General features: G+C 41.8%; 2 protein-coding genes across 3 annotated transcripts; both read left to right on the forward strand.

Annotated features, from left to right (window-relative positions):
• The first annotated feature begins 1,675 nt into the window (after positions 1 to 1,675).
• On the forward strand, positions 1,676 to 66,649 carry HCRTR2 (hypocretin receptor 2). Of its 2 annotated transcripts, XM_007055066.4 has the most exons (8): positions 1,676 to 2,204; positions 40,267 to 40,445; positions 42,168 to 42,411; positions 50,858 to 50,973; positions 56,733 to 56,953; positions 58,694 to 58,815; positions 62,883 to 63,083; positions 65,411 to 65,604. In XM_007055066.4, exons 1-8 carry the CDS (start codon positions 1,979 to 1,981, stop codon positions 65,602 to 65,604), a joined length of 1,503 nt encoding a protein of 500 aa, XP_007055128.1. In that variant the 5' UTR covers positions 1,676 to 1,978. The 2 variants fall into 2 exon arrangements, with proteins under 2 accessions (XP_007055128.1, XP_043398317.1); XM_043542382.1 differs by having other exon boundaries at positions 62,883 to 66,649.
• Positions 66,650 to 72,056: 5,407 nt separating this feature from the next.
• On the forward strand, positions 72,057 to 116,327 carry GFRAL (GDNF family receptor alpha like). Its single transcript, XM_027817414.3, has 10 exons — positions 72,057 to 72,165; positions 84,213 to 84,347; positions 87,537 to 87,689; positions 89,188 to 89,601; positions 91,077 to 91,133; positions 93,449 to 93,779; positions 96,687 to 96,937; positions 103,655 to 103,750; positions 113,826 to 113,907; positions 114,940 to 116,327. The coding sequence occupies exons 1-10, from the start codon at positions 72,057 to 72,059 to the stop codon at positions 115,010 to 115,012; spliced, it is 1,701 nt and encodes a 566-aa protein (XP_027673215.2). The 3' UTR covers positions 115,013 to 116,327.
• Positions 116,328 to 122,256: the final 5,929 nt, after the last annotated feature.

Consider the following 122,256-nt stretch of genomic DNA (forward strand, 5'->3'; position numbering starts at 1 on the left):
GTTGGTTTGATAGGATTTGTTCTTGACAAATCCATGCTGACTTTTACTTATCACTTTATTATCTTCTAGATGTTTGCAAATTGATTGCTTAATTGTTTGCTCCATTATCTTTCCAGGTACAGAAGTTCAGCTGACTGCTCTGTAATTCCCTGGATTGTCCTTATTTCCCTTTTTATAGATTGGCACTAGATTTTGCCCTTTTCTGGTCTTCTGGAATCTCTCCCAGTACCACAGCTACCAAAGAGTCTGGTGTTCTAGACCTTTTTGAAGTAAAATGTCAGCTCATATGGAAATAAACACTTGAAGCAGAAGAGGTCTTCATCATTGAGCCTCGTTTGGCAGAAACGAGGCTCTTAGAGAGCCTTACACGTTTTCCCGTACTAGAATCACTTGGAGCCTCGCTGTTACTCCCTTTTGGTACCTGATGTCTCCAGAACCTTCTTCACAGTCAGCAATCCAGACTTCTTGGAAGGAGATGGATCATGCCTGCTCCTTTTGTTGGTACCCATAGACTTAGAGTACTGGGCTTTTGGTACTTCCAGCATGGACATAGGTGCCACATCTCCCAATGCTTTTGTGACTGAGACCCAGAGGTGGATAGGGTACCAGTCTACGTATCCCTCAAAGGACTTGGTGAACAGGATCTGAAGGTAGACTGAGCACTATATGTGCTCAGATGCTGGTGGCTAGGGGAGTCCTTGGATCCTGGATCAGAAGCCAATCCTAGAGCTTGCTCCATCGTCAATGGTTTGACGTATTTCCCTGTTTATGAAATCTGCTGTTGAATGGGGAGCAGATCTTACACTTAACCGGTATGTGCGTGTCTCCTAAACACCAAAGGTGTCCAACGCTAGCTGGGATAGCCTCCTATCAGGAAAAACAGCGCTTTAAGCATGGGAATCCCAGGGTACCCCAGATAGTAAAAATGTCCAGAACAAACCCTCAAAAGGTAGAAACAACAAATCCCAACTAAACTAACTATGACTAGGCAAAAGGGAAGTAGGCATGATCAACATTCCATCTCAGGCTGAATGCAGTTGAGGGTGGTTCACTTGTGCAACCCTCTATATCCTTGGTATGAGGCATGAGGATATGTAGGATTGCATGCACAGGCTGAACGGGCACTGCTATCAAAGTCTCAGATCAAAGATGCAGGAGCACATGTGCCTCTGAAGTAGAGCACCCATTGGGACACTATGCAAAGAAGATTTCCACATCTACTTTAGCCGCTTACCCAGCAGGACTTGAAGGGCTTTCCGAGTCACCAGCCACTGATTTCAATAGCTCCCCCCCCTCCATCTCTCTGCTGCTGCTGCTCTTTTTTCTCCAAAATTGAAGTTTTAGTGATGTTTAAAGCTGGAACAGGACAGGGGAGACATGGTGGGGGTACAGAGAGCAGACTGCTAGGGAAACTTGGGAAGAAAGGGGCATGAGAGGAGGGACAGTAGCATAGGGAAAGGTCTGTGGAGCTAGGGAGGGCAGTTTTGGAGCATCAAGGACAGGTGTAAATGTATTTCTAAGGATTCCTAAATGTGAGAGACACATTGCATGAGCACACTTGTATATACGGGCAGTGAGGCAAGTGCACTCTTGCTTACAGGTTGGATCACATATACTCTCACATTTGGAAGCAAACTGCCCGCTTCTCCTTCTCCCCCCAAGGATCTACTGTGTATTGCAGATTCTGTGCCAGAATGATGCATTTGTAAGCATATGCTGTGCCGGCTCCTGTGTCACTGCAGCCTCTGATGCCAAGTCCTCATTCCCTCTCCCAGGGCTGCTGTATGTGCATCTTTGCTGGGAAGGGCTGCAAAGGTAGAAGGAGAAGTTGCAGAGTAAAAAGCTTGGTCATCATTGGCTCTAACTTTTTTCATTCTTTTTCTCCTTTTCATTACACATCACCAGTGTAAATGGATGGGCTTCACAGAAGCTTGAAGTACTGAGAGGTTTTGATCCAGACCCAAGCTACAACCCAGTGATGTCCGAGACCAAACTGGATGATCCCCCTTCTTGTAGGAACCGGTCTTCTGTTCCAGAACTGAATGATACTCAGGAGCCTTTTTCAATCCCCTCTGTTGACTATGATGATGAGGAATTTCTGCGATACCTTTGGAGGGAATATTTACATCCCAAAGAATATGAATGGGTCCTGATTGCAGGGTATATTGTTGTATTCATTGTGGCTCTCATTGGAAACATCCTGGGTGAGTATTGCTCTACATTCCTCCCCAGAAGAGTTGTAATATAACCTGTTTGGATTGTTTTTCAAACTGCTTAAACTCTGAATAATGAACAGCAGTGTAGTGGTGGCATTTGGGAACATTGTTTTTTGCATCTGAGAGTGAAAGTTAGATTTAGACAAACAGATGAGATGAATGTGTTTGTACCTGACAGTATCTTTTGAAATGAAAATTGCTAACTCTTCAGGCCATTTGTCACGATTGTGGTATTTAACAGGCTGGTAGCATCATGTGCTATAGTCTTTTGAGACTGCTAAAAGCAGCTTTTGAGTGTTTTAATTTAGAGAGCAACATTAAGACATCCAGTTTTTTTAGCTGTTTACTAACAATTAGTTGCAGTTGTAATTAGAATCCCTAAGTAAGGGGCTATCCAAGCTAGGAAGGTTGTGTCAATTAAATGTTAATTCTCTAATCTCTGTCCAGCTGTCAGAGGTGCTGAAATTCTCCAGCCCCATTCAAATCTTTACAGACGTTTTCCCTCATACAGTGCTGACAGCTGCTCATCGACAGCACTTCTCTGCCTGGTCGTCATGCTTTTTTCATTCAGATATTCTCAACCGAGTTGGCAGAGTTAACTTTCGCATTTAAATGCATAGGCAGTCATTACTCACCTGACAGGAGCTACTCTTGGCACTGATAAATGTGGAAAACAGATTGAGAACTTGGTCTCATATCTGCAGGTTGAATCGATTTCTATGCATAGAATGAATGCTAGGATCCAAGGGTGTAACTATGGAGAATAGGGCACTCCCAACTTTCAGTCCAGGAGGGAGAGGAGACAGAAATCTGTCTCTCCACACATCCCCACCCATATTTCATTCATCTGTGAAGGAGGAGGGAGGTAGCACAGCAGGAAGCAAAGAACAGTGGCTGCAGCTTCATGCAGAATTGCTGAGCAGACCCCTATCAGGGAAAAAGTGAAGGGGGTGCTGTTCAGGGGGGACTTGGAGGCAGGTACCATGGGTAATTTCTGGAAGGTGAACTGCGGGGCAGGGGAAGGCAGAGAAAGAGGGGGAAGATATAGGGATCTAGAGGAGTAGGAAGGTAAGGCAGAAAAAAGGGGGAGGTTGGAGGTACTATAGTAGACCAACTGAGGGAGAGAATGTCAGTGACTGGGGGAGGCAAGGAGGATGTGAAGCAGGGGATGGAGCAAAGCAACATCACAAATGAAAGTTTTAGTGAAACCTTAGGGCACAGAGTTATTGGGACCTTAAAAGAGTAAAGACGGGAATCTGGGGAGGGAGAAAAATGGTGAGGATTTGGGAGTGGAATAACTAGGGGAGAGAATGGCCTTTGGGAGGAGGTGACCAAAGGGATGTGGAAAGAGGGGGAGGTATGGGAATAAGAAGAGGTTTTGAGGTAGGGAGGGGAGAAGAGGGGTTTGAGGAGAGAAGTGGATATTTGAGAGAATGAGGATGAGTTTGGGAAAAGAGACTGGAAAAGTGAAGTGCGAAAAGAGGGGAAGGTTGACTGAAGGATATGGAGGTCGGGCAGAGTTTGAGAGGTTTGAGATAATATGGGGTTGGGAAAGAGGAGAGATTGGAGATTTGGAAGTAGAGGGAATATTCAGGGAGAGGGAGGGAGGTTTTGCAGAGCAATTGGGAGGAGGACAGTGTAAGGTGTTTGAGAGAGATGGGTATTGTGGAGCAGTGGGTAGGGTAGGAAGCTTTGTGGAAAGGTACTAAAGTGAGATTCAAAGACTTGGATGTGTCAAGAGGAGAGTAAAGAGCCTGGGAAATGAGGAGGTTGGGGGAAGAGGTAGCACAAGCTGAAAAATTTGAGGTGGAGGATGGTAGGAGAAGTGCAGAGCCATGGTGTGGAAGGAGCAGACAGTAAGGACAGGCAGGAGTCTGGAGGTAGAGAGAACAGCGAAAGTGGTTGGACAGTAAAGGCAGAGGAAACTTGGGGGGGATAGCAAGGATGGAGGAAGAGGAGCTTGTGCATAGGTAGCAGATTTGAAGATAGAGGAGAGAGAAGAATGATGGGGGAGAAAGAAGATGCCTTTAAAATAAGGAGAAGAAGCTGGGGAGCATGAGGAGGCTTAGGGGGAGCGGGTAGTGACTGAAGAGAGAGAATGTGAAGGGATTAATGAGGAGCCAACATCCTTGGAAACTAAAAGTACCAGCCAGGTACCAGGGTAGCTCTCAGGAGAAATAATTGAGTAATATCAAGGAAAAATATATATAACTCTTTAGAATCTAATGTAAGCATAGGTTTATAAAGAAATGTTCCGGCAGTTATGTCCAGGGCTTAAATGCTAGGACAAGTAAATCATGCCACACAATTGGAGGAGAATTAAGGATGCATTCAGGGACCGATTCTCCAAGTACTTGAAACCACAGGATACTGGACTCCTGGGGGGAATTAAAATACCCAGATGTCTGTTGGGTGTTGGTTACAACCAAACATACACCATCAGCAAGTATCCTGAGTTACACACAGGAAAGGGTTATAATCAATGAGCTAAAAAATGCAGCCGCAAGAGAAATCATCTTGGACTGACTTGCTACTGATCAGGAGGAACTGATTGAAAATGTGAGGCAAATAGAGGCACGATAAGGAGTGTTCACAAGCTACTTGAATTTAACAGAGTAACAAAGGGGTTAATAAAAGCTAGCACTACAAAGGGATTAGATTTCAAAAAAAGCACTTAAAATATCTATTGAACAGAATGAAATGGGAGGAATTATTCAAATCTTGACTGTGGAAGAAGGCAGAACACTCTAAACATACCACAATAAAGGCACCACTTCTCAGGTGGGGAGTGGGGGAAGAGAAGAAATGAGGACTGCCAGAAACAAGAAGTGGCTAGTGTAGTGAGACTGGAAAGGGGAGGAAGCCACCCAAACAAGACTGCATAATTAAGAGTTGTAGGAAAAAATGTATGGACGCAAAACATAGTGCTAGGCATAGGAATCCAGAATCTGAAAGGCTTTTGTATTGTTACAAATATATTAGAGGTAGTGTAACAAGGGAGAAAATTTCCATACTTAATCTTCTTTTAATTTCTCCTCATGGTTTCAAATTTTCTAGGTCCCTTTGTGTAATTTCTCACTGGTAATTCACATAACATGGTAAATTTTAAGTAACTTCCATTCTAATTATGGGAAATTCCATCATGGATAATTGACTTTTTTTTTCATTCTGTAGTCCACTTTATAAAATAAATCCTTTTATGGATCCAGTGCATTTCCCAATAGCTTCATCCCCTCACATGTGGTATCCACTAAAAAAGCCCACTAAGATGTTCCTGCATTAATCATTAAAATGATGTCCTATATCAGTAGTTCTCAAACTTTTTTACTGGTGACCCCTTTCACAAGCCTCAGAGTGCAACCCCTCTTATAAATTTAAAAACACCTTTTAATATATTTAATACCATTAGAAATGCTGGATGCAAAGCGGTGTTTGGGGTGGAGATGGACAGCTTGCGACCCCCTCCATGTAATAATCTCGCAACCCCCTGAGGGGTCCCAACCCCCAGTTTGAGAACCCCTGTTCTATATTCATCCTGTATTGTAGCTGCCAGTAGTAAGCAAACTTCTGCATAAGTAGCTTGGCCTTCTGGCATTTCAAATTGTTTTTCCTCATCTTAGCATTAGTGTCTCTTGGCCCATTGCATAAGGACATAAGATGTCGTCATTGACAGAAATGTTTTGTAGTGGGAATTGGAGAAATGCAGCAACAACTGAAGAGACACTGGATCTCTGGCAAGGGTGCTGGAAAGTTGTGTGAGACCCAGATTAATAACCAGGAAGTGTTAGAAAGTTTGAATAGTAATATACAGACTTAAGGGTGGCTGGATCTGAAGGCCTAAGAGTATCTGAATTAGGAATGCCCAGTGAAGCCTGAGATTTGGTGAATCTCCTAACTGAATTTTCCATCTTAGGTAAAGCTAATTTGCAAAGCTGTTTTCCTTGTAATTTAACACAATTATTTTAGTGCTTTAATTATATTACATTTGTCTCTCTAAAGAACTTGTTGTGTATTAGGGATTGTAGAGAAAAAAACGTATCCATGAAAGTTAGGCTGTCATATGTGACCTGCAGCTACATATATTTGGCCCAGTCCTTAGCTAGTGCATGTTGGCATAGTTCCCTTGTCTTCGATGGAGCTACCACCAAATTACACCATTTGAAGGTATGCTAATAATGCATTCATGTTCTTTTCTGTTTCTTTAACAATCCTCTTAACCTGAATAGAAACCCAATAAAATTTCAGTTGAACTTTTTGGTCATGGTGTTAGCCATGGAGATAGGAGTGGCAGAGAATGAGCAGCTTGGAAGACTCCTAAGATCTGATTCCCTTCTCACCTAAACTACTTTTACATTGATTTAACTCTTTGGGCTTCAGGGGAGTTACCTTGGTGCACGTGAGATCAAAATCTCGCCCATAAGCTTGGGATTTGATGTATTTAGCCATAGCTAGACCCGCAGTTTGAATTAAAGCTTTTGAGATGCAGTGCTGGCAAAGACTCCTGCGTATCTCCTGAATAGAAAAAAAGACAAGTACCTATGTTGGAAATATTGTTGGAGAGAAGCAGACCCTGTTGCTGGAAATCGGCAGACATAAACTTATGTACTTTGGCTATGCTAGGTGCAGAGATGGAAATGCCCTTGAGAAAATTACTATAGAAGAAATGATGGGGGGTCATCGTAGTAGGGGATGACCAGTGATGAAATGGGTGGATGGTGTACAGCAGATCACTGGATCAGCTGCTGAGTGCTCGAAGTTAGTGATGGATCGTGAAGGTTTTAGAATATTCTACTATCATGTCACTGATATTCAGACATGAATAAATGGATTTATTTACTAGAGCCAGAGTGGCAACATGAATACAAAGGGTATCCTACTATGAAGCACATTTCAGACAGCTCTAGCACTGTTGTTTATATTGCAGTTGTGCTCAGAGGACCCAACCAAGATCAGGGACCCACAGTGCTAGGTGCTGTACAAACACACATGAAAGTTCAGCCCTGGTCCTAAAAAGACAAGTAACATGAAAATGGAGGGGGAAGGGCAATACAATCAAACATATACAATTTGTTTATGCGTCTGCATTTTATTTTTATAATGAAGAATTAGTTGCAGATGTCCCCTTTTGCCCCTCAATCTAGCCATCATTAACTACCAGGTTTTTTTGTAGTGCTGCAGTGTGAAGTGGGTCTTGAGGGAAATTTGGAGGAGAAGGTAGTGGATTTATAATGCTATAGGACTGTTTTTAACTCCTACACCAAATTTCCATGGGTACTGATCACTGCTACAGCTAGACTGTTCCCTGCCATTGAGTTTAAAAAGTTCATCTTCTGTATGATACGTTTAAATTGAGCAGATCATCTGCGAAGGACATTCTGGTCATGCTGTGGTGTTTGTATTTCTGTAGCCCACCCCCCTCCCCCCAGTGTGGCATGAGTCTCCTCCCTGGTGCTTGCTATTTGGAGTTGCTTCTCCCTTCTCCTCCCATGGATGTGTCAGGAATCGGAGCCTGCAGCAGAGCCAGTCTCTGGGAAAACGGTCAAGTGCAGCTAGCCCGTAGTAGGCTGCCTAATTGGCTACACCACCGGATTGGCCAGAAGAGTCGGAAGACCAGCTCTGAAGCCAGCAGTAGTGGCAGTACAGCAGCTGCTCGAAGCAGTTTCCCACTTTGTTCCAGCCTTGGCCCCAGCCCTGCACCTGTCTTGCCTCACTCCCAGTGACCCAGTTCTTACTCTCAGCTCTGATTCCTGACTTCTGACTTTGGCTCTGACCTCTGACTCTGGCACTGATCCTAAACTCCACCTCCTGACTCCAGCTCTGCCCCGGGCTCCAATCTCCGGCTGCCTGATGCCTGCTTCAACCACTACACATCACCACCCACAACCCAGTCCCTGGCTCTTTTTTGTGACACTTGGTGGCTCCATGCAAGGTGACTCTTCGCTGTGCCCGTGACACAAGGGGTGCTACCCACTGGGGAAATGAATAATGCTACCATTGATGGCAAGGAATATTAAACCAGTACATATGAAACAATAAAAATACATTAACACAAATCCCATCAAAGAAATGACACACCCAAAACTAACAATATTACAAAGGGAGATTTTTATTGGGAGCAGGAAAATAGGATCCGAGGAAGGAAAGGGTTATGGTTAACTAAGTACTAAAACATCAACAAATTTCCCACCTCCCTTCAATCACAGCTCTTCCCCAGCTCCCTCCCTACCCCTTTGCCAGGCTGGAGATGAGTGCAGGAGCACTGCAAATGCTGGCTGGCTTAAACTAAACCTCTTACAGTGGGTTTCCTCTGGGTGGGGCAGGGTCCTCTCCTGGCTCCATGGTCTGGAGTCCTGTGCAAATTTCAGCTGGCTCTTCGTAGTCCTTGCCTGGTCAGTTCTCTGCCTCTCTGAACACTGGTCTCCTCAGGGCTGGAACTGCCTGATGCACCAGATCCCACCGCAGTTCAAAGACTCCCTTTGTGGGAAGGGGAGTTAATCAGAGGCTCCCTGAGATGTTCTGCTTCTCTCTCAGCTCTCAAATTCAAAACTTTAAAATGAGCCTCTTTCTCTTTCAGCCAGGCTGGCCCCTCCCCCTGGGGGTATGTCTGCACTGCATCTGGAAGTGAGCCTCCCAGCCTGGGCAGACAGAGTTGTGCTCAGAGGGCTCATGCTAGTGCACTGGAAATAACTGTGTAGACACAGGGGCTTTGGCTGGAACTCAGGCTCTCAAGCTTTCTGGAGCTGCAACAACAAAGCAACATCCACACTGCTATTTCTAGTGCACTAGCATGAGCCCTGCTAACACAAATCCATGGCCCCAGGCTGGGAGGCTCGCTCCCAGATGCACTGTAGACATACCCTGGGGGGCTGAAAAGCCCTGGTTCATCACTGGGCCAGTATACTGGTTGTCCATATCAACCCATGCAGTAGCCTCCCTATTGGCCTCAGCAGTAGTTTCTATTCCATTTTGTTGCCATCTGTTACACCAAGTGGGCTGGGAAATGTCAGAGGACTCTGGTAGCCATTATTATCATAATTCATAGGGTAGGGGCCCCTAGAGGCTCAGTCCAGAATTCCAGAAGCTGGCAAACTCCATGTGGGGTTACATTTGAAGGCCAACAAGTTTGTGATTCAAATAACTTAACTTTTCCCCATATTTTTCTTCTAAGGAGTAAGGCCTTGCATTCTTCGTTCATTGACTGATACTATGATTATTTCCTATCTTCTGCTACTGTAGTTCAGATCTGAGACATAATTAAATTCATGTTTCACCATCACTACCAATTTGATTATTTCTCAGGGATTGTAATAACTTATACATGCTCCCTAGGGCATCTGTGTCTTGATTAATTGTTCTTCAGTAGTTTACACTCCATTTTACTTTTACAGTTAGATCAACTGATAATTTATTAAGACTAATTTATTATATATTTCTAAATGAGCATAGAGGCAACATGAATGCCAGAGACCCAATTAGGCTCTGAGGATCAATTCACTTTGAGGCTTGTCTGTCTGGATTTTCATTTACTTGACAGAAGCAGTATTGGGGAGCAGTAGTTTATCTTTTTGACTCTTCTTACATTTTGCATGTGACTTCTTTTTTCAGGTCTGCTTTGCAGGGATTTGTATGTCACCATTGTTTAGTGTCATTGTGATATACCATCCTATGTAGATTTATCTAGCTTGGGTTGCATGGATAAATCCAAAGGCAGAATTTGGCTCTGAATTTTTTTTAGTTGACTGGTATGGCTGTTAATTGGTTTCTAATACCATATGTTTATCATGTGCTAATTATTGATGCTTCTGCAGTCATATTGATGTGAACAATGATTCTTTAGCCAAAAAGTTTGCATTAAACTTACTTAGCAGTATCTGAAGTCTGGTTTCCTCATCTGTTGCTCATTGTTAAGTTGGCAGATAGAGCAAAAATTATATATAACCCTTCTCAAAGACTAAGTATCATCTACCCTGATCCTGAGCAATAAGGGACTAGGAGTGTTGTGTGTGATACATGATTCTTCTGCACTTTCACATGCTTTCTAGAAAAGGTGTCCATAGCCTTCTGAAAGGGAGAGCTGATCATGGCCGAATCCTATGCATTGTATTGCAGGATGTTTTTCTCTGAAACCGGTGTCAAAAATAGCATTGCCCCTTTCTGCACATAAGAGTGCAGCTTATGTTGGTGCCAGTGTGGGGTTGTTGCTCCTTGCTATTTTACAGGGCATGCAAGGGATGCATGATGGGATTCCCACTGTCCAGCCATCTTCTACCCTTGTACCATGAGTGTCTGCTCCTGCTGATGTGGTTTGCTGCTTTATGCTTTCTCTGCGTTTAGCGTAACAGGAACCTCACACACCAGAACTGATTGCTGTTTACAGGCAATAAGCTCTTGGTTGGCTCTCCAGGTGGAGATGCTTTAACAGTAATTAGATAATCATTGCCTCAGCTTTATATGACACATCCATATACAAGATGCATCTTTACGAATTACAGACTTGCATGGTTTTTAAATTGATTTTACTGAAACCTCGAGATGGGCAGAAACACTCAATTCTAGGGGGAGCTCCAAAATCCCCCAGTGCTTTAGGGTGCCATCTTAAAGGAACCATCCATTAGGATGGTGTAGTGAGCCCCCTCTACCTGTGCCTAGCTGGTGTTGCTGGGCTAGCATGGAGGAGCAGGAAGATCAAAGCTTTGGTCCCACTTCCCTCCACCCATTCAGGCTTGTATGCATCCCCTAGGGTACCATGAGAGAGCTCTCCCTGCTATCCCCGGAGTTCAGGGAATCATAGAATCATAGAATATCAGGGTTGGAAGGGACCCCAGAAGGTCATCTAGTCCAACCCCCTGCTCGAAGCAGGACCAATTCCCAGTTAAATCATCCCAGCCAGGGCTTTGTCAAGCCTGACCTTAAAAACCTCTAAGGAAGGAGATTCTACCACCTCCCTAGGTAACGCATTCCAGTGTTTCACCACCCTCCTAGTGAAAAAGTTTTTCCTAATATCCAATCTAAACCTCCCCCATTGCAACTTGAGACCATTACTCCTCGTTCTGTCATCTGCTACCATTGAGAACAGTCTAGAGCCATCCTCTTTGGAACCCCCTTTCAGGTAGTTGAAAGCAGCTATCAAATCCCCCCTCATTCTTCTCTTCTGCAGACTAAACAATCCCAGCTCCCTCAGCCTCTCCTCATAAGTCATGTGCTCTAGACCCCTAATCATTTTTGTTGCCCTTCGCTGGACTCTCTCCAATTTATCCACATCCTTCTTGTAGTGTGGGGCCCAAAACTGGACACAGTACTCCAGATGAGGCCTCACCAGTGTCGAATAGAGGGGAACGATCACGTCCCTCGATCTGCTCGCTATGCCCCTACTTATACATCCCAAAATGCCATTGGCCTTCTTGGCAACAAGGGCACACTGCTGACTCATATCCAGCTTCTCGTCCACTGTCACCCCTAGGTCCTTTTCCGCAGAACTGCTGCCTAGCCATTCGGTCCCTAGTCTGTAGCGGTGCATTGGATTCTTCCATCCTAAGTGCAGGACCCTGCACTTATCCTTATTGAACCTCATCAGATTTCTTTTGGCCCAATCCTCCAATTTGTCTAGGTCCTTCTGTATCCTATCCCTCCCCTCCAGCGTATCTACCACTCCTCCCAGTTTAGTATCATCCGCAAATTTGCTGAGAGTGCAATCCACACCATCCTCCAGATCATTTATGAAAATATTGAACAAAACCGGCCCCAGGACCGACCCCTGGGGCACTCCACTTGACACCGGCTGCCAACTAGACATGGAGCCATTGATCACTACCCGTTGAGCCCGACAATCTAGCCAGCTTTCTACCCACCTTATAGTGCATTCATCCAGCCCATACTTCCTTAACTTGCTGACAAGAATACTGTGGGAGACCGTGTCAAAAGCTTTGCTAAAGTCAAGAAACAATACATCCACAGCTTTCCCTTCATCCACAGAACCAGTAATCTCATCATAAAAGGCGATTAGATTAGTCAGGCATGACCTTCCCTTGGTGAATCCATGCTGACTGTTCCTGATCACTTTCCTCTCCTCTAAGTGCTTCAGGATTGATTCTTTGAGGACCTGCTCCATGATTTTTCCAGGGACTGAGGTGAGGCTGACTGGCCTGTAGTTCCCAGGATCCTCCTTCTTCCCTTTTTTAAAGATTGGCACTACATTAGCCTTTTTCCAGTCATCCGGGACTTCCCCCGTTCGCCACGAGTTTTCAAAGATAATGGCCAAGGGCTCTGCAATCACAGCCGCCAATTCCTTCAGCACTCTCGGATGCAACTCGTCCGGCCCCATGGACTTGTGCACGTCCAGCTTTTCTAAATAGTCCCTAACCACCTCTATCTCCACAGAGGGCTGGCCATCTCTTCCCCATTTTGTGATGCCCAGCGCAGCAGTCTGGGAGCTGACCTTGTTAGTGAAAACAGAGGCAAAAAAAGCATTGAGTACATTAGCTTTTTCCACATCCTCTGTCACTAGGTTGCCTCCCTCATTCAGGAAGGGGCCCACACTTTCCTTGGCTTTCTTCTTGTTGCCAACATACCTGAAGAAACCCTTCTTGTTACTCTTGACATCTCTTGCTAGCTGCAGCTCCAGGTGTGATTTGGCCCTCCTGATATCTTTCCTACATGCCCGAGCAATATTTTTATACTCTTCCCTGGTCATATGTCCAACCTTCCACTTCTTGTAAGCTGCTTTTTTATGTTTAAGATCCGCTAGGATTTCACCATTAAGCCAAGCTGGTCGCCTGCCATATTTACTATTCTTTCGACTCATCGGGATGGTTTGTCCCTGTAACCTCAACAGGGATTCCTTGAAATACAGCCAGCTCTCCTGGACTCCCTTCCCCTTCATGTTAGTCCCCCAGGGGATCCTGGCCATCTGTTCCCTGAGGGAGTCGAAGTCTGATTAAAGTTCTCAAGAGTGCAAAGTGGTTCATTGTACCTACCTCAGCAACACTTGTACAAGTAGAAGGCACAATGTATCCCTCAGAGATTAGCACTAAAGTGGATTGAATAATCCTCATGGTTAGTTACCAATCAACTGTAGAGTCAGAGACTTGAACTGTGATTGACTTCTACTGGGTTCCTTGCTCACCTGTGCCACAGTTCTTGGACTTCTCCTCTTTAACATCAGAACAGGACATAGTCTGCGTTACCATTCATCGCTAATCCTAATAAGGAAGGATGATAAAGACGTTCCACAGTACTGAAAATACTAAATCATTCAAAACTGCCATCAAGTCATTATGTTGGAATGCAGATCTGGTTATGACATTTAAATGATTGAATCTACTAAAGCACAGAACTCCTAGAATGTGAAGCTAACATGTTGCGTATTAACTTCTTATTTTCACCTCCAGGCAGTTACTGTTTATCACCTGCTGCCTTTTAGAGGCAGGAGAACAATTTTAATACAATCCGTTAGGACCCCTGAATTCTATAAGTTGCCAAGGAAAGCATAACAGAACCAGTAGGGCAATTCTACCCTATCAAATGCCTATTCTGCATTGTACTAGGGAATGTAGGCTTATTTCTATGATGATTCAGTCTGGTGAGTTAGGTGGTTATCTGCAGGAGAATGAAACTTGGGTCTCCATTTAAAACATGATTTTCTAGTATTTGAGCTAAAGGAGCAGACTCATAAACCCTCAATATGTGGTGTAGGCATTACAAAGGGACACAAAGTCATACAGGGGTAGTATGGTCAGACAAGATTTCCAGTAGAGGAGAAGATTCAGGGCACTTTGTAATAATTGTTGCATCTTACAGTGGTGGAGAACAAAATTGGGTCAAGGTATTAAATGTTGACAATACTTGGGAATACTTTTAGCAGAAGTTGTCATTGTTGTTCACCACTGGCCCTGGCTGTTGGATGCAGAGAAGGGCTCAGTCTCCTGAACGGGAAGTCCCTATATTTATGCCCCCAGTCAACTTTCCCCCATGCCATTTCACCCTAAACCCTTCTTCCTGCAGCAAACGGATGAGTCTCATTAGGCTTACCAGGTTGTTAGTGATATTTGGGAAGGACACCAGGAGGAATGGTGTGTGTGTGAGAGACAGAGAGTGAGTGAGTTAGGACTTTCACTCAAAACCTCAATAGTGACTTCAGCAATGTCAAAGCTGAATCACTTTCCAAATGAATCCACTATGTTACATTAAGGTGTGTCAAAACTGTTGATGCAAAAGAATGTGATGTCACCATCAGGGTTTTGCATTTGGGATGAATTGCTTTTTGGTATGTGTGGGAGATGGAACTAAATGTTCTTTTATCAAATGGCAGATGCAGTATCCATCACACATCAAAAATCCAATTTGAAAAGTAAGGGCTATGTGACCAGGTGCTTGTAATGGACCACACTGAGAGAGCCACCTCAGGGCAGACAATCACCCCAAACAAGTGGTTTATTCTATAATTAGGGTCAGTAACAAGCCAGTAACAAAAGAGTTTCTATAGCAGCACACTAGTTAACAAGAAGCCAAACACAGCTCCATTTAGGCATTCCAGCCCTTGGTTCTCATCCAGACAAATTGATCTAATATAGTGAGAAGTTACTGAAAACCCAATTCATCATATGTGAGGTTCTAGTGATCCCAAAGGATTAGACACTTAACCCCCCGCCCCCCAGTCAATATGTACTTCAGATCTTACCCAAATATCATGCTGTCAGCCAATCCTGACAGTAAATTAACTAAAGATTTATTAAGAAAAGAAGAGCATTATTGAATGATTAAAATATTTTATATACATTGCAAATGCTTGCAAGGTGCTTATAGCAGATTTGTAGCAGTGATGAATGTGTCTGCTGGCTTACAAAAGTCTCTCTGGAATCATCCCAAAAGGTTAGAATTCAAATGCAGCTTAGATGTAGAGTCTGTTAGTCTTTCCTTGCATTTTCCAGGGTAACTACATGGAGACTCTAGTCCTACAGTTTGAATCTTTCCCTTTTTAGAGTTCAGCAGACTAGAGATGCAAGATCAGACCTTAGGTTTCACTTTTATAGCTGAAGCAGGTGGTCAGCTGTTTTGAGCATAGCATGTGAGTGAGGATTCTTCTACGTTGAGCACCCACTGACCCACCACTTTGAAGTTAACATTAAATTTCCTACGCATACACAAGTATCAGAGGGGTAGCTGTGTTTAGTCTATATCCACAAAAACAACGAGGAGTCTGGTGGCACCTTAAAGACTAACACGGGTTCTCAAACTGGGGGTTGGGACCCCTCAGGCGATCGCAAAGTTATTACGTGGGGGGTTGCAAGTTGTCAGCCTCCACCCTAAACTTGGCTTTGGCTCCAGCATTTATAATGGTGTTAAATATATTAAAAAGTGCTTTTAATTTATAAGTGGGGTCACACTCAGAGGCTTGCTATGTGAAAGGGGTCATCAGTACAAAAGTTTGAGAACCACTGGACTAACAGATTTATTTCAGCATAAGCTTTCGTGGGTAACCCCCCCCACACTTCTTCAGATGCATGTGTAATCCCTTGGGATTTAGAGAGCATGGTCCCTTTAAGTCTTTTTTCCTTGTGGGTTTGGGGAGCAGTGAGAGAAAGGAGGGAAACTTGGGGGTGTGGCTGGGGAGCCTGGGGAAAGAAGGGCTGCAGCCAGGAAGCCCTGGACAGAAAGTGAAGCAGAGAGAACCTGCCTGAAGCCTGGGAAGGACAGGGTAGCCAGTCAGGGACACTGCAGGACAGGAGCCAGGAGGAGTACTGTGCCAGGGAGGAATCACCCAAGAAGGACAGGCCGGAGCTGGACCCAGTATAACTGCCTCCCAGAGTTGCATGGGGCTGTGAGTACTGGGGCTTGTGACTCTTCACTGGGAATAGGGAGGGAGGCTCCTAATTAGTTAAGTGGGGAGGTTGTTGCTCTGTGTGGCTTTGCAGAGAGCAGCAGAAGAGGGCACTTTCAGACTGTGCTGCCACGGGGCCTTGGTTTGGATGCAACCTTGTTCTACTGTTCCCCCTATACTTCCCCTTGTTGTTTTTCTCCCCTCATCCCTCTGTAAATAAATATCTCCCTTTATTATATCCATTGTACTTTTCCTGTGGATGTGTGTGTTCACTCTGGGCGTTTGAAACAGGTGTCCCTGGGGTGGAGGGAATTTTTCCTGCTGCATTCCTGCGCGCGCTGTCTCTTGGCCAGACCTGCCTGCAGAGCAGACTCCATCTTGGCCATGAGGGCACTAAAGTTACACATGGAGTGAATATTACAGATACAGGCATAAATATACTGGCACATGAAGAGGAAGGGAGTTACCTTACAAGTGGAGAACCAGAGCTGACAAGGCCAATTCAGTCAGGGTGGATGGGTCCACTCCCAATAATTGAGGAGGAGCTGTCAATACCAAGAAAGGGAAAATTGCTTTTGTAGTGAGCCAGCCACTCCCAGTCCCTATTCAAGCCCAAATTAATGTTGTTAAGTTTGCAAATGCATTGTAGCTCTGCAGTTTGTCTTTGAAGAATGGCTACTTTTAAATCTGTTATTGAATGTCCAGGGAGATTGAAGTGTTCTCCTACTGGCTTTTGTATGTTACCATTCCTGATGTCTGATTTGTGTCAATTTATCCTTTTACATAGAGACTGCCCAGTTTGGCCAGTGTACATGGCAGAGGGGTGTTCAGAGTACATGCATTGTGCATTGCAGAAGGGTACATGGCAGAGGGGCATTGCCAGTATATTTACACCTGTATCTGTAATTTTCACTCCATGCATCTGAAGAAGTGGGGTTTTTTTTATGCCCAAATAAATCTGTTAGTCTTTAAGGTGCCACCGGACTCCTCATTGTTTTTATGCATACACAGGTAATCTAGTTCATACTCAGAAAGCAACAGCCAGTCATTAATGATAACAGGGAAAGATGAAACTGAAGACATAGATAATATTATTAGTTTCCTGCAGTATCTCACATCTTTGACCTTAAGGTTAACAGAACATAGTTGCATACCTAATGTAAGGCAATTAAGACCTGAAAAGGATTTAGCATCTAAAAGCTAATTTGGTTACACTGGTAAATTTCTAACAGGGTACAGATACAAACACATTTAGCATCTACCCTTGATTTCTATTACTAAAATGAATGGGTTAGTGATTGCTGGTCTAGTATATCTCTGATATTCACATACAAGTGAATTGTCCTGATGCAATTGTAATGCCTCTTGTTGTCATGGGTTATACACAGGTTAGCTGGTTTTCCAGTGTCACAAGCTGTACATTAGTTAACTTTTTGGTCCATTACTTCTGCAACAGATGTGTCCTATCTGAAAGTAGGGTGCAGGAAAACAGAATTGTAAACACACCTACTGTATTTTCATATGTTTACACCTGAAACCTATTAAGACATTTGTGAATTTCAGCACATTTTTCAGTGCTGCAGAAGGCATAATAGGTGAGATATAATCTGCCTGCTCGTGTACCTGGAAAATAAAATATTTGTGTATGGAAAATGCCAGTTCTTCCACAGCAATTATTCACTGCCTATAGCTGTATTTAGGACACTACTTTAAGCCGTGGTCCAGAAGGTAGGTTAATGTACAGTCCTGCCTTTTTATTGGGTGTTTGGTGTGAGATCATATCACAAAAATGTCAGTTTATGAAAATCACTGTAAATAAACATGTCACTTCCCACATTTGTAAATAACACCATTTGAAGATGGTATAGGTCCACCTGTCTACCCAAATAAGCAAGCGGATTTTGTGACTTTGACAGTGGTTGCTAGTGTTATTAAACTGAAAGTGAAATGTCAGAAGAGACAAGCATGTATTCAACTACTGCAGTGAACGGTTCTTGCAAAAGAAAATGACTATATCATAACAGGATTCCTTTTTATAGGAGTAGGATGGTAAACAATTTGGCTAGTCATCCTCTAATGTCATTCTGAAAGTCGTTAGTTCTGCTGGAAATATGGTCAGTGTCAAAAGAAGAAAATTGAATCCTGAACAAGTGGGAAAGATCACATTCCTAAAGATTACAAGTCTATGGGCTAAGATTACATTTTGACTCTTCTCATAGTTTGGGTTACATATATGTAACCCAATCTTTAGCAATGTGGGACTTCTCTGACAGACCCTCTTTGTCCTCCCCTTAACACTGCTGAAGATGAAATATTTCTTACTGACAAATAATGAGCACTTACTTGCTGGCTACCTATGCAGCAGTTCCTGTACAACATAGGTGTGTGTTTGGTGTTCAGCTGGAATTGAACTTCAAAAGGGATCTTACCGTGACAGGGGAAAATGCACTGCATGTGTCCTTAGCTTCATCTACTTTGATAGGTTACCCAGAAGGCAAATACCAAACTTTCAGCTAGATTTGTTTTTTGCTGCTCACATTTAATTAGTTATACTTCTGAAATTTAGGGGGGATTATGTAAACAGAACCTGTCCTTTCTGAATTAATTTAGTACTTGTGAAAAGTGTTGGAGTAACAATTCTAGTAATGAAATCCTCCATTTACCCCTTGAAGAGATACAGCATTGACACAGGCAGTGTAAGCTCCCCCATACCAGCTTTATGGTGTACCTGAACCTTGTACCTTGTTCTGGAGGAACCACTTCTGCTGGGAACAAGGTAGCTAATTCTCCATGTCTCTTCAGTCATTCGGCCCCTCTGCTGAGATTGCTGAAACAATTATTTGCTGGTGGCTTAGTGGTGTGGATCCTTGTTCAACAGGAACTGAACAGAAACTCCCCTCTCTATCCAGACTCATCAGCTTTTCAAAATATACCTTGGTTCTAGATCCTTGTACAGTTCTTACTGCCTATACCACTTTTTGAAATCAACTGAAACAAGACCTTTTCTGTTGGGTAGTAGTTAGCTGTTCGTTTACACCCCTTCATTTTCTATGCTTCTCAGATCTGGAATAGCCTTCTGGGTGCCGCTTCCCAAGGAGGGGCACGGTCAGGGTTTTCAATCTAATTCTGGGAGCGTGGTTTTGTTTAATCTTCATTATCAGAGCAGTAGTCATGATGTTGAACAGTGATGTGGTTTGTGATTCATAGCTTGAAATGCTTTATGCAAAGCTTTGTGCATGGATATATCTGCAGTAGCACTCAGCTTGTATGGAGAAGTGTACCTTCCTTTGTATGGTCCTTCTGTCTGCACTTAAATACACATTTGAGTATTGCCCTATTATCCGCCTCCTATGCCTCACATAGATGTGTATTGAAGGATACGGTTTCAAAGGTGCACAGCATTTCAGCCCCAGAATTCCCCTTGACTTTATTATGAGTTGTGCAGATAAAACCTCGCAGTGTTTTAAGCATGTAGGGCTTGAATGTGTGTGTTACACTGTGATGTGTACTGTGACGTTCTATTTAAAGATCCCTACAGGTCTAACATCAAATGTGCATCAGGATGCATTGGGCTCTTGCACCGGCATCTTTTTATTGTTTAAATCTAAATAAATACATTAAATGTAATGATATCTGTGTCCACGTGGTACTTGTCAGCTCTGCAGAGATGACCAATAATTGTCAGTTAGTACTGGTTGTAATTGTTTTTGTATGTGTGATGTGGAGATGAGAAACTGAACAACTGAGTTGTCCTCCATCATTCTTCCCAAGGCCTCAGGCGCAGAAGTCAAATGGTACCAATCATCCCTACCTTGGGCTCGGTTTTCCTGGTATTTTATATTGATATGAAATAACGCCACTACATTTATTATTATTTATTTATTTATTTATTATTATGCTATGGAGTGTGCCTCTAGGTCAGCCTCTCCATCACTGATTCCATCCCTGGAATCACCAAAGAAACCCTTGTTTAGGTAGCCTATTACTGGGTATTCTTAAAAGGTGTCCCAGATATGTCCATCTCTTCTTCCATACTACTTGTATTGTTGTAGGTAGTTGTGCCTTTTCTATGATTTCTTAATTACTTATTTTATCAGTCCATTTTACTTTGATTATTCTAGGCAGACACCTGCATTGAAAGCTATTCAGTTTGCATACCATAGACTTACTATATTCCTAGGACACCACTCTATATAGGAAGATACTGAGGACATTGCTTCCAAAGATCTTAAGTTTGGTGTTTTTGCTAATCACGTTGAATGTCCATAAGATATTTGAGTTTTTTCTTAAAATACAGCACTTACTTTTTCTATTCTGGACTTTACATCAAACATAATCATCAGTATCATGAATGACCTGAAATAAGTGAAATTAATAATCGTTTTCAAAGCTTTACCTTCCAAGTAGATACAATCAGCGGCAGGTAAATTAATTTTCATAACTTCCAGCTTTGATTTATTGATAAGACCAGTTTGCTTGTCAGAGTTTGCAAAAACATCTGTTTTTCTCCCTGTCTTCAACTGATTTATTTATACGACAGATATTGTCTGCAAATCAGTCTCCAAGCTCACCATCTATCTGTTCAATACCTGTTGCCATACTTATGGTCTGTCACATAACAAAATGGGGACAAGATACTAGCTTCCCTGACACAAGTGTAAACATTAAGCCAATTGATTAGCTCTTAGTTTATCTGAACTGCACATTGAGTGTTCTGATGCCATTTTTTTTATAATTTGAATGATTTTACTGGGGACTCCACAGACTTGTATTATCTGCCACAGTGATTCTCTAGCTGCATTACCAAACACCTTTTGGAAATTCACAAAATTCAGGACTACTGACGGTTACCATATGTTACTTTGCTTTACAATATTGCACAGGTTGAAGTTCTGGTTTACACAATATTGATTTGGGCAAAAACCATCTGGTTGTCCTCTGTCTGTTATCTATATGACCACTCTAATTCTATTTAGGTGGGTGATTACACACAAAGCTTTCCCTGGAATTGAAAGCAGCAAAATCCCATGCCACTTATTACAATCACTCTTATAGCTTCCTTTGCGGAGTTTGATTATAATCCCTCTCTTCATTCTTCTGGGGTGTGTTCCTTCTCCCCTGCCAAATTCGAAGAGGCATAGCAGGATTTTGATGTTGACTTCTCCACTTACATTAAGCAGTTCTTCTGTGATTTGATCTTCACATGGTTATGTATTGTTCTTTAATCTTACAATGGCTACTTTCAATTAATCCACTTTCATCTTCTCTCCCTTGTCAAAGTCAAATATTATTCCTGAAGGAGGGGGGATTCTGTTAAGGATACCATGGAAATGTTCTGTCCATCTTTTGCTCTGCTAAGTTAAGGGTTTTCCCTTTTTTATCTTTATTGGACTTTCCCCATTGCAGCTAAAATCTCCAAGTCATTTAGTAGTTTGATAAAGAGCTTACATCTCCTTATCATAGTTGCCATTTCTGCTTCCAATATCTGTCTATTGATATATGCTCTTTTTATCCTTTCTGGCTGATTGATTTTTTTTTAAACCATTTCCTCTTTATCCCTGTATTCCTCTTTTTGTTGTTAATCTTCTTCTGGACATAAGTAAGGCTGCGAGTCTGTCACGTAGGTTATGGAAGTCAGAGTCCATGACTTTCTGTGAACTCCATGACTTCTGCAGCAGCCAATGCTGGCTTAGGGGCTGCTGGAGCCAGGCAGCCCGTGGGCCAGCAGCAGCAGTTTGGGTGTGTGGGAGGGGGCTAGGAGCGGGGGGTTGAGCAGTGTATGGTGGGGGCCTCCCTTTACCTTGGGGTGGGGGCCTTGCCAGCTCCCACTGGCATGGCCCTGCAGCTCCTAGGCAGAGGGGCCAGGGGCTCTGCATGCTGCCTGCCCCCACAGCTCCCATTGGCTGCAGTTCCTGGCCAATGGAAGCTGAGCAGCTGGCATTTGTGGTGGGAGCAGCGCGCACAGCCCCCTGGCCCTTCCACCACCCAGGACCTTCAGGGACACACAGTCAAGTAGGGAGTCCTGTCAGCCCTGCCAAGCCTCACCCCGCAAGCACCAGCAAGGGCCCCGGGCCATGTGCTGCAGCCCCCCCCCACCCCAGTTTTAGTTAGGAATATGTAGTAAAAGTCATGGACAGGTCTTGGCCCGTGAATTTTTGTTTTCTGCCCATGTCCTGTCCGTGACATTTACTAAAAACACCCATGACTAAAATGTAGTCTTAGCCATAAGGAATTGAGTAGATTTAATTTAGCCAGTTTTCATTCTACAGCAGGTCTCACGTGCCATTACTAATCTGCCATTAACCTTCCTACCTTTGCTAAATCCAAGGATAATCGTTGTATTAGTACAAGATTGTTTCCATACTATTTCTTTATCTTAAAAGACTTCCTTCACCATATTTGAGAACTTGTTTGAAAGCTGAAATTCAACATCTGAGTGCACCAACTCATTTCATGGAAGTCTCTGAACAACAGTGAAATGGTAACAACTTTCAGTTCCTACAAACCTGACCATCCTATGAATCTTTGGCAGGCTCCATATTGCATAGCCAATCCCCTGATACATTCAGCCCCCCTAGCTTGCTCATGGCCAAAGATTATCCAGTTGACCAATTTAACAAACAAGTTTTATGCAGAAAGATCATTATCCCACTACTCTAATTTCTAATTAACAGAGGAGGACTTCCACCATGTAGAATTTGTTTTTTGTCTCTAAGCTCTCACGTACCGTGCTGCTGAGGCACTATATAAGAACCTAGATATGATGGATAAGAGAACATCAGAGCAGCTAGCAACATCTCAAATCATGGATTTCTTTAAAAGTTAGAGATTTATACACATTAGTTGATGGAAAACAGTGAAGTAGTTATCTTCCCCATGACTACCAATGCAGGATTGTTCCCGCATGTATATTTTTGAATGCAAGTGGGAATTCCAGTGTGTCACATCGGGGACTATTCCACACTAATAAATTTCAGTTAGCTTGGCAATCAAAAATGGATCCCTAAATTTTCCTTCATTCATTTTAATTCAGTCTTAGTTTCTTATAGGATTAATGAAATGGTATAAAGCACCAGAAGCAGGCAGTGGTTCCTTCAGATCTGGACTTGACTGAGAATTCGTTGGAATACCTATATTAAAATATGTTTTAATGTTCTGTATGGTGCAAAGGGAGCATAATCTAGCTACTTACTCCTTTTGTCACTCTTCTATGAATTTGTTCCAATTTGTTGACATTTTTCTAGTGTTGAAAACCCCAGAGCAGGATGTGCCCATATAAAAGAGTGATCACCTCCATGGTGGTTGATGTGATGCTTTTGTATATGTAGCCCAAAATTGCATCAACCTTTTTTGCCAGCATGTCATATTACAAGGTTATCATATCCTATCTATTGTGGATTTCAGCATTATTGTTTTTCAACTATCTTATTTCTTTTGCATCTCTGTTTTTATTACTTTTCTGAGTTGTATCTCATTTTATTTTGCTCTCCTATTTTTAGATAAGTTTAGTTTAAAAGTTGAGTGCTCATTACTCATAAAAGTTGCCAGATTGACAGCCCCAGAAGCTCATATCCTTTTTCTCCTTAGTAGAGGTCTCTTTGTGTTCTCTCTTTTGTCCCCAGTGCTGTTTGCAAAACCTCCCAATTTACTGTCCTCTGCCTATTTAATTAACATGCTCCTCCTCCTTTTTTTCATATCATTAGTAAAAATCACTGATGTCTTTCCTGAAATAAACATAGAGTAAAACTGCTCTTTACTGACCTTATCATGCTACTGATACTTCATAACCCATTTTCAACTTTTTATTCCATTATTTTAGGAAGGAAAATTGTTCACTGATACCATCAACAAAATGAGAGAAGTTGAAATGGGTTATGAAATACTAATAGCATTACAAGCTCAAGAAAGAGCAGACCCTGGTTTTGGTTTTTGGCCTTTTGTTGGATAAAAAAATCTTTAGATTCATAAAATGCTGGACCTCAATTACACCTACCCCTTTGTCGTCTTCCCTTGCCCCAAGTTCCCTCTTTCCTTCCTCTGCCTATTCATGTATTTCTTCTCCTTTTTTATTACTGTTACCCCCCCACTCTAATATGTTATCTCTATAAAGCATTGTCTGTTTTTGTAGTGTCTGGTTTTTCATCTTTGACAAGTTGTGAAATTGTGTAATTGCATAATTCTGTCAGAGCCTGTGAAATATGCAATATTTGGAGATATATACAGGCTGTAAGATATTTACCTTTTTTGTACTTTTCATTGTCTGTTTCTTTTTGAAAATCAATAAAAATGTACTGTGACATGTTCGGTCACAGAAACCCCCCTTGGGACTGTCAACTGAGGTACTGAAATTACCTCTGAGCCCATTTTCTCTGCCAGCTTGAGACTTTCAGAACCCTGTATTGTTGAGCCAGACACACTAGCCTGCTGCAACACAGACCCAGGGTCTGGTCCATGCCCCTAAAGCTGCAAACTAAACTGAAAACAGTTCAGCAGGTTACCTGTCTCCAGCACCCAGACAGTCAGTTCCCAATGGGATCCAAACCCCAAATAAATCTGTTTTACTCTGTATAAAGCTTATACAGGGTAAATTTGTAAATTGTCCACCCTCTGTAACACACAGAGAAAGAGAGAGATGCACAGCTGTTTGCTCCCCCAGATATGAATCACTTATTGTGGGTTTATTAATAAACAAAAGTGACTTTATTAAGTATAAAAAGTAGAATTTAAGTGGTTTCAAGTAATAACAGACAGAACAAAGTAAGTCACCAAAGTAAAATAAAGCAAAAATATGCAAGTCTAAGCCTAATACATTAAGAAAGTAATTACAGGTAATATCTCACCCTCAGAGATGTTCCAATAAGCTTCTTTCACAGACTGGACTCCTTCCTAGTCTGGGGCCAGTCCTGTCCCTGGTACAGTCCTTGTTAGCTCTCGCAGACATCTCAGGTGGTAAGCAAGGGTTTTTTCATGACTGGCAGCCCCTTTGTCCTGCTCCACCCCCTTTTTATAGCTTTTGCACAAGATGGGAGTCCTTTGTCTGTGCTTGGCACCCACCACTCCCTCTGAATGGAAAAGTACAAGGATGGATTCCAGTATCAGGTGACGTGGTCACATATCCTGTGAGACCCCAGCTTCAATTCATAGAATTAATCATAGAATATCAGGGTTGGATGGGACCTCATAAGGTCATCTAGTCCAACTCCCTGCTCAAAGCAGGACCAATCCCCAACTAAATCATCCCAGCCAGGGCTTTGTCAAGCCTGACCTTAAAAACCTCTAAGGAAGGAGATTCCACCACCTCCCTAGGTAACCCATTCCAGTGCTTCACCACCCTCCTAGTGTAAAAGTTTTTCTTAATATCCAACCTAAACCTCCCCCACTGCAACTTGAGACCATTACTCCTTGTTCTGTCATCTGCTACCACTGAGAACTGTCTAGATCAGGGGTCGGCAACGTATGGCATGCATGCCAATATTTAATGGCGTGCTGCTGTCTGCCGGACCCGGGCGGACAGCAGCGTGCACTAAAAATCCGGCCCGGCCCGGCCCGCTCTTTTCTGCCCACCGCGCTCTCCTTGAAGCGTAGACAAGCTCCCCGCTCTCCTTGAAGCGTAGACAAGCTCCCCCCTCCCCCCGCCTCTTCCCCGAGCGTGCTGGATTCCTGCCCCTCTTTCTCTCCCTCCCTGCGGCCGATCAGCTGACGGCTCTTGCTATGGAGGGGGAGAGGTAAAAGCGGAGTTGCAGCGTGCTCTTTACTTTGGGGACCTTGGGGAAGGGGGTGGAATCAGGATATATCCCCTCCAGATCCCTGCCGTGAGCCGCTCACACCCCCATACACCCCAGCCCTCTGCCCTGACCCCTGCACCCCCCTCACATACACCCAGCCTGCACCCCTGAACCCCCCACACACCCCAGCCCTGATTCTGACACTCCCCACACATACCCAGCCCCCTGCCCTGGCTCCTGTACCTTCCCCACACACCCCCAGCCCCTACACACCCTATATCCTGACTCTTGCACCCACCACATACCCACTCCCACCCTGAGCACCAAACAGGAGGTCTGGGACACACACACACTCCCCATTCCCACCTGCACCCCTCACACCAAATGGGAGCTGCCCAGGTAAGCGCTCCACACCCAAACCTCCTGCCCCAACTCTGAGCCCCCTCCCTCATTCTAGCTCCTGGCCAGACCCTGCACCCCAACCCCCAGCCTGCTCCTTCACCCCCAGCCCTGTTCTCAGCGCACTCCCACCCTCATCTCAGTACAGAGAGAGGAACAGAATAGCTAGAACCAGGGAGAAGGTAGGTACCTATTCTATGTGGACAGGGCCGGGACTCCAGACCGGCAGCGGGCTGAGCGGGCCCGGCAGCTGGGTCCCTGGCTGGCAGGAGCTGGCGGACAGCACCCCAGACCCACAGGGCTGAGCGGCAGCGGGCTGAGCCGCTCAGCCCACTTCCAGTCTGGAGTCCCAGCCGCAGGCCCCGCTCAGCCTGCTGCCGGCCTAGGTGAATGGAACCCTAGGCTGGCAGCGGGCTGAGTGGGCCGGAGGCGTAAGATCAGCATTTTAATTTAATTTTAAATGAAGCTTCTTAAACATGTATGTAAACAAGGTTTTCAAAGACAATAGTTTAGTTATATAATATATAGACTTATAGAGAGAGACCTTCTAAAAAACGTTAAAATGTATTACTGGCACGCGAAACCTTAAATTTAAGTGAATAAATGAAGACTCGGCACACCACTTCTAAAAGATTGCCGACCCCTGGTCTAGATCCATCCTCTTTGGAACCCCCTTTCAGGTGAAAGCAGCTATCAAATCCCCCCTCATTCTTCTCTTCCACAGACTAAATAATCCTAGTCCCCTCAGCCTATCCTCATAAGTCATGTGCTCCAGCCCCCTAATCATTTTTGTTGCCCTCCGCTGGACTCTCTCCAATTTTTCCACATCCTCCTTGTAGTGGGGGGACCCAAAACTGGACACAGTACTCCAGATGAGGCCTCACCAGTGTTGAATAGAGGAGAATGATCACATCGCTCGATCTGCTGGCAATGCCCCTACTTATACATCCCAAAATGCTGTTATCCTTCTTGGCAACAAGGGCACACTGTTGAGTCATATCCTGCTTCTAGTCCACTGTAACCCCTAGGTCCTTTTTCTGCATCTTCCTTCTTCCATTCTTCCTGGGCTGTAACCCACACACACAGGAAGATTTGCAAGTAAACAGAGCCATTTACAGGTCATTGATTCGGAAGCACCCTTAATGGCTTCCACTTAATATGTTTACATCAGTAATACTAGTTTATAGCTTATTCTTCTAACTCCAGACATAGAAATAATACATACAAACAGATAGGATGAACACACTCAGTAGATTATAAGCTTTGTAATGATACCTTACAAGAGACCTTTTGCATAAAGCATATTCCATTTACATCAAATTCACATTCATAAGCATATATTCATAAAGCATATGGAGTGCAACGTCACATGTACATCACAAAAAACCATCATGACGTATTTAGAAATGTATGTGGCCTCATCAAATGTAGAAACTCACTTGGTTATGAGATATATAGAAGATATCTAATTAACTTTTATAAGATATACAGAATGGAGCTATTAAGTTATCTGAATGTTTGGAATAATTAAGAAAGGGATAGATAATAAGACAGAAAATATCATGTTGCCTCTATATAAATCCATGGTACGCCCACATCTTGAATACTTTGTGCAGATCTCATCACCCCATCTCAAAAAAATATATATTGGAATTAGAAAAGGTACAAAAAAGGACAACAAAATTATTAGGGGTCTTGAACAGCTTCCATCTGAGGAGAGATTAATAAGACTGGGACTTTTCAGCTTAGAAAAGAGATGACTAAGGGGAAATAAGATAGAGGCCTATAAAATCATGACAGGTGTGGAGAAAGTAAATAAGGAAGTGTTATTGACTCCTTCTCATAACACAAGAACTAGGGGCCACAAATGAAATTAATAGACAGCAGGCTTAAAACAAAGAAAAGGAAGTATTTCTTCATACAACACACAGTCAACCTGTGGAACACTTTGCCAGAGGACGTTGTGAAAGCCAAGACTATAACAGTGTTCAAAAAAGAACTAGATAAATTCATGGAGGATCGGTCCATTAATGGCTATTAGCCAGGGTGGGCAGGGATAGTGTTCTTAGCCTGCTTTTGCCAGAAGCTGGGAACGGGCAACGGTTCTGTTCATTCCCTCTGAAGCACCTGGCATTGGCCACTGTCAGAAGACAGGGTACTGGGCTGGACGGACCATTGGTATGACCCAGTATGCCATTCTTATGTTCAAGTCCACCTCCTTGCTAATGCCCACTCAGATGACATGCAGCTTTGAAGCAAAATTTGTACGGTTCATTTCACAGTGTCTTTAAAGCTTTGTTAATAAACACTGATACGGTGTGCCCAAATAGAGAGAGGCTGGTTGAGACACTGGGACTGAGAAGATCTGAATCCAGGTGTTGGTTCTGTCACATACTTCCTGTGCAATCTTTTTAAGTGACTTAGTTTCTTTGTGATTCAGTTCCCTATATGTAAACTAGTTTAATAGTTTTGTGTTTCTCCCACCAGGCATCTGTCTTGTCTATTTAGATTGTAAGCTCATGAGTGTAGGATCTGGTTTTATACTCGATGTTTGGATAATATCTAGAACAATGGGGCCCCAATTATCACTGGGTCTTTTGTACATTGACCAAACTGGACAGTCTCTACGTAAAAGGGTAAATGGACCCAAATCAGACATCAGGAACAGTAACATACAAAAGCCAGTAGGAGCACACTCCCTGGACATTCAATAACAGATTTAAAAGTAGCTATTCTTCAACAAAAAAACTTCAAAAACAGACTTCAAAGAGAAACTGCAGAGCTACAATTCATTTTCAAACTTAACACCATCAATTTGGGCTTGAATAGGGACTGGGAGTAGCTAGCTTATTACAAAAGCAATTTTCCCTCTCTTGGAATTGACACCTCCTCATCAGTTATTGGGAGTGGACCACATCCACCCTGACTGAATTGGCCTTCAGCACTGGTTCTCCACTGGTAAGGTAACTCCCTTCTCTTCATGTGCCAATATATATTTATGCCCGTATCTGTAATTTTCACTCCATGCATCTGAAGTAGTGGGGGTTTTTTTACCCACGAAAGCTTATGCCCAAATAAATCAGTTAATCTTTAAGGTGCCACCGGACTCCAAAGAATGTAGGCCACACATACAGGTTGGGGGACTATACCTGGGAAGCAGCAACTCTGAAACAGGTTTAGGGGTTGTGGTGGATAATCAATTGAACATGAGCTCTCAGTGTGATGCTGCAGCCAAAAGAGCAAATGTGATCTTGGAATGCAAAAACAGGGGAATCTCAAGTAGGACTAGAGAGATCTATTTACCTCTGTATTTGGCACTGGTGTGATAGCTACTGGGATACTCTGTCCAGTTCTACTGTTCTACAGTTCAACACGGGTGTTGATAAATTGGAGATGGTTTAGAGAAGAGTCATGGGAATGATTAAAAGATTAAAAAACATGTTTTACTGTGATAGACTCCAGGAGCTCAATCTATTTTGCGTAACAAAGAGAAGATTAAGAAGTGACTTGATTAGTCTATAAGTACCTACAGAGGGAACAAATATTTAATAATGGGCTTGTCAGGTTGACAGAGAAAGGTATAACCTGATCCAATGACTGGAAGTAGAAGCTGCACAAATTCAGGCTGAACATAAGGCATACATTTTTAACAGAGAACGTAATTAACCATTGGAACAATTTACCATGGGTTGTGGTGGATTCTCCATCACTGACTGCTTTTAAATCAAGGTTGGATATTTTTGTAAAAGATCTGCTCTAGGAATTATTTTGGGGAAGTTCTCTGGTGTGTGTTATACAGCAGGTCATACTAGATGATTACAGTGGTACCTTCTGGCCTTGGAATCAGTGAATCTGCAAATGTCTGTGTGCCATTTGGCTGTGAGGATGCACTGTTTAATTAGCACACAGTATTTCTTTTTATATCGCTTTGGATGAGATGCTCAAATTTTGTAAAATGAGCTTTTGTAATATCTGACTCTGGCACCAGCTCCAGATATAACAATCTTGTTATTACTGCCCCCAAGGTATTTTGGGATACCTTTATTTAAACATGCCTTTATTTTTAATTATTTGTACTTCTTTGCTTACATAAATTGGACTACATGTTTCATCCCTTTTAAGTTCATGGATATGTCATGAAGTGGCGTGACTAGCCGTATGTCTACACAGCAATGTAAGCCTCAGGTTAGTGGGACTCGAGTCAGCTGTCCTGTGTCAGGGAACCCTGGGCTTGAGAATCTACATTGCATTTTAATACTAAATAAAGGATTTTCTGACCCGTGCTTGAACCTAGGGCTTTGGCGTCCACACTGCAGTGCACAGATCCAAGTCAAAGTAAACATATCCCAAAGTGCCTAGCGCCTCCCACCAATGTTTACACTCTAGCCCTAGGAACATGGTGCACTGTGGAAAAGCTCTGCTGTCCACCTGCTTCCTGAGTCAGTGCTATTGATGGGACTCATGTGTCCATAAGGAGCACATGAGAACATAAACTGCATAATTGGCTCCATTGATGGCAGTCTCAGAACGACTGTGGTTTGAGAAGGCTTTATACTGAACTACCATCTAATCCAGTGGTGGGCTACCTGTGACCCAGCACGTGGCCCGTCAGGGTAATCCACTGGTGGGCCGCGAGACAGTGTTTACATTGACCATCCGCAGGCACAGCCACCCGCAGCTCCCAGTGGCCACGGTTCGCCGTTCCCGGCCAATGGGAGCTGCGGGAAGTGGCACAGGCTGATCTAATCTGAGAATTGGGATCTCCACCTCTAGGATGAGTCACATTGGCAGGAAGATGCCCCTGTGCACCTGTTCTGAGGACAATCAGGACGTTAGTGTCCAGGGCTGTCAAACTATTAAAATGAACCTTTGCAATTCTTCATTTCTAAAATGGGACCTTCAGTGAAGGAGTTTTTATTTGGCTGCTTTTTTATTTGTTTTTGTCCGTCTGTTTTGAAGTGTGACATAAAATGTAGGTTTCAGAGGAAAAACACACACACTCCTCACCTTGGCTGTACTGGCTGCAGAGCGGTGAAGTGCACCCCCAGGGCTTAGGGTGCAGTGTACACCAGCCACCCACAAAGATCACTTATCTCTGCACTATAGCAACCCAGGAGGTTGTGGGGAAGTTTTGCCCATGCACCTCTGCACACGCAGTCGCGGCCAGCCTAGGAGCAAGGGACAGAGAATGGAGTGTGGAATCAAGTGACTGCCCAGCAGGAAGGGGAAGCAGCAGAGTTCCTGGCTCAGCATGGGTGGGGGAGGGATGATCACCAACATCCTTGCAGTAGGGAGCCACCTCCTGCCTGTCAGCTTTATTCCATGGTCTGGGCAAGCTCTGTATAGCAGTAAGGAGGAGCTGGAGCCACCAGCACAGGAGGCTGTGGGAAGGTTTTGGGGATGGTTCCTACTCCTTGCCCCAACATTGCACGCTACCCTGGAACCCCTGCATGTGTAGCCCAAGGGAAGTCGGGGGCCAGAAAGCAGAGTGGAGACCAAGTGGCTGCCTTGCAGAGAGGGGCAGCAGCTGGCATGCTGGGTGCCACCCTTGCTCAGCCATGCTAAGCCAGGAGCTCTGCTGCTCCCCCTCCTTGCAAGGCAGCTGCTTAGTTCTGGCTTTGCTCTCTGTCCCTTGCTCGTGCCCTGTCTGGGGCTGCATGTCCAGGGGCACCTGAGCCGCATGCACCAAAATCAGGCTGTTCTTTTGTGACCAGGAAGCAGCTCTCTTTGCAAAAAGTTTCTTCTGATCAGTCTCAGTTGAAAACCCTGCAGGCTCTCTGAGAGTGTGCTTACAGACCCGTGTTCAGCAGACAATGGGCTAACACTGATCTGAGCTGCTGCTGTTTGCAATTAGAGTGCAACAGTCTGCACCACAGATTGTTAGCATAGAGAGGACTAAGGAAGTTGCCCCAAGGAATTCTGGGATACAAGACTTCCAGGACTTGAGTCAAGCTGGGGTTGTGCACACACAGGAAAGCAATAGGGCTCAGACCTTAGGTCCCAGCTTAACATGGTCTTCGACTCTCCAGCCCTGCTGGTCCTGGGACCCTAGGTTCAAGCCTTAGGTTAACACAATTGGTATGGAGACTCAAGAGGGCTTAGGCTTGGGTCCAGGCTCAAGCCTACACTTATATTGCTGTGTAGCCATATCTTAGGTGGTATTTGTCTCAACTGGATTTCTTGGTTCCAGAGTGTAAGGCTCCTGCTGCAGTACATTCACTTGGCTAGTATGGTGAGTACTATATCAAACACTTGTGCACACTGTCTACTACTGCCCTTTGCGTATGCATGTGTGGGTGTAGGAGGAGCAAGGGAAATTGAGCAAAGCAGTGGCTGTTTATTTTCAGTGCAAAAGATTTGGTTCTATGGTGAAGCTATCTAGTACATTCTCACTCCACCCTCCCCTTCCTTGTGAGCAGTGGGTTGTCTTACAAGTGAAGCTGGGGTGCTGCCAAGGGGTCGACTACTTACTACTCCGTGGAGCCTCCTTGTGGCTCACCTGGGGAATTAGCTTGTCCCTCTTTGCACCCTGTCTGGCAGTCGTTCACCCTGTTGCCCCAGAAACTTGTTCTGCAGCTGCTCTCCCGCTCGTCCAGAGCTGCAGCACCTCTTCTTCATGGCTTAAACCTCCAAGCAAGTCACAGTCGTCTTCCCATTCTTGGGTCTCATCAGAGTCTCTTTCCACAAAGTTTCAGGCAGTCTCCATCTCCACAGTGCTGGCTGTGTCACTCCCACAGTAGCTGCTAGGGGAACCCGAGCCCACCCTCTACACTGGGTTCCAGTCCAAACCAGCAGTTCAGGTCTGTCCCTCTCAGACCTGACTGCTTCCTACCCTGCCTTTTTCAGGCGCCAACTCTCCCCCTTGTATCAGGGTGTGTGACTGCAGGCTCACTTCACTGCAGCCCCCTCTACTGCAAACCTTCACTCTTTATAAACCCCACCCAGCTCCTCTCCCAGCTGGATTTCATCAACAATTAGGCCTTAGCGCTCCCTGGCTTTCCTCTAAGTGCAAGGCTGGTGTAGGGTGGACACCCCATCACAAGTACCGAATACAACTCACTTCAACAGAATTTTCTAGTGTTAAGGACCAGAATTGGGCCAAATATCTTTAACCTGACCAAGAGCCCTCTGTATACTGTGATTCTGGGGGCACAAATGTTGCCGTATAGTCTGTCCCTTGCCATAGAATTGTCTAGTATCTAAACTTTCATTTTTTTAAAGTTTCTAGCCTTTAAAACATGAGCAAAATGTTACCACAGCAGTATTATCTCTGTGCAGACAGCCTCACAATGCACTGGGAAAGAAGGAACAGGTTAGAGTTGCATTGGCTCCCTGTGACTTGTGATCCTTTTACTTCCTTTCCTGACTTGCATGAAAGCATGCATCACAGGGAGTTTGGCCCTGACCACACCTCTCTTATTTCCAGCATCAAGTCTGCTTTTGTTGTGGTATGGTGCATATACAACTGCTTCTGCACGTCGTCACAGTCCACTGCAGCGTAATATCACACAATTTTTGTTGTACTTTATAACACTTTGCATCTTAAGACATAGAATCATAGGACTGGAAGGGACCTTTACACTTATGGCAGGACTAAATATTACCTAGACCATTCCTGATAGGTGTTTGTCTAACTTGCTCTTAAAAATCTCTAGTGATGGAGATTCCACAAGCTCCCTAGGCAATTTATTCCAGTGCTTAACCACCCTGACAATTAGGAAGTTTTTCCTAATGTCCAACCTAAACTGCCCTTGCTGTAATTAAAGCTCATTGCTTTTCTTGTCCTATCCTAAACCTCCCTTGCTGCAATTAAAGCTCATTGCTTTTCTTGTCCTATCCTCAGAAGTTGAGAAGAACAATTTTTCTCTCTCCTCCTGTAACTTTTGCTCCCTCCACATGTAACTTTTGATTCTTTTTTTCCTGTTGTGTCATTGTATGGGATGAAAAGGCCATAGAAATTATTTTTAGAAGAGAATATAAGCATTTTAAAGCTTGGTAATGTGTGGGTGTGTCTCATGTTCTCTCTCTCTCTGACTTCATACATTCTACTACAGGAACATGAATGTTCTTTACATTGTAGCACTTTCTGTATATCTGATGATTTCATTGGGGGAAAAATGACATTTTGTAAAGTTAACCTAAAGATGATGATGAGCATACCTTTGCTGGTAAAACTACCAAATCATTCACATGGAAATCTCATTGGAGAAGACTTTCTTGCAGTATTTTTAGTGCTGCTTGATTCAACTTGTTTTGATAAACTGTGAGAGTGACATTCTGCTATCATCCCAACCCACATCAGGAAATGCAAAAACGTAATTTTTACAGTTCACCAAATGTTTGTGAATAAACGTGGCTTTGGTCTGTTTTCAGCTATGGTTTTCAACTGAATGCTATTTTTTCCTTTATAATTTTGTATCAGAAAGAAGCATTTCATGGTCACTGAGTAAATGGTAAGGGTTCTTTCCTAAAAACAACCTACTAATTAACTGCCGTTTGAATACTCCTTTAGATAACAAGTGAAACTATGAAAGGGGCCTCAATCCAGAATCTCATTTTGTTTTTGTAATCAGTTTCAGAAACACTTAATATAATTTAGACAGCTAACTAACTTGTGCTGTCTAAAAACAATCATTTGCACCTGTAGTTATGCCCCCAGTGTATAATGGGCACAATATTATAGACTTTTTAAAAATGTATGCTGATTTATGCTGAGCTGTTTTATATAAATATGTGCACACAATTATATAGTGTTGTGTAAGAATCTGAAAAATCATACTACAGTTATCAAAAAAGGGGGTAAAATCATGTATGTATGAGATATATGCACTAAGAACACTTCAAATCATTTTAGGTAATGATACAATCTTTCAATATAATCTTTCCTAGGTAATATTACCTCAGTATTAGCAGTGTTCCCTATATCCTGCAAATACTGACATAGTGTTATTTAGTTACCACAGCAGATGACCGGTTAAGTGTGACCATTGTTAAAGCTTGTGGGTTGTTTTTTAATTAAGCATTGCCTAGACTGCAGCCATGCCACCTTCTGATGTGATTTGTTAGATCTCATAAGCAGAACAAGGTTGAGCTTACAAGGGGCCCCTAGGGTAGAGCACCAGGAAATGGTATGGTGGTAATGTATCAGTAAAGGCATTTTTCCTCTAACAGAATTCATTTATCTCATTGTTGCTGATTATCAAATTGTGCGTATGTAAAATTGAAGCTTTTCCTCTTTTCTTCCTGATACATTTGGAGATGCCACCAACCAGTGTTCGTAACATAAGAATCACTTCCATGGGAGTTTGTTTTAACATTTCAACCAGTGAATTGTGATGTCACTGAATAAATTGGAGAGGAGGAAGTAAAGGAAGCATGTGATAAAGAAAGAAGAAAATAATAATTCTTTGTATGTATCCAGATTTGTACATAGTATCTGTCAACAAAATAACTCAGCATTGCACCTTTCAAAATATATGCTATGGCAATTATGGTAAAAATATGCCAAAGAGTTATGGTTTTATTTGGGTTTAGAGGTCAAATTGGAAGGAAACACATTGAATGAGAGGTTAGTTGGACCCTTCTGAAGTGTTACTGAACAGGTTTAGGATTAGTGTCTAAGAGTATGTCTACATGTGTAGAGTTTTTGCACTGTAAATTTCACTGGTAATAGGGAACCGGTGAAAGTAAAGCACTGGTTTGTGTACTCACTTACTTCCTCAGGCATCAGAGTATTTACATGAGCAGCACACTGAGGGCCGCTATCCCACAGTGCAGCTCTCTCCAGTTTGACGATGGGTCTTGTGTGTGTGTGGAGGGGTGGGGGTGATCACGGGGCATCCTAGGTCCCTGCACAGCCTCCTCTTCCCAAACACTGATCAGCTCCAGTAGCTCAGCATTGCTCCAGGTAGGGGATGGTTGGCTCTGTGGAGCAGCCATTGTCACCTGGCCAGATGATAAGTGAGCACTTGCCAAGAAAACAGGAAGGGGAGTTTCAAAGTTCCCAGGGCTTTACAGGGGGAGAGGTGGATGTCTGTTTACCTGGCAACAGAGCAGCAGAGCTGCTGACCAGAGTGGTCACCCAGGCACTGTGGGATATCCTGCAGAGTCTAAAAGCTGTGTAAACAGGAAGAACGTGTCTTCAGTTGCACATCACCACAAAAGCATCACCAGTAAGAGCTGTACGCCTCTCGTTTTCTTTTTGTGGTGACGCTTCTGTGTTTCACCGCAAAAAGTCATTGGCAAGTGTAGATGCTCCCATGGATTTTGCTCAAAAAAGGTACTTTTTCTGCTTTAAATGGCAGGTGTCGACATGGCCTAGATCACAGATTAACAGCAGAAGCATAGTAGAAGTCAATGGAAGGACTATAGCACATAATCTGTGTACTGATAGCAGCCTAAATCTTGGAGGAGGTAGGCAGCTGCATTTTACATTAACCTGGAGTCTTCATGTTGTTTTCATATTCAACTTCATATACAATGTACTACAGTGATCAAATATGTAGCATTGCACAACTATAATTAAAATATCCCAGGACATTTAAAACCACTGGGAGCACGTCTCTTGTTGTAGAACACAGGATCTAAAAGCCCAACTATACTGTCACATCTGAGGTTTTGTAATAGAATGTAATGAGGTAGCTAAAGCCTTTTTTACTCACATAATATGGACTTCAGACTATCTTTCTTAAATTTAATCTTTGTTATGGATTTGTTGTGCCCTTGTAAATTCTAGTCAAATCCCTCATGAGATTTCCCTGTAAGCCATTTTCTCTGTACTCATAAATATTTTCTGGCACAAGTTGCATTCTTCCCCAGTAATCTATTTCCCTTCATTGTGCTCCCCTTGAAGAGAGTGAAGTTTTCTGCATTCTGTGTGACTAATGGCCAGAAACCACAATTGTATCTTCTCACCAAACTTCAAACTCAATGCAATCAACCCTCTGAGAAACAGTCTTACAGATGGATTCATTTGTTAGAGCTGCAACGCATCTTCTAAACAGGGCACAGCATGGTAACTCATTTTAGTTTCCAAGCTTTTACTGACACTATGTGGCAAAGATAAGAATAGCAGTCACTTTGAGGAAGGATTGAGTTCCTTTTTTATCTTGTTTCTTTTTGTAAAATCAAAACTAAAATGGGGGCGGAATTGCAGAGGAGATTCGAGTAGAGTATTATTGCAGTGAGATGTTTATAGATTGGATAGGATTGTGGTTTGAAAGGGAACTTCTCTTACTTACTTATTCCTTTCCCTACCTTTTTTCTCTCCTTTTTGAATCTCTTCTCCTCTCGTCTTTTTCCCCATCTTAAACTCTCTTCCCTCTCCACTTTCTCTGTCTCTCTCAACTCTTTCTTTTGCGCTACCATGTGTCTAGGGCTGTGTGAAAGGCTTGTATCAAACATTAAATCAGGGTTTGTTCAGGGATCCTTTTCTTGTTTCAGTCATCATCAGGGATCCTTGTTTTGCATGACAAAAAAAACCAAAATTCTCTGATTAAAAACCCCCATAAAAATCTGTGTTTTTTCTGTGATTAAAATGAAATGCTTAACTTTAGTTTCCCTAGACACAGTATATATAGGTATAAATTGAACACAATGTTTTATTGATAAACAGTAGAACCCCATTTAGCCGAGCCTCCATTATGCTGCTTTCAGTATTAACCAAACCACCTGCTGCCTGGGTACTCACAGTGGCTGGGGCTCTAGTAGTCAGCCCCAGGCTGCTGGGTCTGACTGCCTGAGCCCCCCTGCCCCGCAGTCTTAACATAAGGAATAAAAAGCTTTTTGCCAGTTCTCTGGATTATCCCAGTTTTTGACTGTCTGATCTGACCCTGGTCCCAATTCAACTGGATAGATGGGTCTCCACTGTAAATGTAAAGGACATTCAAAAACAACCTCAAGAGGAGGAGGTTACACGCATTGAATAAGTGTAAATTTCAGTAAAATTTAGTTAATAGTTAATAAATGTAAAAATGAAAGATTCTCTGTAAAAATGCAAATTCCACGTTTTTCAATGGCAAATGGATTTCTAGGATCCCTGATCATCATCAGCCAAAGTCCAAACAAGTTTGGTAGAGTTGGACAGATTCTTATTGCATAGCGGGTACCCCCGTCTCCCGAAACATGACCCTTCCAAATCTTCATTCATCTACAGGCCCCATATACTTTTCATCGTCATACTATTTAGCTTGGTGCTATGTGCCACTCCCTAGAGATTCCTTGTCCAGGATTTTCAGGGAGGCCAGATGGCCACTTTGCCTGTCTTGTACTTTGAGGTTGCTATAGAGTAAGATCCATTCTCTTTCAATGCCAGAATCCTTGGGGACAGAAGCCACTGCTTTCCCCACCCCACTCCCCAGTTGGGAGGGGTAACAAAGATATACTCTCTCAGCTGTACAGCTAGCTATACATTGCAGTAAGGACAGATAGCATTACCTAATTCATACCATTTTTGCTGGGTTACTTTTATTTTTGTTTAAGGGAAATAACAAAAGTAAAAATCATATAGCCTGGAGCAGGAGTTCACAACCTGTTTCTTTCTGGGGCCCCCGCAACATGCTATAAAAACTCCATGGCCCACCTATGCCACAACAACTGGTTTTCTGCCACAACAAAAGGCAGGGCCAGCATTAGCAGGTAGCAAGCAGAGCAATTGCCTGGGATCACATGCCATAGAGCCCCCTGTGAAGCTATGTTGCTCAGGCTTTGGCTTCAGCCCCCGGTGGCAGGGCTCAGGGCCTCAGGCTTCAGCCCCATGTGGTGGGACTTCAGCTTTTTGCCCTGGGCCGCAGCGAGTCTAATGCTGGCCACACTTGGAGGACCCTCTGAAATCTGCTTGCTGCCCCCCCCCCCCCCCCCGAGGTACCCCAGACCCTCGATTGAGAACCGCTGACCTAGAATACCTTGAGCTTCGGTGTTAACACCAGTTAATCTGAAGTGGTGTCAGCAACAATCTTATAAATTTGCATCATTTCTCTGTGTGAATAAGGCTCATGAGAGAGCATAGTGTGCATCTCCTCTGTAACCTGCTGAATCTCCTCTGCCATAATCTTCATGGTTACCAGCTACAGATCCCACAACTACATTGGTATTATGTATCAAGTAAAAATAGTAGGGTTAAAAACAGTTATTTTTGTAACTTAACTCACCGAAGTAAGAAATACTCTCACTCAAGACTGTGTTCTCCTTAAACCTGAGGTCTGAACGCTGTGTTTTAGTGAGCTCAGGACCAGAGCTGTCTCCAGACTAAAACTCTGAAACCCTGCTTTGATTATTAGGAGAGTTCAGATTCAGATCTGCACTTCTCATCTAGCTAATATATCTAAATTGGGCCAAACACCAAATCCCTGAAATTAAGGAAAGTTTGGATCCAGCCTGAGATTTGAAGACATGACCCATATCTGCTCAGGACAGAAGGACAGTCTGGGTACAAAGGATTAATAAATTTGCTGTTGCGGTAAAATTGTTGAGAGGGTGGATTGGGGCACTGTAGAAGTCAGTTTTAAAAGAGGGAATGGAAATCTTTCTAACACTTGAGAAGTCAAAATATTCAGAAACCTAGTCTCTTAAGGTTTTATGTCCTAGGTTATTACACAAAGCTGTTTTTTCTCAAGTTGGTTTCCACAACCTCAGTTTTTACTTTGCTAGCTTACTGACTTATTGGTTTACTGCGCTCAGATGTAGTCAGAGTGATTTGCCTGGTTTATAAAGCTTTACAGCTTGGATCAATAGGAAAAACAAACTAATTTATACGAGCCTTATACTGTATAAAATTTACTGCATGCTGTTGTACCTGTAATAAAATAAATAAAATAGACTGATCTACGTATCAAACCAACAATGCCTAAACTGTAGTCTGTGGAGAATTGATTAGTCACATGACTTTGGCTCCTCCTTGTTTCTAGCTGTTTCTCCATGCTTCTAGGATGTTCACTGTGGAAAAAAAAATTAACTGTCCCTACATATTTACATTATACTACATATTTAAAACCTTCTTCAGAAAATGTTTCTGCATCCTTCAATTACTAGTTGCTCCTATAAAGTGTTGTCCCATTGAAGTGTTCCTTCCACATGTTGTTTCAAATGTACTAACCCTTCTTTGTAAATTCAGTTTGTATTGCAGTGTGGAAGAACCATCACATGCGGACAGTTACCAACTACTTCATAGTAAACCTCTCCCTGGCTGATGTTCTTGTCACAATCACTTGTCTTCCAGCCACGTTAGTAGTGGATATCACAGAAACTTGGTTCTTTGGGCAGACCCTCTGCAAGGTGATCCCCTATTTACAGGTATTGTTCTCCATACCATTGCTGTTGTCAAAAAGGAACAGTACGGTAGAATCTGCTTAATTGGAACTTCCTAGTGGGAAGGATAGACATTGTGATTTAAGTGCTTCTCCACTTCCAAATGCCCAACTACATAACGTTAAGTAAAATTCTTTGCTGAATAAGTTTTATTCTCAGTATCTTCTCTCTCTTTTTTTTTTTAGGCAATAAACACACGGGACAGATTCTGTGATACTCTTCACCTTGTGTAGTCATTTACATCAATGGAAAGTGGACATAAAGCATTAAAATATCAGGACAGTGATATTTTGTGCCCACTTTGCTTGGACATAATGACTACCCAAGGTGCCGGGTGTCAGAGCATCAGGCCCTCTGTAGTTAGAAAGTGGAGTTCAGAATTCCATATGTCTTACTAAGTGCTATGTAGAAATAACCAAAGATCCCCACAAGCAGCAGAAATTGTTCATACTCTCCCAGTTAAGCATCAGTTATTGCCATTCATAATTATTAAGTTAAATTAGTTCTGAAGCCCTTTCCAGTGAAGTGATTAACAACTGTGCCTTCCTTTCCTTATCAGACTAGATGGGCCAGTGGGGCATTCCAGTATGGTAAATCTTTGGACCTTTTCACTGGTGTAAATCCAAAGTACCTCAATTGAAATCTGGGTTTACAGTGGTGTAACTGAGGTCAGAATCAAGCCCCCCAATGCACACAAATTTCAAAGGGAGCAGCATGGGCCATAGTATTGGTTGGGTATAATAATTCCATGAATTGATCCGTGGATATGTGTTGCCCTCTGCTCCAGTGCATTGAATCAGAATTGCCCAACTTATTTCAGAGCCACAACACTGCTACAGGAGATTGTTTTTGGTACGTTAACTGTTGGCCTGTACCTGGTTCGGAAGACCTCACTGAATGCAGAAAGGACGTGAAACTGTCACCCAGTGTATTGAATGGAAGAAAATGAGCAACTGTTTGTTGTTTGTAGCCAGTGGAAAAATCCAATGATCCTATTTTTATCAACTGCAAGCGGATTTTTTTTTTTAATGTGACTGTGATTTCCCCTTGCCTTTGTGAAAATTGGGAAGACACAGTGATGATATAGGTTCATAGCACATCAAACGAGATAATGTCTCCTACAAAGCAAGATGTAGTTAGTGTGTTTAAAGCTTTATTTTCATATTGTAAAAATATACACTTTTATAAATAATGCTTACAAAGTCTAAAATGGATGAGTTTATTCTTATGAGGCCTGATTCTGCCACACTTATTCAAACTGAGTGGTCTGTGAGTTGTCCTGTTGATTCAAGTGGGATTACGCATAGATTGGCTCGTTAGCATTGACCCCCCAGTTGGTAAGGCAACTCCCATCTTTTCATCTGATGTGTATTTATACCTCTCTACTGCATTTTCCATGCATCTGATGAAGTGGGTTTTAGCCCACGAAAGCTTATGCCCTAATAAATTTGTTAGTCTCTAAGGTGCCACAAGGAGTCCTCACTGCTTTTTTTTCTGAGAATGAGTTAGGCTAGCAGACTCAGGCCTATGTGAATTTTGTGACAAGTGTTATAAAAAGGGATTTGTTTTTCTTGGAAGAATCACTATTTAACAGCCCTTGATCATGGGATATCAACTCTAAATAGATTTCTGATCGTGTTGAAAATATAAATTGTATTCAAAGTTAAAAATCAGAAAAGTTTACACAATGTTTCCTTGTTTCCTTAGACTGTGTCAGTCTCTGTGTCTGTACTAACACTTAGCTGCATCGCTTTGGATCGCTGGTATGCAATTTGTCACCCTTTGATGTTTAAAAGCACAGCCAAGAGGGCAAGGAATAGCATTATCGTTATCTGGATTGTGTCCTGCGTTATGATGATTCCTCAGGCTGTTGTTATGGAATGCAGCAGTGTGTTCCCAGGATTAGCTAACAAAACAATCTTATTCACAGTTTGTGATGAACACTGGGGAGGTAAGTGTGTTATTGATCATAAGAATGGAACTTATACTGCCAGGATATAATGAAAATAGCTTGGCATGTTAATTATATGGTGGTTCTTGAAACTACTGGTTTTCAGAAACTGTTACATTCCATCTTCCTCTGCCTTGCTAATGTTCAAAGTCAATTGGAAGCCAAGTTCAGATGGATGTGCAGTAAGAGGCTCTTTGTGTCTTGGCCATCTTAATGTTCTCCATTGGAACAAATGTTCCCATCCTGTAATGCTTATGCTTATATAACACCTATTGATCAAAGGAAGGTAGAGGTGTACAAGGACTGCAGAAATCAGGCCTGTGGAATTTATCTCCAGAGAATAGACCATTGGTCCATTTTCCTGGGACCCTGACTTTGACAGTTGTCTGCATTATATAAATTCCTCAGAAATCTCCCAGAATTACAATTCAAATTGCATACAACTACAGAATTTATAAACCTGCCAGCAATATAGGAAGCAGTTCATTCCACAGATTGAAATTTGGCCTGGACAGCATTACTAACGTTATTTGGAAAACACGATCTATTACAAATGATTGCATCCAAAAAGTACAAATCAGTCCTTCCAGATTACTTCTGCACTGTGCAGTTTTGGAATTTGGGCTACTTTCATGTAGTCTGACTTCCTGTTGCAGTTAGTCCTGGCCACTTCCTTGAACTATTGGGGCTCAACTCTGGTGGGCCCTGGAATAATTCCAGCACTAATAGTGCATGTGAGTTGCGCACTGGGATTCTGACAATGTATACAATCAACACCTTAATAATGCTTAATAATATGTAATAATCATTCATACTCGGGAAAGTAATGCCAGGATTGGCAAGACATGTAGCTAAAAGGAACGTGGTTAACAGCTTCAAGTTAATAGACTAAAATACAATCAGATTCTTTCTCAAGGTTGTATTTTTTTTAAAAAGCAGTCCAATCGCTGTGATCAGTTTTGTTACATTGTAATCAGGTTGTGTTTTCATGTATTATTGTAATTGGTTACTTTACGCAACCTTGGGCATTAACTGATGAGGGCTCTCTGATGTGATGTTTTGAAGGTTCCATCTTGGTCCTGGTATAATACTTGAGCCTACAAATTTATCCTAATTGTAAACTCAGTTGTAAAAAGTATGTAACAATTCATAAGATATCACAGTAACGTATAACAATAAATAAAAGCTTATGCTCAAATAAATTGGTTAGTCTCTAAGGTGCCACAAGTACTCCTTTTCTTTTTGCGAATACAGACTAACACGGCTGTTACTCTGAAACCTATAACAATAAATGTTAATGGAAAATATGCAAAAGGATGTCTCAAAGACTGGATTAGTCTAGACCAGTGGCAGGTAACGAGCAGGCCGCATGCAGCCTATCAGGGTAAGCTGATTTTGGGCCGTGAGACATTTTGCTGACATTGACCGTCCGCAGGCACGGACCCTCACAGCTCCCGGTGGCCACAGTTTGCTGTTCCCGGCCAATGGGAGCTGTGGGAAGTGGTGGGCTGCAGGGATGTGCTTGTTGCCACATCCTACAGCTCCCATTGGCTGGGGACGGCGAGCCGTGGCCAAAGAGAAATACCCAGATGACATCACAACCTCCACCGGCTCCAGCTAAATCCCAACACCACCTGGGATGTGGGATTTTGTCATCCCTGTCCCTTGTGTGTCCATTTCCTTCCCCACCTTATTTCTTCTCTTTCTTTTCCCTCTCTGCCTTCTGGTTGGTAAGTGTGTAGCTTAGTTGGCCAAGACTGCACATTGTGCCACATTGCTGTAATCCTGTGACCAGAAAGATGCCTAGAAGCAATGCCCTAAATAGCCAAATGCTGCTACAAGTTGGCCAGATCTTGGAGTGCTGCTAAGACCACGTGCTGTGCCTGTGTTCCTCTAGCAATGAGGTTGCAAGTAAGTCAGTGCCAAAGACAGGAGCTGCACTTGTCCTCCTTTCTCTCCCCTTTTGTGTGCATCTGTCTTGTTTTGTCTTCAGAAAATCAGGATGGGACTTTAGCAACAACAGCAATGACTGCTCCAGCCCATCTCAACTAACTTCTTCCCTTTCCTCCACTAGGATAGTTATTACCGTCTTTAACACTGTCTGAAAGACTCTCAGACAGGGGTGGAGGTGTTTCATGTGCCTTATGAACATTCTCTACAGCTAAGGGAAGAGGGAACAAGGAGCACTGCTAAAATAAAAGCCTTATTCAACACTTCACATTTACAACTGTTTTTCTATCCCTTCTGGATCTTTAATTAAGGGCTTAAAGGTATTTAATGGCATGTTTGCCATGGTACTAAGCAGGGTGAGGTCTCTGTATACCAAACCCTGCACCTTGTTTGAAACCTTTTAATGCTGGACAGTGGCAGGGTCAAGTTAACACTTTTGACTCTTTGGGCCCATTCATTCCATCAAAATTAATACAATGGTCCCTGCTTCTTGTGTATGCAGGGCCATGGTGTTTTCAGTATGTTGATGATATGAACTCCAGTTCTCTATCTCCTCCAACCCAGCCACTCCTCTTTCACGCCTTATCCAGAGGGGCAGAGATGGGAGCTGGCTGGCTCAATCCAGATAAAACTGGAGTGAGTTTCATAGGAGGAGGGAGACGTCCTGCAGATGTGGCATGAATGATACCGGCACTTTTAACTGAGGGAGCAGGCCTATCATTTGTTACTAGCTTTCTCCATCTGAGGACATTGTTGGAAATATTCATCTCACCTGGAGATTCTAATTTCTGTTTATAATTGCAGACCTGACCATCATAATCATGAATTTCTCTCTTCAAGTTTAGATTTACATGTTAAATTGACCCAGAAATAGAAAATGATTATTGAGCTGCTGATCTTTTTTTTTAATTACATAGGGTATCTTGCCAGCAGCTCGCGATGCCAGTGTTCCAGGACCTGCGCTGGCAGCTTGTTGGTTTACAAGATAAATGTAAAGTGTTGATATTAATCTGTAGGGCCCTAAATGGCTCGGGAGCAGCCTATTCTAGAGACTGCTTCTCACCCCATGCCTGGCTGCTGCGCTGCAGATGTAATCCACAGAGGCTCAGGAGCTGGAGCCCCCTCGGTATAAACGATAGGGAGCTGCCTGGAGAGCATTCTCCAAAAAGGGCCCATAGTATGTAATGAACTCCCTCCTTTGGTCCAAGATAGCCAGAATCTGCTGACCTTCGTGGTATGTTACAAAGTCTGCCACATTTCAGAGGCTTCGTGGAAGGTAGGAAGGGACTTGACAAAGGCTGGTATTTGTGCATAGAACAAGGTTTGGTTTGTGTCTTAATAATTTCTGATAGTTGTTTTCAGGTTTGGGGTGAGGGGAAGCCGCTATCTTTATTTCTTATGTGATTGTACTGTTAATGACGTCAAAGGTGCCTCATCTCCAAGATAGATATTTTATTCTGGGTATAAAATATAAAACATGTCTAGAAGTTTTTTTTTGAAACCAGAAGCTTTTTTCACTCCACTTAAAGATCACACAATCTTAGTTTGTACTGCTGGCTTTTCCATTAAATTATGCATCTAACCATAGGACATTCACTTCCATCAAACAGAATTCATACACAATTGAAATTTGATGATGTCACCTCAGTGCTAATTAGTCTACTGGCAAATGGTAGATGCACCTAAAATAATAATCCTCTATTTCAAATTACTCTCTTTTGGTCAGCACCTTCCCACAATGGCTTGGACTCCTTCACAATGAACAAAGAGTGGCAACCTCTATTAACAGGTATCTGTGTGTGCCTATTGGAGTATTGCTAGTAACTGCAAGGGGTGCAGTTGCTCAGCCTCTGTCAACATCCAAGTTCTTTCTAATTGCTTCGGGGTTTCACTCCAGAACAGGAGGAACATTCATGGCCAATTCTAGGCTGAGGATTTTTCAGTCCTAGCCCAGACTAATAATAATAATTTATTTAGGAATGCAAAAGAGTCCCACCTAGGAACTGTGTGGAGTCACTTAAGGAACCTGTTTTTACCGTGGGTTTTATAATAGTCCATAGTTATCATATGATGAATGTGATGATAAAGACCCACAATTAAAGAAATGTAAATTAAAATGGCTGCATCATGTGTCCAAATCAGCTAACCACACTCTTTTGGTACTGTTGATTAAAAAGATTAGCAGCCAATGTATACTAACCAAACCCACTCCAAGCACTCAAGAGAATATGGAGAGAATCCTCACTTCCACTGCATGGGTGAAGGGAAGACTTTGTGTTCCTTTTCCTCCTAGGTTACTCACAGTAAAGGGCAGCATTCTGCCCTCCAAATCTGAACACTGTAACAAAATTGGAAGTCACTAGATGGCACCATTAAAGATAAGGTTATAAATTCTGCTTTAGCTGAATGTTTAGCAGTTAACACTTAAAATAAATGCTTACTGTCCGCTGTGGTGCAGGGTTTGGGGTTTTGTTTTTTGATTCTGAGAATTGTCCAGTAAAGCTTGTTCCCTGGCCAAGCCCTCTCATATTAACTTTCTCAGCAGCTGCCTACAGCACAAGCAAAACACTGCTTTACATGGGGTAGCATCAAGAAGTTTGCTAGAATTCTGATGTCCAAAGTGAAATTGGCAAAAATGAATCTGAGGAGTGGAAAAGTTCCAGCAACATTCACCGCTTGTTTTCAAGGAACCCTGAAATGCAAAAATGAGGAGGAACAATAATGTTACGTGTTGATATGGATTGAAGAGAGAGGTTTATATATGTATATGTATGTATAAGTGTGTGTCTATGTACACACACGCACATGCATGCACAGCCGGCTCTAGGTTTTTTGCTGCCCCAAGCTCCGAAAGCGCAACTGCCCAAGCAAAAAAAAAAAGGGGGGGGGGCGGGGGGGGCCGGAATGCCGCCCCTGGTATTGTGCTGCTCCAAGCACGTGCTTGCTTTGCTGGTGCCTAGAGCCAGTCCTGCATGTCAGCTGAGGGCACACCTCTGTCGCTGATCTGCTGCAATTATGAATACACAGCAAGGGCACATTACTTTAGGTTTGAATATGTCCCCTCTATATTTGCATGCTGTAAACTCTGCAGTGGAGTACAAGGTGCAAGTGAACCCCTAGAATTGTGTGTCAGAGTTAAAGTTGTTGGCTAAAGACTGTATGTTTAATAATTCCAGAAATGATAATGTGTGAGGCAAACTTACCAAAAGTCCATGAAAAGCTGATAAATTAGAGAGCTGAGCCGCATCCTCTGTCATATCACCCCTTGATCATCGCCATTTCTATGCCACTACTTTTGTTCTAACCTGTCCTTTCAGACCCTTCCTCCATTCCCATCCAACAGACTCTCCATCCCTCATTCCTCAAATCCAAACACCTTTTATTCCATTTCTCCCTCCCCCGCAGCACCAGTTGAGTGGTAGGTGGCGTGGGGTGAGACTCTGCATCTGTCATCAAGGATCTCAGGTGTGGGATAAGCACATTGGCAAGTACCATCTCCTCATTCTACCCCCATGAATCCTTTTGAGTTTTCTCCCCTCTTTTCAGCAAAGGGGATTAGACATGGAGATCTTCCCTTTCTTCTTGAAGCAGGGACCACCACACCTGTGTATCCCCCCTTCCTGTCTGAAAGCCCAGGTAGTGGTCCATCTAAGATAAGGACTTTTCTCTCCCCCTCGCCGTTCCCCACCCCTGGCTTGTGTGGGAAGGGCCGAAGGATTGGGGTTTTCAGTTAGGCAGCTGAAATGTCATCACTGATCTTTATGCAGAACACTGATGGATGTTCCCACTCAGCACCAGTCTGAGTATGGTGGCAGGGACGAAACCATCTGATAAATGACCAGCATCCCAGACCAGTCCCTCCTCCTGCCTGCTGCAGTAATTACTAAGCAGCTTGAAAGCTTTCTTTTAGCTTGAGAAGCTAAACAGATTCAAGCTTCTTAAGTAAAAGTTCTGCAAAGCTCATTGCCCTGGGTGGAGGAGGGACACAGGTTTCCTTTGATGTTCAGCTGCTAGCACTTTGCAGGTGGCTGAACTTCAAAGGAGAACGCTGGCTTCTTCCTCCAACCTGGCCCATCAGCACTTTGTACTTAGCTGGCCTACTTTAATGTTTCCATTTTACTCAGACTGCTAAATTGGAAGCCATAAACTCCTGATGATGCCTTGCTGCCTGCAGAGCTCTGCTGGGGCAGGTGACAATGCCTTGGGAGCAGGAAGAATCTGGTCTCAGCTTTCTCATTGGTCTCATTGGTTTCTCATTCTCCTCTGGTCTCAATAAATCACATAAACTTAATTTCGCCAGCTGTGAAAGGTGAATGACGGTATTTCCCTGTCTCACAGGAGTATTGTGAGGCTTAATTCATTTAAATTCATCGTGTGTGAAACATTTTTGAGATCATGGCAGCTAAACAAGTGCAACATCATTAACAATAAAATAAATGTTCCAACTACTAGAGAAAAGGTATTGATGGTTTAATTGATGTGAGCTCCACAAACCAAAACATGCAGGGTACACTTACGGGACTTGGCAGCTGGTAATAAAGGATACTCAAGAAGGGGTGTGCAGCATTAAAGTGGATAAATTAAGCACTCAAAGGTCAGGAAACTCCAGAAATTAAGATGACCACTCATCCTTAACTCTGCCTCATTCAGAGCAGTATCTTGAACCTGGGTCTTCCACCACCCAGATAAGTGTGCAATCACCAACTTATACAACCAATGTCACTCGTGTTCTCTCCCAGTAGTTCCAGCAGAGGGACGATTTCTCTTTCTTTATATAGTTATTCATGAAACAGTGCAACAGGTCTCATTTTCATTCCACGTTAGAATGAAAACAAATTTGGAAATCCCGAAATCTTTTGCAAAACAGAAGTCTTGTTTTCCCGCCCACCCTACAGTGTAACTTCCTTTACTAATATCTGAAAAGAGTACAGTATATCTATGTAAACATGCATTACTTGTCCCAAAAATACATTATAAAAGAAACACCATTTTTCATAGTTTTTCAACCACCAAAACTTCACCCTTTTCACACATTATAGACACTGATACTTTGTAAATAATATATTGTGGGGTTTTTTAAAAGTGCACTAGGTCCTCTTGTGGGGGGGGAAAACAACTACTCCTTTGTTTCTAAACCATTTGAAAGCTCTGGATAGAGATGAGACCTCTTGAACCCTACAACTGCTTGCCAAGCGTGCCCAATGTGGAGCACAAATGTATTTACTTCTCTGAAACCTTCTAATACTGTCTTATTCTTCCTCTGCCTAAACCTAAACTAACTTACTTATCAGCTGAGACACACAGTCAGTTGCATGGTAAAGTGGAAGGGCACATGGGCACAATTTCTGGAATAAATTCAATTTTGGTAGTATATTACATATTGAATAATCTGACAAGCAATATATAATCTAAAGAGGAAATATTGTAATGTATATACTAAGGGACAGAGTTAAGGTAAGAGGCCAAAATTACTTGGGGGAATTTCCTGACTTTTGAGCCTCAGATTTTGTTAATTCTAACTGAATTAAAGGAACAAAAACGATTCCAGCTTGTGTTTTATAGTGGCTCCATTATATACTTCACTCCTAACCGTCACCATTCAGAGTACATCTTATAAATTTGTCTCAGGAGCAGAAAGACATCTTTATCTGTCTGCCTTAGGTACTTATATGGCCCTCATTGCTATCTCAGTACCAGAACACCTTACAGTCTTGAATGTATTTATCCTCACAACATGCCTGTGTGGTAGGGAAATTCTGTTATCCCCATTTTCCAGTTGGAGAACTGTGACAGAGAGACTATGTGGTGTAGCATTGCACTCAAGGGGGTGCGATTTCTAAAGCATGCTAACATGTCAGTGCATTAAGTGGCCTGTGGAAACCCTGCTGATGCTGTTTGAAAAAATGCTATGTTAAAGAGCACAAGGGAGCCTTTGGTGTGTACCATCAGGAGCTACACAGACCAGTTAATACACAACGTGTTAGTGCATTTTAGAAACCACACGACCATAGGGTGTGTAGATAAGCCCTAAGTGACATGCCCATGGTCGCACATGATGTCTGTGGCAGCGCAGAGACTTGAGCATGGGTCTCCCATGGCCTAGGCTGGCACCCGAGTATTAGACCATGCTTCCTCTCAGTGATGTATTAAATTACAATATTCAGTGCAGACAGAGCGTTTGAATACCTGGATAACAGCTTTTAGATAATAGCATCGTGTACTGATTAAAAATTAACACACATGTAACAAAGGAGTGTGACATAGCACTTCACACACCAATGTAACATACTACTATGAAGCAAAAGCCTGTTTAAAATGTATGAACAGAATGAATCTAAAAGCAATGGACTAATTTCTGCCATCAGATGCATGTATATATCTCCCATTATAATCAATGAGCCCTGCACTTGAGTATCTGCAGGTATAATGTGACTTAAAGTAATTTTTAAACTATATTTGTATGTACATTCTTTTTCTATTTTGATTCTCTTTCCAGGTGAGGTCTACCCCAAAATGTACCACATGTGTTTTTTTCTGGTGACGTACATGGCACCATTGTGTCTTATGGTGTTGGCCTATTTACAAATATTTCGAAAACTATGGTGCCGCCAGGTAAGTCATTGATTTATATTGGCTTACTATGTTTTTCTATTTGAATGGACAACGTTCTTCTCCAGAAACTCCATAATGCCACGCAGGACCTGATCAATACAACCTTTTGTACCCAACAAACTTCAGTAGCAGTTTTGGGTGTGAAATTATAGTCTGCATCCTAGTCTCCTATTTCAGAAACGATGGCAGCCAAGCAGAATGAAAAACAATTTGTGCTCAAGTCTAGGGCAGCCATCTAGGAGATGGAGGATTTCAGGGACAGAGGAAGCAAAAAGATCAATTAAGGGAAGAAGATGGATCCCCAGTTGTCCTGATTGAAGGTTCCTATTGAGAGAGAATAACTGAGATCCGAGGTTGATTTTACACAGATATTTTATATCTCCGGAGCTGCAGAGGTGTATGAAAGTTGACTTTTTTTTTTCATTTTGTTACAAAAATTTCAGCTCAGTTTTGAGTTTGTAACAGCTCGTATGTTTGTTGCTGAAATATGTGCCACCATTTTCCAGCAATAATGGGCCCAGTCTGAGAAAAGGTTGCCTTACAAATCTAAAGTTCTGTTTGGAAATGTGGCCATTTTCTCAAATTTTGCACTGCAGTGATAGGAAAACAAAATAACAGCAACAAAATCACCTGAGATGTGTCATAGACTATCAGAGTTGGAAGGGACCTCAGGAGGTCATCTAGTCCAATCCCCCTGCTCAAAGCAGGACCAATCCCCAATATTTGTCCCAGATCCCTAAATCGCCCCCGCAAAGATTGAACTCACAACCCTGGGTTTAGCAGGCCAATGCTCAAACTACTGAGCTATCCCTCCCCACTAAAAATTTTTTGCCCCAGATCCCTAAATGTTTCTGAAAATGTTCACACCATTATTCAGTGCTGGGTCATCATCAGAGACTGCTGTAACATTAAGTATATGGCAGAATGTGGGTAAAACAGAGCTGGGGATATAGAATTCTCCCCCAGAGGAGTTCAGTCACAAATTTAATGAATGCAATGTAATGTAAATACCTTGCAATGCTGGTTACAAAAGTGCCATGCGAACACCTGTTCTCACTGTCAGGTGAAATTGTAAATAAGAAGTGGGCAGCAATATATCCTGTAAATGTAAACAAACTTGTTTGTCAGAGCAATTGGTTGTGTTGTAATTAAAATCAATATATTTGAAAATGTAGAAAAACATCCAAAAATATTTAATAAATTTCAATTGGTATTCTAAACAGTGCAATTAAAGCTGCAATTAATTACAATTAATTTTTTGAGTTAATCACATGAGTTAACTGCAATTAATCAACAGTCCTATTCTGAATCTTTGGTAATAACCCCAAGTAAGGAATCATGCTGTTTATCAGAATGCCATCTAAATATTCTGACTGCTGCAATGTACCAATGATCTTGCTAGACATATATGATGATGAAATCCAAAGTACTAACAGCCAAGGCATTCCCAGGTCTTGACAGAAAACTTCTTGAAGCAGTTTGGTTTAAAATGAGGGCTGTTTCTAAAATGAATCTTCAGGTGGTTAAAAGTTAGCCTCCATGACTCACTCACAAGACATCCCTATTGTGTTTTACTCTCTGTCTGCTCTCCAAAGTTATTGATCATGTCTTTGCTTTGCAAAGTCTTTGCAAACATGGTTTTATCATCTCAGAATTAGGAGCTTTATGGAAGACAAAGGGCAACAGCATCAGAGGCCTGGCTTTTAGAGTAACCTATGTTGTTTACTAATAGGCAGGGATCCCTCCTGTTCACAAGGATTTTGTTCCTTTGTGAATCATGGAGAAGAGATAAAGCAAGAGCTGAACAATCTCCTTAGGACTGAATGGCTTTTTGCTGGACATGCTGACACACATTCAGTAATTAAGAGAGTCACATACATGTGCTTAAATGTATTGGGCCCATTGTGGTTTTGTTTTCAAAATTTTTCCGAGTTTTAAAAGCAAGATTATGATGCTTGGCTTTCCACCTTGATACACGTGGGGGTGAAAACAGCAGTTTTACAACTTCTAGCGCCAGTTCTAACCATTCTAAACACTGATGTAAAGCATCTGAGGATTTTAGAGAGCTTATTTGTGTTCTACAAATCATCTCAGCTAAATGTGTCCGTATATTTCATTTGATAGTAATAATTGGTAAAAGTGTGTGTTATGCTGGTATGTATGTGATTAAAATATGCATCAGTAGTACATATGTAAGCCAAGCTTTATTCTCTTCAGGCCATAGTACTTTAGCAGCCTGACTGTGAGTATGTATTAAATTTTTTTTTTGCCTGCAACATCTTATGAATTATTTGCTTATTGGCTTAAGGAGGCAAATTCTTGCAATTCTTATAATGCCTCCAAAATGGAGATAGAACAGGAACAGGTTTCTTTAGATAAGTTCTCAGCAGTAACTCCTACAACACTGGGCAGCTTTATAGGATGTACAAGGAGATTGACATTGTACCACAATCTGTATCTATGATCCGCTCTTGCTATTAGAAGCATTTGAAAAGCAGATTGGTCATCTCTAACCACAGACTCATCAATCATGTCTCATGTTTCATTAGAAATAAGCCATACAAAGTCTTGAGGCAGGATTCCATTTCTTTGTACCCAAATTGGATGCAAATATCAATAAAGCTTGTCAGAAAAATTTTGTTGAAATGAAATTCTAACAAAATCAAGAGGAGAGGAAATTGCCAACATATTTGGGAGGGGGTTGTTTTCTGATCAGTTCTTGCTACTAATATGATAACTCAGAAAACAAGATAAGATCGAAATAGAAGGAAAAGCTTCAGTTTTGGAATTAGAAGAACAGAACATCAAAATACTTCCCAGAGCCCAAATTCAGGTTTTTGTGTAGCACCTCTCTGTGTAGTTTCTCAGCAGTGAGATGGAAAAGACCCAATACCATAAATCAGAGTCAGTTCTGCCATTAGAGTAGGATAAATCCCCGAGAATAGGACATACTGATTTCAGATACTAAATTGACAAGACTATGGATCTTGGCCAAAAGGCTGTGAATCCTCAGTGGTGTGATGTCAGAGTTCAGATTTTATTTCTTGTGTTTATAAAAACACCTGCAATATACTAAATGTTATCCTGTGTTCCGCAGTTCCCAGAATCCAACTTCACTCATTTCCTGTTTGTCATTATGGATCTTCACTGGAAGGTTACAGCGAACTTAAATCAAGTTTTAAAAAAAAAAATCCTAAATTAAGAGCTTGTCTACACAGGGAAATTTTTCCAGAGTAAGGTCGGGTGCCAATTTGAAGCATGACAGCTATTCCTCAATAACTCCCCCCATGGATTTATTAGAAGTGGATTAAACTGAACTGGAAAAAAGGCTCTCTGATTCCAGAATAAGTATGTCCATACAGGGAGCTATTCTTAAATAATTATTGCAGAATAATGATGCTGGGCACTTTCCCTGTGTAGAAAAAAATGTGTATAACGAAGGACTGGATCTTGCAAGCTCTTAAACATGTGCATAACTTTATTCATGTCACTAGTCCTGTTGAAGCCAATGGCACTGCTCACAAGTTTCATGCACATGCATAACAGTTTGCAGAACCAGGGCCTAATATTGCCCTCATATTATAAACGCTCACAGTTCTCAGAAAAATTAGACCTTGTCACATGTAGCCTTTCATACTTGTTCTCACCCCTGAAGTATTTTGGGGAAGTTGAAGCAAAATCCTTTTACGTGTTTGAATTATGGGAGGGTGGGGAAAAGAAAGTCTTTTGGTACATGACAAATTAACTAGTTGGGGGAAATAAACCCAGAAACTCCCTTGCTGAACTTTACAGAATTAGTTGAAACTTTTCAAGTGACCAGTGCTTTAAACAGATTTAAAATGGAGATATAAACAGTGGGAAAATACTGAAGATAGAAACAATTGTTCCTGCACAGTTTGATGTTTTCATTATATTTGTGCTCATGAGATTCTTTGTGAGTGAAGTTCACCTGTAGTTCCGAGGGCCAACATAAAACCTCTTGGGAGGGGCAGTGAAGGAGATGGGGAGAAAATAGTCTCTGCTTTAGAGATAAATGTAAAAACACCTGCTTTTCAGCCTGGCCTCAGACAGTCCCCTTGTGTGCTGTCCCACAGCATGTATACTTACTCAAAAGAAAACCAAAGCCTGTCTCCTGCAAACAGGGGAGTCAAAGTTTTTAGTCATGGGGGGATCAGAGAGGGAGAATGTGAGGGGCGGGAGGCTATAAAGTAAAGAGAGAGAAGTATGGAAGCAGGTGTTGGAAAGGACACTATGGGGAAGCAGAGAGGAAGAATGGGAGAGGGCCTGAGCAGCTGGAAGCTGGAGAGTAGCCATGCTTTGTGTGTGTTTTTCAGGTTGAATTTTCAACCCAGAAGGATGACACACAAATAGGGAGTGGGGACTAGCTTTGCCTTAAGTCTCAGAAAGGGGAAAGCCGACACAAACAAGGATTTTTTAATCTCATGCTTAGCCCAGTTTTATGATTTTTAGAGTCCACCTCATGGATATGTAATGCTTTTGGTGCAATTCTTCTTCTAGTTAGGGACCAGCACCTCCTCCACAGGAGACATTAACAAATGCTGAGGAGTTTCTGGTGCCCTGCTGCAGGAAATTAAAGCAATGAGACATGTGGGCTGCCTGGGCTGAAGGAGAACTGGGGAAATAGTGAACATGAGTGCTAGGCAGCAGTGGGGAATTGACCCCGTGTACTGTGACAGAGGCCCTGACCGGTGTAGCCGTGTCTCTGCAAGAGCACAGGCTTCCTTTGCAGTTAGTCAGCTGCTTACCCAGAACGTAGATGTCCAAGCTCAACCTGGCACAGCACCCGTTCCTGAGGGATTCAGTGAGTCCATGTTTGCACTGGTGTTGGGACCACAGACCCCTGGCTAGCTGCTCTGACTAAGGAAATGCAATCTTTTCCAACCACAGGAAGTGACAGAGCAGAGCTCTCCCATTCAGTCTCCATGGGGTGTCTGTGCATGATGAGGTGCCCAACAAATGCACTTTCAGTTAGTCCCACTGAGGCATCAGTCAGAAAGCTGATGAGGCAAAAATGAGCATCTCTTGCCCCACAGGTCACCTTTATACTCATTGAGAAGACTTTAACCTGGTGCCCCTTTCCTTTGTTCTGTAACCCTGTCTTAGCTAAAATGTCCTTTTTTTCTCCATACTGTCTGGGTTTTCTACCACTGGCCCTCCTTCCTCCATGAGCAGCTTCTCCAACAGCAGGCTCTCTGTGCTTACCAATCTCCAGAGAGCAAAGTGAGCCAGCACCTACCCATTTAGACATGTTGGATAGCCTAACTAGTCATACATCCTGTTATGATTCCCTCTCTCCACCCAACACACACACACCATTTGCAAATCTCTGTTAGGAATACCCTGGGCAACGACTACAATGCAGAAAAAATAAGTTCATTCCCCCCAATAAATAGGGAAAGCACAGCTGCCTTATGGACCCTTAGGACACATATTTGAAAACGCAGTGAGCATATAAAGCTGTGGATGCACACAGTTATGTGCATAGTTCTATTCTTACTAAGTCATGGCTGGGATTGTCTGTATAATACCTTTGAAACCCTGTTTCTCTTAAATGAACAGCAATGTTGGATTAAAGTGTTTGACAAGCTACTAAACTGTACTGTGTTATCATGGAGCTTTATTTCAGCCTGTCTATCTTTTTTGTATTAACTCCCTACGATGCTTCTTTTTACGTGGTGATGAATTTCCCTTAGAGAAACAGCATTAATGAAGATTCCATTTACTGTTTACTCTTTTAGATCCCAGGAACTTCATCAGTAGTTCAAAGAAAATGGAAGCCTCTGCCCTCTTTAGCACAGCCCCGGAAACTGGGACAATCAACCAAGTCAAGGATTAGTGGGGTAGCAGCTGAAATAAAACAGATTCGAGCCAGGAGGAAAACAGCACGTATGCTAATGGTGGTTCTCTTGGTTTTTGCACTTTGCTATCTACCAATTAGTATCCTCAATGTCTTAAAAAGGTAAAGTTTGTTCACAAACAGTAAAGAGTTTGGGGGAAGTTTTCTGTCTAAAAGCATTTCTCTATGATGTGGTTTGCTATATTCTTTTTTTAGTTTTGAAATAGATACCCACATATTTTACAATAAAGAAACTGAAGCTCAGCGAGCAGCTGTAAGCAAATTGTTAGCTAAACAATTATAAGGGCAGAAATTTGGGGTCAGATTGTAAAACCCGTGTTCACGTTGGCGGTCACTTACTCATGCAAGAAATCTCATTGACCTACACATTCAAACTTATTTTTGCGTGAATGGACTCCGGGAGCATAGTATCTGATGGAGAACACTGAGTAGGGTAGTATTCAGTGGGACTGCCCTGGTGTATGGCTTGACTCCATGTGAGCATGTGTAGCAAAATTAAGCCCAAAAGATTTTGTTCTGGTGTTTCACATATTAAAATTAATAACTGATCTGTATATAACTATGCAGAAATTTACCAAAATCAGGGAAGCAAGCAAGCTTTTATTGTTTAACGAAAGCAAAAATATAAAGTGTTCCAATTCTTCCAAGCTCGGAAGATGCTCCCAGAATATAATAAAAGTCAAAGGAGAATTTTTATGAAGACTTATTATATTGATATCAGAGTAATCAATGAATCAGTAAATAATAGGCAAATCAATGAATTATATGTGTGGCTATTTTTGCCAAACAGAACAGAGTGTTTACTGAATATACTATCAGTTCATTCTCTCTCACACACACACACTCTCTCTCTCTCTCTCTCTCTCTCTCTCTCTCTCTGACAAACTGGGGAGAAATTATACTGTCTGACCTCCAATGACATTTATAGCTGCGAAGGTGATGAGCATAGTGTCACTGTCTTGGCACGATTGCATTAAGTAAAATGTAACAAAAAGAACTAATTGTATTGCCCTGACGAAAGATAGACATACAAGGTGGATATCTTTTATGGGACCAACCTCTGTTGGTGAGAGGGACAAGTTTTCGATCTTACACAGAACTCTTCTTCAGCTCTGTGGAAGCTCAAAAGCTTGTCTCTCTCACCAAAAGAAGTTGATCCAATAACAGATATTACCTCACCCATCTTGTCTCTCTAATATCCTGAGATCAACACAGCAACAACAACACTGCCTACCTGAAAGTCCTCTGGCAAACGTCAGATGGATGGGTGCAACTTCTCTATTTTCTGTGTATTCATATTGTCAAACTGGAGGGAAGCTTGTAATCAGAGAGTTAACATGAACATTTCTGCTATAATCCATAGTGATTAAATGCAGCAGCCTCCTGCACAAGGACATGAGGGGATGCTGCTGGAGCCACTGCAGTCCAGCTATTTTGGGCCAGCAGAGAATCCACAGGCAGCCAGTCAGTGCCACCCTAACTCTACAGCAGCCTCGTTGCACTAGGAGCTGGGCCCAGAATTGAGAGGCTGGATCCAGAATTGGGAGATTGTCATATTGGCTTAAAGACACCTTTCCCCCCCTTGCCTTGGATGGTATAAATTGCCCTTTTGTTATCTAGCTGGATGCCATGTGTGCATTGAAGACAAAACTGCTTGTGGCTTCTGCGCTGTGCAAAACCATCATGGAAGCTGGTTGCTGGGTGGGAAGAGGTTTTGTATTTGCTTGGGAAAGCTGGATGTGTTGGGCTTTATGTGATACCACAGATAGAATAAAAGTACAGCATTTATATTCAGTCTTATGCGCTGTCTTTCAGACTGGCTTTTTCCTCTTTATTTTGCAGGGTTTTGGGGATGTTTAACTATGCTGATGACAGAGAGACTGTGTATGCCTGGTTTACATTCTCGCACTGGTTAGTGTACGCCAACAGCGCAGTGAACCCTATCATTTATAACTTTCTCAGTGGTGAGTTTCCAGATGATCACGGTGTTACATATTGAAAATGTAGTTAGTGTAATACATAGTAATCAATTAGGTTCAAGGCTGACCTGAAAATTGAGCAGCAGCACAACTGAACCACTGGGATCTAGGTGCAGGTCCTGATAAGTCCCTCTATCCTCACGGTCTGCTACACTTGTTGAGTAGCACCTTGCCTTCTCGAGTATCCCCATTAATTTTATAGGGAGTGCTCATTTGAATCAGGGTGGGTCTAAATTTCAAGCTGAAGGTGTCATCCCAGCACTAGCTCTAAGCGAACTAGCAAGCTAAAAATGGAGCATAGCCACAGCAGTGGGAGCAATGGGAAGGACTAGCCGCTTCAAGTATGTACCCATCCAAGACTCTAGGCACACAGACAGGGTGGCTGTCTCCTCCTGCTGCTCATGCTATTTTTAGCATGCTAGCTTGATCAGAGCTAAGGCGACTATGTCTCCTCAAGCTGGAATTTACCCCACTAGCTTGAAGTGTAGATTTTGGGGTGCAATGATGAGGGATGGAGGCAGGGGCCTAGCCCTCCCACCTTTGGTGCCTGTTGGGGCTGGAAATTTGGCCCAGCTTCCCCCATATGACGGGAGGCAGACATGCCAAATTTGAATGGTGTTGCAACCCCATGCACTGCATTGCAATGCCACTCACTCAAATTTGGCCTGGCCAGCTCCCTGTCAGGATGGCAGGTCAGCGGGGCCAAATTTGAGCAGAGCTGTGACGCCATGCAGAGGGGAGAGCTAGAAGGTGGGTGCGGGGGAATACCATAGGACTAGGGGCATCAGGAGGGCAGGGGGGAGAGCGCTGGTCAGGGTACAGAGCAGTGGGTAATGTGTGGGTTTGGAAGCGGCAGGAGAGTGGCGGGGAGAGCTTGGGGCTGGGTTCAGGACAGAGGAGGTGCCTAAGGGTGGCAGAATCTGGCCCTGAGTAAGGGCTACAAGTATTGTGAGGACCTCATAATTAAGGGGGAAATTTTATGTTACTTTCAGTTAATCCTTTCCAGGCCTTAAATGGCAGGAATCTCCCTTGGGTGAGGGGGAGAAAGGAGGGGAGGTTGCTGAATCTCAGAAGATTCTCTACCTAGATGAAAGAAAAAGGACCTATGTGTTCTTACGGTTTTACTGCTGGGGATTTTTGAAGCTGTGGTGAAAGAGCTATTTTCTAAAGATAAATGAAGTAGTAGAAAAATACTACAAAATACAATTTTATATTTTAGTATCTACCTGCTTGTTAGTGTAACGATACTGTGCCTTTGTAAAAATAATATAATGTAGAAATAGTCTGAAAATATTCCTAACTGACATTTATTTACCATTCTCTCTTCTATTACCTTTGATCCTTCTCTATTATTTGTATGAGACTGTTTTCAGTAGAAATATAGTATGTAAAAAAAAAAAATCACCAAACATTTCTTCAGTCCTCTTACCATTTAGTTTGGTTTGTTGCAGGTTTGGTCACAACTAGTGATGGATGAAGTTTAGAGGTGTGGTTCAGATAAGCTTTGGATAAACATATGGATGCTCATCTGGGTATCCAAGGTTTGCAAAACTATCCAGGAAATCTAATGAGAGTAGGATTTGCTGTTCTTATTATTTCCAGTCAATTCAGCGATATCTAGCAAACAATGGCCTGTTAACCAAGATTTCTGGCTACTGTTGTGACAATTGGGCCTACAGATTTACCCTAATTGTGAGCTCAATTGTGAAAAGGGAATGGAAGTTCATAAACTGTCACAATAACCTATACCAACAACTGTTAATGGGGAAAGTGCAAATGGGAGACAGAGTGAATTAGTACAAAAGAAAAAAACCGACTGAAATAATTCAAGGATGGTGTTAAGGTCATGTCTGGTAAACTAGAGAAGTGAGGGACTAGAAATCAGTGAGCCAAAATTGTTAGAGTTTAGGCCTAATTGGTGGACAGAATAATGAAGGGATGAGCAATTCCATCCATCACTCACTTGGGGTCCATAAAAGAAGAGACTTTGAGAGAAAGTCAATGCTGGCTGACCAAAAGCAGGGAATGTGAATGCTTGCTGACAGAAAAACAAGAGAAGGGGAAGGAGTGAGCTTCACCACCATGCTGCCACCCCCACCGTCTCTTGGGACCTAATCTTGAGGTGGACCAGGCCAGAGAGAGGGTCCCAAAGGACACCTCCACCAGCTTTGGCTAAATCCCAAACACCACCCGGGATGTGAGACTTCCTCCCCTCCCCGCACCCCAACTTGTCCTTTTCCTTCCCTACCTTATTTTTCTTTCCTATCCATTTCCTTATTCTTTCTGTCTAATAAGGGTCTGGCTTAGCCAGCCAAAACTGTCTTTTCTGCAACAATGCTGTAACTGTGACCAGAAAGGCGGCTAAAAGCAATGCCCTAAACAGCTCAATGCAGGTAAAAATTTGCCAGGCCTTGGAGTGGCTAATAAGACATGCTGTGCCTGCAGTGAGGTTGCAAGCAGTTTTCCAGCAGTGAGGGGGATGCGTGTGTGGTTTTGTCCTTTTAGGAAACAGAATCAGACTTTAACAACAGCAGCAATAGCTCTATCCCATCTCTAGTAACCTCTTCTTTTTTTCCAGAAAGGACAATTATTACCATCTCAAAAACAGTCAAACAGGCGTTTTTCCTTCTAAAACTCATTACAGCCAAAAGGAAAGGAAATAAGGGATGCTGTAAAAATGAAAGCCTTACTTAAGACTTCACATTTCAAATTATTTAATTTGTTTACCCCTGCATCTTTTAAATAAAAGATTAAAAACATTTTAAAGGTGTCTTTGCCCTGGCACTAAGGAGGCTGAGGTCTCTATATTCCAAATGCCAAACCTTGTTTTAAACCTTTTAATGTTGGACAGTTTCAGGGTCATGGTAACACCTTATCTCTCAGGGTCATTTATTCAATCTAAATTAACACAACATCAGTTATTAGTTCAAGACTCAAAATTTGGATCTAGAGCCTTAGAACACTAAAATTCAGGGTATTTGAATGTGGGACACTCTTATTGCAACACATCTGTTTCTTCTCCCAGCTTAAACTTATTAACACAGAGGCAACATCAAAGAAAAAGGTGTAGAAGAGTTAGCCAAACTTTTCTGAATGTGTTTGGTGTTTAATTTAAAGTTTTTACATGGAAATCTGGGGGCTCTTATGCTATCCAAAAGGCTTCATACCAAGCGTCTGTTCTGTTTCTCCAGGTGTTTACTTATATTGTACCATCTCTTTGGTACCTGAACACAAACATTCATTCATTTAGCCTGTTAGGAAAGTAAGTTTTAATATCCCCTTTTTACAGATGAGAAAACTGAGACACAGAGAGATTAAGGGTGTGATTCTGATCTCATTTTACATGGGTGTAAATCAAGTCACCATTGAAGCAACTGTGAAACTGGTGGGAGATGTGAATAATTTGTCCAAGGAAATCTGTGGCAGAATGGGGAATAGAACCTAGGACTCCTGACTTCCAGCCCTGTTCTTTAAATACACACCATCTTTCCTGTAATGAAATTCATTGTAATAACAATTTCAATGTGTCCCCAATTATTTCAAAGATCCTGAAAATGGAGCGAATAGGAGCTTCTTTAAATGATCACTGTAATATACAGAAAATCAGATATTTCTTTATCTTTTTAATCCGGTTTCCTTTGTAAAATGTGCAAGGTAAAACAGAAATTAGTTTTGTCCTCGCATTTCACATGTCAAGTAATAGCCCAATCATTTCAACCTACTCAAGTTCAATTATTTGTTTTCATAAAATGTGTTTTATTTACTCAGCAAACAAACTGGAACATTGCCTTAAGAGCCAGTCTAGTCTGCCATGTAAAAATTAATTTAGTATTTCCTGCTACACCTACTATAAATCCTTATTAAAAGGTGGAATTTTGTTGCCTTTTCCTGAATCACTAAAACTGTTCTTGCCTGCTTTTGTCGTGTTAGAAGAGTACTTGATTATTTTGGATTCACTTTGGCACTAGCTAACCATGTCTCTTCCATATGCTAGCTTTATTGAAACACCGTTTGTATAATAATGTTTTTGTGCATTCTTTTTTGATTGACAGGAAAATTTAGAGAAGAATTTAAAGCAGCTTTTTCTTGTTGCTGGCTTCGCATTCACCATCACCAGGATGAACGACTCACCAGAGGCCATGCAAGCACTGAAAGTCGGAAATCCTTGACCACCCAGATCAGCAATTTTGATAATGTTTCAAAACTTTCAGAACATGTTGTGCTGACCAACATGAGCACACTCCCAGCAAATGGTACTGGACCTATTCACAACTGATAGTATACTTGTCCCTGTCTTTTGATGCCTTTGTAAATTAAAATTTGATCTTACATCCAACAGTCTTTTAACCAGTGACCACAAGATTGCAGGACAAAGATTGTAGGACTGTGAACTGACAGCAAGTAATATCATTTTACAAAATGTGTTTTATAAATTCACCCACAACTTTGTTTATAAACTTAGAGAGTTATAATTTCATATAATTTGCTTTGAAGCTGTATACATTGGAATTTCAGGGGAGGGTAGTATGTTTTTTAAATATTTTCATTGGATTTCTGCTTGTTTTGATCTTGCAGTAAAGAGCAAGTATCTGGAGATGTATACAATATTTGACTTTAAGTCGGAATGTGTGTGTGAAATCAGCCAGTATTCAGCTTCGTGTTGATTCTCCGACTGTGCCACGATATAGCAGAAATTTTTTAGAACAGACATTCTCACCAAACTTGGATGCAAACCTTTTGCATTCCCTGAATGTCAATGAAAATTTCAAAGTATCTTTTCATAAACAGCTTTGAATCTGAGCTGTCTTAGTCATGTGGAGAAGTCATATGGTATTTTCTTCTTTCTCACATTGTCTGAGACTACCCTAGGTGCTGAGGAGGAGTGGCAAAGCCATTATCATTCAGTTTCTCAGAAAGAGGGTGCTTTTAGATGTGCCCTAATTCTCTCACACAGTGGGCTCTGCTATATATTTTGTTATTTGTCTTATATCCCAATGTAACTTTGCAAGGGAAATCAGGTGTCTAGCTCTGTGGGATAAGGTTTAAGGAAGGCCTTTTGTCCACTCGTCTAAAAGTCCTACTGGTAGGCATCACTGTTGTCTGTACTTGGACACTGCATTATAGATTTTACTTTAATGGAACTATCTAAGCCTCACATGATTAGGTTTTGTTCAGCAAAGGGATATTACATTGCAAAAAAATCAGAATTCTTCTCTGGAGTCTCACTCAGATTCATGTCTGCTGCTACAAAAACTCCTCAAACTATCAGACCTACTGTCTGAAATTATTTTAGTGCCTGATACTGCATCCGTTGAAGACATCAGGTATAGGATGAAGCCTTTAGCTGTTACTGCCTGGGATATATTTTGTTGTTTGATATTATCTTAATCTGTGCTATATAGGTTTTTATACTGTGCTCCTCCTCGTGGTATCTGAGCACCTTCCAGTAATGCATTAAGCAATGTGCCATGTGTCGTTTGTTCCCCGGGTCATGTTGGTTCTGATATCGGACATCCTCAAAAATGGAAGAGCAGAGTTGATTTCTTATTTCAGATCAAAGCTCCAAACACGATGAGGCAGTAGCATCAAGAAGAGGTATATAGTCCCGTGATCCCATACATAGGCATAGGATGAGCTATGTATATCCATACCACCTGCAAGCATTACAAACCTATTGCACACATGTATATCATGAATTTCCCAGACCTACCTAGTACCAACCAACATGTAGGGTGGTGGTGACTCAAACACTGGTCCTCTGGAAAAAGATTGCTGTATTCTCAAGGGAAAGCAGACATGGAAAAGGCTAGTTTATTTGTTGCTCCTACCAGAGTTTATTATTTGATTAAACTTTAATTTGCCCATCTTCCGTCCTGTGGCTGTTTCTGTGTATGTGGCACAGGTGGGGTTCATCGATACTACACATTTACACCTGTGAGAAGGGATTCTGGTTGGGGAAGCCTCTCTAACTGTGTCGCTGCAGATGCTGCTCCTGCTCGAGTTCATTATTGTTCATAATTCTCAACTCTGCCTGTGTCTGAGCGCCACACAATTAATAAAAGTCAGAAGTGCTTTGGGTACACGATGGAATCCTGATAAGGACCAGGCCAGTGTATCTACTGATGAATCTACTTATTGGCTGAATGTTAAATAAGTAGCAACTAAAATGTAACAGTTGGGAGAGTGGCTGGTTTGAGCAAAGGTAATATTCCATCCTACCTTTTTAAAGTTCTTACATTACACCCATCTTCCGGGGCTCTGAGTATTGGATATTTTCAGGTAAAATATAACACTGTAAGACTAAATCAGGGTTCTAAATCAACAGCCATTGCTTGTAAATATCATTCAAATGTTTTAAATGTTTGAAAATATGAAAATTCGGAGAGAAATATTGTGACATGAGGTTTTTTTTTTTAAGCAGAATTCCCCATAGCCTTCGGTGGAGGATTCTGCTGAAAAAATGATGGCAGTGTTTAGAAACTTTTCTCCTAGGTGATGTCAATAGACCTTTGATACTATCGACAGAAGACTCCAGTCTGGCCCCATTTGTAAGCAGTAAAATCCATATTATATGTTACAGGTGTCACGGCCAAACTCAGCCCATTGAAGTCAGTGGAATTGCACCTGCGTACGTCAGGGATGAGCATGACTTCAAGTTTAGATGAAGCAGAAAGAGTTTCTGTGGAAGACAGTGGCACAACAGAGAATACAGAGTGGGCCAAATTCATCCCTGGTGTAACCAAACTGACCTTACTGGAGTTACACCAGGGATGAGGTTTGCCCTGTACATTTAAAACAACCTGCGAATGGCATTCCAGTAACAACACAACAGTTGGACAAAGGGATTCCCCCAAAACGACTGCTTCTTCAATTCCCAGTCTCATGGAAACTTACTTACCTCATCATGAGCTAAACATACAGAATTCACATCATTGCAAGACGTTTTAAAGAATATATTGCATCATGCTTTGTACATACTGGATATATTTATTTTTAATATGTTCCAGATGCCATGTAACATTCTCAAATGCATCATGTAAAGAACTCAGTATTTCAAAGCAAGGAGTCATTAACATTTGTATTATGTACTGATACCATTAATGACAGTTTATCCTCCGATGCATTAGTGGAATTTTGGAATTACTTTTACACATGATACACAAATGCATGGAGTCTGGGCAATAAAATGGAAGATCTGGAATACTAGTGCAGGAGGGCAAACCAGACACAGGGATTACAGAAACATGGTGAAACAGCACTCATGACTGGTATTGAAAGGTATGTCTGTTTAGGAGAGCTAGAAATAAATATATGCATCTATGTAAACTGTAAAGGAAAAAGAAGTGGCAGTATAGACAAAACAGAAGCTATTTGGGTCAAAATCACCTTGGGGAAGGATTGCAAAAGAGGTTCTATTGGGACAGCTATAAGGGTCTGCTATAGATCCCCAGGGTCGGACTCCGATATGGATAGTAGTATTTCTCTTTCTAATAATATTACCATTTTTGAGGATGACAATAAATATTAGAGAGGAAAACACTACTTGGAATTGTGTCATAATAGGAGATTTTATCTTCCCAGATATATATAGATTAGAGATATAGATATAGATTAGAGAATAAATGCTTCTTAATACTGGTAGGGCCCCGTTCCTGGATATGATAGATGTCAGTTTTCCTCATCAAATTGTTGCTGAACCAGCAAGGGGTGATGCAGTTTTAAACTTGTTTTTTGTAAGCAGTGAGGAAATCATAGATAAGATGGTCGTAGGAAATTACCTTGGACTGAGTGATCATGAGTTTAAATTAAATGCAAAGGTAAACAAAACCAAGTTGTCAGCTATGTCTTTTTATTTCAAAAGGGTAACCTTTGGGAAATCAAGGGAATTAGTTAAAGAAGTCAACTGGCTTGGAATTTCTTTAAATCAGCCATACAAAAACTATCTGTAACTTGCATCCCACGTAAGGACAAAAAATTCATAGGGAAAAACTCCAGCCCCAGCTGAATGACTAACCACCTCAAAAAGGTTATTAGGAGTAAGCAGAGAGCCTATAAGGAATGGTAAAAGGGATTGACGAGCAAAGAAAGGTACATCTTGGAGGTTAGACAATGCAGAAATTGCTAAACGTCAAACTGAATTAGCTCTTTCCAAGGAAATTAAAAATAGATCATATGAGTTTTTTAGTTACATAAATAAGAAATAAGGAAGGATGAGGTTGGACGCTATGAGTGAGGTTATGAGGGGAGGAGATTCAAACTAATTTAGGTATGGCCCAAAAACTAAATGAATACTTTGCCTTGGTTTTCAATAAGCATGATAATATGGAACATGGGCATGAAGGCAGGATGGCTGGTGGAAATGAGTATAGAAATGGAAATTACCACATTTCAGATGGATGAAAAACTCAAGAGTTTAATGCATTCAAATGGGGAGGAGCAGATAATTTTCATCCCAGAATACTGAAAGATCTGGCACATGAGATTGCTAGTCCAATAGCAAGGATTTTTAATTAATCCATCTATTTTGGGGTAATGACTGGAGAATAGTTAACTTTATACCTATATTTAAGAAAGGGATGAGGAAAAGTCGTTTGGTCAATTACAGACCTAACCTCAGTAGTGTGCAAGACTTCAGAAGGAAAATTAAAATTCATTGGGGGTAAATGATAAAGGATATGTAAGGCAACATGGGTTTACCAAATGTAGATCATGCCAGATTAACCTGATTTCTTTCTTTGAGAAAATAACTGATTTTTTTAGATAAGGGAAATGCAACCATGCTAATATATTTAGACTTCAGAAAAGCATTTGACATGATACCACATGAGAAATAATTAGTTAAATTAGGCCTGGTCTACACTACGAGTTTGTTGGATTTAGCAGCATTAAATTGAATTAACCCTGCACCCGTCCACACAACGAAGCCATTTTTTTTTTTTGACATAAAGGGCTCTTAAAACCGATTTCTGTACTCCTCCCCAATGAGGGAATTAGTGCTGAAATTGACATCGCCATTTTGAATTAGGGTTAGTGTGGACGCAATTCGAAGGTATTGGCCTCCAGGAGCTATCCCACAGTGCACCATTTTGACCGCTCTGGACAGCACTCTGAACTCGGATGCACTGGCCAGGCGTACAGGAAAAGCCTGGGAACTTTTGAATCTCATTTCCTGTTTCGCCAGGCGAGCTCATCAGCACAGGTGACCATGCAGAGCTCATCAGCACAGGTGACCATGCAGTCCCAGAATCAAAAAAGAGCTCCAGCATGGACTGAACGGGAGGTACTGGATCTGATCGCTGTATGGGGAGAGGAATCCATGCTATCAGAACTACGTTCCAAAAGATGAAATGCCAAAACATTTCAAAAAATCTCTGAGCCCATGAGGAACAGAGGCTACAGCAGGGACGCAACACAGTGCTGCATGAAACTTAAGGAGCTCAGACAAGCGTACCAGAAAACCAAAGAATCAAACAGACACTCCGGAACAGAGCCCCAGACATGCCAGTTCTACACTGAGCTGCATGCAGTTCTGGAGGGGGGACGCCACCACTACCCCACCCCTGTCCATGGACTCCGATGATGGGGTACTCTCCGCCATGCCTGAGGATTTTGCAGACGGAGAAGATGAGGAGGAGGAGGACAAGCTTGAGGAGAGCACACAGCACACCGTTCTCCCCGACAGCCAGGATCTTTTTATCACTCTGACTGAAATACCCTCCCAAGCCAGAGAAGGGACCTCTGGTGAGTGTACCTTTTTAAATATAATACATATTATAAAAGCAAGCGTTTTTTAATGATTAAGTAGCCCTGAGGACTTCGTGGCCAGTACAGCTACTGGAAAAGTCTGTTAATGTGTCTGGGAATAGAGCAGAAATCCTCCAGGGACATCTCCATGAAGCTCTCCTGGAGGTACTCTAAAAGCCTTTGCAGAAGGTTTCTGGGGAGAGCAGCCTTATTCCGTCCTCCATGGTAGGACACTATGCCACGCCATGCTAGTAGCAAGTAATCTGGTATCATTGCATGACAAAGCCTGGCAGCGTATGGGCCTGGTGTTTGCTGGCTTTCAAGCAACATCCGTTCTTTATCTCTCTGTGTTATCCTCAGGAGAGTGATATCATTCACGGTAGCCTGGTTGAAATAGGGGAATTTAATTAAGGGGATATTCAGAGGTGGCCATTCCTACTCGGCTGTTTGCCTGTGGCATTGGCACTGAGCTGTTTGCATTTGGCTAGCAGGGATCTTGCCTGATGCCAGCCACGTGGTGGGGTGAGGGGTAAAACAATCATCCCAGAGAATTGGATGGGGGGAGGGGTTAGTTTGGTTTCTGCTGCTGCACGTTAACAGGAAAACCACAGCACTAAATGGCCAACTCAATGTGCTTTGCTTGGTATGGGAGAGGAGGGCGCTGCTGATATGAAGGTTGCAGAAGCCGAAATACTATGGCTTACCATGGCCGTCTGCAAGCCGAATTCTGTTGCCCGGCACTGCGTGTGTGATTTCTAACACCAAAGCCGCAGGCACTCAATATAAGATGCAAAATGCGACCTTATACCAAAATCACATGTGCTATGTAATGTGACTAGTGTTGTTCACCGTGAAAGAGTATAGCCATTGTTCTGTAAAATGTATCTTTTTAAATACTTCACTCCCTTTTTTTCCTCCAGCAGCTGCAAATGTTTCAAGCCTCCCTCCTCTGTCCCAAAGGCTATCTCAGATAAGGTGGCGAAAAAAATGCATGTGCGATGACATGTTCTCTGAGCTCATGCAGTTGTCCGGCACTGACAGAGCTCAGCAGAATGTGTGGAGGGACACAATAGCAGAGTACAGGAAAGTGGCCGATGAACGTGAGGAGAGGTGGTGGCAGGAAGATCAGAGGAGGCATGAGGCAACGCTGGGGCTACTGTGGGATCAAACAGACATGCTCCAGTGTCTGGTGGAGGTTCATGAATGGCAGCAGGATCACAGACTGCTGCTGCAGCCCCTGTTTAACTGCCCTCCCTCCTCCCCAAGTTCCATACCCTCCTCACCCAGACACCCAAGAACACGGGGGGGGGGGGGGAGGGGAGGCACCCAACCACTCCATCCCAGTGGACAGCCCAAGCAACAGAAGGCTGTCATTCAACAAGTTTTAAAGTGGCCTTTTCCTTCCCTCCTACCCTCCTCCCACATCCCACACGGACTACCTTGTGAGTTCTCCCTATTTTTATAATCAATTAATAAAGAATACATGTTTTTTAAACAATAGAGACTTTACTTCCTTTGCAAGCAAGCTGTGATTGAAGGGGGGAGGGAGGGTGGCTTACAGGGAATTTAGAGTCAACCAAGGGGGCAGGTTTTCATCAAGGAGAAACAAACAGAAGTGTCACACAGTACCCTGGCCAGTTATGAAACTGGTTTTCAAAGCTTCTCTGATGCACAGCGCTTCCTGCTGTGCTCTTCTAACCGCCCTGGTATCTGGCTGCACGTATTCAGTGGCCAGGCGATTTGCCTCAACCTCCCACCCCGCCATAAATGTCTCCCCCTTACTCTCACAGATATTGTGGAGCACACAGCAAGCAGCAATAACAATGGGAATATTGGTTTCACTGGGGTCTGAGCAAGTCAGTAAACTGCGCCAACAACCCTTTAAACATCCAAATGCACACTCTACCACGATTCTGCATTTGCTCAGCCTATAGTTGAACAGCTCCTTACTACCGTCCAGGGTTCCTGTGTACAGCTTCATGAGCCAGGGCATTAAGGGGTAGGCTGGGTCCCCAAGGATAACTATAGGCTTTTCAACATCCCCAAACTTCTGGTCTGGGAAGTAAATCCCTTCCTGCAGCCGTTTAAACAGACCAGAGTTCCTGAAGACGCGAGCGTCATGAACCTTTCCCGGCCATCCCACATTAATGTTGGTGAAACGTCCCTTGTGATCCACCAGTGCTTGCAGCACCATTGAAAAGTACCCCTTGCGGTTTATGTACTGGCTGCCCTGGTGGTCTGGTCCCAAGATAGGGATATGCGTTCCGTCTATAGCCCCACCACAGTTAGGGAATCCCATTGCAGCAAAGCCATCTAGTATGACCTGCACATTTCCCAGGGTCACTACCCTTGATATCAGCAGATCTTTGTTTGCGTTGGCTACTTGCATCACAGCAACCCCCCACAGTAAATTTGTCCACTCCAAATTGATTCCCGACTGACCGGTAGCTGTCTGGCATTGCAAGCTTCCACAGGGTTATTGCCACTCGCTTGTGAACTGTGAGGGCTGCTGTCATCTTGGTATTCTTGTGCTTCAGGGCAGGGGAAAGCAAGTCACAAAGTTCCATGAAAGTGCCCTTATGCATGCGAAAGTTTCGGAGCCACTGGGAATCATCCCAAACCTGCAACACTATGCGGTCCCACCATTCTGTGCTTGTTTCCTGGGCCCAGAATCAGCGTTCCACAGCGTTCCATGAGCCTGCCCCAGTAACACCATGATCTCCAAATTGCTGGCGACCGCGGTTTTAGAGAAATCTGTGTTCAAGTCCTCATCACCGCGCTGCCTCCTTGCCTGGTTTTTCAGGTGGTAGTTCTGCATAAACTGCACGCTAATGTGCGAGGTATTTACAGAGGTCATAACTGCTGCAGTGAACTGAACGGGCTCCATGCTTGCCATGCTATGGCATCTGCTCGGGCAATCCAGGGAAAAGGGCATGAAATGATTGTTTGCTGTTGCTTTCACAGAGGGAGGGAGGGTTGACTGACAACATTTACCCATAACCACCTGCGACAATTTTTTGGCCCCATCGGGCATTGAGAGCTCAGCCCAGAATTCCAATGGGCAGCGGGGACTGCAGGAACTGTGGGATAGCTACCCACAGTGCACCGCTCCGAATGTCAGTGCTTGCCACGGTACTGTGGATGCACACCACCGAATTAATGTGCTTAGTGTGGACACATGCACTCGACTTTATACAATCTGTTTCCAAAAATCAACTTCTGTAAAATTGGAGTACTTTTGTAGTGTAGACATGACCGTAGAGAAAATGGGGATTAGAACAAGAATTATAAAGTGGATAAAAAACTGGCTAAAGGGATGAAGGCTGAAAAGTTCTGTTGAAAAGTGAACTATCTGACTGGAGGGAAGTTACTAGTGGAGTTCTTCAGGACTCGGTCTTGGGACCAATCTTATTCAATATTTTTTTAATGACATTGGGACAAAAAGTTGAAGTGCGCTAATGAAATTTGCTATTTATGCAAAGATGGCAAGCATCATCAATACAAAGAAGGAACAGACTATTATACAGGAAGAACTGGATCACCTTGAAGTCTGGAATAATAGAAATAGGATGAAAGTCAATAGTGCAAAGTGTAAGGTCATGATCTAATCTAATAAGAATTTCTGCTACAAAGTGGGGGTTCATCAGTTGGAAGCAACAGAGGAGGAGATGGACCTGCGGTTGATCACAGGATGATGATAAACCACTGATGTGATGGTGGCTGCAAAAAAGGTAAATGCAATCCTAGGATGTAGCAGGTGAGGTATTTCCAGCAGAGAGAGGGAAGTATTAATGCCATTGTACAAGGCATTTGGAATACTGTTTACAATTCTGGTCACCCATGTGCAAGAAAGATGAATTCAAACTGGAATGGGTCTAGAGAAGAGCTACCGGGATGATTAGGGGAATGGAGGGCCTGTCTTATGAAAGGACAGTGGACGAGATTGGCTTCCTTGATCTTGCAAAAAGAAAGATAAGAGGGGATATGATTGTTCTTTATAAATACATCAAGGGCAAAACATCAGGGAAGGAGAAGAACTATTTAAGATAAAGGACAATGTTGGCACAAGAACCAATTGGTATGTACTGGTCATGAACAATTCAGGCTGGAAATTAGAAGAAGATTTCTGACCACCAGAGGAGTGAGGTTCTGGAACAGCCTCCCAATAGGAGTTGTGGTGGCAAACAACTTAATTAGTTTTAAGAGACAACTCAATAAATTTGAATGGGATTGTATGACTGAGTTGCTTGTGATGGTAGGGGGCAGGATTCGGCAGCACTGGATCATCCCTTCTGGTTTATGTCTTGTGTTCCTAAAGCTCATGCTTCAGGACCTCAGCCAGGCACCTGCAGGGGTCAGGAAGAGATTATTTTACCCCCAATGTATTCTGCCATCTTTTTGGTCTCCTTCTTTTGAAGTATCAGGGATGGTCACAGCTAGCAAACTGGATGGGTAGGCCAGTGCTCTGAGATGGTACCAAGCATTCTCTCTCTCATGTGTTTAGCTGGCTGGTTCTTGCTTAGGGTTCCATCTGATTTTCTAGACAGAAGATCTGCAGTAAGTCTAATCTAGCTGGATTTAAGTAAAGTATTTGATACAGTTTCACACTGGAAATTATTAGTTAAATTGGAGAAGATGGGGATTAATACGAGAATTAAAAGGCAGATAAGGAACTGTTTAAAGAGGAGACTACAGTAGGTCATGCTGAAAGGTGAACTGTCAGGCTGGAGAGAGGTTAGTGGTGGAGTTTCTCTGGAACTGGCTTTTGGACCAATTTTATTTAACATTTTCATTAATGACCTTGGCACAAAAAATGGGAGTGTACTAATAAAATTTGCAGATTTCAGAATGTTGGGAGTTATTGCCAGTATGCAGGAGGCCTGCAATATCATACTGGAAGATCTGGACATCCTTGAAAACTGGAGTAATAGAAATGGGATGAATTTAATAGTATTTTTAGGGGCTCACAAGAATATTTGCTATAAGGAAGGGACTTAGCAGTTGGAAGTGACAGAGGAGGAGAAAGCAATTGGTGTACTGGTCGACCACAGCATGACTATGAGCCACCAATGAGACACAGTCATGAAAAAGGCTAATGCAATCTTAAAATGCATCACGAGCGGTGTTTTCAGCAGAGATAAGGAAGTGATATTACTGTATACAAGGCACTGGTGAGACCTCATCTGGAATCCTGTGTGAAATTCTTGTTTCCCATGTTTAAGAAACATGAAATCAAACTGGAAAAGCTGCAGAGAGGGGTTTCTAGGATGATCAGAAGAATGGAGAACATACCTTACGACAGGGGACTTAAGGAGCTTGGCTTCTTTAGCTTAACAAAACGGAGGGAAGATATGGTTGCTCTCTATAAATATATCAGAGGGATAAACACTAGGAAGGGAGAGGAGCTATTTAAGATAAGGGCCAATGCTGACACAAGAACAAATGTGTATAAACTGTGCATCAATAAGTTTAGGCTTGAAATTAGATTAAGGCATCTTAACATCAGAGGAGTGAAGTTCTGGACCACCCTTCTGAAGACAGTAGTGGGGACAAAAACCCTAACTTGTTTCAAGACTGAGTTTGATAAGTTTATGGAGGGGATATCATGATTAGGTAGTCTACAATGGCATATGGCCCATCCATGACTGCAATTAACAAATATCTCCAACAGCCTAAGATGGGACACAAGCTAAGGAGGACTCCAAGAGAATTCTTTCCCAGGTGTCTGGCTAGTGGGTCTCGCCCATATGCTCAGTGTCTAACTGATCACCATATTTGGGGTCAGGAAAGAATTCCGCCCCCCCCCAGCTCAGGTTGGCAAAGACCCTGGTGGGGGAGGTTGGGTAGCCTTCTTCTGCAGCATGGGGCATAGGTCACTTGCTGGTTAGAACTAGAGTAAATGGTGGATTCTCTGTAACTTGAAGTCTTTAAATCAAGATTTGAGGACTTCAGTAACTGAGCCAGAGGTTATGGACCTATTATAGGACTGGGTTAATGAGGTTGAATGGTAAGCGGTTTGCAGGAGGTCAGAGCAGATGATCATGATGGTCCCTTCTAGCCTTAAAGTCTATGAAGTCTGTGATCACTATATGCAGGGTCAGGAAGGAATTTCCCCCCAGGTCAAATTAGCAGTGACTTTGGGGGTTTGGCCTTCCTCTGGAGCAGTGAGTGTGGGTCACTCTCTGGGATTATTTGAGGTATATCTCACTTAATCAGTTCCCTGCCATTGCAGGAGCTTCAGGCATCAATACACCTCTGTCCCACTTATTCTCTGCCTGTGGCCTGTAAAACTTTGGTCTGGTTTTGGTTGTTGGCTTTAGTGTTGGTACTGAGTGGTGTTGGGAGCCTGTGATACAGAGGAGGTCAGACTAGATGATCTGGTGGTCCCTTCTGGCTTTAAACTCAGATGTCGTTTTCTCCTGTTACAACCAGGATCAATTCTGTTTCGCATTTTTGCAATTTCTGTTCAGATTGTGATATGTTCAGTTATGTTTCCAAGCATGGCTAAGTTCCTCAATCATGAACCCAAAGCGCAGTATGTGATGCTTGCTTTTGCAATGTAATTCTAAATTGAGAATTTGGGGCCAGATTTTTCAAACTTGGGTGTGTAACGTTGGTGACCCCAATAAAAGTGACCTGATTTTCAGAAGTACTGACAACTCCCATGCAAGTCGAGGGAAGCTGCGAGGGCTCAGTGCTCTGAAAATCAGGCTGCTTTAATTTCAGTGGCTAACTTTAGTCAACAATGTTTGAAAATACTGGCCTTCATCGGGTCTTCTGTGGTCTTACAATTAAGTTTAAAATATTGGTTGGCTTGTTTGTTTGTTTTTTTACAATTTGCTGTCTTTTACTACTGTTTAGGACTTAGGTCTTAGTAGTAATAGAGCTGGACAGGAAAAAAAAATCATGGAAAATTTTGGTTTCAGCAAAAATCAAAAACCAAAACCTAAATATTTCAGTTTTGAAATGCTGATGAGGTATTTGATGTGCATTGTAGCTCAGGTGCCTTGAGCTCCCATTCTCATCTCTGGGATGGGCTCACTGGTCTGATGTCTCCCTGCTTGGTCTGAGAACATAGTGCATCATGGAAGATTTTGTCTAGCTGGGGAGCCTGGCCCATAGAGGAGAATGGGAGTACAGACACCACCCGTCCCCTGACTTACACAATCATTCCATTCCGGAAAGCCTTGTGTAACTCGAATTTCGCATAAGTCGGAAACGTATGCCCATACATTACACAAAAATTTCCGCAACTCGAAAATCCTATTTCTGGCTTATGGAACTTTTTCCATAAGTGCGAATTTGCGTTTGTCAGGTCTTGCATAATCTGGGGAGCGTCTGTATCAGACACCCAAACTACAATGTCCGTAAAACACCATGGCAGCATTTCAGAATCAAAATATTTCAGTTGTCAGATGAAAACTGATTTTGTTGTTTTGTTTTATTTGGGGGCATTCAGGTTTTCAGTGAAAAATCAAAATTGAACAGAGAAAGCAGACACTTTTCACAGAAACATTCATTTTGTCAAAAACCTAGGGAGGTGGTGGAATCTCCTTCCTTAGAGGTCAGGCTTGACAAAGCCCTGGCTGGGATGATTTAGTTGGTGATTGTTCCTGTTTTGAGCAGGAGGTTGGACTAGATGACCTCCTGAGGTTCCTTCCAACCCGTGTGTGTGTGTATTTATAAAGCGCCTATCACTTTGGGCTTGACCCTCCTCTTATTTACATCAGTGCTACAATTGTGTAAATCAGTTGTCTTCAGTGCAGTTACTCCTGATTTACACTGCAACTCCTGATTTACACCTGCAACTCCACCATAACTTAAAGCCAATACACTCTCTCTCTCTCTTTTCTCTCCCTTCCAGTCCCACACATAGATTACAGCCTGATCGTGGGAAGTGCTGAATACTCCCAATAGATGCGAAGTGTGCTGAGCTCGTTGTGCTGCTCAGCACCTGGCAGGACCAATAATTAACAAATTGTTAATATTTTGATATTGCTTTATTGGATCACATTTTGCTCCATGCAGATATGCCACTGTGTATATAGGCTTGTAATCGCCAGTGCGTGCAGTGGTAACACGAAACTGTAATATGCAGGATACTCTTCTAAGAGTTGCTTAGGTATAGAAAACATGAGTGGCAACATAATAAATCCAAAAAAAGATAGAAAGCTGGGAATATTTCCCTACAAACATATGCTGAACTTGGAGTTTAAAATACAATTGGTAATAAAATCTCTATAAAGATAAATCAGAATGAGTAGAGTGAAGAGATTAAATATAATCTGGAGTTCTCAAGTGCATACAAAATGGATGAACTCTTGGTCCCATTGAAGTCAATGGGAAAATGCCCATTGATTTCAATGGGAACTGTACATCTACATCTGCTCTAGGTGTTTTAAAGCATCCTTTATCATAGCATCTGAGCACCAAATCCAATCAAAACGTCATAGAACAAGCAGTGTAGGAAAACTAGACTGACCCCATGCGTCAATACTGTGATTGGAACTATGTCATAAATTTACAAATTTAGCATTTTACTTTGATGTCCTTTGGATGCATTGCCAAATGGCTATGTTGTCGGAGGATTGTTCAGCAACAAGAATGAACTCAACATGCAATTGTGTGTGTGTTGTGTTGTAATGTTACTTTGACCCAGTCTTTTCAGGGAATACATTAAACACAGGAAGAGGAAAACCTCTTTTGTTTTGAACCTAGTCAACACTGGAAGAGGAAAACATCTTTTGTTGACCTCTTTCTTTACACCTGTGTTCATCTACAGGAAAACTGCCTGGACTAATGTGTTGTCAGTAACGTGTTTGTCTTTGTACGCTAGGAAAACCTTAGTTAGGCCAAATTCATTCCGGGTGTAACTCCATCAAACCTCACACTAATGTCAAATTGGTTTAATTTGTTTATATCTGTTCATAATGCTGCCCTTTAAAACTCCTGTTATTCACTCGTGGTTGATAGGCCAAGAGGGCTATTCCAGATCCAAGATGCTGAGAACAGATTTCAGTTCCTAACATATGCAAATTGCTGACAGAAGATTACCAAAGACCATATTCAAACAGGAGTGGAGGGTTGGAGGGGCTTCTACAAATTACATGATGGGAAAGAAGACCCTGTTCTAATAATGTCATATGAAAGGGCTATGGAAAACTAATCAGAGATTTTCCAAAATGTGACTAAACACAGGTAAGAACCGCTCCCCCCAATTCGTCACCCCTCCAGGATAAAAATCAAAGGGCTGTGGAAGGAAGGAGCACGAAAGTAGTAACAAAAAAAAAAAAAAAGGGAAAATGAATAAAGAATGGATCAGGTTAACAAAGGGGGAAATGAGAAGACAAAAATCCTAGGGCAAGACACAAGACGTCAGCAAAGCTCTTGTGTATCGCTGTAGACTGGTCTAAGGATCTGCAGAGCCCCAGAGCTACTCGACCAGGGGAAAGAGCAGGAAACTAGGCTAGGCTCTGAATTGCCTCCCTCTCCTATGCTGCAGCTATTGGGAAGATCTGGGAGCAAGTACCCAGCCTACAGCTGCCAGAGAAGGGAAATTCTGTTGTGCAGAGGATTTCAAAATTTGGGTTTTGTTCTGATTCACAACAAAATTTCCATGAAAGAAAAATCAGTGTGTGTGTGAAGCATTGGATTTAGACAGAACTGCATTCTTTGATGGAAAATGGTTCCATGAGAGGTTTTCTTCCCGTTCTAATCCAATTTCTCCTGCCCCATTGTTCCAGGGGAAGACCGGGAACCTCCCATGCATTAAAGAGCCTCTCTTAAGTATGGGGCTGGTGGTATGAGCCCAGGGACAACTCAAGAGAGCTCAGCTACAAGAGCTGCCATAGCACTGGGGTTAGCGGGCACGTGTTGTGCTGCATTAGATTTAAGACTGATCTTATTTGGTGCCATAACTGGCTTTTCACTGTTAATTTGTAATAAGGCGAGACGTTGTCTCCTTGACATCGGATGTCGCCTGAAAGTGTATCCAGTGCATTTCAAGTCTTATCAGTACAGCACACTAACTTAAGGGGAAACTAACCAAGCTAAATTATCATTCTTTTTCCTCTTCCTCTTCTCCAGGTCCCTTCCTTCCCGGTCGGCTGTTCTTTGTACAAATATTAAAGAAAAGCAGACGTAAAGTAAAAGATGAAATCTTGATAGCCAAGCCCTAAGGTCTGCGCCAGGCTAGCCGCACTGGACAAGTTTATCCCTCCACTGTGTAGCAGTCCCGTGGGCACGATACCGCCGCTACACTACGACCTGCCCCCTTCAATATTGTGCAGCTGTGGGGGCAGGGGGGAGGTGGGGGGGGTCCCTAATCTGCCTCTATGGCAGAGCTCGACTTGCTGCGAGTCTTTCCCTTTAGCCCCTGCAGTAATTTCTTTCAGCGCCACCCCGCATGTTTCTTTCCTAAAGCTTGTCCTCCGCGGAGTCTAGTGCCAGGACTTCCCAACCCCACCCCGGCGGAGTCTGCGGTGGCATCATCTTGCCTAACGCACGTGCAGCATCTGCGCCTAAGCGGCAAACGGACTTGACTTTGCTTTTCCCGGGTTGCAGCTGTGGAAAGTAGCGTGCCCCCCCCCCTTTTTTTTTTTTTTTTTTGCAGCCAAGGGCCATTTCCCTTGGCTGGATCAAGCCGCCCGCCTGATCATTCGCGCTCTCATTGGCACGGGATCTGATCTGGTTAAAAACCCAGCCCCCCGCCAGCGCGTCCCTGGGGGAGGGGGGAGAGGCGCCTGGATCAAGGGGAAGGGGCAGCAGGGTGCTCAGCGGCCCACCCCAGTTGCGCTGGGCGGCCGGAGTGCCAAGGGGGGCTGGGTTCTCCTGGTGCGCTCTGCGGAGCAGGGGCCTGGCGGGGCAGGGCTGAGCGCGGCGCCCCGCTGCCCAATCGCCGCCCTTGGGCGGGCAGCCGAGCGCTGTTCCGCCACCCGCGGTGCTGAAAACAGCCTGAGAGCCGAGCCGGTGCCTGGCGTTCACCTGCAATCCACTCCGCGCAGCCCCCGCAGCCGCCGCAGCCGCACAATGAGCTCTCTCCTGTTCCTAGGTAAGTTCGCCCGGTTTGTCAGCGCTGGGGAGGAGACAGAACCTGCTACCAGCCGGCTTATTTCTGCAGCTCATCTGCAGGCGCCCACCGCTGCCGCTGCCTCCCCTGCCCCGGTCTCACCTGGCTGCCACTCACCTGCCGGCTCCCGAGCTTCCTGCATCGCGCCGGGATGCACAGCGCGCTTGTGTGCATGGCTCGCTCGTGAATGAACCTCCCCCGTGGGCCTGCCTCTCACCCGTGGGGCACCCACGGGGTGTACGCACCTCATTTGGGTGCATCAGCGCCCATCTGTCCATCTCATCCGTATCTATCTGTTCTGTCTGCATCTCCCTTTTGTGCATGCATCCTCACCAGCGTGCGTGGCTTGCCTTTGGAAGGGAGAAGATTTGCTCTCTTGTAAAAAGTAGTTTTACTTTTGTGTTCCAAAGTCCCCACTCTGATTGCATGTAGCTATTCAAATCATTATTTACTAGCATCATGCCCAGAGGCTGCCTTTCCATGAAATAACATAATGTAAGAATAGCATCTTCAAAACGGGGCATGGACTCGAACTGAACCCAGAGAGGTAGTTTTTCCCCCAGGCTCGCATAGATTTGTATCTGATGCTTTCCAGTTTGAGAAGTCTACTCAGATTCGCTCTGTGTTGAACATGGGATTTGTCAACTATGCTACTAGCCGTCAGTGAAGTGAGCTTAATTCTCTACACACCATTATTGATGCTTCATGTGTCAGATGAATTTCCCTTTCCTGGAGCTCATGCCTGATTTGATCCCTATTTATTTATTCTCGCTGCTGCTGGAAAACTGCAAGGTGTGGATGAGCAGGTGCTCACTTCACACTCAAGTGTGATCTCTAGGGTTGTACTTTGCTGAACAGGGCACCTAACAAACTTATTCAAACGAGTCCCTGGTAATATGTTCAAGTCTGTAAACACCACACAGGAACAAGAGTGTTCTTTTGTGATCTAGCATGAGCATTGATAAGAAACTCAGCCATCAAGAAGACCTGCAAATGGGATGCCTTGTCTAAACAAACAGTCACTTGTTTGCTGAGTGGAAAGCATAAGTGCAGGTAGTACCATAAGAAGAGTTATTGACATTTCCCTTTGGTTTTGAATGGAAAAAGAGAAATCAATAAAGCAGGTATATAGGAAGCTGATAAAAGAGAATAAGATGAAATGCTGTTCCTATACATTTAACTCTTTGTTCCTGCTCATTTTTATCCTTCATTTTCCCACTATGTTCTGCATATCGGTACTCTCAAAGCCATTAACTTTCTATTCTGCTGTTTAAAACAACATTCCACTTAGTTACTTCTGGCCTTAGAGCTACTAGCTTCAAAATTCACGCAATATACGATACATCACTCCCTTTTGTAGCCTACCCTTACTTTTTTCTATCTGTCTAGCTGTTTATATAGCTAAAGCACTGGATCAGGATTCAGGAGATCCCGGTTCAATTCCTAGCTCTGCTAGAGATATCGTATGTGACCTTGGGCAAGTCATTTAATACCTCTGTGCCTCAGTTTCCCATCTTTAAGATGGAGATGATACTTATTTCCTTTCTCTTGCCCTTTGTCTGTTTGACTTGTAAGTTCTTCAGGGCATGGACAGTCTCTTACTTCATGCATGCACAATATCAGGCACAATGAAATATGAATTTTGTTTGAGGCTTTTATGTGCTCCTGTAATACAAATAATATTAATTGTATTAGTTGTAATCTAGCTCCAGATGGATCCCCCTCAGGTTACTAAGAGAGGTGGTTGTGGTGGGACATTCTCCCTGAATATCCAAAAAATCTGGAGTTCACTACTTACTGTAACAATGGTGACAGCTGTGAAAATGTTTAGGGAAATTAGCAAAATTAGGTGGGTCTGCTGCACTTCAGAAAGTTCCAGTTACTGGCCCTAACGTTGTGTAGTACAGAGGAGTCAAGAGATAATCTAGAGCCACTGTCATGTCATTAGACATGGAGAAGCCCTTTGATAGGTTTAATGGCTTTAGAGGTTTTGATTTTGGAAAGGCAGCTCAGTTTAGTAGGAATCAGAAGAAAATCTGAGCTGGTAACTGGCTGCTCCCCCTGTCCAAGCTCCAGCTGTTCATGTGCAAGGAAGGGTTCTGAAAGGCTAGGTTGGCAGGAGGGAGATTAAAGATACAGTGACCATGTTCACAGAGCTTTGGTGGTATGGAACCCAGCTGGAGTCTTAAGTCTCCCCACTGCAGGAGGAACGGGGTAATGTCTGAACTGTCCACTCCATTAGGCCCACTTCCCAGAGAAGTTTCTGTGACCCTGATTCTCCACTGGCTTACCCCATCAAAGTGTGTGCAAAATGCTTTCAAATCAGAAGTAGGTCTAAATGACTTTACAAGGGGAAGGCCATAAACAGGCCCCTGACCCACAGCTGTTATATATGGCAGTTGGAGTTATCCCTTAGGGGAGGTGGTATTGTCCTCCTTGTCCCAGGGACAGGCTTGGGTTCCTTCTGGCTGAATGCAAGCTGCAGAAAGATGACTGAATGGGCGGTACTGAGCAGAGGTAGCTGTCCTGGCTATGAACTCAGATTGGATCCAGCAGCTGGGAAGGATGTACATGAATTCGTTTTCTCAGTACCAGCTCTGTTAGCTTAAGGTAAATGTATGTGATGTCACGAATGAGATATTAAATATTGGTGCACCTGCCAGTGATGGAAAGTTAAATGTTAATACACTTGTAAACCCAAACATTCCCTATAGTAATAATATTGCCTCACAACACAGCACCATTTCCATAATACATGACATCAGTGCTAAACAGGAGCAGTTGTTTAAAATTGTTCTCTTAACAGAACCATGTGAAACGTGTGAAAGTCATCCCAGTGCAGAGGGCCTGGGCAAGCCCCTAGAAAGCATTAATTGCCCTTTTCAGTCTGGGGTTAAGGAGCACAGAGCATTCTTTGAATGCCCACATAGGATTCCGTGAATGTCACCTGGAATGAACAGTAATCTCTGATCCCCTGAGGGACTGCCAATGAAACCACTCCCATGAAGTGCTCAGCTACTTGCATGATCAGGCCCTAAATTAATGTCTGAAAGTTAATTTAACAGAAAAAATAAAATAACATGTTATCATAGTAAAGATAGTTTTATCATAGGAATGCATTATCTCAGACCGTCTCTTCTCCTCCAGCAAGGCCAATCTAATTTCCTGCTGATAAGATAAGCAATAGGAGACGTTTAGATATACGTCTCTACCATGCAACTGACACCTCAGTCTTCAGTTTTTCATGCTAGGTGCGCAGTTCAAAAACAGGCTTTAAGTTCAGTATATTTGGTACCGCTGAAAAAGAATTTAAAATTTTGTGTTTTACCCAAAATTGATGCATCTCCCCAAATAATGTAAATAGAAGGAAACATTTTATGTAATAAGAAATACACTGTATCATCGTTCAGTTCTACAGCTGTTAATTTTTTTTTAATATTGATTGATATGAGTATCCTGTAGCATCTGGCTTTAGCAAACTGCAGTGGAAGTTTCAGAGTGGTAGCTGTGTTAGTCTGTATCAGCAAAAACAACGAGGAGTCCTTGTGGCACCTTAGAGACTAACAAATGTATTTGAGCATAAGCTTTCGTGGGCTAGAACCCACTTCATCAGATGCATGGAGTGAAAAATACAATAAGCAGTATACATATATCACAGCAGATGAAAAGATGGGAGTTGCCTTACCAAGTGGGGGGTTCAGTGCTAATGAGGCCAATTCAATTAAGGTGAAAGTGGCCTATTCTCAACAGTTGACAAGAAGAGGTGAATATCAAGGGAGGGAAAATTACTTTTGAAGTGCTAATGAGAGCAATGCAATCAAGGTGGACGTTACCCATGTCCAACAGTTGACAAGAATTGAATTGACCTTAATTGAACTGGCCTCATTAGCACTGACCCCCACTTGGTAAGACAACTCCCATCTTTTCATGTGCTGTGATATATATACTGCTTACTGTATTTTTCGCTCCATGCATCTAATGAAGTGGGTTTTAGCCCACAAAAGCTTATGCCCAAATAAATTTGTTAGTCTCTAAGGTGCCACAAGGACTCCTCTTTGTTTCTGAAGTGGAAGTGAAATCCAGTGTTCCTCTGAGTTTTATACTTCCCTTTTACTTTAACCCTTTGTTTAAGGACTGCAATGCCCTTACATTTCTGTATTGTCATGAACTGATGAAGAAAGTAGTTCTTGAAAGCTTGTATAACATTATTTTTTCCATTAGGTCAGACAGAAGATCCTGGGTCAAATTCTGGGCTCACTTATGCCAACACAAATCTCAAATGACACAACTGAATACAATGATGTTACTCTGGATTTACCCTGAAAGCTCCCACTGGATCAAACTTAAGACACTGGAGTTGTATCAGTGCCAAGTCTGCCGAATCACAATTGTTTTGTGATTGGAAAAATAATAGGAAATTTTGTATATTGCTAAGTAATAAAAAGCTAACTTGTTCATTTGTCATTACATGCAATCTACAATAAATCGCATTGTACAATTCATAGCATGAATGCAAGGAGGCAGATGTTTACCTGTAGTACTGACTAATCATTGTTATCTACTTTTACAGTATTAGTTGTATACTTCAAAAACACATCTGCTTCCCAGACCACTGACTGTCTGAACCTGAGAGAGCAATGCATTCGTGCTGCAAATGGATGTGAAAGTGTCTGGAATGTAATTGAAGATGCCTGTAATATTTCAGGTAACAGTTACAGTCTATACTGCCATGGTTTTTTGATTGCGATAAGTCAAACAAAACTCTCTGTCCATATTATATGAGGTTATTTTATATCTTATTCTGGTTTCACATGAGTGTAGAACTGGAGTGACTCCACTGACGTCAAGGAGATTCCACATGTGCATGCGACGTGTAAAAGCTGTGCATGTGACAGCAGAATCAAAGATAATTACATGCCTAGGGATTTCAGGACCAGGCCTACAATTGTGAAGTCCTTAGTAGGGATCAAATTCTGCCCTCGGTTTCACTCATGCAAACTCCTTTTCAATGCAGTGAATGAGGTTTCAGAGATCAGATTGTGAATCCCAGTCAACAAGTTCAATCCAAAGGGAATTTTGATACCATATAAGAGCTGAGTAAAAACTAAGAAGCGATTCCAGAATGTAGCCCTCAACATTTTCAACTTGAGAATCATTTTCCAATAAAATACCATCTTCTGTAATTCAGCAATAAGAGAGTAGAACGCTTCAGGCAATGTCAGCGTTACTTAGAATAATTTTGAAGTAATATTAGAATATGAAATAAATAAATTCTGACATGCCTGAAAGAAATATGCAGAGGTGTCATATTAATGCTGTTCAGTTTACTGGCACCAACATGTCAGAATGAATCATTTCTAGGGAATGATAATACAATAAATTGCAGGTGCTGAATATGACTGATCTCCCTTCAGTTATTTAATGCATAACACAGATTTTCACCTACACGAGAACAGGAAATCAGTCTCACTGTCTCTGCTTATTACCTTAAGGAATAGGAAAATCATTTTTTATAAACAGTTTAATACTTTCTACAGTATTGTGTATATACATAAAACATTCATATTAGAGCCAGTCATAAGATTATTTGAAAACATTTTCAATGAAGAATGATGTTTTAAATCCAAATTTTGGTGGAACATTTTCATTTCATTGAGAATCTTTGGTTTTTCAATAAAAAGCCAAACAATTTTCATTTAAAAAAAATTGGGGAGAAATATTTTGGTGCAAAACAATTACCATTTTTGACTAATTCTAATATTTATCTGATTAGTGCATCCAAAGGCTCATGGAGCTTTGTGCTAGGTACATCTTATCTTAATAAATATGATTACTTTTTAATTGGGGGTGAATCAGGTAATACTTGTCTGAATACTACCAGTAATACAATTGGCCTGAAACTCAGCCTAATCTCTGTTGTAAAGCAAATGTAAAACTTTTTAATAGCTCAGATCAAAAAGTTCTCCCCTCTTGCTGCTTATTGTCTTCTTGAACCTACCACATAAAATTCCTTCTGAGTCAGTCAATAACACATTTCTTTTTAAAATGGCTCCTAAAAACTCACTTCCTTCTGTGAGGACATTCAGCGTTAACTCCCCAAATACAGTGGATATGGAGAAAGAGAATAAATGATGGGGTGGTGTGCTATAAAGGGTTTATTGGCATGAGTTTGGGGTGAACTTCATTGCTGATAAAGGGTAAAGCCATGAGTGAGTGCAAACACTTAGCCCTACCAGTGGAGTAGCACATCACACATCCGGGGATTCTTTGTGAACTAGATTTAAGACCATATTTTGTCCTTCATCTTCAGATTAAATTCCCATTGACAATGATGGATTCTGCTTGTGGCTGGGGGGACAGATTATGACCTAGAAAGTGTCAGCCTCAGCTATTTGTCAGAAGTCTTGCAGTCATATTTATACAAATTGTGTGTGTGTGTATGTGTGTGTGTATATATATATATATATATATAAGCTAAATCATTAGTAGGTCCCAAAGCTGAAATTATGCTTAGATTTTAAATCAAGAGGGCATTTTTGTAAGTGCCCTTGTAATGCATATATATATTATAGTTGCAATGTGTTATCTTCTGCTAATCAGTAATAAAAGGAACAAGAATTAAAAAAACAGCAACAAAAATATTTTGACATACTCATCACACAGCTGAATCAATACTGTGTATAAACACAACAGTCCCGGTAGGAGAAACATACTTGTTTAGTACATGGTCTAACTTGTTATACAAAGCCTGCTTAATCCTTTTGTACCACATGATTTTTGACTTAATTGGAGCTAGGATTTCACCCTGGTATCTGATATCTCTATCTACTTCATGGTAGCTGAATGCCTTACAGAAATTACCGTTGGGCAAAAATGTCCCAAGTGCTCTCATAGTGGGTCAGACCAAAGGTTCATCTAGCCCAGTATCCCAGTAGCCAATGCCAGGTGCCCCAGAGGGAATGAACAGAACAGGTAATCATCAAGTGATCCATCCACTGTCGCTCATTCCCAGCTTCTGGCCAACAGAGGCTAGGGACACCATCCCTGCCCATCTTGGCTAATAGCCATTGGTGGACCTATCCTCCATGAATTTATCTAGTTCTTTTTTGAACCCTGTTATAGTCTTGGCCTTCACAACATCCTCTGGTAAAGAGTTCCATAGGTTGACTGTACATTGTGTGGAAAAAAATACTTCCTTTTGTTTGTTTTAAACCTGCTGCCTATTAATTTCATTTGGTGGCCCCCAGTTCTTGTGTTATGAGAAGGAGTAAATAACACTTCCTTATTTACTTTCTCCACACCAGTCATGATTTAACTCTCTCCCTGCTTTCCAAGAGCACAGATTTTGGAGCAATTTTATCTTCATCATCGTTATTCTGGAAAGGCTATATGGATTTCACCTTTATTCCTAAATGTGGCAATGACATACCAACGTGCTTAGTAGTTGTAGTAGGGAGTTTTATAGTTGGGGGTCAGCTAGTGAGAAGGCTGTGCCTTCTGCTCCTGCAAATCCCACCTTTGTTGCTCACTTTTCAGTTGTTCCTGATAAGCACAATTGGCATGCTAAGCCGCCAGTGAAACTGACCCAATAAGCCAAAAATACAGTAAAGTATGCACAATTTTTGTCAAAAGTAATTGTTACAAACAGATTATATGCCCTCAAAATGAGAACTTAAAATAGACATTTTGGCAATGGGTCAAAAATATGCATCAATATAAATGAAGACAGAATTGTACCCACACTTTCATCATGTCATCCCAAAGATGATAAATTTGTGAATTATGATATATTTAGAAACAAAACCATCTTCTCTTATTGCACTGCAATTGACTTGTTTTATGTAGCCTTGTTGAATAAATATTAACGAAATTATATTCTTGACGACAAACCTAGGCAACAGCTGCAAGGCAAAAGATTCAGTTGGCTGTAATACAACCATCCAATTCCTGGCTAACCAGTATCCACAATTTAAAGACTGTATCTGCACCAAAGATGATTTTTGTAGCACCAAACTGTTGCTTGGGAAACAATGTGCCGTTAAAAAAGGTAACTATTGTATCTGATGCCTTATAATACAAAATAATGGAAGTGGAATTTTAACTATGTCTGAAGATAGAATGTAATTCCTCAGCATAAGGAAGTCTTATAGTTTCCAATTCCTGTATGTGAGTCTCAAATCAAAAAATCTCCCAATAGACTTTTTAATGTTATTTTGCCTTTTCTAAAATACAGTAGAACCTCAGAGTTATGAACACCAGAGTTATGAACTGACCAGTCAACCACACACCTCATTTGGAACACAATCAGGCAGCAGCAGAGACAGGAAAAAACCCAAAACAAATACAGTACAGTGCTGTGTTAAACACTAACTACTAATAAAAATAAATGGAAAGCAGGATTTTTCTTCTGCACAGTAAAGTTTCAAAGCTGTATTAAGTCAATATTCAGTTGTAAACTTTTGAAAGAACAACCATAATGTTTTGTTCAGAGTTACAAACGTTTCAGAGTTACAAACAACGTCCTTTCCCGAGGTGTTTGTTAACTCTGAGGTTCTAGTGTATTCACATCCCTAAGTATATATGAAAATTATGTTAAATAGCTATTTTAAAATCAACAGTACCACGGAAAGTCAGAGGAAAAACCAAGAAATTCAAATTTAAGGCTGATAACTCTTCGTTTAACCTGTTCTGATATGCCTAAACATTGTAGAACATATAATAACATATAGAATCAGATCCTGCAGTCCTTGAAGTCCATGGGCTCAATTCAGCAATCCTTGTTTGTGATGAGTAAACCCTTAAACTTCAACTGGACTACTTGTGTGAGTAAGTACTATTCAATATGAGTAAGATTTAGAGACTCTGGCGCAAAGAGAAGTGTCCTTAAATAAAGACTACAGGATTTGACACATGGCATGTCAAATCAAATCAGATAATAAAGTAAATGTTAAGGACCTGATCTTGCCTTCCTTACTCAAGATGGCAGGATTGGAAATCTAAGGCCTGATAATGACTACTTTGAAACTGATGATTGTTTTGCCTCAGTCAAATGGAAGGATAATTGTACCCCTCTTCATTAATTACTTGGGGCCAAAGGGACAAATTGCTCCCTGGTGCAATTTAAATGAAATTAGCAGAGTTGCATCTGGGCTGAATTTTCCCTGAATACCTAATTCTATCGTGCCACATGCAGTAATTTCAGTCAGAGTTCTGTGTATATTACCTGAAGCCCATTTATGTGCTAACCTAGAGCACAGGTTATATTATAAAGATTTTTGGGAACATACTAAACATAAAGAAGACTTAGTAATCTGCAAGAACCTGAAATGAGTATGTAGTTACTTACTATTGACCAGCTTCCATAGGAATCATCCAAATTAGTTAAGCCATAATCAATGTTGTATAATTCAGTTTATTGTACGGATTCTTAGGAGAATTAACTTTGTCACCAAATTTGTTTAGATATGACTATAAAAGAATTTGTAGGATTCAGCCTTACATATTGTCTTTCCAACATACGTCTTTGTCAAAATCTATCTGTACAGGGCATTTGGAGCCTTCCCTAAGCCCAGATATGCAATTAAACTTCAGGTCGCACTCAGAACCCAAAGGCATGCAACGCACCGGGGAATCAGAAAATGACTGCAGTATTGCAAAGCAAAACTGCCGAGAAGACCGTAACTGCTTTATGATGTATAAGAACTTCCAAAGAGTTTGCAGGGCAGAGGTGGCAAAATGCAGTCTCCAAATGGTTGGCCAACAATGTTTGTCAGCATGGAAGGAGCTGAGGAAAACAGTGCTGGGGAACTGCAAGTGTTCAGAACCAATTCAAAAAAGATGTGTTAAAATATGGAAGAGTATCTTTAATAACACATGTTTACAGTACATGCAGGAGAATCAAGCTTTTGCCATGCAGGAAGACGACTATGATGATGAGAGAAATCAGGGCATTCATCCAGGTTAGTGCTATTCAGGGATACCTTTAAAAGTTAAAATTATGTTTTATTGCAATTCAAAAGCTGTGTAAAACTGTCTTTATATACTTACTTGAATCCAGTATTATCACATCTGTGGGACAGTTTGTATATTTTATTACTTATTTGCAGTTGAACATTGGGAACAGGAGAGTTTTAGGAAGCTGATTATATACATGTGAATAATTTAAACAGCTTATCAAGTGGTAGGTGAAATTGTAGTTTGAATTAATTGAATAATTTCATAATATGTGTTTGTACGGCACCTAGCACAAGGGAATTCTGGTGCTGAGTGGTGCCTTTCAGAGCCACTGCTAGTACTGGAACGAAGTGAGTAATTGTTTTTTTGGTTGGGAGGCTGGACCAAAAACTGAGGAAAAAATATTCAGTTCAGGTCAACCTGAAACTGTTTTTTTAAAAATTGTTGTCTCTGAAATGAGAAACCTAAAAAAAAATAATTTCAGAAACATTTCTGTATGATGTTTCCAAACAAAATTTGCTCCCCCATCAATCCTGGCTGAGTGAAATTGACATTCTTGCAATAGCTGCAGTGAAGCTGACAAGAAAGCCAATTTCACTCAGCAGCTGCTGGGTTTCCAGAGTCTGTGGCTCCAGGGAAGCCCATGAGTGAGGAATGCCCTGGGAGTCAGGGGTTCCAGGGCTTCAAGGCTCCCAGTTATACAACAGGGTTCCTGGAAGCCCTGACCTGGGGGAGCAGCCCAGAGCCACGGACCCTGGTATTATTATTATTGTAGAACATATAATTAGCCGAGTTGCATCTGGGGTCCCCAGCCCTGGGCAGTCCACCTCGGAGATCTGCTCTGAAGTCACAGAGTCGATCAGCCCCAAGACACTCAGAGCTGTGCCAGCTGACAGGCTCTCTTTCATGGAGCTGTGCACCCTGAAACACTGTGTTTCAGTAAAAGTTTCAACAAATCTGCAACAGACTCAGTGAACCATTTCAGTTCAGAGAATCAGCATTTCCTGATGAACCTGTAACAACCGTCTCTAACTACGATGACGACTACTAAATAATAATAATTATTATTTATTAATATAGTTTTTAAAAATTGGTGTATACATTCAAAAATTTAGGCTACCATATTTATATTTAGCCATAAGGGGCCTGATTTTCAGAGGTACTAATTACCCAAGAGTTCTCATTGAGGTCCCAAACTTTTAGGCCACGTATTCAGAGAGGAGAGTGATGTTGCCAATAGCAATGAAGACAGGTCCTGTGCAGATTTGCTTTAATATCTCTAAATAAACCTAATGAATCTTATGCAGCTTGTAAACAAATTGACAAGTCTATTTGACTAACCTAATTTTTTTCTCTGTACTTTTATGTGAAAGATTATGCTAGCATTAGAGTCAATAAAGTTTTACATTAAAGCTCACAACCAAGCTGATGTAATGTATCAATGCTCCATGTAGTCTCTGTATGTATCTTTTTCTTCTAGATAAAATTAACATGGAAACTAAATTACAATGGAACTTATCTGCTCTTTCCAAACATGGTAAATTTGAATTTATTTTATTAATTTATAAACCATATTTATTGTTTTTCTTTCAGTCTGTGATAGTGGACAATGTCGCTGCATATAGATTACATAATAATAATAACATTGAACAAACAGACTTAAAATATCAGATTTAGTGAATCCCAAATATTTGCAGATAGATTTCTGGTCAGAGAAGGATACAGAAGTTCATAATAAAAAAATCCTGATCCCATTTAAGCCAATGGCAATTCTTCTGATTTTGTCCCATTCAAAATTTTAAAATTAAAAAAAAATAATCTGAACATTTCAGAACATAAAGGTTTAGGTTCAAATCTGAGTCTAAGAATAGATGCAAGTTCCAGTAGCAGGGGATTGTTCTAATTTTATCTGAATTAGCTTCCCCATCTATTAAATATAGTTATAACAAGGTGCATAAATAACAGTTAAGATAGATATCTCACTCTTACAGATGTCACCATTAAAATGACAGCATTAGGCACTATTGTAATAAAAATACCTTAATAATATTTATTTATCAACAGTCACAACACTATGGCATGTCCCTATACTTTGCCTTGCAAATAAGGACCAAATCCTGTCAGGTCCTGGGCACCCTTTATGAGGTGCTGGGGGCTCTGAAATAATACTAAACTCAATAGGAGACAGTCAGGACCTTGCAGGTTTGGACCCTAACTGTGATATTACGATTTATAAAGATAGTACGAGAAGAGCACTGGGCGTTCACAGATGAATACATAAACAAAGGCTCTGAAATGAAGAGCTTACTTTCTATGGCTGCAGTTCTGGCTCTGTTGAAGTCAACAGCAAAGTGTCCATTAACTTAATGGAGACAGGATTTCACCCTCAATGTTTCAAATAACAAAAAAATTTCATTAAAGCAGAGTTAAGGTTGCCCGGCAGTGTCTCATGCTCTTCCAGAAGGTTGAGGTCAGCAAAGCTCAGATCTCTAAAAACAGGGAAATAGAGATGAGGTCATTCAAACTTAAATTTCTGAAAAACAGTTACAGTACACGCCAATGATTAGTGAAATGCCATATGTCCTTCAGACTTTTTGATGGGTTGGGATTTTTAATTATTCAGCTCTATAAAGTAACCTTAACTGCAGTGTATCCAGCCTGTAGCAGGGTGGTCACCCGCTCCTGCCCTGAAGGGCTTAAAACAGCCCAGGGGAGGGCTGTGGCTGTGGCAAGCAGCCCAGGCTGACAGGGGGAAAGGGCACAGTGGGGGCCATGCCCCAATCAAGGCCCAGCTGGCCCTTATAAGAAGCCAGTGGGCCAGGAGCACAGAGACTCTTTCTCTGGCCTTTTGAGAGGGAGGGACCTGGCTGCTGCAAGCTGAGTAGGGTACCTAGACTGGAGCAGGGCTGGGGGAAGGCCAGACGAGCTGGGGAGCTCCGGCCTGGAAACCGCCCAGGCTGCAGGCCTAGTCTAAGGTCAAATAGGTACTCGGGTTGCAGGGGGCAGCCAAGCACAGGTGAAAGCAGCAGGTTCAGACCCTCCTTGCCTGTGATGAGGGGCTTATACACTGCAGTCCGCCCCAGTGAACGGGGGCTAGGGGGTGACTGGCAGTACCCATATACTGAGGCGAGGTGGGGATAGGGGGTTGGGGGTTCCTCAGGGAAGGGAGATCCAGAGACCGTGGGGGCACCCAAGGAAAAGGGGCACCAGGGTCCAAGAGGGACACGGGGGGCCAGCGACAGGTGAGGCACCGGCAGACAGAGGGCGCGCTGGAGGCTGGAGAGCTAATTCCCTGGACGACCAGCAGGAGGCACCACAGGGGTGAGTCCTGCCCCGCTACACTGCCCAACAGCAGTGCTCAGTGAGGAAAAGAAAGCTTTCAGTTTCAAATTCTAACCCTGAGGAATTCAATAGCTAAGCTTACCTTGATTGCAAAAGGATGGGCATTTGACCCTTCTGCTGAAATGTACGCTGCTGTAGAGAAACCTTACAAAGCCTTCTGGATCTCACCTTCCCAACCTTCACACCCCCATTACACATTTCCAGCATGTTGTTATTAATAGTGAGATAAATTGGATTCATGTCCTAATCAGTTGTCTCTACAGCGGGTAGATAAGTTTTAGTCAAAAAAAAAATATTTACAAATAAAAATTGGGTATGGAGGAGGGGGGAAATATTGCACCAATGTCTGTCAGTTTTTTGGACCAGCTCTAATTTTTATAAATGTTTCTTGTATAGTTAAGACTTGATCCTGCAACTGCTTTCAGAATCCAGAAGCGCAAAAAAACAACCACTAGATTGGTCTTTATATTTATCTTTGTGTATTTTTTTTTAAATCTATTATCCTTTTAGAATACATAGAGAATGGAACCTGTTTTGATGTAAACAAGGAATGTATTGAAGATGAAGTATGTAATAAACAGTTATCTCTGTACCTTAAAGTTTGTTCAGTAACTAGAAAGCAGTGCAACATGGAACAATGCCAAGCAGCCATAAGGTTCTTCTATCAAAATATGCCTTTTAATGTTGCCCAGATGTTGACATTTTGTGACTGCACCCAGCCTGATGAATCTTGTCAGCAAGCCAAAGAACTTCTTCATGGCAAGCCATGTGCAGTCAACATAGTTCCCCCTCCTTCGTGTCTAAATGTAATTCACAGGTGCCAAGACAATGAATTGTGCAGGTAAGTAAAATAATAATTACTTTATTTAACTTTTGCCTGGTAATGTGCGTGTCAATAACAGTGAAAAAAGGTGATAAATATAATCTCTCTCTTTATATATACACACAAACACACACACATCCCCCACAGAATGATTTTCTTCATTATAGTTACTTGATGGCATTGCCGGTATCTGAGAACAAGTATGCTTCCAAATAAATCTCTCTAAACTTTATAAGCAACAGCAATGGAAGAGTTTGCCATCTTTTAACTTTCCTATTAAAATAAATCGCTGGCCATCTGGGCACTTCCTGAGTGTCACTATATACAATGGACACTCAAAACTCCGCAATTACAGTAGGTTTAGAACTCAGATCATGCTACTAAAAAGCACATTAGCTTAAGGGAAATCTCAGTAATATAGCGACTGTGACAGCTGAGCAGTTCTGATTCTGGCCAGGAAAAGAAAGTGCAAAACATATAGATTAACCAGTTAACTACAATATTTAAGTGGATTGTTTTCACTTTCTACCCTAAAAAGGAATATTAATATGTTCTTTATCACATGGCACAGACTTTAGCAATTCCTGAAAACATGGATCTGTTCTGAAAAATTATTGTAAAAATGGTATTGCAGGTTCTATTCCTTATGATTCTCAAAGGTTTCCATGTCAGCTGCATTCAGGGCTCTTTCTAATTGTGAGCCCTGAAAACTCAGTCTGGGTATTATACTTCTTGTCTGTCATCACCCATAGCAGTTTCTGACAGACAAATTATGCGCTCAGAGATTTTCAACCCCACTCGCTTCAGATTTTGTCTTGGGGAATTCCTCTTTGCCTTCAAATGGTTTGCACAAAGCATGCAGTTGATTGAGCAAAGTTCATCTGGTGAAATTAATTATCCATTAACCCAGTAATATGACCCTTTGCACCCAATTGTTGCACAAGGAAAATGGTCTAAATAAGAAAACATTTTCACTTATTTCTTTTTGTCCTTTTCTCCTTCAAACAGACTATGTGATGATGATCCTCTGTTGATGGACACACCAGGCTTTTATCACATACAATCAATCATGTAGAGTGAGCCAGCCTTTGCATTTTATTTCCTATTATTTTACAAAATATTTAAGTGAGAAACAGCTGTAGGATTGGCCTGTACATATAGGGCCACTTAAATGTGACCATTATTTGGCTCGGTTTAGATTTCAATGTGGTCATTCTAGCACTATTGGACAAGACCTGAAATTCATCTAATAAATTAAGCATGCTGTAAATTAACCTTCAGTAAAGAGATCAAGGATCACATTCAGCTCTGCCATAAGCAAGTTCAATTCAAATTGACGTCACTGGAGCATTGTCACTTTTTTTATGCCTGGTTGAATTGTGTGTGTAGGAGTCTAACTGGAAACCATATTTAGCAGAGACTTGTTGAATTACCCATTACCCTTGAACATTATATGTTTGCTAACATTAACAATCAGTAGAGATAAATATCAAAATTACACTGTGAATTACATTTAGCTGTTCCTTTAAATTATGAGCCTGAACAAAAAAAATTGTTCCATTAGCACAGAAATGGCAGCTACTTTGACTGAAACCTTGAATTGTGTAACGTAAGTGCTGTGTAATTGGGTCCTACATTGAACCTTATAAGGTATCATTTTCCAGACATGCTATTTTTTAACAGCCCTGTGAAATCTGTACTTAGTCTTCAGCTGTATGAGATGCCATATTTTAATGGGTCAATGCCCAACACTTTACAGTCTGATCCGATAACCCATTGCCCCTTCAATCCACTAATATTTAATATAATAAATATTGATTAGAAAGATATTTATCAAAGGTTTTACAACACTCCTGTTAAGAAAATAGATAAACTATAGTTGTTAAACATTGGCACATAAAGGGCTATTTTAATTCTACCCAACATAGTAAATAAACTGTCGTATGTGATCATTGACCAGAGAAAGAGGAACCAAGTTAGTCCTACTTACTCCTTGTTTAATTTGATCACCGCTAATTGTCTTCTAATATAGTTTTATAGTTATGGTTGACTTGTTTTTAGTTTTCTTTTTTAGCCTGTAAAACGTTTTGCTGTGTGGATTAGATAGTCTTTATCTTATATCACTCCAATTCAGTGTTTGTTCTGCCCAGACGTATGATTTTACAAACCTGCCACATCCATTAGAAATTTACTTGCTTTGGTTTCATTATGATGTCCAGTCTGATTATTCTACTTTACTGCAAGCTGTCCTCTCTGGATGATTGTTACTTTCACCACTTATTGTTGGATCCTGGAAAATCTCTGCTGTTTGTAAATTGATCAAAATTGATTTTCTTCAAAGAAATTCATTTCCGAAGCCCAGATTCTTCTCTCAGTTACAATTATGCGACACCACTGATATCAATGAAATTGGACAGGTTTAAGGAGAGCAGAATTTTGAGCTATTGATGCAGATCTCTGTCATTATACCTTTATGATGTGATAGGGTTTTTTTTTACTTTCAATAGAGATGAGGGAATATTGTGCCCTACTAAGCCTACTGTTCCATGGCATCCCAAGATGGAGTCATATGACCAGGAGGGCTTTTGAACCCACTGTCAGCCTGCTCCTACCATTTGAAATTTTACAGGATCTGACAGGAAAGGGACTTCAGGAGACATCAAATCCTGAAGAGTGCCTGAATGAATGACAGATATCTTCTCTGGGAGAGCCTTTCATACCATAAAAATACTCTTTCCTTTATTCTCCTCTCCTCTTGATTTTGTATAGAAAGCTACTGCCCTACAGGACCCATAGTCAGCATTCACAGGGGAATGTCTGATTAAAAGAAATATGTTGGTAAAAGAAAATTTTAATCATGTGTTGCTCCATGTCAAGTTGTCTTAATCATAATATAGCAACGCTTTTGTTGTATGTTTCCTCCAGGAAAAAATATGAAGTGTTTCGGTCTAAGTGCTGGAGACATGTGACAAAAAGATGCTATGACAATAAAGCTTGCCTTGAAACTTTAATCAAGGATGATCTGATTTGCTCTGGAAGTGCTGACTGCAGAGCAGCTTACATTGACAACTGGGGCACCATGCTTCGCGTGGAATGCACCTGTCAGACTGTCCCACTAGCTGAACAGTCTTTGTGCAAGCTCTTCCATCACCTGCTTCACAGCAAGTCCTGCTTCAGTAAGTTATGTGAAGAAAAATGCACCCTAAAATATTAACATACTTGTTTTATACAACAAAATCTATTATGTGAATTAGAGCGCAAGATCAATAAAATATTTCATTGTGCCAGATTTATTTCTAGGGTAATGCTGTTGACTTCAGTAAAGTTATACCCAGGATTCATTTGTCCAGATGAACTGCATATGCAATGTAGTGCTCTTTGATGTCTGCAAACACTTTATATTCCTACTAAGAGTCATTAGTTAAGTTGTGAATTGAAATGGTTAAATGAAGTCAGTGGAATCACCGTGAAGGCAATAGTTTCTAAATATCAGCAGGGTTCTAAAGCATTTCTGCTAGCAGTCATTGAGTATGTTTCTGTGTATGCTTTTCAGTGCTATGGTAGATTACCTTTTCTCCTTCTGTTGTTTCATCAGAGTGTACGGATTTTTGTGAAAATGCTAGGGATAGCTTTAGATTGGCTAGAAGTGCATTTTTTAAAATTTTTACTTATGGGAATCTAGATTAGGATTTTAAGTGTAGTTCAAGTAGCCTGTGAAACTATATAGAATTCCACAGAGTGTCTACAGTCTCCTGGCTATGACCATCTACCTTCAAATAGTTTCTCAACAGAAATGAAGGAAGAGTCCAATATGTGTTATCTTTAATCAGGACCTTTAAAGATTTTCTTCTTATTTCATTTCTGAGCACAAGTCTAAGAACAAAAGAATGGCCATACTGAGTTCTTGTGTTATGTGAAGGGGTAAATAATACTTCCTTATTTGTTTTTTCCACAACATTCATGACTTTATAGACTTCTGTTGTATCCCTCCTTAATAATCTGTTCTAGTCTTTTTAATCTCTCCTCATATGGAAGCTGTTCCATACCCCTAATCAGTTTTATTGCCCTTCTCTGTACTTTTTCCAATTCTAATACATCTGCACACCATATTCAAGGTGTGGGCATACCATGGATTTATAGAGAGGTAATATGATATTTTCCATCTTAGTATTTATCCCTTTCCTAATGATTCCCAACATTCTGTTAGCTTTTTTGACTGCCACTGCACATTGATTAGATGTTTCCAGAGAACTATCCACAACGACTCCAAGATCTCTTTCTTGGGTGGCAACAGCTAATTTAGACCCCATCATTTTGTATGTGTAGTTAGGATTATATTTTCCAGTGTGCATTATTTTGCATTTATCAGCATTTCACCTGCCATTTTGTCACCCAGTTTAGTGAGATCCCTTTGTAACTCTTCACAATCTGCTTTGGACTTAACTATCTTGAGTAATTTTGTATCATTTGAAAACTTTTCCACCTCACTGTTTACCCCCTTTTCCACCTCACTGTTTACTCCCTTTTCCAGATCAGTTATGAATATATTGAACACCAAAAGTCCCAGTACAGAACTTGGGAGACCCCACTATTTACCACTCTCTTCGTTGTGAAAATTGAGCATTTATGCTTATCTTTTAACCACTTTCTGATCCATGGGAGGATCTTTCCTCTTATCCCATGACTGCTTACTTTGATTAAGAGCCTTTCGTGTGGGACCTTGTCAAAGGCTTTCTGGAAGCCCAAGTATACAGTGTCAGCTGGATAACCCTTGTTCACATGCTTGTTGACATCCTCAAAGAATTTTCATAGATTGGTGAGGCATGGTTTCCCTTTACAAAAGACATACTGACTCTTCTCAAACATATTGTGTTCATCTATGTGTCTGAAACTCTAGTAAAGAACAGAATTATCAATCAATTTCTCTGGTACTGAAATTAGGCTTATGGGTCTGTAAGTGCCAGGATCACTTCTGAAGCCTTTTTTATTTTAAATGACATTACATTAGCTATCCTCTAGTCATCTGGTACAAAGGCTAATTTAAGCAATGGGTTACATACCACAGTTAGTAGTTCTGCAAATTCCAAAACCACCTCTACTGACACTTTGATCTGTGACAGTTCCTCATATTTGTCACCTAAAAAGAATGGCTCTGGTGTAGGAGTCTCCTTTACATCCTCTGCAGTGAAAACCAATGCAAATAATTCATTTAGCTTCTACACAACAGCCTTCTCTTCTCTGAGTGCTCTTTTTACAGCTCGATCATCCTGTGGCCCCACTGATTGTATGGCAGACTTCCTGATTCTAATGTACTTAAAAAAATGTTTGCTATTAAATTTGTGTCTTTTGCTAGTTGCTCTTCAAATTCTTTTTTGGCCTGTGTAAATATCCTTTTACACTTCACTTGCCAGAGTTTATGCTCCTTTCTACTTTCCTTAGTAGGATTTGACTTCCAATTTTTAAAGACGGTCTTTTTGCCTCTAACCACCTCTTTTACTCTGATATTTAGACATGGTGGCATTTTTTTTATCCTCTTACTGTGTGGTGGGTGTTTTGTTTGTTTGTTTTTTTTAATTTGGAGTTTACATTTAGTTTGAGCCTCTATTACGGTGTTTTTAAATAGTTTCCATGCAGATTGCAGGTATTTCACTCTCATGACTGTTCCTTTTAATTTCCATTTAACTAGCTTCCTCATTTTTGTGCAGTTCCCCTGTTGGAAGTGAAATGCTACTGTGGTGGGTCTCTTTGGTATTTCCCCCCGCCCCCCACACACAATGAAGTTAAATTTAATTACATTATGGTCACTCTTACCTAGTGGTTCATCTATATGCACCTCTTGACCCAGATTCTGTGCTCTACTTAGGACTAAATCAAGAATTGCCTCTCGCCTTGTGGGTTCCAGGACAAGCTGCTCCAAGAGTCAGTCAAATGGTGTCTACACATGTTATCTCTGCAACCTGCCTGAGGTGACATGTAGCCATTCAATCTGGGGTTAGCTGAAATCCCCCATTATTACTGGGATTTTTGTTTCTGTAGTCTCTCTAATCTCCCTGAGAATATCAAAGGCACAGTCACCATCCTGGTAATGTGGTTGGTAGTTTATTCCTACTGCTGTACTCTTATTATTCAAGAATGGAATTTCCATCCATAGAGGTTCTGTAGTACAGTGTGATTCATTTAAGATTTTTACAATATTTGACTCTCTGCTTTCTTTTCATGTAGAGAGCCACTGCCCCACCAGCATCTACTCTGTCATTCCTATATGTTTTGTACCCTGTTATTACCGTGTCCCATTGATTATCATCATTGCACCATCATCTCCTTTAGAAAGAAAGTAACACACATAAGAATATACACTAACTTCCATTGTTTTTACTACAAAAGTTATATGAACTTTTAATTTGCATTGTATACAGCAAATTTCCACAAAAATTGGCTCAGTATAGCCCTGTGATATATTATGATTAATATGTTAAACGCCAAACCTTATATTCAAATTGTTGTAGACCGTTGCCAGCAGCATACATATAATCCCATTGAATTTGGATGTACTTATCTTATTGGACTCTATTTATATTACTACTGTATCTAATCTGGTATTTCCAAGGTATTATCCTCTCAGTATTTAAGTACCTGCTGGTACTGGAAAAGGGTCACTGCACCCGAAGTCAGTAGTAGGCTCCATGAAATTCAAAATGGGAAGACAGAAGGGCACAATCTGTGGAGGGGTTGATGAGCGTCACCATCTGGGGCTAAGACGATCCCCACCAATTAGCTGGGGAGCCACTCTGTACCCCAGTGCACTGGCCTGACCAATCCTGAGTGTCACTATGTGTGACAGCAAGGGGCCTCTGTAGGTCAGAATTTGGCTCAGTGGCGATTTAGCCTAGTACTGGCTGAGTAAAAATGAAGGGTTGGATTCTGATACCCTTTCTCACATTGAACAGTGAAGTAAATTCTTTCCATAAGAAGAAAATTCATTGTTTCAAATGGGGCTTCTAGAAGAGTAAGATCCCCCACAACATGAGGAAAGGCATCAGAATATGGTCCTAAGTAAGAATTTCAGGATTTAGCTCAATGTGCTGTATTAATTCCCTCAGAGCCATAAGACCCTGTCAAGTGACCAGCTATTTATATATTCTTAAATATAAAAATTATTGCCACAGTATACTTTAACTGGAGAATTAAGATACACTGGACCAAAATCCATCAGCACAGCTTCGGTGCATACAATCTAGCCCCATGTACTAACAGACCTTGTAAAATAAAATATTTATAACACATTTAATGAGAAGCAGTGACTCTTCTGCATTTTGAACGGAAGGAGCTTCTTTTCTAATGGAAAAGGTAATTTTTAAAAAAAAAGACTAGTTGGATACAAAATTTCAATTAAACTGTCGGCTGATATTGAGTTATATCAGCAGAGATAATAATGCTGAAAACTATAAAACTCTTGGTTTTTAATTTGCACTCATATGACTTACAGGCTACCTAACAAAATAAAATTGTGAAAACACTGCCCCAAGGCATAGACCTTCAGCGCTAAGTTTCAGACTGTAGCAAGATTTTACAATGAGTTATATACCCCCTAGAAAAGAAGTGCTGAGAAAGCTAACAAATTCATAATTATAGCAGTGGTTCTGAGGATAATAATAATAATTACTGATCATTTGTTTTGTGGTAGCACCCAAAGGCTCCAGGCAATGATCATGGCCACATTGCCCTAGCCACTTTGCGCATGCACGCGCGCGCACGCACACACACCAAAAAGACAGTCCCTTGCTCACAATAATAATCAAATAACACCCCATCAGCTTTTGCCATTCCCGGCAGCATTTCCTTTAGCATCAGGATAAAACCTCCATGGAAACTTGATTAACCAAAGTGATAGGACATGAACAGTCACCCACTTGGTGCTATATTATAACAACATTTTCATGTCAGCTAGACCGAAATGGCTTCTTTGGGATTTGATTTGGTATTCTTGCTGATTGATATCTCCTTTTCATTTTTCTATACCTCTAGCAGTTGTAATATTAAATCAAAGAGGGATATTTTTATGATTATATTTTAAAGTGTTAGGCAACCATGTTAAAACCCACAGTGGTGCGGGAATTATGGAGATATTGATTGTTAAAGCTCATGTTGCTATCTGTTCGGTGTCTGGTCAGCGTGCGGGTTTTAAACAACTTTCATTATTGATTATTTACAATGAGGTTTTTATAATAAACAAATGCATAGGACCAACAAAATAAATCTCTGGCTTTAGATTTAGTGAGAATGGAGAAGAAGGTTGATCGGGATGGGCAAAATTTTTGGGCCGAGGGCCACATCTGGGTGGGGAAATTGTATGTAGGGCCAGGGCAGGGCGTTGGGGTGTGGGAGGGGGTGTGGTGTGCAGGAACGGGGCTGAGGGCAAAAGATTGGGGCAGAGGAGGGGTGTGGGGTGTATGAGAAGGCTCAGGGAAGGGGGTTAGGGTACAGAAAGGGTGAAGACTGCGGGAGGGAGCTCAGGGCAGGGGGTTGGAGTGCAGGAGGGGTGCGGGGTGTGACAGGGCTTAGGGCAGGGAGTTGGGTGCAGGAGAGGTGTGGGGTATGGCATCGGGCTCAGGGTAGGGGATTGAGGTGCAGGGTGCAGCAGGCTGCTCAAGGCAGGGAGTCCGGGTGCATGGTGGTTCAGGCAGGGGGCTTAGGGCAGGGAGTTGGGGGGCGGTATGCAGCAGGGGTTCGGGCTCCGGCCCAGCGCCACAGAGACTTGGTGCCTGCTGCTTCTGAGAGCGGCGCGGGGCAATCTCGCGGACTGGATCCAAAGCCCTGATGGACCGGATGCGGCCCATGGTTTGCCCTCCCCTGAGGTAGATGCTAGCATGGCCCTATTGCTGTAAAAGGGACTTGCACAGATGGCCAAGCAGCCCACATGGTGTCCTATTGGTTTATGAGACTGTGCATGGGCATACATGGGATCCATCTGCAGGATTACAGCCTCTGTTAGCATCAGGATCCGGATTGGGAGGAAAGGAGCAGGGGCTGCAAATGACCACTTCAACTTCAGTGTAATAGGAAACACATCAGTTAGTACCAGTACAGAATCAGTATCATAAACTGAGCGGAGAGAATGAATATCTCAATGCCAAAATATAAAAATTAGAAAATTATCATAAATATTCTAAACTTTAAATTTGTATGTTTCTTATTAATTGCATCTGATGGAGATAATATGCCAGTGCTGGATTTATTTACATGATATTTGATTTTCTAGTCCGTGACAAAGACTCTCTTCCTCATGCCATTCAGACTTTTTGCATTACTCCCAGGAAAATTAGTTTGGCTTCTCAGCCTGCTCCAGTATCTCCTTTAGAGATTTAGTACCTTAGCCTCTGACTCTGTAAACTGCTGCACTCTGCTGCACCTCTGTGCTTGCACTGAGCCCACTGGCTCTGATATACATGTATTTTCTGATCAATTTGTGAGATTGCACCTTCCGAGACTGTGAGTTTTGAGCAGGTGTAAGAGTCTGGAAATGGGTTTGGAGAGCAGAATTTGGCCTTGGTAAGCTGCTTAAAACCCACTCCCATTCCTGATCTCCTCTGACTCTATGCTCCCACTCACATGCATAACCCTAAAATTGTTCCTCTTGTTTCTATCCAAATGGAATGTAAGCACCTTGAAGGCAGAGAACTTTTCTATTTCTGTTTCCATAAAGCTCTGTAAGTCATCCTATAATAATCTATAACTGAGACATAAAAATATCAATTTATATTTACCAAACTATTTAGTTCACGTGTTCATTGCAGGGACAATATTATTTAACAGCTTTCTCTTATAAATAGTGGCTAATTGATCTACTGTACAAAAAAGTATATTTGTATCCCAATATTTTTTCCTGTTTTCAGGTCAGATTTCAAGAGGAAAGACAGGCCTTCAGCTGATACATACTGACATGCCAGGAGAAAAGCTTCCCATAACAAGATTCCGTTCTCTATTTAATGGTGAGTTTGGGCAATAACTTCATGATTTTCACAGAAATAGTCTTTGAAATTTCGTTCATGAAACACCATGCAGTATGACCCAATGGATGGTGCCCTGGAATGGTATCAGGACATCTGAGCTTTATTTCTGGTTCTGGCACTGGCCTGCTGAGTATCCTTGGTTGAGTCACTACACCTTTCTATGCCTCAGTTTGCCCCTCTATAAAACGGACCTCGGGGCTTGTCTTCACTACTGGGGAGATCAATGCTGCTGCAATTGATGCAGCGGGTGTCAATTTACAGGGCCTAGTGAAGACCTGCTAAATTGATGGCAAGCGCTCTAGAGTCGACTCCAGCTCCTCGAGAAGAGTAAGGTAAGTTGACCGGAGAGCATCTCCCATTGATGCAGCACAGTGAAGACACTGGGGTAAGTCGACCTAAGCTATGTCAACTCTGGCTACGTTATTCATGTAGCTGGAGTAACATAATTTAGGTCAACTTATCCCAATAGTGAAGAGAACTAGTACTCAACTACTTTAAGTCTTTAAAGATTCATGGATGAAAAGTATCAGAGGGGTAGCCGTGTTAGTCTGGATCTGTATAAGGTGCCACAGGACTCTTTGCCACTTTTAGACTAACAGATGTATTGGAGCATAAGCTTTCGTGGGTGAATACCCACTGCATGCATCCAATGAAGTGGGTATTCACCCACGAAAGCTTATGTTCCAATACATCTGTTAGTCAATAAGGTGCCACAGGGGGCTGGAGGGGATATATCCACCCTCTTCCCCAAGCTCTCTGGAGCAGAGAGCATGCAATCAGTAACCAACCAAAGGCCTGATTAAAAGCCTACTGAAGTCAGTGGAAGTCTTGCAATTGACTTCAAGGGACTTTGTAGGAGGCCCTGAATAGTAACACTTAGCTCATTCATCTCTGTTTCACGACAAACTGTAATATGGAAAGGTGATTCAGTCTAGAGAGAGGGAATCAGTGAATGTTTTCCTTATAAAGTAAGAGATGGACTTTAAAATCACAGGGTGCTTTTTGAAACTTTTGTTGTTAAAATACTTCCATATTGCCAGGATTTATCCTGTTTAATTCAAGGAACACTTTTCTTTTAACCTAATCCCCATAAGTAAGTGAGAAATTAAGTGAGAACATACCTCTGCTGCTTCCCAATAACCTATCTAGTCAATAAATCTGGTGGCAATCAGATAAACAGCTTTGTTATAGGACTTTATAAATAAGGCTCGGACCACACCTGCCCATAGAATCCCACAGTTTGGTAGCTTTTGCCTTTCCCCATCCATCCACTGGGATGACTGGAACTCCTGCAGACTGCTTGACACTGCTTCAGTTTTCACCCTCCAGCAATGATGTTGGTTCTAATGCTAACTGAGCAGCAAATGCCCTATGTACAAAGAAAAGAAAAGGAGGACTTGTGGCACCTTAGAGACTAACAAATTTATTAGAGCATAAGCTTTCATGAGCTACAGCTCACTTCATTGGATGCATACAGTGGAAAATATAGTGGGGAGATTTTATATACACAGAGAACATGAAACAATGGGTGTTACCATACAGACTGTAACAAGCGTGATCAGGAAAGGTGAGCTATTACCAGCAGGAGAGCGGGGGCGGGGGGACACCTTTTGTAGTGATAATCAAGGTGGGCCATTTCCAGCAGTTGACAAGAACAGTAGGAGGGGAAATAAACAAGGGGAAATAGTTTTACTTTGTGTAATGACGCATCCACTCCCAGTCTTTATTCAAGCCTAAGTCAATTGTGTCCAGTTTGCAAATTAATTCCAATTCAGCAGTCTCTCGTTGGAATCTGTTTTTTGAAGTTTTTTTGTTGAAGAATTGCCACTTTTAGGTCTCTAATCGAGTGTCCAAAGAGATTGAAGTGTTCTCCGACTGGTTTTGGAATGTTATAATTCTTGACGTCTGATTTGTGTCCATTAATTCTTTTACGTAGAGACTGTCCAGTTTGGCCAATGTGCATGGCAGAGGGGCATTGCTGGCACATGATGGCATATATCACATTGGTAGATGTGCAGGTGAACGAGCCTCTGATAGTGTGGCTAATGTGATTAGGCCCTATAATGGTGCCTCCTGAATAGATATGTGGACACAGTTGGTCATGGGCTTTGTTGCAAGGATAGGTTCCTGGGTTAGTGGTTTTGTTGTGTGGTGTGTGGTTGCTGGTGAGTATTTGCTTCAGGTTGGGGGGCTGTCTGTAAGTAAGGACTGGCCTATCTCCCAAGATCTGTGAAAGTGATGGGTCATCCTTCAGGATAGGTTGTAGATCCTTGATGATGCGTTGGAGAGGTTTTAGTTGGGGGCTGAAGGTGATGGCTAGTGGCATTCTGTTATTTTCTTTGTTGGTCCTGTCCTGTAGTAGGTAATTTCTGAGTATTCTTCTGGCTCTGTCAATCTGTTTCTTCACTTCAGCAGGTGGGTATTGTAGTTGTAAGAATACTTGATAGAGATCTTGTAGGTGTTTGTCTCTTTCTGAGGGGTTGGAGCAAATGCGGTTGTATCGTAGAGCTTGGCTGTAGACAATGGATCGTGTGGTATGGTCTGGATGAAAGCTGGAGGCATGTAGGTAGGCATAGTGGTCAGTAGGTTTCCGGTATAGGGTGGTGTTTATGTGACCATCGCTTATTAGCACCGTAGTGTCCAGGAAGTGGATCTCTTGTGTGGACTGGTTCAGGCTGAGGTTGATGGTGGGATGGAAATTGTTGAAATCATGGTGGAATTCCTCAAGGGCTTCTTTTCCATGGGTCCAGATGATGAAGATGTCATCAATGTAGCGCAAGTAGAGTAGGGGCATTAGGGGACGAGAGCTGAGGAAGCGTTGTTCTAAGTCAGCCATAAAAATGTTGGCATACTGTGGGGCCATGCGGGTACCCATAGCAGTGCCGCTGATTTGAAGGTATACATTGTCCCCAAATGTGAAATAGTTATGGGTGAGGACAAAGTCACAAAGTTCAACCACCCGGTTTGCCGTGACATTATCATGGATACTGTTCCTAACGGCTTGTAGTCCATCTTTGTGTGGAATGTTGGTGTAGAGGGTTTCTACATCCATAGTGGCCAGGATGTTTTCAGGAAGATCACCGATGGATTGTAGTTTCCTCAGGAAGTCAGTGGTGTCTCGAAGATAGCTGGAAGTGCTGGTAGCGTGGGGCCTGAGGAGGGAGTCTACATAGCCAGACAATCCTGCTGTCAGAGTGCCAATGCCTGAGATGATGGGGCGTCCAGGATTTCCAGGTTTATGGATCTCGGGTAGCAGATAGAATACCCATGGTCGGGGTTCTAGGGGTGTGTCTGGGAGGATTTGTTCTTGTGCTTTTTCAGAGAGTTTCTTGAGCTGATGGTATAGTTTCTTTTGGTAATCCTCAGTGGGATCAGAGGGTAATGGCTTATATAAAGTGGTGTTGGAGAGCTGCCTCTTGTTCATATGCCAACCTATTCATGATGACAGCACCTCCTTTGTCAGCCTTTTTGATTATGATGTCAGAGTTGTTTCTGAGGCTGTGGATGGCATTGTGCTCTCCACGGCTGAGGTTATGGGGCAAGTGATGTTGCTTTTCCACAATTTCAGCCCATGCACATCGGCGGAAGCATTCTATGTAGAAGTCCAGTCTGTTGTTTCGACCTTCAGGAAGAGTCCACCCATAATCTTTCTTTTTGTAGTCTTCGTAGGAAGGTCTCTGTGAGTTAGTATGTTGTTCAGAGGTGTGTTGGAAATATTCCTTGAGTCAGAGATGTCGAAAATAGGATTCTAGGTCACCACAAGAACTGTATCATGTTCGTGGGGGTGGAAGGGCAGAAGGAGAGGCCCCAAGATAGGACAGATTCTTCTGCTGGGCTAAGAGTATAGTTGGATAGATTAACAATATTGCTGGCTGGGTTAAGGGAACCACTGTTGAGGCCCCTTGTGGCATGTGGTAGTTTAGATAGTTTAGTGTCCTTTTTCTTTTGTAGAGAAGCAAAGTGTGTGTTGTAAATGGCTTGTCTAGTTTCTGAGAGGGAGATCAGGAAAGGACCCAGGAAGAGGAAGAATCTCATCTGAGGCCATCTACTCTGCCCTTTCGTTGGTAAAACCCTCGTTGGGGGTGGTTTTATTTTGTCGGTGGGAGAGCTCTCTCCCGCCGACAAAGAGCGGCTACGCTGCTTACCTTATGGCACAGCTGTGCTGCCGTAAGGTGCGCAGAGTAGACACAGCCTGAGTTAGGTTGAATAAAGTTGAAAGCTACTCTCCAGACTGTCTGTGCACAGTTACCAATGGTTCTGGTTATGTTGGGACTGCCCTGGGATTTTAACTACTGACCTAGTGTCTACAGTCCCAACAGACTGCACTTTAAAATTAATACATTCTGGCTTCCTTCGAACCAGAATAGGAAAGAGTTGGGTGGCCCGAGTTGCTCTCACCCGCCACCTGCCTGAGCAACTCTGCTGAGATTTCTGAAAACTGAATAAGAATAGCAGAAGATGCAGTGGAAGTGCCTAGGCAGGCAATAGTCAAGTGCCCAAATCCTTATAATTGACCAAAGGTACATCTACACTGCAAAAAAAAACCAACCAAAACCCACCATGGCAGTGAGTCTCAGGGTACGTGTACACTGCAGCAGAAGTCTCAGAGCCCAGGTCAATTGGCTTGGGCTCACAGGGCTGAGGCTGAGGGGCTAAAAATTGCAGTGTAGATACTCAAGCTTGGACTGGAGCTTGGGCTCTGAGACCCATCCCCTCACTAGATTCCAGAGCCCCAGCCCGAGCCTGAATGTCTATATAACCCACACACCTCCTGAGTGTGGTGTTCTGTCTCATCAAGTGGCACGGAGACCACTTAGAGAGAGATTAATGAGTCTGCTCTATGGCCTTAGCTAACAGCCATATGGCTTTTAGCTCATGCAGTGGAGGCTCATGCCCTAAGCTCCAAAAGTCCCAGGTTCAATTCGGCCCACCACAGACTGGGGTCTGCCAGCGTTACATCTACGCTGCAATTTTTAGTCCTGCAGCCTGAGCCCCGCAAGCTTGAATCAGCTGACCCGGGCCAGGCGAGGCCATGCCACGGATCTTTTATTGCAGTGTAGAGGTACCCTCAGAGCCTGGGTCAACTGACTCGAGCTTAACGCTGACGGGCTAAAAATAAGTGTGTAGGTGGTTGGGGTCAGCCTGGAGCCTGGGCTCTGAGACCCTCCTCTCTTGCTGGGTTTCAGAGCCCGGACTCTAGCCTAACCGGGCACAATTACGCTGCTATTTCTAGCCCCACAGCGCAAGCCCAAGTCAATCGACCAAGACTCTGTGGGTATCTCTACACTAGACTCACTGCTTTGGGTGGGGGATTTGCTGTGTAGATGTTGTTTTCACTCAGTTCCCCAAGAGCTTAGTTCAACTCCAGTCTCATCACTCAGGTTCCTTTATTTGGCATACTGCAAAGCCACACTGAGTTGATCACACTCAAATGTAGGCGGTGGGTATAGGGTGTGTCACACATACATAGTTACACAGCAAACCTCTTCCTTCAAATACATTTACAGATGTTTTCGGTTTGGCTTGGTTACTCTGCAGGAATTTCTGTATTGCGTGTTCTGTCCCTACACTGCCCATGCAGGATGTACTCTATATGTCATCTTGCTTTCCAGGCTTATCTTATCTGTTGTGATCTTGTCCATTGTAAATGGTTCCTTGGGTGTTCCCCCTTATCTTAGCTAGTACAGACATTCTGCTTCCTGCCTGTTGATCCATTTACTTCCCTAATCCTGTCTCCCAAAAAATGAGCCTCACCCATGTCCAATAACTCATGTCAAACAAGGCCTACATTCCACTGCTTTTGTTTTACTTTTTTATATTAGCATTTGTTTCATTTGCATTATGTTTCTGGTTTTTTGGGGCTTTCTTTTTAAAGTTTGCTCTCCAGCAACACATTCTCAAGACCACAGTAGCTGTAATCATTTGAACCACCATTAATAATAGGCTTAAAGTTTGAACCGGGGATGCACGTTCGCCTCCTTTGGTATAGCCCACCAGCGTGTAATCCCACATGATAATATTCCTCTACCTTTAAAGCATCCTTCAGTAATTTTAACTATGCTTTTATTTTAATTACATTATAAAAAGCTGGTACAAAATATAAAAATCTTTCCCTTTATAACCACAAGAAATGTAGTTGTGAAACAGAACATAGTCCAATTAATATAACACTCCCTGGGTCCATGTCAGAAGTGTTCCTCATCAGCCACCACACAATACTTATCACCAGCCTGGGCAGTTTTTAATTTACCAGCATTTCAACCATACTGTGCAGTTTGGAGACTGTTCCCCTACAGTGACTCCACAAGCAGACAACTCTGTTTGAGACATTACACCTGCACGCATAGGTGTCCCCTCAGGTGCAAACAGCAGTACAAGTCTGGGGCTTTCCAGACCCTGCACTGTCTAGCAACAGTATTTTAGGGTGGTAAAGAAAATTCTTTCATGCCATATGGGTTGCAGTAATTTCACATTTAACTTCATGGTACTGGACCCTTGTTAATTTTCTTACCTGTCTTGTACTGAATTTTTAACTTTTCTGTGGTGATAAGAGGGCAAGTTTTTCTTGCTCCATATATACTACACATGTTGTTATTATTAAAACACATTGACTTAATCCCATACTTCCTTAAAAGCAATTACAACATTATGTATATTCTATACAGCTAACAAAGCTTCAAAATGAGTCTTTACCCCACTATCATGGTACATACTGGGTGAAATCATTGTGCCACTGAAGTCAATGGGAGTTTTTCTATTGATCTCAATGGAGTCAGGAATTCACCCATTGTATCTGAATTTAAAACATTCCCCCCAAAAAACAATTTATGAAAAGTTGTTACTGCCCACCAGCAGACACACTTTGTTGAAATACAGTTTCACTGGCATGGCTGATACATTAACCTATGCAAATTGTCCTCCACAGTGTTGTAGATCCAGATCATTTAAGATATTCGTGATTACTGTTTAATCTGAAAAAAATATTCATGTGAAGATAAAATTTTACTTTGCTCAATCCAGAGCTTTGGGTGCAAAAGATGTTTTGTAAAGAGGGGAAGTTAAGAATGCAGAAATCTGATTTATTTCTTTCGGAAACCATAAAAACGGTGCTTGGCAAATTAATATTATTTTGCTATTAGTGTACAGAGATTTCAGTTGTTTTCTAATGTGCAGTTCTGCAGTGGTGAGCATCCAGACAAACAAGCAATTGACATGGTTTATAAGTAGGGCAGATGTTGTGGGAACTGAGATTAGTTCAGCTTCACTGACTTTAATTTGTAAATTATAAAACATTGTGAACTTCATTCTTTATAAATGTGGGGGGGATGACACTGAGACAACTTGTGAGGACCCCTCATAAACACTAATATGTCCAATGAATATTCAAGATCATCCTCTCATGTACACAAATATAAGCAACTTTACACACACTAATAATACCATTGAGGATTGGTTCCATGCACTGGAAAAACTCATTTCCTCTCCCAGCCTCTTTCTGCTGTCAGATGTCTTCTTACGTCTATACAACCAACTCTACCTATACTTCCTATATAGTCTACATACTGCCACTGTTCTCTCCCACACTATAAACAGGAAGCGTGCAAGGGGACGGCTGGGAAAAGTCTGTAGCCCATGGCAGAAGTGCCCTGTGAATTACCACACAACCACAGTAAGGGAGCTACAGACTAGACTCTCTCCCACTCCACCAGCATGTTGTGATTAGAGATACCAACATTTCACAGGGCAGCAGACCCATAGAATCATAGAATATCAGGGTTGGAAGGGACCTCAGGAGGTCATCTAGTCCAACCCCCTGCTCAAAGCAGGACCAATCCCCAATTTTTCCCCAGATCCCAAATCGCCCCCTCAAGGATTGAACTCACAACCCTGCATTTAGCAGGCCAATGCTCAAACCAGTGAGCTATCCCTCCCCCTCGTCAGTCACAGCCCTGCCTCCTGTAATGAGTCAGGAAATGGTCGATCTCTGTAAAGCTGTGCAAATAATGGGTTTTTTTGGTTTGCTGGCTGTGCTGAAAAGTCTGAAAAGAATCATTTGAGGTCAAACAAAACTGTTTTGACTCAGAAAATCGCAGCGTTTCCTTTCAAAAATGTTGAAATGAAACAGTCAGATTTTTCAGAATCTTTTTCAACTCAAACAATTCGGCAAATTTGACATGAATTCTGCATTTTTTGGCCAAAAAAGGTCACTCAGCGCTAGGTCTATGTAGGTACTTACATTACTCCAAACACCTAATAGCTGAGATCAGAACATCTGACGTTTTACCCTCCCCTGTCCACCATTCAACTGTGAACTAGTAAATGCAATCTATGCCATTCACTTTCCACATACAGAATAGAAATCCCTGTACTTACTTCACTCACCTTCCCAGTATGGCTGGCGACACCAACCTACAGTCATAAACCAGATTTGCAACTTTATCCCACCTATACTACACATACAAGGTTGCAGATACCAGAGTATAATATTTATTGAAACTGAGACTATTATTTCTTCATGGAGTAGGGGCTGGAACCAGCACATATGCATAATCTATGACATTTTCATTTGCTGTTCATGATGTGAAAAGTTGCCGTCAGTCATCCTAAGATCATAGAATCATAAAATATCAGGGTTGGAAGGGACCTCAGGAGGTCATCTAGTCCAGTTCCATAACTTGTTTTAATTTCAATGATATACCTGTCTGCCCATTAGTAGACAGTGAGTGGGGACATAGTGTGAGAGCTCTGTGTGGAAACTTAACCACATATTTCTTTAATATCAGTTTCTTCCCCTCTTATTGTGCTTTTTCATTTGTTTATTGTACATATATATTGAATCTGACTTCACTTTAAAGTATATTTATGGGGGAGGATGTGTGTGTGTGTGTGTATATCCAATAGATATATTTTTTCAGTTTATACTGTAAAGAAAAAGAATGTCTATCCCAGGCTCTGGACACCCTTGACAACTTTTTTTAAAAGCAGCAATTAAACACCCAGTCCACAGCAAACATATGGACTGAAGTTTAAGCCCTTCAAGCACTCCTCTGCCCCACTGAAGAGTACCCTGCCACTACTCAGACTCCCAAATCCCCCATTTCTCGGAAGCCAGGGAGAACAGCTAGGCCTTGCAGTATGACCTTAAGGTTAACGATGCTGTGGTTTTACCAGTAGCGATAACTGAAAATTTTTAACCAAATATTTTTTCCAAATTTTTTTTTGTGTCAAAATTGAACTATTTCATGATAACCGTTCAGTTATGACTAATTTTTGGATTTCTTTGATGAAAAAAATGAAAAAAAAAGTGAATTTTTTCATCCAAAAAAATCAAAAATGCCTATGAAAGCAGAAGGCAAATAAGAAACACCCCAAATTGGTTATTTTCTTAAATCTCATTATTTTTAAGCAATCTTATGATTTGGGTAGTGGTCTGATGTGTTCTCTTTCAATGCTTGGGTTTAGCAATATTGAACATAGGCTTTTACAGACCCAGGCCCTGATCCAAGCAAATCTCTTATGCACATATTTAATTGTCAGCACATAAGGAGTCACATTAAATACATGCTTATGGGATTTGTTGGCTAGAGGCTCATGGGAAGGAAAGAATGCCAAAGGCCCGGGGCTTGAACAGAGAATACCCTGCCAGCAGCCCATGAATTCTTTATACCAATGAGGCTCCTGCTCTGGTGCCCCTGCAACTGTGGTAACATGCCACTGGGGGAGGGGTGTCTATTAGATAGGTAGGTCCCAGGCCATTAGTGTTTTTTAGGTTAAAACCAACACCTTAACATCAACCTGGAATCAAACAGGTAGCCAGGTGTAATGTGCTCATGGAAAAATACCACTTACCTAGCAGGATGTCAAATGCTGCACCACCATAAACTTCCACATGGGGTAAGTTGTAGCTCTCTCTATATGGAATCCTGTTGGAGTGGATATTTGCCAACTGATTGCAGGGCAGATGTGAAAGCTTTTGCAACAGTAGGAGAGGGAAGAATCCTTACTACTAAAACAATACAGTCCTTGTGTAATTTTCCATTTTTTTTATCCATAGGTGAAACAATCTATATTATTGCGTATACATCTTGCATAGTACTCATCCTGGGAATAATCCTGGTGGCTCTCCTAAAGACCAGGTAATCTGACAAAGTTACAAATCTTTGGTACTAGGAAATTGGCATTCTAGAGATGAGAGTTACTCTCCTCACATTTTGACTCTACCTTTGTAGTTGTGTTTAAAATGCAGTACAATGTATCCCAGTGCTAGAATGAATTAGTCCTGCTGGTACCCACCTGCTCCACCCTGTCAGAGGTAGGAGATTCAGCATGGAAAGCTGTTTTGTGCACATCGATAATGCACTGTGCTTAGCAAAAGGGACTCCATTTTCCAGCTTCCCTTTCCATCTCAGGTAAGGGTGAAACCTGTGGGCAAAATGTTGGGAGAGAGCAGGAATACTTCCCTGGCAAACAGGGGATGAACAGGTTGAATATTCACCTTGGGGTATGTTCACAAACCCATGCGTGGAGTTTTTTATCAGTGCAGGTCTCATCGTTGATGGGAGTTCTGTGGCAAATTGTCAGAGTGAAGGGTGTACCACATTTTATCTTACAAAGTGGCAACAAAACAAAAAATACACATTAACTTTGTCAAGTGCACAAATGTTTGTTTACATACACAAGTTAAATATGATGCATTTTATTGGGCCAGATTAAATGGCCAGGTTTTAAGACACACAATGTCACAGGATGGGGAATAGAACCAAAGGTGGCAAGAGATATAGTGGTAGGGTGTTGCGTGAAATTTCATTATTAAATTCTGAGACGGAAATCAAAGAGGAATTTTGTAGAAAGATGCAAAAGACAAGTCGAGGATATGTGGAATACAGTTTATTTCTTTTCATATATATGGTTTGCATTGACTGGAGACTATCAGTCAAGAGCATAAATAAAATGGGATTAAACTTGGGTAGAAACAGTTTAGAAGAAAGTACATTAAGTACTGTGAAGGGACTGATTTTATACCACAATGCTCATCGCAAATATAAGGGTTGAAATGCTGGTTCCATTGAAGTTGGTGGGAGTTTTGCTAATGACTTCAAAGAAACCAGGATTCCACCCAAAAGCTACATAACTGCACTATTAAATAAATGTACACTCTCTGTTTTCAGAGCCTGCAGAGCAACATATCCATCAAGAAATCCCTCACCAGTTCATTCATCTGAGATTCTTATGGTCCATTAACAGTCATAGATAATCAATATTGTGGCAAACTCTCTTTAAGGCTATTCTTGGTAGCCAGCCTGTTGTGGATAAATCATAATAAAATATATGTTATAAAGTCTAGTTTGTGATGGGATTTTGTGGTTGAGAGTATGAAAGAGTTTTATATTTACTTCTATGTACAAAACCTTTCCCAAATGGAAAAAATGTTAAAACTGCACTAATTCACTCACCTGTGCATGCTCATTGATTTATATGGCACTGTCTATGTGCCATAGTTTTGGAATGTCAGTATATGATTGTAAAATCTTCTTCATCTTCGTCTGGCTGATGGAAAGGTAGAACAACAACTATAATTTTACATTTAGATGGTTAATTCAGACAACCCTGTGTCTGGAGCAGCAGAGTGTATTGCTGGGGTGGCTCCTTTGTATCTGTGACTCCAGCATTGAGTTGTTATATGTTACATGATCTGTTCTGGGTGACCAGAGTTGCACACTGGAGAATCTTTAATTTTACATTTGAGCATCTGTCATAGTTTGTGGTAAAAATATTATATCTGCATGAATCTGGGCTAGCTACATGGCTAAGAGTGGCAAAAAGAAGGTTAAGCCTGATTGCAGTCTGTAAGTACCTAAATGGTGAACAAATATTTACCAATGGGCTATTCAATCTAGCACAGAAATGTGTAACATGATCCAATGGCTGGGCGTTGAAGTGAGGCAAATTTACACTAGAAATAAGATGTACATTTTTAACAGTGAGAGTAATTAACTATTAGAACAATTTACCAAGGGTGGGTTCTCCATCACTGACCATTTTAAATCAAGATTGGATGTTTTTTCTAAAAGATCTGCTCCAGGAATTATGTGGGAGAAGTTCTTATGGTCTGTGTTACAGGACATTGGACTAGATGATCACAAAGGTACCTTCTGACCTTGGAATCTATGAATGTTACTGGTACTATTTTTTTTTTGTATCCCCAAACCCAGATGACCTTAGCAGTATGAGTGCAAATGTCCAGCCCTTGAGAAAGAAATTAATCACAAATACACTTTAGAAATGTCTAAACTTTAAATTAGTTTTTCTGTACGTAATAATATCAAGATTTTAAGGTCTACTCCACCCACAGGGAAGATTTCCAGGTTCTACTTCTATCAAGTGCTCCTGTTTCTGGCACACTTGGGAAACAAGATATCACACCTTAACCCCCTAACTGACTGAAGACTGAATAGTGGCATAGGTCTCAGGCCAAGATAATTTGTTTAATAACTGGTGGTAATTTTATTTTTAAATGACAGCTCCTTGACATTGCTAAGGTAAATTGTACTAGTTTTAGCAAAGATGGATTAGTAAGCAGAGTGTAGATGAGGTGTTCAGAGTTGCATGATAAATACAGTTTATCACATCTCTGCAACTTATCACATAGATAAATAGAGCTGAACAGTAATTTTATGTTGAAATGGTTTTTTGAATGTGGTTTCCACAAAATCAAATTTTTCTGTAGTTCCTATATTTCTATGACACTGCCACCACATATGTAGTCTATGTGGCAGTGATAGCTACAGGTGTGGAGGGATAGCTCAGTGGTTTGAGCATTGGCCTGCTAAACCCAGGGTTGTGCGCTCAATCCTTGAGGGGGCTGTTTAGGGATCTGGGGCAAAAATTGGAGATTGGTTCTGCTTTGAGCAGGGGGTTAGAGTAGATGACCTCCTGATCCCTTCCAACCCTGATATTCTATGATTCTATGAAATATCCATGTGGTAAATTAATTGTATTTATCATGCATCCTGACTTTCTCTGCTTCCCACTAGAACAATATGCAGTGACAAGTTTAACATCTGGGTTGAAATACTGGCCCATTGAATTCAATGCAAGTTTTGCCACTGACTTCACTGGGGCCAGAATTTCATCCCTGATATCTTGCAACCCATCAGGACTAGGAATGGGAGCTTTCTACCATTATTAGAAAGCCAGGAATTCTTCCTTTCGAACAGGCTTTTGTTTCTGGCTTTGGTGGATTGTGAAATGACTGGCCAGAAGACTGCAAAATTATTATGTATGAAAAACCTATGTTAGGTAACTGTAGAAGTGTCACCACTTATTAGCCATACTTTTTGCTGTCTCTTTGAGGCCAGTATAGTTAGAATAATTTCCTTCCTATTTTATTATTTTGAAATTAAACACAGTCATTTTATTAAATCAACACTAGTACAGATACACAAACAGAAATGTGAATTGACAGGAAAGGTAGTTAATTTGCTAATTAAAAGACCATTCTAGATCAATCAATTATCAGCATTTACTAGGTGGGTATTACATATTAGATTATCACTGTTGCTTTACAATTATGGTGTAAAAAGACCAAGCTCAGAACTATACTACCACTAGTATTAGCATATTTAATATTTCCATACTTTAGAAAAGAAATGATGCATTAATGGAGTCACCATATAGGAAAGACACACATCTCAGTTTTGTTTCCAATCTGACTGTATGCCTCCTATCCACTAGTGCAATGCTGAAGAGCATGTATTGCAAAAACTTGCAGGGATACATTTAAATTCAGATTTTAAAAATCTCTTTTTATTCAGACAAAAGAACCATTTAAATATTTCTAATAACCTTTAGGTTTGTAAATTTTTTAATTTAAAACCACCTAATTTTAGGGCCTTAAGCAACCTGAATATGTTCCTTTATCTGTCTTCCCTTCCCCCCAATTTATTTAGCATGGATACCAAAAGTTTAGTGGATATTGTGTTACTTTGCTAACTTGATTGGATATGTTAACTAGTACTGTCACAAATGCTTAATACTGGACTACGGTACCTTCATGAGATATGTATGAAATTTCTGTATCCTGCTTCTTTTGGCTTTGTATTTTAGCCTGATGCTTTGTTGGGGTAATTGTACCTTTTCTGATTGTAAACTTCTGAAGAGTAGGATAAGTTATTAAATAAACAAATTTCTGCTGTATACCCAGGTATTCAAGTAGCTTAATCATCATTTCATTTTTATTTCAATCCATTCTCTAGTGCATAATAGTCCTTTGGGGTCAGATTGTGATTGCTCCTTGTACAAAGAGTAGGGGATAAGCTGGTCATGATTACAGTCAATAAATGCTCCAAGAGCAGGGTAACAATCCTATGCTTTGTATCATGTGCCCCTACTTTGGTCATCAGCTCCCTGATCTTCAGCAATGAAAGCCTGAGCCTGTAAAAACTGAGCTAAAGTTGTAACTTCATTAGGAGACTTTTATCCTGGCATGCAGACCATTGCATGTGCAGCTGTAGAGTAGCCTAAATCTGAAAACTGGCCACTGGGCAGCTTTAACTCAGACTCAAGTTTACCTAAAGTGCAAATGTGGTTGAAGAGCCAGAGCAAGCAAATACTACTTTCAGGGACTGATTGGTTTTTACGATGGCCTTCGTAATTCTGATAGATGTTCAGACAGCACAAGGGCGAGGCTTGGTATAAAACCCAGAAAGACATAGCCTGCAAATATCTTGGTTAGATCCCTTTAAACATTCCTGCTTTTCAGGCCATATTGCATGTTTTCCATATTGTATGCATTTGTTGCTTTTCTCCAGGCCTTTTCAAAATTTGCATATTGGATACAATTACTGTTCCTTCTGGGTTGTAAATTTTTACCATTTCTACAAGTACTTATAGGAAACATCCCTCAGCCAGGAAAGTCTTTCAGACCTATAGAGCAGTGGTTCCCAAACTTGTTCCGCCACTTGTGCAGGGAAAGCCCTTGGTGGGCCGGGCCTGTTTGTTTACCTGCCGCGTCCGCAGGTTCGGCTGATCGCGGCTCCCAGTGGCTGCGGTTCACTGCTGCAGGCCAATGGGATCCGCTGGAAGTGGTGCGGGCCGATGGGCGTACTGGCCGCTCCCGCTTCCGGCAGCCCCATTGGCCTGCCTGGAGCAGTGAACCATGGCCACTGGCAGGTAAACAAACCGGCCCGGCCTGCCAGGGGCTTTCCCTGCACAAGCAGCGGAACAAGTTTGGGAACCACTGCTATAGAAGCATTCTAAGTTTGACTTCTGTAAGGCACTCCAAACCAGACACAATACTCTAAATATGGGAATATTGTTGTATGCAGTCGTATCACAGTATTCACTGAATTGTTTTGGATCCTTTTTCTAATATTACCAGGCATTGTATGGTTTTTTAATTCCTGTTGCAGACAGAGTAGATTTCTTTCTTAACTTGTCCAACAATGACTCAAATATTTTTCCTGAAAATTTAAGTCCATTAAGGCATTCAACTATCACAGTGAGGGTTGAGCTTATAAAACCCTAGATCAGTGATACTCAGGCTGTAGCTCTCAAGCAGCAAGTGGCTTTTTAATATGTCTGCTGTGGCTTTCTGAAGCAATGATATTAAAATACAATGATTTAATTATTAACCAATCTAAGTTTATATATATAAATGAAATATTTTCCCTGTCATTCACATTACTGTGGCTCTTTTGGGTAATGCTGATCACTAATCTGGCTCCTGAACCACTGGGGTCTGAGTATCACTGGCCTAGATAGATTAATAAATATATTAAATTGGTCATAGCCCACTATTCATTTCTCTCCACTGTGAGGACTAGCCATTCACTATGACTTTTTATTTCCCATTATGTAGCATGTTTTTACTCAAGACGTTTTTCCTTTTATCCATCATTGTCCCAGTTTAAGGAATATTATCAAAAGTGTTTTGAAAATTAGCATTACGTTATGTCTATTGGGTCACCTATGTTAAAATTTTGTTTTAGTAACACTTTCAAAGAACAGGTGAGAGAAGCATGATTTTCTATGAGAGAAGCGAAGGGAGATTGTTGGTGTAAGCTGTTACAGCTTTGTTGAATTCAATGGAACTATGACAATTTACACCAACTGGAGATCCAACCCACCATATTTGTTTGGCCATGGCACAGCTTATTTATCCAAGTAGTCTATTATACTCTCCTTAATTAGATGCTCCTTAGTTTCCAGGACTTTAGGGCCTCCTCTGTCTGTCTTGTGCCAGCAATGCCCCTCTGCCATGTACACTGGCCAAACCTGACAGTCTCTACGCAAAAGAATAAATGGACACAAATCTGACAGCAGGAATTATAACATTCAAAAACCAGTAGGAGAACACTTCAATCTCCCTGGACACTTAATAACAGACTTAAAAGTGGCAATTCTTCAACAGAGAAACTTCAAAAACAGACTCCAATGAGAAACTGCAGAACTGGAATTAATTTGCAAACTGGACACCATCAAATTAGGCCTGAATAAAGACTGGGAGTGCATGGGTCACTACAAAAACTAATTTCCCCCTGCTGATACTCACACCTTCTTGTCAACTGTTTGAAATGGGCCAACTTGTTTACATTGGCCTCATTAGCACTACAGAAATGACTTGCACCCCTTCTTGTCAACTGTTGAGAATAGCCCACTTCCACCTTAATTGAATTAGCTCGTTAACACTGACTCCCCACTTGCTAAAGCAACTCCTATCTTTTCATATGCTGTGTATTTATACCTCCCTATTCTATGTTCCACTCCATGCAGCTGATGAACTGGGTTTTAGCCCACGAAAGCTTATGCCCAAATAAATTTGTTTGTCTCTAAGGTGCTATAAGGACTCCTCATTGTTTTTACTGAAGTCAGTGAAAACCTTCCTGTTGAGTGGAAAGGTGGCAAGATACAGTCTGTTTTTACAGAACTGTAATTCCGGTGATCTCTTTTAGTTGCCTTCTAAAGATATAGACCATTTTAGAGATTTTCCAGTCTTCAAGGCTGGAGGCCCTACATACCACTTTGGCCCATCTGTGGTGAAAAATGTACCCTTTCCATCATGGGTTTTACATGTTCCACGGGGCCCTGTTCAATCCCTATGGACTTACAATATATACATTATATAATTCTTGGCCTTTGTTTTCTTTAGAATTATTTCCTGGTTTTTTTACATATTATTTTCCTAAGAACCCCTTTAGGTGAAACCCATCTGGCCCTGATGATTTCCTGAAACTGGGTTGCTCGGTAACTTGCTTCTTGGAGATTTTAATTATTCCTGTGACAAGTGCCATTAGAATGTACACTTTTATATTGTCTTTTACAATAAAGATGTATGCAAAACATAAATACTTATTCATTTTATTAGGCATTATGATTGCATCAACAGAAGAATACACTGATTAGGCATTTATAATGCTACTGATTCCTAATGCCGCTTCTTCTAGTTTAAATATATTAAATATCTATTATATTAAATACATTAGTAATAGATAATCAATTGAAAATCCCAGCCAGCAGCACTTTCAGTTTTAAAAGTATTAAAGTCCCTTAGACACCTGAAGTACCTTTGCAGTTTATGATGCTTCTATTTTCTGTACTATAGCCTACTAGATGGCTTTAACAGCAATTCATTATTTTATTCTTATTGCTATAAAATGTGGTAGGTGTTTTATAGATATACAGGAAACCACACTCCCCGCCCCAAGGAGCTTACTGTCTGAAAAACAGATGAAGAGTGAAGGACAGGGATGCAACACATGAGCACAGCTGTCAGAATGATGGCTAATAACCATATAGTTAGGTTTGGTTTTGTACATATTTTAAAATGTTATAATATGTGGTATACGTAATTTGTCACCAACTGCTCTTTTATCTAATGGTAATTAGCTGGCTACTGTCTTTTAGGCATCACAGCAAAAGTGGGTCTTCAGGACGGATTTGAAAGAGAAGTAGATAGTGACTTTTGCAGATCGGCTCAGGACGAGCATTCTATGTGTATAGGACATGGAGTGTCTGCACCTTACTATCCTTATGTGAAGTTGTTCATCATGCAATTTTTGGAGTAACTGCAAAAAAATACACTAAGACGGTCACACATGTGAGACAGAACATATTTTTCATCTCAGTGTATAGTATAAAGCATTAGGATCTGTTCAGGCACCCACTGAAATCAACAATTATTTTACCATTGATTACACTGGGTATAGGATCAGATGGTAATTTGGGTGATTTTAGCTCATATAAAAACAGTAATGAAAATGTTTGCTCTACATTTATAATATATAGAGAGGCAGAAAAATAAAAATTGAAGAAAAAATTTAAATGAGCTGAGTGTGGTACACTGAATCAACTTTGATTACCATAACTTGAATATTTCTTTACAGAGGAATATTTTGAGTTACCAAAGATCTCATAGTTAATGCTTAGTTAATGGAGGGAAGAAATATGTTTCTATGGTAACTTAGAAGAGATTCATCAGTTGCGTA

Source organism: Chelonia mydas, chromosome 3 (assembly GCF_015237465.2).
Source record: "Chelonia mydas isolate rCheMyd1 chromosome 3, rCheMyd1.pri.v2, whole genome shotgun sequence".
Classification (NCBI taxonomy): domain Eukaryota; kingdom Metazoa; phylum Chordata; order Testudines; family Cheloniidae; genus Chelonia; species Chelonia mydas.

Coding starts and splice junctions, on each gene's coding strand:
- HCRTR2 (XM_007055066.4), top strand. CDS start 1,979: ATGTCCGAGACCAAACTGGATGATCCCCCTTCTTGTAGGAACCGGTCT. Junction 40,446..42,167: donor AGGTGATCCCCTATTTACAG/GTATTGTTCTCC, acceptor TTGTTTCCTTAG/ACTGTGTCAGTCTCTGTGTC. Junction 63,084..65,410: donor GAGCACACTCCCAGCAAATG/GTACTGGACCTA, acceptor TATATGTTACAG/GTGTCACGGCCAAACTCAGC.
- GFRAL (XM_027817414.3), top strand. CDS start 72,057: ATGGCAAGCATCATCAATACAAAGAAGGAACAGACTATTATACAGGAA. Junction 89,602..91,076: donor AAATCAGGGCATTCATCCAG/GTTAGTGCTATT, acceptor TTTTTCTTCTAG/ATAAAATTAACATGGAAACT. Junction 91,134..93,448: donor ATCTGCTCTTTCCAAACATG/GTAAATTTGAAT, acceptor TTATCCTTTTAG/AATACATAGAGAATGGAACC.